At 44.3% G+C, this 144179-nt stretch overlaps 1 protein-coding gene and 1 pseudogene across 1 annotated transcript; both read left to right on the top strand.

The window, feature by feature from the left end:
* The first annotated feature begins 12860 nt into the window (after nt 1-12860).
* On the top strand, nt 12861-19136 carry MSX2 (msh homeobox 2). Its single transcript, XM_012461032.2, has 2 exons — nt 12861-13314; nt 17414-19136. Exons 1-2 carry the CDS (start codon nt 12936-12938, stop codon nt 17836-17838), a joined length of 804 nt encoding a protein of 267 aa, XP_012316455.1. The 5' UTR covers nt 12861-12935; the 3' UTR covers nt 17839-19136.
* A 28832-nt stretch (nt 19137-47968) lies between these two features.
* Nucleotides 47969-107083, top strand: LOC105721427 (cAMP-dependent protein kinase catalytic subunit gamma-like; annotated as a pseudogene).
* Nucleotides 107084-144179: the final 37096 nt, after the last annotated feature.

A 144179-nucleotide genomic window follows, 5' to 3' on the forward strand; every position in this document is an offset into this window, starting at 1 on the left:
CAAGTAGACAGGTAGATAAATAGTCACATATCACACATGCAGGTACACAAACACACAAAGACACCAATTCCCACCTTTCGGAATTTATATCTGCTATTTTGTGTTTGTATGTAGAGATGAACATATAAGGATACACATGAGACTGCTTTCTTTTTTTTTTCAAGACAGGGTCTCACTCTTTTGCCCAGGCTGGAGTGCAATGGCACAACCATAGCTCACTATAACCTTGAACTCCTGGGCTCAAGCTATCCTCCCACCTCAGCCTCCCTAGTAGCAGAGACTACAGACACCTGGCTAATTTTTTAAATTATTTTATTTATTTATTTATTTACTTTTGAGATGGAGTCTCACTCTGTTGCAGACAAGAGTGCAGCGGCGTGATCTCGGCTCACTGCAACCTCCGACTTCTGGGTTAAAGCCGTTCTCTGCCTCAGACTCCCGAGAAGCTGAAATTACAGGTGCCTGCCACCACACTGGGTTAATTTTTGTATTTTTAGTAGACCAGGTTTTGCCATCTTGGCCAGACTGGTCTTGAAATCCTGACCTCATGATCCACCTGCCTTGTCTTCCCAAAGTGCTGGGATTATAGGTGTGAGCCATGGCACCCAGCTAATTATTCTTTTTGTAGAGACAGGGGTCTCCCTCTGTTGCCTGGGCTGGTCTCAAACTCCTGAATTCAAGAGATCTTCCTGCCTCAGCCTCCCAAAGTGCTGAGATTACCAGCGTGAGTGACAGCACCCAGCCAAGACTGTTAATACTCGTTATGTTGGGTGGCAGAATGAAGAGAAGATGAGGGAGATTATTCATTGCTTTCATGTCTTTGATTTGTTTCACTGGTCATAGTGAACACATACTGCTTTTGAAATTCTAAGAGGCATTTAAGATAAGATGACAGAAAAAAGAAAAGAAAAAAGAAAAGTAAACAGCAGAGAAGGGAAGGGAGGTGGAGGGAAAGAAGAAAGAAAAAACCCTTCACTGTCTCACCACAGCTTTCCAAGGCCTGGCTCCCCGCTCCACCTGTCCTTCTCCCAGCCTGCTTGTGCCCCGACTCCCCACATCTGCCTAGCACCCAAATACACAGACTAGGTCATTTCAATTCTCATGCTTTCTTATCTCCTGATCCCTCTGCCAGTAACCACCTCCTCCTTCTCAATCTGCCAAATTCCTTCAAAGTTTGGCCCAAATGCCACTTCCTCCAAACAGCATTCCCCTGCTCCCAGGGGCCATCAGTCCCACTCCAGGCTCCCAAATACCCTTCACCCTCTGGTGCCACATTCCACTGTACCCTGCTGCAGGGGCTGCACTTTCAAATGCCTGGCTGGTGGTGACTAGAGTCTGCAGGTTCCACCTAGAGAACCTGCCCTGGAGAGCCCAGGGCCACTCTCCTTTGGATTGATGCAGAGAAGCCAGGATTCCAGATTTCTGTGGGAAGGCCCTCGATTTTTAACTGTTGGCAACTTATTGAAATGTTTAATAAACTCTCTTCAGGTGAGCGAGAAAGAAATGAATTCTGTGAGATAAGTCTGGCTTTGGAACAGTCCTTTTTTTTTTTTTGACGGAGTCTCGCTCTGTTGCCAGGCTGGAGTGCAGCGGCGTGATCTTGGCTCACTGCAACCTCCGCCTCCTGGGTTCAAGCAATTCTCCTGTCTCAGCCTCCCGAGTAGCTGGGACTACAGGCATGAGCCACCACATCCAGCTAATTTTTGTATTTTTTAGTAGAGACGGGGTTTCACCATGTTGGCCAGGATGGTCTCAATCTTTTGACCTCGTGATCCACCTGCCTCGGCCTCCCAAAGTGCTGGGATTACAGGTGTGAGCCACTGCGCCCGGCCTGGAGCAGTCCTTTAACATCGGTATTGGGTAACTGAGTACTTGATAGATCTGTCTTCCCACCGGAGTGGGAGGCTGTTGAGGGCAAGAACCTGTCTGGGTAGTCTTTGCATTCTAGGTTTAGCGCCAACCCAGCACACAGATACTGAAGGAAGGAGGGAAGAAACATGGGAAACAGCAGGGAGGATGAAAGAAAGGGGAAAAAAGGCACACCAGGCCATGCGTTTAATCATTTATGAAAAGAAAAAGTGAAAACGTTTTTCCATCTTGTTTGCAACTTACATGTATTGCTTTTTGTGTTTTTGTTTGTTTTAGCAACAGAGTGTCACTCTGTCACCCAGGCTGGAGTGCAGTGGCACTATCTAGGCTCATTGCAGCCTTCACCTCCCGGGTTCAAGCGATCCTCATGCCTCAGCCTCCCAAGCTGTGGACTACAGGCATGTGTCACCACACCTGGCTAGTTTTTGTATTTTTTGTAAAGATGGGGTTTTGCCATGTTATCCAGGCTGGTCTTGAACTCTTGGCCTCAAGTGATCCACCCACTTCGGCTTCGTGAAGTGTTGGGATTACAGACAGGAGCCGCTGCAACTGGCCTTTTGTTCATTGGGGTTTTTGTTGAGACAAGTTCTTTGTTGTCCAGGCTGGAGGAGAGTGGTGCAATCATAGCTCACTATGGCCTCAAACTCCTGGGCTCAAGCGAGCCTTTCACTCAGCCTCCAAAGTCCTGGGATCATAGACGCTTGCCACCGCACCTGGCTAATTGTTTTATTTATTGTAAGGAGGAGGTCTCGTTGCATTGATCAGGCTGGTCTCAATGAAATCCTGGCCTCAAGTGGTACTGCCGCCTTGGCCTCCCAAAGTGCTGGGATTACATGCGTGAGCCACCATGCCTGGCCTGCAGCTTAGGTGCATCTTAATTTGACCACACAGTATAGATGTTCTGTGGATAATGTAAAAATGCCTGCTGGGGGAATGGCAGTCTCCATATCCAGGCCCTAAAGATGAGCCAGTGAAACAAAGGATATAGTGATGTTTTCTTCCCCTCTTTTGCAATGACTACTCAGCTAGTAGATAACCAGGTTCAGCGTAAACAAGTTTGTGTTTTGACCAAATTCACCTATTCACTGTTTACTAATGATACTAACAACTCCAAACATCCAGGAAAACGTGGAGGCTTCTATTATCTCCATCATCGTCATCATAATGTGGTCCTTTATTATCTCCACAGTAAATTCTTCCTTCAAACCTTGGAGGTCAGAATAGTCACAACCCTCATAGTTTTACAGATAAGGGATCCAAGGTTCAGAAAGTGGAAGAAACTTGCCCAAGGCCACTCATCTGGAAGGAGGTGGGGCAGGATTCCACCGAGATTCTGTGCTGTCGGCAATGCAGTGTTCGCTACTGTAAATCAGTGTTAACCCAAATTTCAGGCATCCACCTCTGCAATTGTTCTTAAGAACAATCATTCTGATTGTTGGCTTTATCCCAGGACCAACAGTGCTATTATTTAATTAATGTTTAACTTAAAATAAATTCTCATTTTAACACTCAATAATTTGTAAAGTGAAATTTGCCATGGTATTACTTAACAACCTTAGCTGGGTTAACTCTGAAAACGAGTAAAGTGAAAGCGACACTGTGTGGTTATTTTCCGGCTTGATGCTGTGGTCTCCTGAAGGTTGAAACCTGGTGCTTTGTCCCCAGGGACACTGGCGATTATTATCATGCTGTTAAAGTTGTACGAAGGCAGTCTCCTGAGTGAAGTGGAAGGATTAACAGACGTTGAAAATGAAATCACTTCATTGTCACGTGCTTAGATGCTACTTCATACCCTGTCCCGAGACTCTCCAAAATCATTTCCCTGGGAAAAACTGGTGCCACCACTTGGGCAAAGCTTTCTTGTGCTGCCCAAAAGGCCTTGAGGACTTTTAGCAGTGTAATTTTCATAAGCCTCTTTGCAACTGTCCACACCAACAGCATTGGCTCTAATTGTGTCATTAACAATGATCCTTCTGGTTTCCTCCCAGTCTTCCCATCTGCTCAGTCAAAAACTTCCCTCCTTTCTCGAATGGGAGAGCTGCAACAGGAAACAGGAGAAATTATGTTCCTTGCATTTTATATCCATGATCCCATTTAATTCTCCTCAACCCCTGAAATAGAGATTAGTGGCCCCCATTTTCTTTCCTTTTTTTTTTTTAAAAAAAAAAGATGGGGTTTCACCATGTCGGTCAGGCTGGTCTGAACTCTCAACCTCAAGTGATCCACCCGCCTCAGCCTCCCAGAGTGCTGGGATTACAGGCGTGAGTCACCGTGCCCGGCCAGTGGCCCCCATTTTCTAATGCAGAGAATGTGGTCCTACTCAAAGAAGTGAGGGGATTTGCAAGTCACACTGGACACAGGATAAAATTTGGGCACACACAAAAAATTTTTTTTTAAATTGGGGTTCCAACCTACCCAGCCTGACTCCTATGATCTTTCTATCCAACTGGAAACGTCAGTCAACCTGGTGGTAGACAGGAACAGGGGCTGTATTTTTCACCTGCTCCTTTTTTTTTTTTTTTTTGGAGACAGAGCTTCACTATTGCCTAGGTTGGAGTGCAGTGGCACGATCTTGGCTCATTGCAACCTCGCCTCCCGGCTTCGAGCAATTCTCCTCAGACTCCCCAGTAGCTGAGATTACAAGCGCGAGTCACTATGCCCAGCTAATTTTTTTTTTTTTTTTTTAATAGATACAGGGTTTCACCATATTAGCCAGGCTGATCTCAAACTCCTGACCTCAGGTGATCTGCCCGCCTCAGCCTCCCAAAGTGCAGGGATTACAGGCGTGAACCACCACGCCTGGCCTCACCCACTCCATTTTTATCATAGAACCACTATGGAACCAGAGCAGACATGAAATGCAACTAAACCCCCTCCTTTTGCTAGTGAGGGAGATGAGGAACTCAGACAGCAGAAAGATCTACTCAAAGTCACCCGAAAAGTGAGTGACGTGGAGATCAGAACCCTTCCTTCTTGGCAGTGGGGGTGGGTGTGAGTAGGTGGCGGGGGGGTGTCTAGGTCCTTTCCCTTCACTTTCCCTACCTTCCCCACAAAGACTTGCAAATTCATTGGCAAAAGCCATGAGCTGTGGAAAAGTGACAAAGAGAAAAAGTCCCAGTTTGGGCCGGATGCAGTGGCTTACACCTGTAATCTCAGGACTTTGGGAAGCCAAGGAGGGCAGATCATGAGGTCAGGGGTTCAAGACCAGTCTGGCTAACATGGTGAAACCCTGTATCTACTAATGATACAAAAATTAGCCAGGTGTGGTGGCGGGTGCTGTAATCCCAGCTACTGCGGAGGCTGAGGCAGGAGAATCGTTTGAACCCAGGAGGCAGAGGTTGCAGTGAGCCGAGATCGTGCCACTGCACTCCAGCCTGGGCTACAGAGCGAGACTTCGTTTCAAAAAAAAAGAATTCTAAATACATTTGAGTATCTTTTTTTTTTTCATTGTAGAAACACATCTTCGCCAGGCACGGTGGCTCACACCTGTAATCCCAGTACTTTGGGAGGCCAAGGCAGGCGGATCACGAGGTTAGGAGTTCGAAATCAGCCTGACCAACATGGTGAAACCCCATCTCTACTACAAATAGAAAAATTAGCGGATCATGGCACCTGTAATCCCAGTTACTCGGGAGCCTGAGGCAGGAGAATCACTTGAACCTGGGAGGCGGAGGTTATGGTGAGCCAGAAAGTGTGCCATTGCACTTCAACCTGGAAGACAGAGCGAGATTCCATCTCAAAAAAAAAAAAAAGAAACACACCTTCATATAGAAAGATATGCAGCAAGATCAAGATATTACTAAAGCGAATGGGCGAAGATAACAGCGTGATGTCGAGTTTCTCTGGCTGATTTTATAGTATTTTTATTATTTTTATTTTTTTTGAGATGGAGTTTCACTCTTATTGCCTGGAATGCAATGGTGGGATCTCTGCTCACTGCAACCTCCGTCTCTTGGATTCACGTGAGTCTCCTGCCTCAGCCTCCCAAGTAGCTGGGATTACAGGCACCTGTCACCATGCCTAGCTAATTTTTTGTATTTTTAGTAGAGAGGGAGTTTCACCATATTGGCCAGGCTGGTCTCGAACTCCTGACCTCAGGTGATCCACCTGCCTTGGTTTCCCAAAGTGCTAGAATTACAGGCATGAGCCACTGCGCCTGACCTGTCTCTGGCTGATTTTAGCCAAGGATAAGAGGAATTCAATCTTAGGGATGATGGAGAGAAATCAGTTAGGGGTCTGGAGTCAGATTCACCTGTGGTCATATGCTGACTGAAACACTTAGTTGCTACAAAACCTTGGGCAAGCACAACCTCCCCACCTCTTTGACCATCTGTGAAATGAGTAAGTCATTATGGGGAAATGTGACAATTAATTGCAAGTCTAGTGACTTTCTGGGTCTGGGGTGGAATTAACACTCAGTTTTCCCGTGGACAGTTTGAAATTCTGCCCCTGCCCCGCAAGAATCCAATCCAGCACTGGTTACAATTGTGAGAGCAGCCCTCATAATTCACGGTTCATTCTAAGTCACTGGGGAAGGCAACCTTTCAGTGAGTCACCCTGCAGGCTCCAACACCACCTGGATTTATTCATTTATTCAACAAATAGTTATTGAGCCCCTTACCATGCCAGAGGCTCTTCCGGGCACTGGACACAGCGCTGTGAACCCATGACAAATCCTGGGGCCCCCAAATCAGGTCTTTATGGAGCCAGGCCCCAAAAGGCATGATCTCCACACCAGCGTGAGGCCCTGTAAGACCCAGGGCATTTCAGCCAAACCTAAGCAATGTGATGCACTCTCCTACCCAATTCCCTCTGTGACCTCTGGCAAGTGGCCTCCCCTTCCAGACCTACATTTCACCTAGGCGGTGAAATGGGGTGATAGACAGGAAGGGGTAGAGGCAGAAAGGGAGGAGGGAGCGGAGATTTACGCTCCCCCTAACCAGTGAGGTTCTGGATGTGAAAGCATTGCAATAAGTAAAGCTAAGATGCAGTTTTCTGATTACCAAGGCAAGAGGTGTTCCTGCAGATGGTGACCAGCAGCTCCCTCCGAAGGCTGGCACAAACCTGGGGCTCAGCTCCAACACTCCAACTCCTCACCCAAAAATGACTAACAACACTTAGAATAATTGCTTCTAATTGTCTTTATCCTCCAAATAAAGCAAACCCTGCTCATTCCCCACCAGGCAACTAGAAGAAGGGGGTGGAGCAACTGGAAAAGATTATCTGTCTTAATTTAAAAACATAATTATGCCTATTAAGTAACCCCTCAAACATCCTTTTCCCATCTTCTCCACGTGTAGTCTGTTGCATTCTGAAGCTGAAACAACTTGGAGACCACTAAATAAGACAGACTTGAGATTTCTGTTAAACTATTTGGGAATCCATAATCCAGGATACCCTTTGCCATAATCTAGAGTGCCAGGGCTGACAGCAATCTGCATATGTGTCCATGCTAGTGATTGAGCCCATCTCAGACTCAACAGCCCATCTGTCGAGTTGGATGAAAATGGAAATAGTAGATACTTTATTGCTGTGAGCAATTCCAGATGCCTCCCCTCTCACATTTACAGCAACTTCGGCTGCAGGCAAAATACATAAATTGTAGAATCAGCCAAATCCTGATTTGCATCTTTGCCAGGTATTTTCTAGTTGTGAGGAAAACCTTATCAGGCCTTAAGCTTCAATTCTTTCTTCCTTCAGGAGGAATAAGGGCCCATACATCAAAGGATTGCTTGAGGGGTAAGTGGGAGACAGCTGACGGTTATTGAACCTTGATTAAAACCTCACCTCTGCTCAGCCCTGTATAGGTAGTTATTCTAGTTTTACAGATGGGTAAACTGAAGGGGGTGGGGGAGGGCAGAGATTTGTGAAAGGCAGGGCAAGATCACCTAGGTGTCCTCCTGGGTGACCCGGCTGGTTCCCTAGCGCTGCAGCCACCCAGCTTCCTGAAACCACCTCTTCCAGGGAGCCCTTTGGGTCTTTCTCTGCAGATAAATCAGCCTGGGCCCTGCTCCTGGGACCTTTCCTCCAATTAGACGGGGGTTGGGAAGAGGCCACTGATCTGTGCCCAGAGGCTGGGAGACAGGAGATAATACCTGCTGTTTGTCTAAACCTAAGCAGTTTCTTCTTCCCTTAATCCCCACCTCTCGCTAGATAGATCTGCCAATCTGCTTCCTTCTCAAGAGGCGGGTAGTCATTCCCATTTTACAGAAGAAAAAAAAAAAAGAGGCTCCAGAAAGTTCCATGCCTCAAATCATTTAATGAGTCCCATGCCTCAAATCATCCAATATTGGATCATTCGATTTCAAATGTGCACGATGCCCAGAAGATCTATTGGAAAGGGAGGTAGAAAGTAACATCGATAATGACTTAAATGACAATAATATCCAACATTAACTGAATACTAGGCACTCTCATGTTACAGATGCGGAATCTGCAGCGCAGAAAAGTGAAGTGATTTATCCAGAGTCTCACAGGAAATGCATGGTTCAACCTTACTTAAAGCCAGTTCAGCTCTAGGAGAACAGAGGCTCCCGGGTCAGTCCCTGCTTCCAGCACACTCAGTTTTCCTCGGTATTTTGTAAGGCTTTTCACCTAGTTCTCACCAGCAACCCCGTGGACTGGGCATTAGCATCCCGCATTTTCGGAAAAGGGAAACCAAGACCTAGCAAGGTGATGGTGGAAAACGGTGAGAAGTAGGGTGTGGATTTGAATACAGAACTACATAAGGCAGACCCACAGCTCCTCCCCTCACACCTGCTGCCTCCAGGAACTAGATGTCCCCAAGAACCCGCCACCCTCTCTCCAGGCTGTGGGACCCGCAAGGAGATGCAGCTTCTTTTACCACTACCTCCACCACCCCCATCCTTGTGATGGTCTTCCAAGGGCACGGTGTGGAATTAGGCTTTACCACTGCTGAAGTCAGGCCAGCCTCACCGCTCTCTGCGCCTGGACGACTTCATCTGTGGAATGGGGAGAAAGCTCAGGCTTTGGCTGTGGAGGACGGGGGGCTTCAGTAATCAGTCCCGATTCCGGACCTTAGTGGGCGGGGCGGAACAGAACAGGAAAGAACCAGCTTGGGCTTGCAGAACTTGGCGAGCAAGGCATTTGTACCCCCAAAAACCTCCAGCTGTTTACCCCGAATACCTGCCTACCCGACTTCCAGGGCTGTGTAACTCGGGAAGTGATCTCTCTAAACACCAGGAGACCGTCCCCATTCCCACTCCGCAACACACCGGTAAGAACAAATGAGCTCAGAGAGCAGCAGCCTTTTGGCCTAAGTCACACAGCAAATGTCTGGGGGTGTGTGTGGGGGGGCGGTGAGCGGTGTTTTGGAATTCCTGGCTGTTGTTGGCGCCCGCGTGTCTCCCCGCTTCTGATACCCGGGCTCGGTAGAATAGGCCGCTAACGAGCGCCCATTAGGAGGAATTGTCACTCCTCTGGGAGCGAGGTTGTCCCATTAGGGCGAATTGTCATTCCTCCTGGAGCGAAGTTGTCCCGGCTCCGCGCAGGCTGAGTGCCGGGGCCGAGAGCAATTAACGCGGCTCCGGCGCGGGCAGCCGCCTCTGCCCCGGGCAGCGGGGGCGGGGCAGGGAGGGGGCGGGGCGCCCGGCGCGGCTGGAGCCGGTCACCCGGCGCAGCCCCTTCCCCCGGAGCCCGCCTTTCATCTCCCCGCGCCTGGCGCCTGCCCGAAGCCAAGGCCCGTCTACAGCCCCCTTCGCTGCCCCTCCCCCGCCCCTTTCTAGCCGCCGGGATCCAGCGTTCGGCCCTCGGGGTTACAAACGCTGAGGTCTGCGCGCAGCGCTCCACAGTTTGCAAGGAGTGTTTTCTCCTCGGGACTCGCGGCGCGCTTACGCGGTTGCTTCAAGAAGGGGCCTGGCCAGTGTCACACGCCCCGGGAGGCGCGGGAAGGGGCAGGGCTGAGGATCTGCGCTCTGAGGCCTCAGCCGCGCGGGGGGATTCCCAGGTCTCCCACTTCTACCTGCGCGACCTTGGGCAAAGTATTAATGCTTCCCAGCCTTAGGCTTTCATCTGTGAAGTGGGGAAAATAATCTGCTAGCAGCGGTGTGTTGAAGAAACAAGTAAGATCCTGAATAGGTCCAGGCACTAAAGCATCCTTAAGAGTTGACGCTTCCTGGTGGCTGAGTTCCGACTGGAACCTCACTTTTTTGCTAGCAGATATTACAGCTACGCATACATTTACTGAGTGCCTCCTACGTGACAAAGCCAATCCTCTGCTAGATGAGTGTCCCCAAACCCAGGACACTTCTCAGACCGAGCCAAATTCTCAGCCCCGGGAATTTTAGAAAGAACCTACCGTAAGCTCTGTGAAAGCGGGCGATGCACCTTATTTTTCGATACTTGGCAGGGAGAAAGCATTCGATACATTGTGATTGCTTTTGATATACAATAATGTTTTAAAAATGGATTTCCAATGCCTTCTAGTGACTTTAGTTAGCGTATTGAATTAGGGATGATTATCTCTCATTTTGAAGATTAATAAAATGCTGGTCGGAGGAAGCAATTTGGAATGCCCAAGGTCACTCCGCCAGGAAAAGGTGAATAAAACGTTCTGAAAACGCAGCCAAGGATGGAGCAAATGCAGACTTGGGGCTTTCCATAAAGGGGTAGAGTTGTGTTGCGGTTCCAGCCTTTTCCCAGAAGTGAGCCCCTTTCCCGATTTGTCTCCACTTAGTAGAGAGCTGGGAAGGGAACTGGCAGAGAACCCAGGAGCAGGTTGGTTCCGATCTCAGCATCTTTCCTATTCATGGCCAGAGCTTGGCACTCTGATTTTGAACACCAGTTATTTTCTATTCCTGTTTTCTTCTTCCTGGCTTTATAATTTATTTGTCTCTGCCTGAACTGTAGTATTGCAGAGTAGTAAAGGGGATCTGGCTTTCCTTTCCCAGTTCATTAAAATAAAGAGTTCCCGTGGTATTGATTTTTGTTTTGAATTTCTAAGGAATGAGCCTCTGTGTCCTATAGCTGACAGATATTAACAAGGAGTTTTCAGGAATAATTATAAAACATTGGCTGCGTTCAGCCTAACTGAAAGTTGAACCCTTTTGTAAACTTTGGCAGCTGAGAGCTAAACGAATTTCAGATTTGCTTCCAAAATATATAACCTGCACCTTGCCTTGTACATCTAGAAGGCACAGAACTTAATCTGGATTTACCTGTACTGCATTTGAGATGCATATCAAACCAACTATCACCAGGTATGACTCAAGGGGAAAATGCATACATCTCCAGATAGTTTTTATAGTTTATTTATCTATTTATTTTTGCCTCCAGTTGATTAAGAAAAAGTGTGCATATTCTTTACAGCGGGAGAGAAACTCAGAAGTTTTAGAAGACTGTGTTTAGGACTTACTTACTTTTTTATTTTTTCAGGATCGTCTTTAATCAAACCGAATTAACTGGCCTGTGCGGACTGTTTTTAATCCTCTAATACTTTTCCAGTTCTCTCTGGGCCAGCACAGTTTCACTTCAGGGAAAGGTTTGGGGTGAAAGAAACAGTGCCTCAGAGACTATACTAGGAAGAGTTTAAGGGTCTGTAGGTCTAGGGGTCAAGTTTCTAATACTCCTGAACTGGGAGGTAGCCTCCAAGCCTTGGTCATTTAAAGAATTAAAAACAATGTCTCTTCCCTCCAATGCTCTAGGGAATGTTTACCAAGCATCTGCTATAGGCGAGGTCCTGAGCCGGGTGACTTCCTATTTACCTCGTCCTTCGCAGGATAATCTTTCAGACATAGGAAAAGACAGCAGCAGCCTGGAAAGAGTCGTCTGAAGCTATCGTTTTAGGCCAGGCGTTTTTGCGGACCCGCGGAGAGATCGGGGCCTCTGTGCCTCGACGCTCGCTCTCCCCTTCCCCAGGCTGAGAGAGTCATCACCAAGGCTTTGGGAAGGAATCACCGAGGGTATAATTTGGGGTGGGGTGGAGACATCTATGCTTTTATTAAAAAAACCAGGTGCCATGAATAAAAATATGCTTCCCAAAATGGTTTGTAGGCCTAGGGTGTGCAAACTTGGAAGCCGGTATTTCTGAGACTTGCAAACTGGAGGGAGGCACTAGATATTGGCGGCTTTTCCTCCCCCCCGCCCCCCACCATTACCCTCCAAGGCAAACACTGGCATTCAAACACAAACGACAAACACAGGCTCAAACAAACTCACGAACGCACATGTGTACTGTCTTGAGAAAAAGGTCGGATCGGATCTCGCTCAGAAAGGAGATTCAGGAGACAAGCACAGAGATTTCAACTTTTTAAAAGTGCGCTGGATTTGTTTTCTAGTGAGAGATGGGGACAACTGATTTAAATTCTCCACTCTGAACTATTTGGGAGAGAGGTACTCCTGACCACTTCTCGGGCTCCTTCCGGCCCCTCTTTTCCAGGGGAAGAGTTATGAAAATAACAGCGGACGCAGTCGAGCGCTGGCTAGTGGCGAGATACTCTTCTAAGTGCATACACTTCTTTTCACAGGGATACTGGCCTATGAGTTTCAGCACCGACTCTCTCGAGTTGTAAAGTAAGCTAGTTCTGACGCATAGTAGGGACTTCATAAACGTTTTTGCAAAGCCGTTTGCGGATCTTTGACGTATTCTGGCGGTAGAGGGAGAGTGGGTTGGGCGCGGGGTCCCTTTTAAAGAAGGGTCAAAAGAGAAGAAATGGAACTCGGCGAACTTCCTCTTTAAATAATCGCTCTTAATTAGATCTCGGGCTTTTCAGTTTCGGCGTGATTATAACCCTTCAGGGATCGCCTAATAACAACTCTGCTGACTGTTCCTGTAATTAACTCCTAATTTATTTCAAACAGGAAAAAAAAAAAAAAAAAAGAAGAAGAAGGGGGCCCAGCCCCTTCGGGAAGAGCCAATCGGAGACGAGCGTCTCTGGCGTCAGCGCCAGGGCCGGCGCGGATTGGCTGCGGGCGTCTCCCACTTCCCCTCCGAGGAAAGGCTCGGCTCCCAGCGGGCCCCTCCCGTCTCCCCCGCAAAAAAGTTTGAGTCGCCGCTGCCGGGTTGCCAGCGGAGTCGCGCGTTGGGAGCTACGTAGGGCAGAGAAGTCATGGCTTCTCCGTCCAAAGGCAATGACCTGTTTTCGTCCGACGAGGAGGGCCCAGCGGTGGTGGCCGGGCCGGGCCCCGGGCCTGGGGGCGCCGAGGGGGCCGCGGAGGAGCGCCGCGTCAAGGTCTCCAGCCTGCCCTTCAGCGTGGAGGCGCTCATGTCCGACAAGAAGCCGCCCAAGGAGGCGTCTCCGCGGCCGGCCGAAAGCGCCTCGGCCGGGGCCCCCCTGCGGCCACTGCTGCTGCCGGGGCACGGCGCTCGGGAAGCGCACAGCCCCGGGCCGCTGGTCAAGCCCTTCGAGACCGCCTCGGTCAAGTCGGAAAACTCAGAAGATGGAGCCGCGTGGATGCAGGAATCCGGCCGATACTCGCCGCCGCCCAGTGAGTGCGCGCCTGGGCCGGGGCAGGGGTAGAAGGTGGCGCGGGGTACTGGAGGGAGCGGGGCGCGGGTGTTCCCGGCTGGGGATACCGAGACCCTTCTACGTGCGCTCCACTTCCCGGAAAGCAAGCCCAGAGCCTCTGGACCCTTTGGTGCCCGGGGCGTTTGGCGCACCGTCCGCATCCAAGACACCCTCTGGGTAGTAACCGCGCTGTGTGTCTGAGACTCCCTCGCCTTACAGATTGTTCAACTCTAGAGCCAGCCCTATCTGGGTTTACGAGGTTGCTTGGTGGTCGGTTTCTACAGCCCTCGGCCCTGCTCTCCTGCCACTTGGTTTTTGTTTCACTGTTCCCCGGGGTCTCTTCCTAGGGAGTAAAGGAGGTGGATCCATGTTCAATGAGCACTTGGATGAGCCAGGAACGAGACAGGTTCAAAACTCAACCCTGAGAGGTGTGCCCCCATTTTAAAGATGAGCTAACTGGGCTTAACCAGACGTTTAGAAACCATTTACTTTCATGAGTCCCGCCGGTGTCGAAGCCGGATCCCACGGAGGGACGGTGGCACCAGAGACGGGTGCGGGGAGGAAACGTCTCTCTGTGGTCTCCGCAGCCGGCACCTCGCCAGCGAGGTTCTGAGCTTCGCCGGGAGCGGGCTGGGGCCAGAAGCGCGCGGGCTCTTTTTGGCTCACAGTAATAATTAACCGCATTCCAGTAGGGCTTGAGAGTTTACAAAGTGATGCTCGTTAGCTCACTAGATCCAGATCTCTCTAGAACCCCCAAGTGTAGATACTGGACTTGTGACTACCCTGTTTTTCAGACGTGGACGCTGAGGCTTTTAAAGAAGACGGCCTTTGCTTGTCCTTCCCAGGTTACCAACAACCACTGATTGGCCAGGGGGACCTGGTGTCCACGCCCTGCTCCTCTATTTGGTGCCTTGACCACTTTTGCTTCCTCTTCCCAGACAGACTAGGTGGAGGTCCGCACCTGTACCCCACTTCTACAAGCGAGGCTGCAGAGATTTCTCCTCCCTTTCAGCATCCATTTTTGGTCCCTGGGTCCTTTTACAATTTGGAGACGTCATTCTTTACAGTCTCTTTTACTTTTATCTCTTGGCCTTTATGGTTTCTCTACCTCCTAATTTCCCCCGTTCCCCACCCCATTCCCTACTTTTAAGAAAGGTAAGGGTGGGGATTGTGGAGGGACTTTCTCCAAAGCTAAGAGAGATCCTTCACTATTTACATCATTCAGCCCTCAAGACTAGACGCACTGTATTTTGTGAACAAAACAAGGCCATACACCCAGGCGTCAATGGCAGTCCCCTCTGGCAGTCTTTCTCCACCCTGTTAGAAACTCTGAAAGATTCAAAGGGTGAGGAGATTAAGGGACTCAAAGAATTTAAACTCAAGTTTGCATAGTGCTTTACAGCACTATTCACTGTATTATCTTATCTCCTCTGTAAGGCAGCAGTCGGCCTCTTAACAGCTGAGGACATTTCAGCAAAGTTCAGAGAGGAATCGGCAGTTTGGGCCTGACAAAAAAAAAAAAAGAAAAAGAAAAAAAAGCTTGGGACCCTTTAATGATCACCTACCAGGTGGCAGACAAGGCTCTGGGCACTCTTAAAATTTTAGTACTCTGAATCACATTGAGGGATTAGTGTTACCCACTTTATTGACAGTGAAGTAGAGGCTGAGAAAATTAAAAGACTTAATTTGTTTAACAGATATTGAGTACATAGCCTACGGCTATGCTCAGCCAAAGGTATAGGCCTTAAATGGAGCAGTGTCCAGAGGTTGGGAATCTGCCATCCTTAGGCCTGTGGGTCTGGGAAGGTAACGACCCACTAGCCCTCTAAACATCCCTGGCTGTACTCAAGTTTCCCTACTCTTGGTAAGGCAACCTTGGGCCCTGGCTGTGACGTTTCTGTGAAAAGAACTGGAAATTCTGAGAAAAAAGTTTATAACCTGCACATTCTGCACATATACCCCAGAACTTAAAGTAAAAAAAAACCAAACACACACACACACACACCATAAAGTTGTTGGTGCTTTGGGCCTGGGGGTGGCAGCGGGAACCCTGTGGTCGGAGCAGTGGGTTCTGAGAATGCCAGGTAATGGAGCCTGGGGCGAGAGGGAGCTACCCGCCCGGGCCTGATTTTGTTATTTGGAGGAAGTAGGATAAATGCTGTTTTGCCTTATATAATCGCATCCTTCCTCTGGCTGGTTTAAAATGGGGGGGGGGAGGATGGAGAGGTGGGGAGTGTTGCACTGGGAGGAAGCCTCATAGCTTCATGGTTTTGATACACATGTGCGATCCCAGTCACCTGGATTTCATAATTCAAATGTAACCCGTAGGAGCAGCTGGAATTACCCTTTCCAGGTGTGTAGATGCTTCAAAACCCCACAGAGAGCCAGGAGCAAGGTATCTACACACTAGGAACTTAGTATCTGAGCTGACACACCTGGGTCCTCCTGAAAGCCAGGCCTAGTTTGAAAGGGTGAGAATTTTGCTGGTCTCTTGAGAGTCTCTTGACAGTGTTGTTAATTTGTAAATTAAGAAGTTGGCTCCCCAGCTCTCTGATAACGTAGGGATTAGCATATGCAAAAGTATAGACTTCTGTGGTAGTTTCTTACCCCTCCCTTTCCCAGATTTCTGTTCTTTGATTGATTACAGAGTCTTTTACCTCTTTTTAAGTCAGTAAAGTGGTGGGTAATAATGGGACACTAAGACAGATCCATCTCTTGTTGGAAATGGAGGCTGGGTTGGACTTGTGCTGTGTCACCCTCAAGTACGAAGTGTAAACTCTATCTTGGGCCACCAAAGTAACTAAACAAGAAATGCGACATTCTCCCATGAGTACATTGGAGTTAATACTGTGGCTACATTTGGAAAATTAGCATAGCTCGTAAAAGCCAAATGCAGAAAATTGTTTAGCATTCAATCACCACAGCTCTATCTCCTCCACCCACGCACCCTTGAGGAAGACAAGCCGAAAGTTAGTTGATGCTGGGGAATCACAAGGATATCCTAGTCTGTGATTTGCCGTAATTGAGTCCATTTTAAATGCGGAGTCTGGATGCTGTTGGCATACCTTTATTTTGCTTGTTTTTCCCCATGACAAACTAATCATTTACACATTTGCCCTAAGCCATAGAATGGGTAGAGGGGATGACTAAGATGTCATCACGTGCTCTCAATTCGGAGGCAGCATGATTTCCCCTGACATTTACATTTATGGGCTAGCTAATTTTTCCCTTCGTCTTAGTAAAGTTTATATTACAGAAGCACCCAGCCAAGAACCTTATCCCACATCCAGATCTTTAAAATGATGTTCAGATTTTATAATCTGTGGACTGGATGCAATGACAGCTGTGTGGTTGTTTATTGCGTGGGACTGCCCCCAAATTCAAAGATGCTATTAATTTACCACAGACCTTATCTGCTCGATTATCCTTCATAAATATGCTGACGCAATCCACTTTTTCTGGTTCAGAGAGGAGACCAAGGGAAACAGCTAACCCAGTTGCTAAGCCCTTTTTTATTTTCCTTCTCGTGTGTGATCGTCTCCACATCTAAGGGAGACTGGGATAACCATGAACCTGGCCTCTCATTTTTAAAGACAAAAGAAATTATGCGTAGAAAAGAGAGAGTTTTATTTCTCACAGAACACTTGATTCCCGTGTCTTACAGTATATGTTCTATTTCTGTTATCTCTAATGCTGTTTGTTTTCCATATAGAAGGTTCAGTTACACCATTAGGTTTCCAAACTTTTTGTTAAAAGACTCATTTTTTTAAAATGAAGCAACTTACCCATTTATATATAGTCCATCTCCCCCCAAGAAACACACATAATTTTGACAAAGGTACCTTTTTCAAAGATGAAACAAAGTAATGTCTTTACATACATAGATATGTTTATGTGTGTGTGTCTGTATGTATACGTGTATATATATATATTGTTTTTTAAAGCTAAGTGCTTTCAGTTGAAAGGGGAGGCTGGAAAGGAAAAAACCTAGAGAGATGATGGGGGACAGGCATTTTATATTATCATTTTAATGTGACGTAGCTTTGTTTTGCTAATCTGCTCCCCTCCCTGATCTCTAGGACATATGAGCCCTACCACCTGCACCCTGAGGAAACACAAGACCAATCGGAAGCCTCGCACACCCTTTACCACATCCCAGCTCCTCGCTCTGGAGCGCAAGTTCCGCCAGAAACAGTACCTCTCCATTGCAGAGCGTGCAGAGTTCTCCAGCTCTCTGAACCTCACAGAGACCCAGGTTAAAATCTGGTTCCAGAACCGAAGGGCCAAGGCGAAAAGACTGCAGGAGGCAGAACTGGAAAAGCTGAAAATGGCTGCAAAACCTATGCTGCCCTCCAGCTTCAGTCTCCCTTTCCCCATCAGCTCACCCCTGCAGGCAGCATCCATATACGGAGCATCCTACCCGTTCCATAGACCTGTGCTTCCCATCCCGCCCGTGGGACTCTATGCCACACCAGTGGGATATAACATGTACCACCTGTCCTAAGGAAGACCAGATCAATAGACTCCATGATGGATGTTTGTTTCGAAGGGCTTCCTCTCCCTCTCCAAGAAGGCAGTACCAGCCAATACTCCTGCTCTGCAAACCCTGCGTGCACCACCCTAAGCGGCTAGGCTGACAGAGCCACACGACAAAGTTGAAATTTGTTCTTTAGGCGGAGGCACCAAGCCCTGTTTTCTTGGTGTGATCTTCCAGATGCCCCCTTCTCCTTTCACAAAGATTGGCTCTGATGGTTTTTATGTATAAATATATATATAATAAAATATAATACATTTTTATACAGCAGACGTAAAAATTCAAATTATTTTAAAAGGCAAAGTTTATATACATATGTGCTTTTTTTTTTCTATATATCACCTTCTTGAAACAGACTGCATTAGTCCATTTGTTGTATTTTCTTAAAGAGGGATACAGATTATTTGCAAAATTTGCTAAAGTCAATGATTTTGATGGGATTATTGACTTCTGCTTATGGAAAACAAATATTAGAATTAGACACAATGCACATAGAAAGTATTAGATATGGGGAGATTATTCAAAGTGAAGGGGACACATCACATTTCTGCATTTTACTTGCATTAAAAGAAACCTTTATATACTACCGTATTTATTCCTATCTCCCCCCTCCCCACCGCCACCCCACCACACACATTTTTAAAGTTTTTCTTTTTTTAAGAATTTTTTTGTAAGACTAATAACTGGGATGAGAAGAATCCTGAGAATGCCTGGAGGTGAAAAATAGAAATACTTCCTAATTCTTCTCAAGGCTGTTGCTTAACTTTATTTCAGATAATTGGAGAGTAAAAGGTTAAAGCCTGTTGGAAGGAATTTATGGTTTCTGAGAAATACTAGGTACATTCATTCTCACAGACTGCAAAGGTGATTTGGATGTGTGTGTATGGGGGGGGTAATAGTAATTTTCTGCTTAAAAAATGAATATCTTGTAACTATTACCTATATGCTAAATATTGAACAATTAGTAGATCCAGAAAGAAAAAAAAATGCTTTCTCTGTGTGTGTACCTATTGTATGTCCTAAACTTATCAGAACATTTTCTATACTTTTGAACATGTTGTGGGCAGAAGGTAAAGCCATGTTTTGACTTGGTGAAAATGGGGTTGTCAAACAGCCCGTTAAGCTTCCTGGTATTTCACCTTCCTGTCCATCTCTCCTTCCCTCCAGTATACCTTTGTCCCTTTGAAAGGGTGCCTTGTACAATTTTATATATTTTATTGAAGAGTTATCTCTTATTCTGAATTAAATTAAACATTCGTTTTATTGCAGTAAAGTTGTCCAAACTCACAATTATTTTAGGAGGTGCTCTCTGTTCTTAGCTAGGCTTAGCTTGAAAGTGCTACCCAGATGAGGGGGGCGCTGGTATTTTTTAATATTTTAATGTAAATCAACCAAGAGTTGTGGCCAGATTCAGCATGTTGGGGTAATACGTGGTGGTGGGGAGTGAACTGAAGCTACTGAAATACTTTGAAATGTTTCCTCTAGCAGCTTGTTACTCATGGAAAAGAGGTGAAATTGCTGCTAGGAGTTCTTCAGAAAAAGTACAGTGAAAGATGAGCTTTACATAAGTGGTGAGGCAGAGAGATCGGCCAGTATCTAAGTCGTTTGTACATGATCAAGGGAAAATCTTGAACTTGAAATCTCCCGGCTACCAAAACATCAAACTTAAAACTGAGGAAAAGGGTCCTTATAGCTATTTGCAAATGGACGTGGTAACCAGACACATTCGCTGGGCTGAGGGATGGATGCCCGCTGCCCTTTCAGGAGTGTGTCAGATCGCATTCCGTTTACGATTCCTAGCTCCTTCCAAGGAGATGGACTCCGAACAAACACTCTTCGGTTTGAAGTGGAAAGGTGGTTCATTCAAGTCCTTTTGCAGCCCAGCCTCTCTCCCAGTGGAAACTGGATACAGAACTGCGGTCAGGCTTGGGTTTTGAGGCATCACGATAAAATGGTGATGGGTGGGGTACGCTGAGAAGAATCTTAAACTCAGCTTTCTGTTGCACGAATAAATCCGAAGCGGTTCCTGATGATTGATACCTTTCCGAGGTCAGTGTTCGGATGTGAGGCTCCGGTGACTCAGAATAGAAGCAGAAAGGCTGCGAGGACTTCTTGAGTAAACAGCGCAGTGGGCAGATTGGCACCTGGCACCTACCAGGACTGGCGCTTCGTCCCGCGTTTCCATTGTGCCTGCACGCACTTTGAAAGTGGGCGCCGGAAACTCCGTTTTCCTGTGGGGCCGGGGTCGGGCAACGTGGCTCAGAGGTTTCACAAGCTCCAGCGCAGAGATGATCCAAACCCAGGGGTCGGCTCGAAGTCGGAGTCTGATTTTGTCTTTCCCAGTTGCTCCGCCGGAACTGAGCCGCTGGAGAGAACCAAAACTCCCCGAAAGCGCGTCTCTGCCGTCCCGCCGGACGTCTCCGGCTTGAACTCCTAATCTCAGCCCGGAATTTAGCCATATTCATTTAAGGATTGCGTTTTCCAAAGGCCAAAGCCTTTCCCGGTTTCGTCATCACACGCCAAGTTGGGTCCCTAATTAGCCTGTCCACCGAGCTTCCTTCCCGGCGCCGCTTGGACCCCGCAGCCCCGGGCTATCTCAGCCCGGGTCGGGGATCCGGAGACGCCGGCTCCGGGTTAAGACTCTTGCTCGTCCCCAGGAGGACGGGGTCGCGATCCAGAGTGCGATTCGGAGAATAGGGGCTGCATCTTACGTGGCTGCCGGGGTAGACTGGAATCCGTCTGGGGGACTGCGCACCATCCCCATCGCCCCAGATGCCGAAACAAAACCTGAGGCTCAGAAAGGGGAAAAAGAATTGCTCAGGCTCGAACAGACGCACCCCAGCGCTAATAGGTGGATGGGGTTACCGAGCTGAGAACCAAGCTGGAGGTCTGCGGGGCCGAGCCGCCGCCTTGCTCTGAGGCTCCCTTCAAGCCTGCAGTCCCGGGTTGGGTCAGGAGTCACCGCGGTCAGGGCCTCGGTCAGGCTTGGTCGGGCACATAGGGCGTTTCAGAGGCCAGATTGACAACCTGTGGCGGCAGAAGGACCCTCCCTTACTAGGGACCCGCGAAGGCGCGCATTGCAAATTAAAGCTGAAGATGCCAGTGTGCGGGCTTTGGACGTCCTTACATCCGTTGCCAAAAGCCCGGCACACAAATGTACCCTCCCTTCCAACCTTCCATACTTTCAGTGCTTTGTTCGAAACTTTTCAAGAGACACAGCTCCACTTTTTGGAAAGAGGGGAAGAAAGCAGGGGAAATCACATTTGTGGAGCCCCTGCAGAGTGCAGAACTAGGCTTTTTTTTTTTTCACCCGTGTTCTCATTTAGTTGCTACACACCCCTTGGAGAGGTATTATGGATGTCACGTATAGTAGAGGAAACTGAGGCACAAAGAGGTGACTCACTAAGGTTACAGAGCTGGTAAGTAGCCGCAGGGAAATCCACGCCTAAGTGTGAGTGGATGAGGTGGGCAGGAAGGATGGTGAGGGCAAATCAGGCAGGAGCTGTATCAGAAACGATGCAAGGGTCTGGGGACACTCTGGATCCCCAGACCCTGAGATTCCAGGCCTGCAGTCTCTCTCCAGCTCCCCTTCCCATCCCTCATTGCTCGCTAACACAGTGGACCTGGGGCTCATATTCAGCCCTCTCCTCTCCCCTTCCCAGCCTTGCCTTGGCCTCCTAGGGGGAATGGAGGGAGCAGGGCAGCAGGAGGTAGGCAGTGAAGGCCTGGCTGAGAGCGGTGGCTGGTGAAACGTCTGCCTGACCCGACTGAAAAGAGGATCCCTGCCTTTGAGCAGAACCTTGTCTGACCGATTGAAAACTCCCACGGCCATTCTTTGCTATAAAAGCCGCTCATTTGCCACGGGTTGGAGAGGCCATTCCCCCACCCCCACTCTGTCTCCACTGCTGGGTTTGAAATAAGCATAAACCTCATTTATAAAAGAACCCACGTCACACACACACACACACACACACACACACATACACACACACACCCTCCCCGAAATCACAGGGCCTGGTCGGTGAAGTTGACTGTGTCTGTTCCACTCCTTCCATGTAAGCAAAAAGGTTCTTCCCGCAGATTGGTGATGCTGCAGGCCTCTTTAACAAAATAAAGTGGTCACAGCAACAAGGAAAATCCCTCAGTCAACTACTGGACCCCTATACCCCCTCTCCCACCTTCAGCCACCCTCTCGCCTCCTCCCTCCTACAAACTAAATAAAAAGCAGTAAAAGTACTTTCCAGAATAGCCAGCTTCAAAGCAGAACAGAGGACCAGGCTGCAGGAATCCTGAGTCTTGCCCTGATAAGGTTTGTAATAATCAAATCCAAACTCCATCCACCTCCTTTGACTCTTTCCAACCTCCTCCGGACCTCTCTGCATTTGTTGATGAAAACACTTTGATGTCCTGAGTCCTCCAAACAATTATTATTATAATTTTAAACAACCTGGTATTTTCCATTACTAACGGCTCAGGCTTTGAAGTTACACCTCATAATTTCCTAAATTAAATAAATCATTTTAAGTTTGCACTGGGAGGCTTTTAATAGCAGAGAAAGGAATATCATTATCTTATTGAGACCCAATTGTGGTGGCTCCAGTTTGGCTGTAGCTAGGGGCAAAGTAGGCTCACTCTAACAGACATACTTTATTAACCTCCCATAACTCTTGAAAGAACATTTTTATATTTTCTTTGATTTTCACCCTCCCTATCTTGTTTTAAAGCTGTCCCAACCTTTAATTAGTGCCTAATATGAAAAGCATTATTTTTTTAATGCTATGTAATTTACCAGCGGCAACAGGCCAACTTAACAATTGTTTATTAGACTTGGATTTTCACACAGGGCAAAGAATGCCGCTCCAAACCCAACTTTTCATGGGTGGTTGCACTAATTAATACAGTGTCTGAGACTCCTAGGGGGTTTTTTAATATTGAAGCCTATGGGGGCGGAAGGGGGTTTTAGAAGTCCAGCTCCTGCCGATGAAGTTCTCTCTCTGATTTCTTTCATGCTGTTTTGATCCTGTCTGTGGAGTCAGCACAGACAGAAACTGTTCTCTGGCTCCGAAGACTCCAGGATCCCAAGGCAACAGCCCCGGGAACCCCCAGCACCTTCATTTGTGAATTATGACTTGGGGTGCAGAGATCCCAAGGCTCACTCCAGGCTTGGATATGGCAGTTCCCCTCCTCCTGCCTAGAGGGGGAAGGAGCTGGCCTGATGGCTTGGGCTGGGAAGGAGTCAGGCTCTTGGGGGCAAATGCCAGGTCTCCCAGGCACCAGGCAGAGCTTGTCTCTGGGCATAGAATTTGCTGAAACGGAGTCAGGAACAGGGATGGGGTAGGAGAAGGCTGGGGGCGGGGGGAGGACCCAGGCTAACTTCCTTCCTGCCTTTGCTTCCTCTGACTTTTCTGCTCCATTTTCCTCATTCTTTGTCTCTCATTTTCCTTTCTCATCTTTCGCACTCCCTCCATTTCACCTCTTTCTCTTCCTTTTTTTTTTTTTTTGATGTCCTGCTTTTATTAACTTTTCTCCTTTCATTCTTTCTCATGTCTGTCCCACTATATAGCTTTCTAACTTTTATCTCTGTCTTCTTATTGTCGGTAACTTCTTTCCAAGTTCTCATTTTTAACACTTTTCCCTGTCTTTCCCTGCCCCTTTCTTTGCCTGTCACTTTGCTCCTCCATTGCATCTCTCTCTCTCTCTTTTTTTTTTTTTTTTTTTTCTGTTTTCTAATTGATTCTAATTCCCACAGTCTCCTAGTTCCCCTCTTCTCTTCTCTTTTCCATTCTGTCTTCCCCGGTTCCAGCGATTTCGTGTCGGATTCCGGGAGCCCAGCCCAGCGCGTCAGGAGCGGTGCGCCCAAAGCTGCGCCCCAGCTCCGGGGACTCCTGGTCACCTCGTCCCTTCCGGCGCCCTTCCCTCTTAGGCTGCACCTGGCAAGCCAGCAAGGGAGTGACCCTTGCGCAGGAAGGGGGCGCGTCACCCGCTTTCCCCATGGAACCGTGGGCGTCGCGGGCGACAAGGGCAGCGGCCAGGCACTCGGCCCCTTCCGCCCCTCCCGCTGCCGGCCGCCCGTTTGATGTCGCGGGCCCGGCAGGAATGCGGCCGGGTTATCAATCACCCAGCTGGATCCCGAAGGTCTCGGCCTAATCACATTTAATTGCTCGTGGAGGCCCACTCTCGCCCCGGGCCGGCCGCCGCGCTCAATTACTCCCCAAATACCTGCCATCAATAAATACGCGCTGACACCGGCCCGGCCCGCTCCACCGGCACGGGAGATCGCAGCCGACCAGGCGCCCTCCTCCCTGCCCCCTGTCCCCCATCATTAAACTTACACCTAGACGCCCAAAGGAGCAAGCCAAGCAGATAATAACAGCCCCCTATTACTGAGCGCTTCTAAGTGCCAGACACTGTTGCTCGACGATTTACACCCATCAGCTCACGGGTGCCAGTGAGTGCTCGTGGGTGTCACCACCGTCCGGGAGATGGTATTACCATCTCCTTTGGAGCCAAGGAAACCAGGCTCGGATCATTCATTAATGCGTCCGAGGTGAGGTAGATAGGCAGTGACCCAACTGGGATGGGACCTTGCAACCCCGTGATTCCACGGCCATGCACAAAAGCACTAGGCAATAGTGCCTCCCAGAGGCCAGAGATTTACCTGGGGGCCCGGGCCCTAGGTTGTGCTGACCAGCACCTAAAGCCAGGTACTTATTTACTCAGTATTCAGGCAGGATTTTATTTGTCCTCTCACCAACTTTGTGAAGTAGGCACCCTTCGCCCCATTTTCCAGATGTGAGCTTGGGGGAGTTCACCCTCCAACTGAGGCCACCGCCTATCTCCAGCCTGAAGACTTCCACCACTCTAGGTTGCCCTCCATTCACCCTCTCCCAGCATTCTGCACTCCATTTTCACTCTGTATCTTCAAAGCAACCCTGAAATTCAAAAACTATGGTTTCCCATCTTCCCAGGGCAGCAAATTGCCTAAGGAGGTGACACAGCAAGGCAGGAATCACACAGTGGGTGAGCTCAGAGCCCAGAAATGTCAGCCCCAGCCCCAGCTATTTGCATTACACCATCCTGCTTCTGCTGGGAGTCTTTGCTTTAAAACAGAGCACATCATGTCTACATTTTATGCGGTTTACCATTCATGGGGAGGCAATAATTACACATCTAAACAAAGATGAAGGAGGTGAGTGTCATCTGCAGCCTGTGACTTCTTTTATTTCATACCATTTTTAATCCCTCATATTTATGTATAAAATATATACTCTCATATTCAGGATTTCATATAGCCCTCCAGGTAATAGGTGGTGAATTATATTTCCATCTTAAATAAAATAAAAAGGATGCTCAGTGAGGTGAGATGACTTGCTTAAAGTCACACAGCAAGGAAACAGAGCCAAGCTTTACAGATAGCTGTGCAGTGTCCTTCCACCTGGATTAGGTTAAGTTCTTGCTAGACTGGAAGTTTGTGTTTGTGTGTGTGTGCACGCGCGTGTGTGTGTGTGTATCCACCTAAGTGTACATTTCCCTGAAAAGGGTTTCTGGGTTGCAGGATCTGATATAAAAAGCACTATTTTAGTGGCAAAGCTCTGCCTATTTTTATTTCAGTGCTGAGAATGCTTGATGATGGAAAAACTGACTTTGTAAAGACATTGTGTATAAGACGCTAAAGTGCCTCTCGAAACCCCATCACAGAAAATTACCTGAAAGGTAGTGGTGATGGATAAGGCAGTTATTGATGTGAAATTGGCCAATTTGGGGAAAGTCTGAAGGCTGCAAGTGTTCATCTCGTCTTCCCTCCCACCGCATCAGCGGCTCGCCCCGTCTAGTCTTTCCGATTGGATTTCTCTTTGTTTAGCAATGTGAACAGAAAGGAGCCAAAAAGACAACGTAGATAATCCCAGAGGTGGATGTAGGGAATATGATCTCGATTGAGAATTCCAGGAAAGCAACTGGCCAGTGAAGTCATCGAGAATGGATGTGGGGTGGGGCGGGGCAACAGGCCTCAGCCTCTGTGCCCTCAAGGGGTACTGGCACAGGGTAGTGTGATGTGGCCACCGCCTTTGGGACTGAATGTGCAAATTTAAATTATTACTAGGTTAGGGGCGTCCATGTCTTGCATAGACACCACTAAGCCACAGCCCACTTTCATGAGAAGATAAAACTGTTTTTTCATCTTACAAATAGCTGGCAAATGCCAAGGAAATTAGGCCTCAGAAGGAAAGATTTCCAGAGTCTGGGGCTGCTGAAATCTTTTTTCAGGACACTCATGCCCACATTTTTCTCTACATGCAATTCCTATCTAAGTCTGGAACTAGAAAGAGGACCCACAGACTTTTTTTAGAATAAGATTAATAAAATGAATGTGAAGTGACTCTTTAGGATCCAAAATGACAATATTAACAACATACAAACTCAACCTTTTTCCTCCTTTAATCAGCAGTAAGTTAATAATTATTTTTGCTGAATTTCAGCACATACCAGTTATACTGAGTATTGAAACTGTGATGCCCCAGGACTATCCCGAAATTATCAAAACAGAATTACTAAAATTCACTACAATGAAGAAGAAAAAGAAGAGACGTATTGTACATCTCATTAGATAATAATTGAATTAAATGAGCACTTTCTGTGTGCCAAGAAGTCCTTTACATAAGGACTCTATAAGAATGGAGTCCTTTACATAATTTCATTTAAATATACATAGTAGCACAGTCACACATCATCCCCATTTTATAATTAAGGTAACTGAGACCCTGAAAGATTATGTAACTTGCCTGTGGTCTCACTGCTGGTGAACAACAGAGCTGGGATTTGAGCTACTGACTCGAAAGGAACATTCTCTCAAAACTGCTTCTTCAGGGCCTTCACTGTTTGTGATTTGTGTCTCCTATAGAAGCAGAAGCCACGATGGAAGAGACGGTCTTTGAGTCCACTGGGTTTCTGAATTGACTTAAATAAGAAGTTGGCGGGTGGGCGTGGTGGCTCATGCCTGTAATCCCAGCACTTTGGGAGGTTGAGGTGGGTGGATCACCTCAGGTCAGGAGTTCGATACCAGCCTGGTCAACATGGTGAAACCTTGTCTCTACTAATAATACAAAAATTAGCCTGATGTGGTAGTGCGCATCTGTAATCCCGGCTACTCAACTCAGGAGGTTGAGACAGGAGAATCGCTTGAACCCGGGAGGTGGAGGTTGCAGTGAGCCGAGACCACGCCATTACACTACAGCCTGGGCAAGATGCCATCTCAAAAAAACAAAAAAAAGAAAGAAAGAAATTGTTATTGGAGGCAAAATGACATTTTGGGCTAATATCTTGAATCGGGGCAGAATGATATAGAAGGGCAACACTATAGAATCTTAGGGCAGAAGGAAATTTTATTATCATATTATGTAAGAGATTCAGAGTGAAAGTGACTTGCCCAAAGTCACAAAGCAGTTGTGTGAAAGAACAATATCGCAAAAGAAAAAAATAAAGAGAGCGCCACATTTCTAATTCAGTTCAGTTGAGCTAGATAGAACTAGTTCAAATGGCTCCAGAGATCTGATTTCTGAGCAACCTGAAATCCAGGTCTTCTGTACCTTAAATGTTTATTTTATTTTTATTTTTATTTATTTATTTATTTTTGAGACAGAGTTTCACTCTTGTTACCCAGGCTGGAGTGCAATGGCGCGATCTCGGCTCACCGCAACCTCCGCCTTCTGGGTTCAAGCAATTCTCCTGCCTCAGCCTCCCAAGTAGCTGGGACTACAGGCGCACGCCACCATGCCCAGCTAATTTTTGTATTTTTAGTAGAGACAGGATTTCACCATGTTGACCAGGATGGTCTCGATCTCTTGACCTCGTGATCCCCCTGCCTCGGCCTCTCAAAGTGCTGGGATTATAGGCATGAGCCACCGTGCCCGGCCTCTGTACCTTAAATGTTAAGTAGCTCAGAAAGAGAAGCAGTAGGATCAAGGGCACCAGGATGGGGAGTGGGTTTTGGTTTTCAAAAATATCTGTCCATTCCTACATCCACATCCACATTATGCTCATAATATACACTATATTTTTGTATATTATTTGATCTGATGAAATACATAATATTTTCCCAAGCTCAGAGAGTAGAAGTATTTTTAGAAAACATTGCTATTTTTATTAATCTTTTAACATGCCATCATGATTAAAATAGTATGCTCCCTAGGCAACAAGACAAATCTCCAAACCCGTCATTCTTTCTTCCTAATAGATTGCTCTGGCTGTACCCCTCCTTTTATTTTGGTGCTGACACCAAAGAGCACCAAATGAAATGTCTGAGTTACTGAGCTCAAGTTCAAGCTAGCTACCGATGGCTCTCTGAGCCTCACTTTAGCACCTGTAAACCAGGGCAGGGATTAGCAGCCAGGAAAGAGATAGGAAGCGCATTAGGTCAAAGTTCTGTTCTGTCTCGTTCTGAACCGCCCTAGTGCTCAGAGCACTGCATGGCCCACAGTAGGTGCTCAGTCAGCACAGGGCCTATTGAATGAATGAAGGTAAATGTTTCACCGAGTCATATAACAGTACTGGGAAAAATCGAGGGCTCTGGGTTTGGCTGATTTTTTTAAAGCTTTGGAAAATGTACAGGTTTGCCATGAGTTCCAACCTTTAAAAAATTGGTTTGGTTCACAAAACAATAAAAATGATTTGCCTCTGGCAAGATGGGCCACGTAGTGCTATCAAAGCAGTTATAAAAATATTCTTGATTTGGTTCAAGTCTCTGATGACTGGTCACGATGAATATTAAAGAAACTTTCACCACGTCAACTGGTGGGTTAGCCAGACTATATCGAGCCAGTTCGACTTGTCCTTATATTTCACTGGCAAAAAACATTTAAAGCATGGCATTAAATGAAACCCTTCTGAGATATAAAATTGTGTAGAGTTAAAACTCTTCTTTAGAGTTCATTTTACACTATGGTCCAGTAGTTAATTAATGCACTCTCTGAGAGAGACTCAAGGGTGAGAGAATTCTGACTCTGACTTGTAGCTAGTTTGGAAAGAAAGGAGAATCCCCAGAACAGCTTTGTTTTTTTAATTGTCTTTAAGACCTCAGTGTTCTTTTCTGTAATATGGGACCTGTGGTCCTTCCTATAGCCCTCAGATATATGTTAAGAGGCATAATTAAGGCATAGTTAACATTTCCCTCTCCCTTGAGACCAGTAATAGGGTTTTATTATTTTATTTTTTTGAGATGGAGTCTCAATCTATCACTCAGGCTGGAGTGCAATGGCATGGTCTCATCTCAGCTCACTGCAACCTCTGCCTCCCAGGTTCAAGCGATTCTCCGCCTCAGCCTCCCGAGTAGCTGGGACTACAGGTACATGCCACCACATCCACCTAATTTTTGTATTTTTAGTAGAGACAGGGTTTCACCATGTTGGCGAGGCTGGTCTTGAACTCCTGACCTCATGATCTACCCACCCCCCGGCCTCCCAAAGTGCTGGGATTACAGGCATGTGCCACTGAGCCTGGCCCAGTAATAGGGTTTTAAAGCAAAACAGCACTTGTAGGAATTAGATGGGAAACTGAAAAGTAGTAATTTCAGAATAAAAAGTGTCATCCCTAGTAGCCTGAACTGTGTTCAATTTTAGTATCTCTAGGGGTTGAGGGAAACAAAGCTTTTTCAAGGACTTAATATGTGGGTCACAGGACCCAGAGCTGGGGGCACAGTAAACCTTTGTAAAATTTATCTCGATTTTCAAGGTCATTGAAAAGAAACTTGATCATTTCACACATTACTAACTCATAGATTGTAAAAATCTCCCCCAAAGTCTGACAGTCTTTCTGCACTTATCAGAACCCAGATTTCTAAACCCAGGGCCAGAATGAGGTCTCACGTTACTAGGACTTCATCACTTTTCAAAAATATACAGCAGGCCATTTGCTGGTAGGTTATGAAATATGATCGTAAATTAAAACTAAATGACTCACATAAAATAAAAGGACAAAGAGTACTTTGTGATGCCGAGAGCTCTGGTTTGATTGTGTTAGGTTCATTTATTTGGGTATTTAGAACATTTCAGAAAGCCAAGTAACTCCATTTACTCTCAGTTGATGGTAGGCACGTGGTACTATTACTGCAAAGCTTTGCCTATAGCCCACTGTAGACCAATAAGTAAGACCAGACATTTGGACACCTCTTTATAGTTTATAATGTTCTGTCGCCTACATTTTCTCTGTGAGGCAGGGAACATGAAGTAGAGGAGGAAACAGGCTCGCACATTTAGGGATGGGTCACAGGTACTCAGTAGAGTTGGGACTTCACAGGAAACAGAAAATTTAAGCTAAAGGACACATGACATTTTTTTTTTTTTTTTAATGAGTTAGGGTCTAAGAATGTCAGTATACCTGAGAAATTGGTGGGGGAGAGATAACATGGTAATATTTATGCAGCCTTTTGAAATTAGTCCTGGCAGGTATGCGGTGGGAGGTGTTTGTTGCAATTGCAACTTTTCCAGTATCATTGGCTTTATATGTGCTCAGTTAATTCATAACCCTCCCACCCCCAGGAGAGCAGGCAGATCAGATAAGGCAGGAATACACTCCAATACCCTTGGGGCTCCCAGTTGCTCTTTTGTTGATTTTTCTCAGTTCCACTATATTAAAATTGAGGAGCATGGTATAGGAAAGAAAGGTAGTCAGAAAACCAAATACTGCATGTTCTACTTATAAGTGAGAGCTAAGCACTGGGTACACCTGGACACAAAGATGGGCACCGTAGAGACTGGGGACTCCAAAAGTGAGAAGGAGGGAGAGGGAAAAGGTTGAAAATCTGTCTATTGAGTGCTACGTTCACTGCTTGGGCTATGGGATCATGCAATACACACACATAACAAACCTGCACATGTGCCCCCAAATTTAAGATTAAAGATAAAGAAAAGAGAGTTCTTTATTATTAGTCTTTTCACACATCTCAATTCTTTTCCTCAAGAGCCTTTCCTTCCTTCCTTCCTTCCTGCCTTCCTTCCTCCTTGCCTCTCTCCCTCCCATTGCAGTGTTGTGCAGCTATCACCATGATCCATCTCTAGAACTTTTTCATCATCCCAGAGGGAACCTGTTAGCCACTAACTTTCCATCCCCCTCACTGCTGACTGGGACAACCATCCTTCTACCTTCTTTTTTTTTTTTTAATTTTATTATTATTTTTTTATTTTTGAGATGAAGTTTCATCCTGTTGCCAGGCTGCAGTGAGTGCAGTGGCGTGATCTCGGCTCCCTGCAACCTCCATTTCCCAGGTTCAAGCGATCCTCCTGCCTCAGCCTCCCTAGTAGCTGGGACTACAGGTGCCCACCAACATGCCTGGCTAATTTTCGTATTTTTAGTAGAGGTGGGGTTTCACCATGTTGGCCAGGATGGTCTTGATCTCTTAACCTCCTGATCTGCCTGCCTTGACCTTCCAAAGTGCTGGGATTACAGGCGTGAGCCACCACGCCCAGCCCCTTCTGTCTTTATAAATTTAATTACTCTGGGTACCTCATACGGTGTTTGTGCTTTTATGTCTGACTTTTTCACTAAGCATAATATTTTCAGGTTCATCCATACCGTAGCATGTATCAAAACTTTATTTCTTTTGGTGGCTGCATTATATTTCATTGTATGTATATAGCACATTTCATTTATCCACTCTTCATCCATTGATGGACATGGGTTGTTTCCACCTTTCAGTTTTTGTGAAGAGTGCTGCTGTGAATATTGGTATAGAAATGTCTTAGTTCCTGATTTCCAATTTTAAAAAAACAAAAGAGGTTGGGTATAGCAACTAATGCTTGTAATCCCAACATCTTGGGAGGCTGAGGCAAGAGGATCACTTGAGCCGCTTGACCTCTGGATCTTGATTTCTCCATATGCATCAGGTAGATTCTAACAGCATTTAGCTCAGACAGTTACTGAGACAATACAATGAGATAGATTGTATCAGGTGCTACCCATGATGCCTGACCTGAAGAAAGGCCTTTACATGGGGAATTCACTGCCTTGTGTGAAAGATTCTGGTCCCGATACTTGGGCGTTGAGTAGCCTTTAAGAGTTTTCAAGCAGGAGTGATGTCCTGATGGGGGTCTTACTGCAGGGAAGGACTGGGGCATAGACCGAAGGTTAAACGAGCTGTTTTCCCTGGTATCTTTTGGGATAACACAGGAGAAAAAGTTAAACTACTGAATTTCGAGGCAAGTAGGTATGACTGAGAAAGACTTCCAAAGCTGACTCATTTTTCCCAGGAACAGCTGGGCGGAGTGTTGGGTTTAACAATTCATCCAGCACTGGTCATCCTTCCTTATCCTCCTTTCCTGTCCCGCAGTGCCCACCACAGTGTCAGGCACATATAAGTCCTGTCTTAGTCTGTTTGTGCTGCTATAACAAAATAGCAAATACTGGGTCATTTATAAACAATGGAAATGTATTTTTCCTAATTCTGTAGGCTGGGAAGTCCAAGATCAAGGGGCTGGCCAGGTTCAGTGTCTGGTGAGGGCTGTTGTCTGCTTCCAAGATGGTGCCTTGAGGCTGCAGTCTCCGGAGGGAAGGAACACGGTGTCCTTGCATGGCAGAAGGACAGAAGAGCAAAAAGGGGCTGAACTCACTCCCTTGGCCCTTGTATAAGGGCACTAATCCCACCTGTGAGGATGGAGTCCTCATTGTCTAATCACCTCCAGAAAGTGTTACATGGGGGATTACACTTCAACCCGAGTTTTGGAGAGAAGACAGAAACATTCAAACCACAGCAGGCCCCAAATGAACACTGCACGGACTAGAATAATTCTACAGTCATACCTTTTTTCATCACATCCTCCCTCCCTCCCCTGCTCTCTTCTCTTTGCTTCTGACAAGGTGTCTGATGACAGTCTGAAGGATTGTAGGGTGGAAGTGAACATGTGCCAGTTGAAAACATAGAAACAGAATGCGTGCACCAGGAATCTCAAAGCCCTGCGCTTTTACAACCTCTGAAAGACCAGCAGCACTCCGCTACCAAAGACTTCCACTCTGTGCCTCGGCTTTAAGAATCAGTCTCATGAAAGCCGTTTCCAACAAGCATTTAAAATCATCCATCCAAAAGATAACTAAATCATGGCCATTCACTGCTCTCAGCCCATCACACTGCAATGAAAACATGTATTTAACTGAGAAAACACTGAGCCTCCCCTCTCCCCGGCCTCTGTCCCCTTTCTTCTCCCTTTCTTTGAGGGCTCAAAATGTTATGATTCATCTCAGCGCTGCCCAGTGCTGCAGTGAATTACAGGCCCCAGAGATTTCCAAACCCGGAGGGGTGCAGGGAGGGAACGGCCCCCAGTGCATCCCCAGCATTCTCTCTCCAGCCAACTGTGTTTGTGCCTTGACTCGTTTTGATCATTGCTTATAACAGTAGCCAAGCAGAGGAAATTAAGCTTTTGTATTTAAACTAATCCATGACCCTGGATAATTTGTAAGAGACATCTATGAGGGGTTAAAAATGAGCCTCCAACTGCTTGATGTGGAGACATCCCAGACACACCAATGGCTCCCTTGGTGGGATCATAGAATTTCAGTGTTGAATGAAAGGATGTCAGAGCATGCAGTGTCCTTTGGGGACATCTGTCTAGTTCAACTCTCTTGGTTTTAATGGAGAAACTGAGGCCCAGATAGGGGAAGGGACCTGTTTGGAACAATGTAGGGAGTGTGTGGCTGGGTAGGGATTTACTGCAGGATTTCTGACTCCCTGTTCTAGGAGAATGCGATGAGAGCAGTGTTGTTCTGAAGTACCCACTAACTGATGACTCCTGTCAAATGGACATTGCATTTGCCTGTCCTCTGAGGCCACATTTCAGAACAGCATGCTGTGTTGCCTTCAAGAGAAGCACCAGCCCCTAGTTGAATGCTACAGTGCAGTTTTATTTTTCAAAGGCTTTTTATATAGGGTGTAAGGATCTAATGAAGAGACTAAGGGTTTGGGCTGTAGGGTCAGAGCATGTGTATTCTTTTTTTTCTAAAGACAGGTTCTTGCTCTATAGCCCATGCTGGAGTGCAGTGGTAGCTCACTGCAGCCTCGACCAACCAGGCTCAAGCGTTCCACCTACCTCAGCCTCCCAAGTGGCTGGGACCATAGGTGTACACCATTATCCCCAGATATTAATACTTTTTGTATTTTTTGTAGAGACAGGGTCTCCCTGTGTTGCCCAGGCTGGTCTTGAACTCCTAGGTTCAAGCAATCCTCCTGTCTCAGCCTCTCAAAGTGTTGAGATTACAGATGTGAGCCACCGGGTCCAGCCAGAGCACGTGTATTCTCTGTGCCTCAAGGTCTTCTGGGGTAATAGTACAACCCATCTCATGGGGTTGTTGGAAGCATTAAAGAAGTTAATTGTGGCAAAAGGCCAAGTTCAAGAAATGTGAACTGTTACTATCATTTCCATTGTTCACAGAGAACAGCTAGCAAAGGACGAATATGTGCTGGTAAATGCCAGGACCTGTAGGCTGGTTTCAGCTTCCTGCACCAGCTTACAATGCCCTGAGTAAAAGACACTAAATGGGGAGCATCAGAGACGCTGGCTTTGAGTTCCAGTCCTACCATGAACCAGCCATCTGACCCTGGGCAAGAGTATCAGTTCCTTCTGCCTCAGTGTTCGCATCTGTAAAATGGAAACATTAGCCCTGGCCGTGTGAGAAGCATTCATTCATTTGGTATCTACAGATCACTTAGTGCCAGGCACATGGGACAACAAAACAAAGATGCTGCCCCCGTGGAGCTCACACGCTAGCAGAGGAAACAGACAGTGCAAGGAAACTCACAAACACAAATGAACACATTCTTATTTATGTGAAATCAGCCATAACTTACACGGAATGTATGAGCCTCCCCTTTTAAAAGCGTTCGCTGACTCCCAAATGTCTCTTCTAATGAACAGAAACTGATACTTACTTAAAAAGTTTGTTTTCCTTCCTTTTTCATTATGGAAAATGTCAAACATATACAAAGGAGAGAGAATTGTATTAAAAACCCCTACTTACCATCACCCTGTTTTGCCAGTGATCAGTTTATGTCTAACTTTGTTACATCTAAACCACTCCCATAAAATTCTCTCTCTTCCAGGATTATTTTGAAGCACATCTCAGAAATTATATGATTTAATTCATAAACATTTTAGCATTTATCTCTAAAAAAATAAAAAAAATTATTGTAAAAAAAGTAAGCATACTATCATTATCTCATCAAAAAATTAGCAATAATTCCTTAATATTATTAAACATGCAGGTGGTGTTTAAATTTTATATAATTTTATATAATTTATATAATTTTTATATAATTTTAAATAATTTTTATATAATTTTAAAAATAAATATAAATTTTTTAAAATAAATTTTATATATTTTTTAAATAAAAAAATGCATATTATTAAAATTAGTATGAAAATAAAGTCCATTAGGATCTCTTGATGTCTCTCAAAGTTTCTTTTAATATGTTGGTTTTCTTTTCCCATCTCTTTTTTTCTTCCAATATATGTGTTGATAAGACTAGGACTTTTGCTTCTATATGTTTTCCTGGAATCTGCATTCTTGAGAAATAATTTAGCATGTTCCTCTGTCACCTGTAATTCTTCTAAACTGTCAGATCTAGATGCTCGATCAGACGAAGGTTTCGGAAATGTGATTTTATCGATGGCATTATGTTCTTCCATCACAGGGTACTTAATAGCTGTTTGTCTCTCTTTTGGTTGTTTAAAGCTGTTGATGATCGATTTCTAGATCCATTTCTTCAGTAAGGGCTTTGAAATAGTGGCATCCTAATTCTATCATTCTCTACTCCTATATTAGCCCTGATAGGTCTATAAAGAAAAACTTCTCTCCATCAACTATTTGGTTGCCCTGAGGCACAGTCAGTGTGTGAAAGAGAGGAGGAATGTTGATCCTTTCTCTTCAGTTATCATTTTTCAAAAGAATGAGTTCGTTATATAGACTTCTCCAAAGGACAATGGGCTCATGGCTTTAAACATATTTTATGTGTTTCGATCCATGCCAGTCATTTTCTTGTTGATGAGTAAATGCTCCCCTCTTTGTCCAACACAGGCTTTTCCAAGTTGGCTCCTGTCTTTTTTAATATAATGTCAATAATCTTTGAAAGTTCCTTTGCTTTCTGGAAAAAGATGATCTAGGCCCCCCTTATGTATTTCCTGCTCCAGACAAGGGATCAGCCATTTCTCCAAATAAGTGCTGGTCCCTTTAAGTGAGAAACGGAATTCAAGGCTGCCATCTGGGAACTAGAGGGGCTCCTTGATGGGTACTGGGCTTCCTGTAGACAGGAACAGGATACATATAGTCCCTGTCTTCCTGGCTCCTTAATCAGACATGGAAGACAGGAATGGAGCACATAGTTGGAGAGGTGTCAGGTGCTAGGGAGGGCAAGTTTAGGATGTCACGTCAGTGCTATTAGATGATCTAGTCAGGACAAGAGCTCAGAGAAGACTTCTGGAGAATAAGATGGAGAGAATTGGGACAAGAGGGGAGCTACTTCCTGCTCAGCCAGTAACTAGATTTCCAGCCTCAGAGGAAGGAATTAATGAGGTGGGGATGTGAAACTGATCTGTAAATTGTAACATTCTAGACAATAATCCTCTAGTGGTGGAATTTAAAACACCCAATCTGTGGGAAATAATTTATTACCAGTGGGCCAACATCGGCACCTTTCAAATCAAAGCGGGGAGGCTATGTGTTCTCAGAACAATAGCTCATTAAGCATATATTGTCCACTTTAATCTCCACAATAACCCCATGGAGCAAAGACTAATATTATGCCCATTTAACAGATGAGGAGTCAGAGGCTCCTGTGAAGTTAAGAAATTTGCTCAAGGTCACCCAGCTAGTAGGTAGTGGAGATGAGATTTGAACCCAGGACTTTCTGATGTTGGCGATCAATCTCTTAACCATTCTGCTGTGCTCTACCACCTTGGAGGCCCCTTTAAAGAGGTTAAAAGTTCCTTGCTTCTCAACCTGCTGAGTCTTAATCTTAACTTTCATCTCTCATCTTACTGTTGGCCACATTGCTCCCTTGTTCTCAGCTCCCAGGAAGACTTGAAATTGCATCCTGGCCCTTAGAATCTGCAACAGAGCAAGTTTCCTCACCTGTTTGTTTTTCTCTGAGCCTCAGTTTCCTTATCTGTGACGTAGGGATAATAATATTCATTGTTACAGTTATTGAGATGACGGAAAGATGTGATCTATGTAAAGCATTTAACACACTGAGTGTTCAATAAACTGTAGTTATTAGAAATAATGAACCAATCAATAGGTCACCTGTAGTCCATCATTTGATGCCCATTACAACTTGAGAGGCAGGAATATCATTATCCCTACTTTACAGAGGAGAAAACCAAAACACAGTAAGGGGGATTCCTGTGTCTAAGGCCACATAGAAGTTAGTAGTAGCAGCAGCATTTGGACACAGGCAGAGCCTTTGGGCTTGAGTACCACACTTTGCTGCCTTAATAGGAGTCTTGTCCAGAAGCCTCCTGCCATGTCAGCCTTGGGGCCTTGTCACTTACTCCCATCTTGCTCAAAGGAAGTGGAGATCAGCCTAGAGATGGAAGTACCTGCTTCCAGAGGCCTGCTGCAGGATGATACAAGAGACTGACCTCTCAAGGAGCTACTGATCCCACTCTGAAACCCCCAACAGCCCAGAGTGGATGGATGCCATGCTCAACCTGACACTGAACCAGGGGCACTGAGTTCAGTAATTACCAGTTTAATAAATTGCCTATTTTTCTTATAGAGCACTAAATAAGAACACTGGCATCCCTTTAGTGCAGACCCTGGGAGAAGGATGATCTTTAAAAATTAACTTTGTATGCAAAACTTTGTGTTAAGTCACACACTGTAACACCACCAGGACAGAAGGGAGAGGACAAGGGCAGTGTTGGCGTTTCATCAGCAAGCTGTCAAGATCCCCCCCCCAAAACACACCCCCACCATCTCTCTCTCTCTCTCTCTCTTTTTTTCCAGAGCTCCATTTCTTCACTCAGCCTTTATTAAGAACATAGGTTTGAGTCTACAGGAACAAATTCTTCTGGCTCTTTATGGAACATATTGAAGGGGAGGGGGGTATTAGGCTGCATTACTGCATAAATGATACAACATGCTTACCAGTATGAATCATCCGACCTAGAATGACAAAAAAAAAAAAAAAAAAAGTGCTTGAAAACGAAGCACAGCCAAAATATTGGCAGGCCCCAGTTACTTGGTCCAGATTTCATCTCTTTTAAACCAAAAACATAAAAATAAAAAGAAATTAAATTTCAGGCTCATGGTGACAATTCCCACGGAGGAAGGCTGAAGTATTTTGTCTACACCCCTCCGGCCCCCTTCCGAATCACAGACTCCCCGCAATCAGAGATGGCGAAGACCCCACCGGGTCACCTCGGCCGGCCCCTGGGCTTCCTCCCCCCGCCCAGGCAGCGCCCCCCGCCGCGAGCTCGCGGGGCGGAGGAGCCGGCTCGGCTTTGATTAGCAACACTTGCGGAGGCCGCGGCGCACCCTGACAGCCCGGCAGCTCCGCGCCAAAATGGATGGGTCTCGGGCGGCGAGGGCACGGATACAAATGCGCCGCCGCGTTCTCAGGTGCACAAATGCGGCCTCGGGCGGGCGCCGGTTCCCAGGCGCACGGAGGCGGCGGCCCCTTCAACTCGGGGCGCGGGCGGGAGCGGAACCCGCGTTAATTACTGTACGTTTCCACTGTAAAGAGTGTCAGCCGGGTAGCGGGGCCGCCGCGCCTGCCCGGCCCCGGCGCACAAAGGCTTCATATATTCTGAATGAAGGCGAATCGCAGCCTCGGCCTCCTTGAAAAGAGCCGTGAGGGAGACTTAATTCTCTCCCTTTCAGCTGTGCTCAGACTGTGAAATCCACACAATCGCGCCCTTCTCTTTAAAGGAAGGGAGAAGAGGGGCCGCGGCCGCGCGCCCCGCCATTAGCTGCGCGCACAGAGGGAGAGTTCACTCCGGGGACAAGGGCGGCGCGGCCGGCCCGGGCTCCTGGGCAGCCGCGTTTCCCATCGCACCGGCTGCAGCCCGCTTCTCCCGCGGCACTTCCCGGCGCCTTTTGTGGGGCAAGTCCTGGCGAGGGTGTCCGCCGTCAGGCGCGGGGGCTCCGTGCTCCCCACTGTTCGGCAGGAGATCCGGGACTTCCACGGGCGGGCTGGGTCCGTTCCCAGGACCAGAGGTCCTGGCTAGAGCTGTCCGGGGGCTCCCGGCCTCCAGAGAGGCCTGGCCACACCCAGTTCGTGAAGCTGCTTCAATAATGAGAAATAATAATAACGATAATGAAAATAAAAATGCCAGGAACAAGTACAGATACATTACACTAAATGCAAAATATTGGTGTTGAGAATCTGATGCTTTTTAACGCACACGCAAGCTCGATGCATGCCACACAAGATTATTACAAGATTTAGGAAAAATAGGTATACAGTCACGGGTCGCTTAATGACTGGGATACATCCTGAGAAATGTGTCCTTAAGCAATTTCGTTGTTGGTGAATAGTGTGTACTTAACACAAACCTACACACCTAGGCTCCATGCTGTAGCCTATTGCTTCTAGGACACAAACCTGTAAAGCAGGTTACATTCCTGAATACTGCAGGCAACTGTGACACAATGGTATTTGTATATCTAAACATAGAAAAGGTATAGTAAAAACGCCTTTTAAAAGGTGTTTTTACTATAACTTTTAAAAGGTTTTTTTAAAAAAGGTGCCCCTGTATAAGACAGGTCCATCATTATCATATGGGACCACTGCCAATGTGAGACCTGAACATCCTTATGCAACCATGATTGGATATTAATTTCCTTGTGGGTCCTAGATGTCTGCTCAGCAAAGGGGACCCAGGTTTGATCCCGGTGATGCACCACATCCTTTTCCAGAATCTCTGCAACTGATTATGTAACCCTATTTGGAGAGAATGTCTCAAGGATAAAGTGGACTGTGAACCTGAACCTCGGGACAAACGTCCTCCCAGCCCACCCTTTGCAGCCCTGAGGTTTGGACTATGCTGAGGTGTGTGTTAATCTTCTACAACTGTGTCAGCTCTTGAATTCCAGTATTATAAAGCTTGACAGGATCTTAGCAGTTTACCTGGTTACCGACCTAGTGCTGTCATTTTCCTGTCATTCTCTCCTTGCCTCCCTTTCAGTTGGCAAAGCTGGAGACAAAATAGGATGACCCCGGAGCCACCTTGGAGTCTGTTTCCTTAATACCTGAAGTGTATAGAACGCATCATTTGTAGCTTGGCTTTAAGAAATGAGGGGGAAAGTTGCATCCATCGCCAATGAGTCCCACTGGCTTCCCATGCTTTCCATGGAAGAAGAAGGGAGCAAATATTTTCAATGACACCTACTATTTTAGTACCTATCATGAGCTGAGCACTCAGAATGGATTATGTCCGCAAAACCCACAGGAGGTAGGTATGATTGGAGCAGAAGAGGGTGAAGGATCTTCTAAACATCACAGTCAATAAGTGGTAGGGGTGGGTTTGAACCCCAGTGGGAATGATCCCCAAGTTCTTTTTGATTATGTCCAGGGCCTCTTTATCCTCTACCAGCAGGGCGAGGCCTATCACACACTTTCTACCACCAGATCTCTAGAAAATCCTTTGAGATAGCTGCTTTTCTCGGTCCTCTTCTTTCCATCTAACATATAAATAAATTGAGGGTCCTACATGATTATACAGCTTAAGGGCATCCAGTAAATAGCAGAGACAAAGCCTGTGCTCTTTGCTCTGTGTGTGTGTGTGTGTGTGTGTGTGTGTGTGTGTGTGTGTAGGGAGGGAGGAAGGGCAGTAGTATAGAAGATTGACTCTATCCCTAAAAATTCTGATTCTGTAAGTCTGGTGTGGAGCCAGGGAATCTTTATTCAAGCTCAAAAACAACAAACTTCACAGACTAATCTTAATACTTGCATATGAAGCTGCCAAAATTGCAAATACCAGTAATCTGCAGAATGAATCCTGGGGTTCTAAGACACCTCTTCAGGAAAGAGTCAGAAAACTGAACTCATGGGTCCCTGGAGGCTCTTTTAAGGAACCTCTTTTTTTTTGGAATCCCCACTGGGTACTCAGAGCAAAGTCCCTCCTTGGAGAAGGTGACTATATATTCATTCTCTCGGTGCCCAGATTTGTGTGGATTTCTGTGCGGCTTGCGGATTCCAGCAGATCTCTGGGGACTTCTGTAGCTGGATGGGTGTGGTATGTAGAACAGGCAACAGAGGCTAAGGAGCCGTTAGTGGTGAGCCGGGGAACTCAGGAGCAAATCTGTGGCTCCTCTACCTTCTTAATCCCCTCGACTAGCCTTTGGCTATATGGTGACATAGAGGACAGCTGCAGATTCCTATCATTCAATTACATATATTTATTATTATTTATTAAGGAAAATTGGAAGACAACATTTTAAAGAAGAATGTGTAAGTTATCTTCAGGCCCATCATCCAGGAAACTTCAGTTAATAGACTGGTATGTTTCTTCCTGGTCTGCTGAAGAGTGGGTGCTAGAGTTCAGACCACGTGAGTCCTAATCCTGCTCTTTGTTAGCTGTATGACCTTGGGCAGGTTTCTTTTTCTAAGAAAATGAAGTGAAATTCACAAAAATACAACAATACAATAAACAATTTTTAAATGCACATTTAAGTGTCATTTAATACATTCACATTGTCGTGCAACCAACATCTCTATTTCGTTCCAAAACATTTTCATCACCCTGTTACATGAAGCAGTCACTTCCCATTCACTACCACTTCCAAACCTTGGCAACCGTTAATCTAGTTTTAGTCTCTATGGATTTACTTATTCTGGATATTTCATATGAATGGAACCACATAATATGTGATCTTTTATGTCTGGCATAGTATTTAGAGATTCATCAATGTTGTTGCATGTATCTAGCAATTTTTTTTTTTTTTTTGAGATGGAGTCTCACTCTGTCACCCAGGCTGGAGTACAGTGGCATGATCTCAGCTCACTGCAACCTCCACCTCCCAAGATCAAGTGATTTTCCTCCCTCAGCCTCCAGAGTAGCTGGAATTATAGGTGTGCACCACCATGCCTGGCTAATTTTTTGTATTTTTAGTAGAGATGGGGTTTCACCATGTTGACCAGGCTGGTCTCGAACTCCTGATCTCAGGTCATGCCCCACCTTGACTTTCCAAAGTGCTGGGATTACAGGTGTGAGCCACAGGCCTGGCCGTAATTCATTTTTTTTAACATCATAGTAACATTTCATTGTATGGATGTGCCCCATTTTTGTTTATCCATTCAACAATTGATGCACATTTGGGTTGTTTCCACCTTTTGGCTATTGCGAAGAGTGCTGCTCTGAACATTCTTATACAAGTTTTTGTTAGAACACTTTCCATTTTTTTGGGTATATACCTAAGGTGAAATTATTCTGTGCTAATAATTTTATGCTTAACTTTTTGAGGAACTGCCAAAATGTCTTCCGCAGCCAATGCACCATGTTCTATGACCACCAGCAATGTACGGGGTTCTGTTTTCTCCCCATTCCTACCACCACTTGTGGTTTTCCTTAAAATATTATTGTAGCCATCTAGTGGGTGTAAAGTGGTGTCTCATTGTGGTTTTGATTTGCAGTTCCCTAATGACTAGTGATGTTAACATCTTTTCATGTGCTTATTAGCCATTTGTATACCTTCTTTGAAGAAGGTCTCTTCAAGTATTGGGTCATTTGTTTTTTGTCGTTGAGTTGTAAGAGTTCTTTATATATTCTGGACACTAGGCCCTTATGAAATATGTTATTGGAGTCCAGGTGCAGTGGCTCACGCCTGTAATCCCAGCACTTTGGGAGGCCAAGGTGGGTGGATCACCTGAGGTCAGGAGTTTCAGACCAGCCTGGCTAAATGGTGAAACTCCATCTCTACTAAAAATACAAAAAATTAGCCGGGCATGGTGGCCTGCGCCTGTAATCCCAGCTATTCCGGAGGCTGAGGCAGGAGAATCACTTGAACCCTGGAGACGGAGGTTGCAGTGAGCCGAATTGTGCCACTGCACTGCATCCTGGGAGACAGAGCAAGACTCTATCTCAAAAAAAAAAAAAGAAAAGAAATATGTTATTTGAAAATATCTCCCCCCATTGTTGAGTAGCTTCTTAACCTTGTGTGCTTCCTTTCCTCATCTAAAAAATAGTAATAGCCACATCATAGGGAAGTTGGGAGATGAAAGGATTAATCCGTAGCAGTTAGCATAGTGCCTGGTATGTAGTAAGTGTTCAGAAATGTTAGTTGCAAATCTATAGGCATCATTTTAAAATAAATTGGGCTCGTAGTCTTCAACTTGAGATTATATTATGAGTATCTTTTTAGGGTACTGTATATTTTTGACAACATGTTGATTTTTAATGATGGTCTAGTAGTCTTCATTAGAATGAGACATAATCAAACAATCCCCTATTTTTGGGTGTTTAGATCTCCACCCAATTCCCAATTAAATCCTTTGAGTTTTGTCAAGTTGTCAGTGTTTCATTTTTTCCCCCTAGTTTGATGTGAGCTGGGTAAGTATAATTATACAACCCAACTGGCCAACTAATAATTTTAAACATAAAACAGTGAACATCTTTAATGAGAAGATGAACCTTTCTCAGATACATGAACATTTTACATAGATTCACGTATATTGCGCGCGCGCGCGCACACACACACACACACACACACACACACACACGTAGCCAGCTTCCACGATGGCCCCAATGATTCCTGTCACTCTGAGTGTACACTGGATTCCATAACTTGTTGCTTCTTGTTCTTCTTTCTCTTTTCTTTTCTTTCTTTCTTTTTTTTTTTTAATTTGAGACAGAGTTTCACTCTTGTTGCCCAGGCTGGAGCAGAATGGCATGATTTCAGCTCACCGCAACCTCCATCTCCTGGATTCAAGCAATTCTCCTGCCTCAGCCTCCTGAGTAGCTGGGACTACAGGCATACGCCACCACGTCCAGCTAATTTTGTTGTATTTTTAGTAGAGACAGGGTTTCACTATATTGGCGAGGCTGGTCTCGAACTCCTGACCTCAGGTGATCCACCCACCTTGGCTTCCCAAAGTGCTGGGATTACAGGCATGAGCCACTTGCCTGGCATCCATAACTTGCTTCTAATGAACAGAGTAAGGTAAAAGGACCAGGTCATACAAGGGGTGTGACATTATCACACCTTAGGAACATGTGTATGCAGACACACAGCATCTGTATTTTGGCACAAGGCCACAAGTCTCAGATGCTTGTTCGTTGATCTAATGCTTAGAAAATAATGAAGTACAATGTTTTATTTTTGTTACTGTGGTTTTTTGTTTGTTTGTTTGTTTTTGTTTTTTGAGACAGAGTCTTGTTCTGTCACCCAAGCTGGAGTGCAATGGCGCAATCTCGGCTCACTGCAACTACCACCTCCCAGGTTCAAGCAATTCTCCTGCCTCTGCCTCCCAAGTAGCTGAGATTACAGGCACCCGCCATCATGGCAGGCTAATTTTTGTATTTTTGTAGAGATGGGGTTTCACCATGTTGCCCAGGCTGGTCTTGAACTCTTGATCTCAGGTGATCTCAGCCTCCCAAAATGCTGGGATTACAGGCATGAGCCACCACGCCCAGCGTTGTTACTGCTTTTGTAACACCTGGAATATAAAATGGTAAGTGTGTTGCTGATATTAACACAATTTGAAGACCTTGGCACTCTCGGTGTGTACGAGTTGTCCAGCAGACATCACTTTATTCCATAGATGCATTCCCAGAACACTGCATGAGTGAACACTGGCATTTTTGTAAATTGAATGATGCTTAACATCGACGAGGACTGCTAGCCAAAGAAGCCTATAGTGAGCGCTTTTGTACCTGGAATAAATGTGGTAGACAAAGAGGCATTTCCTGACTTGTCAATATTAGAATTTTAATGTATTCTGTTTTCTTTAGTAGGGTACAACTGCATCCTTCCTATCGTCATTATCATTTTCTTGAGTTTAACAAACAAAATTCACAGGTCTCCATCAGATTTCTATAAATGGGGAGTTCTAATGATAGTAAAAAAGGCATGGACAGAAGAATCTGACATCACACACCCTTCCTGCGGAGGAAAACTGAAGGATCTCAACAGGTAAATGACCTTACACTTCTAGAGAAAACACTGTGGGGCGTGGCCATGTGATATTTGCGGTAGAACCATCTTGAGCTCATTTCTCCGACTGCAAGCCGGGCATAAGTCCCCAGGAGATCAAGGTAAATGTGAGATATTGTACTTCCATTGTTAGGGGTGAGATGAGGGTGGTCCCATTCCATTAAAAAAAAAAAGAATGATCAAAATAAGGCAACATATATTGTGTCATTGTGATTCTAACTCAGGCACAATACAATGCACTGTAATTGTGCTATTTACAGGATAATTTCGGGATTTACGTAAGTTAATAATGAAGGTGGTGGGAGCACATATAGGAAATATAGGTTTAAAGCTGTTTGATGCTTTGCTTGTATAGACCAGTGGTTTTTTTTTTTTTTTTTTTTTTTTTTTTTTTTTTTTGAGACGGAGTTTCGCTCTTGTTACCCAGGCTGGAGTGCAATGGCGCGATCTCGGCTCACCGCAACCTCCGCCTCCTGGGTTCAGGCAATTCTCCTGCCTCAGCCTCCTGAGTAGCTGGGATTACAGGCACGCGCCACCGTGCCCAGCTAATTTTTGTATTTTTAGTAGAGACGGGGTTTCACCATGTTGACCAGGATGGTCTTGATCTCTTGACCTCGTGATCCACCCGCCTCGGCCTCCCAAAGTGCTGGGATTACAGGCTTGAGCCACCGCGCCCGGCCTGGTTTTTTTTTTTTTGAGACAAGGTTTCATTTTGTCATCCAGGTGAAAGTATAGTGGAGTGATCATGGCTCACTGCAGCCTCTTCCTCCTGGGCTCAAGCAATTCTCCCACGTTAGCCTCCTGCGTTGCCGGGACCACAGGCTTGTGCCACCGTGCCCAGTTAATTTTTAAATTTTTTGTAGAAACAGGGTCTCATTCTGGTCTTGAACTCCTAAGCTCAAGCAATCCTCCTGCCTCAGCCTCCCGAAGTATTGGGATTGGAGGCATGAGCTACCACGCCTGGTCTAGACCAGTGGTTCTTAAACTTGGTTCCTCAAACTCACCTGGAGGGCTTGTTATAAGACAGATTGCAGGGCCTTACCTCCAAGGTTTCTGATTCAGTAGGTCTGGGATGGGGTCTGAGAATTTGTATTTCTAGCACATTCCCAGGTGATGCTGATGATGCTGGTCAGAGAGCACACTGAGAATTGCTGGCCTGGACTGTCGCTGGAAGGATTCATGAGAAACTCTCAGCAGAGGCTGCCTGTGGGAAGAAGAACTAGGGGGCCAGGGTAGGAAGGGGCACTTCCATTACACGATGCACCATTTTTTGTATCATTTCAGTATTTTATCATGCACATGTATTATCTGTTCAAATAGTGTACCTGAAGTTCACGTTTCCCAACACAATAAAGGAGGGTTTTGTTGTTCCCTCAGAGGCAAAATAGTTTTGTGGTTAGGAGCAGGGTCCTATCATCTGGCTCAGCCACACTGTAATTTTCTGTAAGGTACTGTGGTAGTTTAAAAATACATCCAAACTCTTTGATACGTTTCTCTTCAAAAGATACAGCCTATGTCCTCTACCCTTGAGTGTGAACTATTCTTAGTGACTTCCTTCTAATGAATAGCATGTGGCAGAAGTGTTGTATGACAGTCAAGATGTCATTAAAGGACGTACAAGACACTGTGGCTTCCTCCTTGGTCCCTCTCTTGGATCATACACTCCGGGGGCAGCCAGCTACCACGTTGTGAGGATGCTCAAGCAGCCCTAGGGAGAGTCCTACGTGGTGAGAAACTGAGGCCTCCTGCCAACAGCCATTGAGTGAGCCATATTGGAAGTGGATCCTCCTGCTGAATCCTCTGGTTTTTAGTTAACCGTAACCCTAGCCAATATCGTGACTGCAACCTTTTGAGACTCCAAGCCAGAACTACCCAGCTAAGAGTTTCTAAATTGCTGACCAACAGAAAATGTGAGATAATAAATAAAAGTAGTTTAAGCCACAAAGTTTAGGAATTTTTTTTTTCTGAGATGGAATTCTACTCTTGTCACTCAGGCTGGAGTGCAGTGGTGCGATCTCGGCTCACCACAACCTCTGCCTCCCAGATTCAAGCGATTCTCCTGTCTCAGCCTCTTGAGTAGCTGGGATTACAGTCATGCGCCACCACGCCCTGCTAGTTTTGTATTTTTAGTAGAGATAGGGCTCCTCCATGTTGGTCAGGCTGGTCTCAAACTCCTGTACAGACAAAGCCCGTGAATGGCGCCTGGCACATAGTAACCACTCGTCAGCTGCCAGCTGTTGTCATTCATGCCCATCTGAACTTCTGGCCGGTGGTTTCCTCCTGTCAGATGGGACTCATCCAAGGCAGTGCGCGGAACTGAATTCCTGGCCCGGGGAGTCACATACCTGTCACTATCCTGTGACTGTGGGCCTGAGTTCTGTCCCTTTATGCACTAGAAGAAAGACATTGCCTTTATTTTCAAGCTACTCTGAGCTGTGTGGTCACACCTGGAAAAATCCCTGCAAGTTGTACAAATAGGCCTCCCTGAAGCTGGGAAGAGGAGAAAACTCACTCTCTTTCCTCTCTCTGCTCCTGTAATTGTCCCACCATCAAATAAGCCCACTTTGTCCTCATGAGTTTTCCCAACAGGACTTTAAAATCACAGCTTAGAGAATCAGGCTGGATTTTAATGACTATTTTAACTGTCAGGGCATTAGAAAGTCTTAGCCCTCATTCTTCTTATAGCTGGGATTTGTAATGGCTTAGGTTTAAATGATCTCCATAAGGAATTTATTTTCGGTTTAATGGTCTACTCAAGGTCAGACTTTCCAAGTTATTTCCTTGCCAGATATAGAAACAGTGTCAAAAAGTTGATATGAGTCAGGTTTTGACCGAGCTGAAAGATGCTGATATGTTGGTGGTATGCCTTGAAATAAACAGCGGGAAGGAAAGTGATTGTTTTGGGGGTAGCCTGGGCATGGCATGCTTGCACACTAACAGAATGGAAGTCTTGGCACCAGGAACTACAAACATGGGTGCAGAACTGGGCTCAAGGCCTGACATTCTGCCAGACGAGCACGGCAAGGAACCAGAGCTGAACTCCACACCCAAACCCCAGAGCCAGCAACACAGTCTCAAGGGCTTCTCTGGAACCCTGATCCTCCAAATGGTTTTATTGGGTGATGGTGGTGAGTGTTGAGGGGTTTAAGACATTCTCCTTTCATCAGAAAGATAGGCTCAGAAACTGCAGCAGACTCTGGCCTACAAGTGTCGGTGGCACCCTAGACCCCACTGAGCTGAGCTAGGGAAGTTAGAGGCAAGAAAATGAAGGAGGGAGTTTATTAGTTGAGAGAATTTTGTTTGTAAGTGGCAGAAACCCAACTTACGATAGTTTAAACAAAAAAGCAAATGGATTAGACAGAAATGAAAAGTTTAGGGTAAAGCACTGCCTTCAGGCCTGGCTTGATTGGACATTATTTATTCAGTTATTGGCTCTGATTCCTTTCGCTCGGTACTCTTGGTCAGGCAGGCTGTCCCCATGTGGTGATAAAACCTGGAACTAACGCTGGTTCCAGGTTTCCATCCTACCAACTCGGCAGCCCCAGGGAAAGAAAAGACCCTTTTCCTAATGCTCCAACTGAAGTCATAAATTTAACCCTCTTTCTTCCGGGGTGGATCTCGTGCTGATTCTTGAACTGTCACTGGTCTGGGTCATGGTAGGAGGGCTGCCCTACCAGAACCTCCTGTCCTGGGAGGGACAGAGGGGTGGCTTCCTGAAGGGGGATGGCTGTGGTGCCAAAGCACACACCTCCTCCAGTTTGCAGACTGCAACCTCAGAGAATATAGTAGCCCTCCTGTATCTGCGGCTTCGCTCTCTGTGGTTTCAGTTACCCATGGTTAGCTGTGGTCTGAAAATATTAAGTGGAAAATTCCAGAAGTCAACAGTTCATAAGCTTTAAATTGCATGCCATTCTGAGGAGCGTGATGAAATCTGGAGCTGTCTGCTCCATCCCGCTGGGGATGAGAATCCTCCCTTTGTCTGGCACATCCACGCTGTATTCATTGGATTCGCCGCCTGCCCGTTAGTCACCTAGTAGCTGTCTTGGTGACCAGATGGACAGTATCAAGTGCTTGGGTTCAAATAACCCTTGTTTTACTTCATAATGGCTCCAAAGTGCAAGAGTAGTGATGCATATTGTTACATTTGTGCTGTTTTATTATTCGTGATTGTTATCGATTGCTTACTGTGCCTAAGTTGTAAATTTGACTTTATCATAGGAGTACATGAATAGGAAAAAACGTAGCATATATAGGATTTGGTACTCTCTGTGGACTCCACTGGGGGTCTTGGAACATATCCCCTGTGAATGGGGGGCCGCTATTGTACAGAAACCTAGCTTTGCTTATGGTGACTGGCATAGATATGCACATGCAGCAATAGTGTGGTTTTTGACTGCTGAGGGGAAAAGAAAGGGCGTTTTTGAATTTGGAAACAAATCACCTAGTTGGCAAATGATGGAGTATTTTTACATTCCCCCCGCCAATATCTCCTCACTGTCCAGACTTGTGTTTCTTTTCCTATAAAGATTTTTTTTTTTTTTTAAAACAGGGATGAGGCATCACTATGTTGCCCATGCTGGTCTCAAGCTCCTGGCTTCAAGTGATCCTCCCAACTCAGCCTTCCAAAGTGTTGGCATTACAGGAAAGAGCCTCCACACCCAGACAAGACTTGTATTTCTTTCAGGTTACCTTTCTGGAGCCTTCCTCTGATTAACAGAGTTCTCCTCTGAACCCTGTGTGATGCTTGGCTTACGACTTTCCCTTTTTGAGCCTCAGTTTCTTCCGGTGGAAACAGTGGATATAATAATTACCTTGCAGGGCTTTCTTAAAAGGCCAAAAGAAAAGGAAACAATGTAAACTAAAGTTACTTAGAATATTTATTGTGTGTGGGTACTAGGGGAAGCAGCAGTCTCATGAGGTGAGAAGTATTATCACTTGTTTACTTAACAGAGAGGTTAAGTAACTTGCCTGGATCACACAGCTACTGAGGCACAGAGTGGGGATTCGGACTCATGTTGTCTTTCTGTAGGGCTAGAGCTTCTAGACACTACTCCCTCGCATCTGCTTATCAGCAGGGGATTAAACGATGCAGGGCTGTTAGGATCTATAGACCCTTCCCCACCAGAGATGTGCCAACTTAGATGGGGAAAGAACAAATTCTGTATTTTCACTAACCTTTTACTGAAATTTTGACTTTTTAAAAATATTGGGCTGGGCGCAGTGGCTCACGCCTATAATCCCAGCACTTTGGGAAGCCGAGGCAGGTGGATCACGAGGTCAAGAGATCGAGACCATCCTGGTCAACAAGGTGAAACTCCGTCTCTACTAAAAAATACAAAAATTAGCTGGGCATGGTGGCGCGTGCCTGTAATCCCAGCTACTCAGGAGGCTGAGGCAGGAGAATTGCTTGAACTCAGGAAGCGGAGGTTGCGGTGAGCCGAGATCGCGCCATTGCACTCCAGCCTGGGTAACAGGAGCGAAACTCTGTCTCAAAAAAAAAAAAAAATTTATGAATGTAGGCTACAAATCAGTAACTTTGATAAACTGTGATAACTATGTACTTTACATTTGCAGATATTTTATGTCACCTATGCTCATTACTACTTTATGTTAGATATTAAATCTTGCTATTTTGATCTTTTTTTGAGTATCTGCTGTTCTGATAGATCTTTTCTTATATTAATTTATTTTAATTGACAAATAAAAATTGTATATATGTATAGCATATGACATAAAGTTTTGAAATACGTCTGCATTGTGGAATGGCTAAATCAAGCAAATAGATCTTGCAATTTAATGTAGAAGAAAGAAAGCAGCCTGGGTGTGGCGGCTCATGCCTGCAATTCCAGCACTTTGGGAGACTGAGGAGGGCAGAACGCTTGAGGGCAGGAGTTCAAGACCAGCCTGGCCAACATGACGAAACAACATCACTGCTAAAAATACAAAAATTAGCTGAGCATGGTGGTGTGCCGCTGGACTCCCAGCTACTCAGGAGGTTGAGGCAGGAGAATCACTTGAGCCTGGGAGGCAGAGGTTGCAGTGAGCCGAGATCGCACCAATTCCCTTCAGCCTGGCAACAGAGTGAAACTCTGTCTCAATGACAACAACAAAAAGCACATATACAAGTTTCCTGTAAAGTTTTAAAAAATTAAAACATTCTTTATTTCTAATTTTAAATGATTTCTGTAAATACATCTCAAAGGACAAATGTCCTTCTCTGAGTAGCTTCACAAGTTGCCTATTTTCATTTTATTCTAGAACTAAAAATGTTTTTCTTTTCTTTTCTTTCTTTTTCTTTTTCTTTTCTTTTTTTTTTTTTTTTTTGAGACAGAGTCTTGCTCTGTCACCCAGGCTAGAGTGCAGTGGTACGATCTCAGCTCACTGCAACCTCCACCTCCCGCGTTCAAGTGATTCTCCTGCCTCAGCCTTCCAAGTAGCTGAGATTACAGGTGTGCGCCACCACGTCTGGTTAATTTTTGTGTTTTTAGTAGAGACAGGGTTTCACCATGTTGACCAGGCTGGTCTCGAACTCCTGACCTCAGGTGATCCGCCTGCCTCAGCCTCCCAAAGCGCTGGGATTACAGGTGTAAGCCACTGCTCCCGGCCTAAAAATGTTGCTCTAAAACTAAAATGAACCACTGGTGATCGTTTCCAATACTGTAAGTTCGACAACAGGATAGGTGTCAGTTGAGTTTATCACTATTGTAAAACATATTCTTACAACTGTATTTAGTTTCCTAACTTTCCTTTGTAATTTGTTGTATTTTATTTTATGCATTGAAAAGCATAGGTTTTTGCTCTGGGGTCTCAGGCACAAAAGGGAAGAACCCAGAAGGGGGCAGAAGGAAAGCAAGGTGGGACAGGACAGGTTTAACCCCTAGTTGTTCCTACTGAGGGTGGTGCTGGGGAGAGCAGGAGCCCCACACAGAGTGGGGGCTAGGTGAGAACCCATGGCTGTGCCCTCCACCATGCAGACCGACCCACTCAGAGCCAGGCTGTGAATTTCCAGTTGCCAGGAAGCTGCTGGCCATGACAGGTGGTGAAGGAACTGAGTGGCCTCTGACCTAACAGTTTCAGTGACACAGATCTTCCCAGTGGCCTCAAGCCTGTGGCTGGGTCAAAGTCCTGATGTGGGGTCACCGGTGGTGTTCACCCCTGGATACCCACCCAAGGACTCAGGAATCAGATAGGCATGGGGCCCCTTGCGGGCTCCTCCAAGTGCAGATCGTGGCCACCCGCTCTGTCTCAGAGTCTTGAATTTCCCATCTGAATAGTGGGCACTCAATTCCTGTCTCCCAGGGCTGCTAGACAATTGGATCAAAGAAGGAATCTGAAAGTTCTTCATGAACTGTAAACTTTCATCCCAATGGTAGTTATTATCTTCATCCCTGTCTTCAGAGGGAGGGGAAGGAGATGTTTTCATTAAGGCCATCATTCCTTCACTTGGAGAGGTTCAAGAACGGGGGAGGGGCCAATGGGGCCAACAGTTACCCGTGTCCTTCAGTGTGCTCCTGGCTACACTGGCCAAAAGGAGGGGTAGTTTAGATTCTTGTGCCTTCTTTACTAAGAAGACCACAGATGCCTGTTAATGCCTAAAAGGAATATTTTCAAAAAAGCTGTGTGCAAACGTATTTACATAAATACGTATGTGTGTATACATGTATCCCCTTAAAGCCCCCTATTTCTGGAAGGAAATTGGATTCCTGGGACATAGCTGTAGTTATTCAGTTGTCTAATACAAAGTACAGAAGATAGGGAACACAGATGAGATGAACAGGCAGAATGGGTGACACTTCTTTTGAATTTATATTTGGATCCTAGAGGGGCTTCCTTGGACTAATGAAGGGTAGAGAGTGAACTTGCTATGTATGACTTGAGAAAGTAAAAGCTGCATGTGTGCAGGCGCGTGCACACACACACACACACACACACACATTTCAATTTCTTTCTGAATGGGGTGTGAGTCTCTGCTCATTTACAGTCTTTTCCTGGTTCTGTAAACTTGTCCAAAGGGGTGTTCCTGCCCCATCCTCCCTCCCTCTCTGAGCTCCTTTCCTCTCTGTCTTCTTTCTCTTTTTCTGGAGTGATGATCCCTTGACTTATGCTCAAATCTCATCAGTGCCACATACAGAGGGGGCAGGCCACTTAGCATCTCTGGGTCTTAGATTCCTCCCCTCAAGTGGGGATAATGATAACCCTCCTAAAGTAGCTGTGATGATTAGTTGCGATGGTTCAGAAAATGGGCTTAGTGCAGTCCTTGGCAAGGACTCAGTCCCGTGATTGCTGTCTGTTCCCTGTGTGGGGGAAGGGGCAGGTGGCTGGGCACAGGGGCAGAGAAACTGAGGAGAGGCTAAGTGTTGTCATGAACATTTGTACAAAGTGCTTCAGGGACACCAAAGTGGAGTCAGATAAAACAGTAAAACATGAAATTGTTCAGAGACTGAGGGACAGAGGGGATGACTTGCTCCAGACACTGGGGATGTGCGCCATTTCACTCTCTTCACATCGGTTCTATTTCCTTGCATCTCTCTTGAACACTCAGAGAATAGTAATAAGTAACACGTAATTGCAGTAATTATTGCAAATACGTAGTTGAGAGCTTTTTGATGTATTTATTTTTGAGATAAGGTCATGCTCTGTCACCCTGGCTAGAGTGCATCACAGATCACTACAGCCTCAACCTCCTGGGCACAAATAATTCTCCTGCCTCAGCCTCCCAAGTAGTTGGAACCATAGGTGTGTTCCCCCAGCTAATTTTTGTTTTTTTGTAGAGACAGCATTTCACCATGTTGCCCAGGCTGGTTTGAACTTCTGGGCTCAATCAGTCCTCCCATCTGGGCCTCCCAAAGTGTTGGGGTTACAGGCGTGAGTGACCACGCCCAGCTGAGAGCTTATTCTGTGCCAGGCATCATGTTATTCAATCTTCAAAACCACAAGCAAGTTAGTGCTCTGTTAGTGCTCTTGCAGTACAGATGAGGAAACTCAAGTCACAGAAAAGTTAAACCCCCAGGTTAGCATGAATCAGGGGCAAATGGGCATTCTCTGTGGTCCCAGTCTCCAGAGTCCCCTGATGTCCCCTACCCCATACTATCTCCTGACACAGAAGAGAGATGACGGTTTCTTTTCCCAGGCCATTTCTACAGCCACAAAATAATTCCCTTCTACTTTCATTTTGGGTTTAAAAGAGATCATTTTAAACCTGGGATACATCAAACCTGGATTGGAGTCTTGACGCCACAACTTACTGGCATGTGGCCCTTGGAGAGACCCTTCAACTTTTTGAGTCTGTTTCTCAGCGTATGTTAGATTGGTATTTTTAATAAATCTGGAGTGGAACCCAATGTTTTTCTTTTATTATACTTTAAGTTCTGGGTGCCTGTGCAGATCATGAAGGATTGTTACATATGTATACACATGCCATGGTGGTTTGCTGCATCCATCTCCCCATCATCTACATTAGTTATTTCTCCTAGTGTTATCCCTCCCCAATCCCCCAGCTCCCTGCTATCCCTCCCCAGGCCCCCACCCCCCAACAGGCCCCGGTGTGTGACGTTGGAACCCAACATTGAGGATGTCGTGCTCCAAACTGACCTATCACAGTCACCTCATACACCCTCCTGCAGCCTCTCCGTCTTATTCCTGCCCGTGTCCTGAGGCCTTCAGGGTAGAGTGCTTATTTTGGACCTTCCACAGTGCTTTGTTGTCCTGTTTTCCTGCTTTTACAACACAGGGACACTCATGACAAAGCTATGGGCCTGGGCCTTGGAGCAGCACCTTCTCCAGATATCAGAGTTTGGAGCTGGGCCTTTTGAAGGATAATCAGAAGTTGGGAGTGGGAAAGACTCTGCCCGAACTTCATATCAGTTCAGCTGGTGTTTGTGAAAAATCTTTATCAGGATTCCTAAAACACCAGTTAAAAAAGGGACAAAGAGGCTATAGATCCTGCTTTCAGGGCATCTCCAGTCTGAAGTAGAGGTATAGAATTAAGTAGAATATTTCAACAAAATTCCCTAAGTTCCTTTGGGATTCATTCACCCACCCACCCTCCCATCCATCCACCCATCCACCCTCCCATCTAGCCACACACCCATCCCATCCATCTACCCACTCATCCACCCATTCACCCACCCACACTCCCATCTATCCAACTACTCACCCATCCATCCACCCATCCACCCATCTACTCTCCCATCTTATCCACACACCCATCTCATCCATCTACCCACTCATCTACCCATTCACCCACCCACACTCCCATCCATCTACCCACTCACCCATCCATCCACACATCCACCCATCCACCCTCCCATCTATCCACCCACCCATCCCATCCATCTACTGACTCATCCACCCATTTACCCACCCACCTTCCCATTCATCCAACCAAACACCCACCCATCCATCCACCCATCGAACATCTTATCCATCAACCCACTCATCCCATCCATTTACCCACTTATCCACCCATTCACCCACCCACTCTCCCATCCATTCAACCACTCACCCATTCATTCCCCATCCACCCTCCCATCTATCCACACACTCATCTCATCCATCTACCCACTCATCCACCCATTCATCCAATTACCATCCCATCCATACATCCACCCACCCATCCATCCACCCGTTCACCCTCTTATCCATCCACCCATCCATCCCATCACCTACTCCCTCATCCATTCATTCACCCACCCACCTTCCCATCCATCTACTCATTCACTCATCCATCCACCCATCCACCCTCCCATCTATCCACCCACCCATCCATCCACCCATCAACTCTCTTATCCATCCACCCACCCATTCACCTATGCATCCATCTACCCACCCACCCATCTACCCATCCACCCATCCACTCTTGCATCCTCGCACCCACCCACCCATACATACACCCTCTTAGCTATACACACACACACACCCCCATTCATTCATCCCACAAATATATGAGGGCTTCCTATCTGCCTATTAGTGGAGACAAAATAGTGAGCAAAATGAATAAAGTTCCTGATCTTTTGGCAGCTAATAGACAAAAAAATCAAAAAACATATTTAATATGCCAGATGGTGATAAACGTTATGGAGAAAAATAAAGCATGATATGGGGGTAGAGAGGAGTAGGTAGGAGGATTGTGTGTGAGTGTGTGCAGGTATGTGTGTGCTTGTGTGCAGGTGTGTGTGGTGTGTTTTTGTATAGTTGTAGATGTGTGTGTGAATGTGTGTAGGGGTGTGAATGTGTGCAGGGGAGTAATGGTGTGCAGAAGTATGATGTGTATGTGTATGTGTACATGTGTTTGTGTGTAGGAGGCTTTAGATAGGGAGATCTAGAAGAACACCCTGAAAAGGAGACACTTGGCCAGGTGTGGTGGCTCATGCCTGTACTCCCAGCACTTCGGCATTTTGGGAGGCTGAGGTGGGTGGACCACTTGGGGTCTGGAGTTTGAGACCAGCCTGGCTAACGTGGTAAAACCCATCTCTACTAAAAATACAAAAACTAGCCAAGTGTTGTGGCTCATGCCTGTAATCTCAGCACTTTGGGAAGCCAAGACAGGCAGATCATGAGGTCAGGAGTTTGTGATCCACAACATGCCACGTGACACCACGCCAACATGGTGAAACCCCATCTCTACTAAAGATACAAAAAAAAAAAAAAAAAAGTTGGGTGTGATGGCGTGTGCCTGTAATCTCAGCTACTCAGAAGGCTGAGGCAAGAGTATCGCTTGATCCAGGGAGGTGGAGGTTGCAGTGAGTCAAGGTCGTGCCACTGCACTCCAGCCTGGGCGACAGGGCGAGATTCTGTCTCAAAGAAAAAAGAAAAAAAAAAAAAGCTGGGCTGGTTGCAGCTGCCTGTAATCCCAGCTACTTGGGAGGCTGAGGCAGGAGAATCAATTGAACCTGGAGGCAGAGGTTTCAGCGAGACGATATTGTGCCACTGCACGCCAGCATGGGTGACAAAAGTGAAACTGTTGCAAAGAAAGAGAGAAAGAGAGAGGGAGGGAGGGAGGAAGGAAGGAAGGAAGGAAGGAAGGAAGGAAGGAAGGAAGGAAGGAAGGAAGGAAAAGATATTTGACAAAAACCTAAAGAAATGAGGCAGTAACGACATGGATGTTTGGGAGGGAAGCATCCCAGGTAGAGGGAAGAGCAAGTCAGAAGCCAGGATAAGGAGAAAGAGATTCTCATTCTTCCAGGACAAGTTGTAGCAGTAAAAGGTCACTTAAGTAGATGCTTTAAAATATGAAACTAGAATTTCCTAGCAAATACAGTGAAATAAAAAGTGTGACTGGGATTTTATCTTGAAAAATAAAATGAAAAAGCCACAGTGAATGTTTGTTTTTATCTTATGTTCAACAAAATATGCATTATCAATGTAGTTGTGTGCAAAATCTTAACTAAGGATGGTTTGGGCTTTAGCATGCCATGTACGCACCCTTCAGCTCACATCTGACTTCCATAGCACATCGTGAAGAGGATCGGTTTTATGAAAATATTTGAGCGTTTTGTCTGTTTTCCTAAGCCTCATTTCAAATGTTGCTATTTAAACCGACTCTCTTTGAGGTGCCATTATTTATAAAGATCTTTTCATCAACTGTAAACTGTTCTAACTCCACCATATCCCCACTTGTCAAAGCTTTGCTGAGTGATTGGAGCTGTTAGCTAACATGACTCTCTTGACTTCATACGATCCTGTATTTTTCCTAGGTTGTACTGCTGGGTGATAGCATAGGACAGTCAGCAGACATGACAAGAGCACTGACCCACCTCTGGGCACCGAGAAAGCATGGGTTACATGGGAAGCCATATCTAAGCAGGACTCAGTTTGTTAAATGGCCAGTTCATTAGTGAGTATTTCCACATTCAGTGTTTCATGTACAATGGCCTATGCCTCTCTCTGCAAGCTCATACCAGGGGACTTAGTGAGCTCATAGCAGTAGGGTGCTATGGGAATCCAGAGGGAGGGGATCTATCTTTTCATATGTTTCTAAAAGTGCAGCCTAATCCCATAAGTATAAGGAGTTACCCCAATACTCCATTACTTAGCAAGTTCCTTACATATATTTTCCAACTGAATTCCTTCACCACTCTGCAAAATTATTTTTACCCTTCTACAGATTAAAAAACTGTGGGGCTAAAAGTTGATGTGCCAGCTCACCGTGGTGGTGTCAGACTTGAATCCTTACTCTCCAGCTTCCCAAATCACCAGGTACTCTTGGAACACGGTGCTTTTGTGAGTTCCAGCAGTTTCCCACTTACCATCTTCTACGCCCTGGTTAACAAAAAGCTTGCCCGTCAGGAGTTCTGTGTTCAAGCTCTGTTCTGTTGTTGAGTGATATAGGCAAACGTCTTCCCTTCTCTGCGCCGTATTTGTAAATGAGGCAGCTCCTCTGCTTCTATCTCAGGAACTGAAGCCACTTGCTGAGAAAGTGACTAGCTCTGCTACCCCATGAATAATATTACCAGGGATCAAATAGCTACTATGTAGTGAGCACTTTCTCGGTGCCAGGCACTGTGCTTCCTACTTGGTGAGCAACATCTTGTGTATCTTCAGATAACTCTGTGAGGCTAAGGAAAATGAGAACGGGAAAGAGCAGCTTTGGAAGAGCCACACAGCTGGTGGGGATGGAGCTGGGGTCTGGCTGCCTGCCTCTCCCTGGGGATGCACAGGTCAACGGTTGCAGGAAGATCCCAGAAGCAGCAGAGAAGTGGAATTTTGGACACACAGCTCAGGTGTTTCTCGGGAACTCAGACTTACTCAAAATTGTTTTTGGTAAAGGATCAGCTTGTTTTTGTTTTTGTTATTTCACTTAATCTGTTGTGGACTAATGTGTCTAGAAGACACAATAACAATGGATTTCTAGGATAAAGTGATTGTGAAGTGATTTCTAGGCAGTGCTTGGATGTTGCACTACGTTAAGTGTAAACACTCCTTTTGATTTCTCTTTTGAATCTTCTTCAAGAAGAAAGGAGGTCAGAAAGACTGGAAGATTAGGCAGAAGCAGATACTGGAGACAGGCTGCAGCTTTGGAGGAGAGCAGCAGGGCACGGGCTCAGGAAAGCAACTGCTGGTGTGGAGGCCGGGAGAGGAGGGGTGTCTAGAGAGGAACTTAGATGCGGCTCTAGGCTTTTAGGTGAAACCCTCATCCTTTCTTGTTTCCTTTTCAAAAGCCTTCAGTGGAAACTGGGTTATTTTCCAAGGTGCCAGGGGACTGATAACGGTTTCTTTTGAATGCTACTGTGTGTTGAAGGGTACGAAGACGGGGAAAGGGGAAATGCAGCTTTTCATGGTCTCTACCATTCATTCCCTTACCCATTACAGGAGTATGTTTCCAGACTAGACTTTTCACAAGGCAGTTCATAAGGGCATAATTGTATTGATAGCGATCAAGTTATTGATAATTGATAATAATAATAGAGCCATTAGCATTTATTGTATACCTAATTCGAGCCAGGTGCTGCAGGAAGTAAGTTATGCACATTTATTACACAACAGTTGTATGCTGTGGGTGTGGAATCCCTATTTTATGATTACCAAGTGTATAACTTATTTTTAACTGTCAGAGGAAGGAGGAGATGAACCCTAAATCAGGGAAGTGAAAGAGCCATAAGAGCTAAGGGACCAAACCGGGAGAGATGGAAGTGATGACAGGAGTTGATGGGGGAAAATGACAGGCATTAGAAGAAGACACAGATAAATTAAGAGCTGGTTGTGGTAATCTTTGTATTTTCCATGATGCCACCTGCCCACAGGTGTCCTTGCCCTCTGCCATTCACGCCCCTTTGCAGCCTCTGCCTAACATGAAATCAGAGCTAGTCTGCACATGCACCCAACAGAATATGGTCAAAGTGATGGTGTGTGATTCATGAAACTAGATTGTGAAAGGCCTTATAAATTCCACACTGGTGGCTTGGATCACTTGCTCTGGAGGAAGTCAGCAGCCATGCTCTGAGTACACTCAAAGAGCTCTGGGGAGATGAGTGGGGTATGGAGAACTGCAGCCTCTCACCAACAGATGTTTTGTGACTGCTCTCTGCACTGTTCCTATAGATCCTCCGGCCCCAGCCATGCCTTCAGATGACAGTAGTCGTGGCTGACGTCTATCAGCAACCTCATAAGAGATCCCCAAGCCACAGTTGCCATGCGGAGCTACTCACAAATTCCCGACCTATAGAAAACATGTGAGATAATAAAGGGTTAATATTGTTTTAAGTCACTACATTTTGGAGCAAGTGTTATACAATCAATAATTAATATATGACAATTCTAGATGCATCTCAGGGAAACCAAATTTGGCAATCTTGTTTCTCTTGAATGGGATTTGGCCCTTCTGTCTGAACTAAGTGTGAATCCCTTAAAAAGAAAACATTTCTTACTATTTATAATTCCAAACACCTTTGAAGATGGCTTATCCCCCTAAATGCTGGGCCTGATGGTATGACTGGGATACTTAAATGGATATTTAATTGGGTACAAGAGCTTCTACCCAATTAGCTGTCAGGGACTAGCTGTCAGGGAGAACCAAAATGCTCCACAACCAACGAAGAACATTTGGAACTTCGCTGATGATTCAGGAGAAAGGAGGAGGACCAAGAATGAATGGGGAGGAGAGAAGGCAGGTGCAGAGTTGGAGGAAGGTTTGGGGAGGCTGCCTAACTCAGTAGAACTTGTGCTCAATGAAGAGTTCGTGGGTCCCCAAGAAGCAACCCTTTCTGTGCTGTTGGTTGATTGCTCAAGGGCAGCGATGGGGACCTAGAAGCTGGAGGCAGAGAACAGCTGGGAACTAGGGGACGAATTTGTACTTTCACAGGTCGTGGAACTCGGGAAGGGGTGTGAAGGGATACAGGGTGCCTGAGGAGCAGGAAAGACCAACTCAGCTTCCTGCTCTGTGCCAGGAACTGATCTGAAGACACCACCCAGATAGGAACTCCTGTTCTCATGGAACCTCCCTGCCGGGGCAACAAGTTGGATATATAACCCCATCAACTACTCTTCCACCCACTTTGCTCTTTTGCATTCTAGAAGACAAACTTTTCTTTTCAGGAAGGCTCAGGCCCTTATTGTGTCAGCCGAGCAGAACTGTAGTGAGCTGGATTTTGGCCTCTAGGCCAGAAATTTGCAGCCTCTGATGCTGACGGGGCATAACCAGGCATCTGAAGACCAGGGTGTGCTCTGCTTTTGCCTATCCTGTTTTGTCTTTCTCCAACCCAGTTCTGGGCTGCACGGAAAGCCGCCAGTCACTGAGGCTCCCCCATGCGCCTGTGTAATATCAGCCCACTGAGGTGAATAAAACTCACAAAAGTTTACGGTGTGTAAATCACGGTTATGTTTCACCCTAGGCCCCAGCGCAGAAAGGCCTGATTCCCTCTTAAGAGTTGTAAGTGGAAACAGCTTTTCTTCAGTGTCAGAAGAGTTTTAAGATTGTAGCAAACACATGAGAGGCGAGGCAGGCACAGCACCGTCTCTCTTGGGAATGGGCTTGAAAGCTCGGATGGGGGCTTCACAGTGACCTTATGCGCTTCTCCAGGGATCCAGGACCACAGGACAGCCACAGTGTCACCATGGCTGAATGACTGGACAGTTCTACAGTCATGGATAGCAGAGGCCAAATCCAGGCCTTCCCATGGAAGCAGGGTTTTCTCACCCTTCACAACCCCCTGCCATAGCCTTCCTCACCTATCTCAGTAACAGCGTTCCTAACCTGACCTATTTTATTTCACACCATGTTTTCACATGATCAGATCCCACTGCCAGGTTGTCAGGCCTTCCTGCTTCCACTTTCTCTGTCCTGCAATTCTTACCTATAGTTCTCGAAGTAGCTGCAATGGCAGCCCTCCACACACCGCTGCAGTGTTCCCACGGGCCCTGGGAACCCCTGTAGCTTTGCTCTCATCTCTGTTACTTATTGGTGACACGTCTCTCTCTCCTATAGAGGGTAAGCTCTAGAGGTCAGAGATTATGTTTTATTCATCATAATGACAGCTATGATTTAGGGGCTAGGTCAGGAGCCCCAGATATGTCATTGCAAATTCTCAACACGGCAACTGCTCCCTTTCCTCCCATTTTACCCTAAGGAAACTAAGGTTCAAAAGAGCTAAGTGTTTTATTCAAGGTCTCATTTAGGAGGAACAGGGTCGGGAGTTGAGCCTGGACCTTCTGTCTTTGGAATTGAGGCGTTTTGCTCTTATTCTGTATTGTTTGCTGCAAATGGGCATCAACCAGGAGTTTGGAAAGATAATTTTAGTGCCCCGAGGTTGCCCTCTCCTCATCCTGGAAACCCTGGACCAAAGAGCGCTTTGAAAGCTCTCAGACAGAGACCAGGTATTAAGTCCCCTTGGGAGGATTTTTAAAAGTTTCCAACCAAAAAGCAAATCTTGCAAAGCATTGGGAAGAAAGGAACATTTGCTCAGCATTTTTTTAAATAGAACAATTTTTTTTGCAATGATTAAGTCCACACTACCATCTAAGTTTCAAATACTCCCACAGAAATTCTCTTTATTTACATCCATTGGAAAGTATTGTCATAATTCACTGTTCAATTCAAAAGGTACATCTCTTTTTTTTTTAAAGAAAGAAAGAAAGAAAGAAAGAAAGAAAGAAAGAAAGAAAGAAATGAAGAAGAGGAAGAAAAAGGAAGAGAAAGAGAGAGAGAGAATGGGAGTATTGCTTTCTTGCCCAGGCTAGAATACAGTTTAGTAATGGGTATTGAAAACCTCTTTTATACCGATAATTATACTTGATGTAGACAGGAAGGAATAAGGGAAGAAAATAACAAACAAGCAGCCAACCAATATTTCATTTAAACCTATGAAATGTTATGCGATTACTGAGGAGTGATTTACTTCCAATTATGTAGTCACTTTTGGAATAGGTGTGAGGTGGTAATGTATGTTTTGTGTATTTGAAATGGAGAGTTCTGTAAATGTTTATTAAGTTTACTTGTTCTGGGTCTGAGTTCAAGTCCTGAATGTCCTTGTTAATTTTCTGTCTCATTGATCTATAAAATCGTTAGCTCTTCTTGTTACATTGATCCTTTTGCCATTATGTAATGTCCTTCTTTGCCTCTTTTGCTCTTTGTTGCTTTAAAGTCTACTTTATCAGAGGCGAGAATTGCATCTCCTGCTTTTTGTTTATTTGTTTATTTTTACTCTCTGGTTGATAAATCTTCCTCCTTCTCTTTGTTTTGAGTCTTTGTGTATCGTTGCATGTGAGATGGGTCTGGATGCAGCATACAGATGGGTTTTGGCTTTTTATCCAATTTGAATATATATATAGGTTTAATACTGGCATTTGATGCTAGCTGGCTGTTTTGCCCATTAGTTAGTGTAAATTTTTCATTGTGTTAATGCTCTTTGCTTTTTGATATATTTTTGGAAAGGCTGATATTGGTTGTTCCTTTATATGTATAGTGCTTCTTTCAGAAGCTCTTGTAAAGCAGGCCTGGTGGTGGTGAACTCTCTAAGTACTTGTTTGTTCGCAAAAGATTTAATTTTTCCTTTGATTATAAAGCTTAGTTTGGCTGGATAGGAAATTCTGGGTTGAAAGTTCTTTTCTTTAAGGATGTTAAATATTGGTCCCCACTCTTTTCTGGCTTGTAGGGTTTCTGCTGAGAGATCTGCTGTAAGTCTGATAGGTTTCCCTTTATGGGTAACCTGACCTTTCTCTCTGGCTGCCCTTAGTATTTTCTCCTTCATTTCAACCCTAATAAATCTGGCAATTATGTGCCTCGGGGTTGGTCTTCTTGAAGAATATCTTTGTGGTGTTCTCTGTATTACCTGGAGTTGACTATTACCCTGCCTTGCCAGGTTGGGAAAGTTTTCCTGAATGATATCCTGAAGAGTATTTTCCAACTTGGATTCATTCTCTTTGTCACATTCAGGTACACCTATCAAACATAAATTAGGTCTTTTCACATAGTCCCATATTTCCTGGAGACTTTGCTCATTCCTTTTCATCCTTTTTTCTCCATTCTTGTCTTCTCATTTCATTTCACTGAGCTGGCCCTCGACTTCTGATATCCTTTCTTCTGCTTGATCAATTTGACTGTTTAAACTTGTGCATGCTTCACGAAGTTCTCGTGTTGTGTTTTTCAGCTCCATCAATTCACTTATGTTCTTCTCTAAATTGTCCATTCTCGTTAACATTTCGTCAAACCTTTTTTCAAGGTTCTTAGATTCTTTGTATTGGGTTAGAACAAGTTCTTTTACTTCACAGAAGTTTCTTATCACCCACGTTTTGAAACCTGCTTCTGTTATTGGAACACACTCGTAATCTATTAAGCCTTGTTCCGTTACTGATGAGGAATTGTGATCCCCTGTAGAGGGAGAGGCATTCTGATTTTGAGTATTCTCTGCCTTTTTACGCTGATTTCTTCCCTTCATTATATATTTATCCATCTGTCGTCTTTGTACTTACCGACTTTCTAACTAGGTCTCTGAGCTGACGTCCAACTTGTTGATTCCCAGCATCAAAATCTGAGCAATCCACTGCGCCGGCCAAAATGGTGGTGTTAAGATTGATGGTGCTTTTCTGCCCGGGAATCTCCGGACTCTGCACCAAGAACTGGCGCGCTAAGGCACCAGCAAAACCGCCACGCCGGCCACAAGAGTCGCCCTGGTGACCCGTGGGGCTCCTCTGCTGGGAATCTCCTAGTCCGTGAGCAACAGATATTCGTCTGAAAGTGTGGCATCCTCTCGTTCTCTACGCTTTCACTGGGAATTACAAGCCCGAGCTGCTAGTGATCAGCCATCTTGGATCTCTCTGTCACATCTCTTAAAAATATTTAGAACACAGAGAGATTCCCCAAAGAAGTGTCAGACACATAGAAATATCACCACCATTAATGTTAATAGAATCACAACACTTTAATGCTGTGCTAGTTTAAAGCTAGAATCTAAAAGAAAAATAGAATTTAAATGATAAAGAACTCTGATCAAATGTTAGCCTTTGGGCTTACTTTTTATGTCTGAGAGCTTGTTGCTAGTACCGTCTATTTGAGTGTGATCACCAAACAAAGAATGTTTATCTTGTTATGTCTCAAAACAGACAAAAATGCTATGATTGATTGAGTCAGGTTCGGCTGAGCTGGAACATTAATCCTGCATCTATAACATCAAGGAATGGTCATTGGTAGAGACTGATTAGACCTGGGAGGCAGCTTTTACTCTTTCAACTATTACACGGCTATTGAAAAGACTGCGTAAGATCTTTACCTATTACCTGGAGGGAACGTTCATGATGCATCGCTAGGTACAAAAACTGATTTGCAGTTCCATGCATAAAGTGTGTCTATTTTTAAAAAATAGACTAAAACAAGAGCTCTCTATATATCTTAAGATATTTGTATAAACCTGGGAAAATATGTGTAAGGGTCTCTACCAGCCAGATGCTTGGTGACATTGGTGGTAGATTTATTAACTCTTTCTTTGTATACTTAAGAAAATTGCTTCATTTGTTACAAAAAGCACATGTTGCCTTTGTACTAAAAACAATAATGAAGTGGAATTTAAGAAACCCGTCTTTGCCATGAGTTTCACTGGAGGGTGACTTTTCTCTACGTTCCTTCTCAAAAATGCTTCTGGCTTACTACCCGAACTGCGCATAAATGTGGGCTCTCCCCAGTCTGTTACGACTTTATTTCTTCATTTGTTAGCTTCTGTATTACCTGCCTTTCTGCGCCGGAGTCTCAGCCCCATGAAAACGAGAACCTAGCTTGGTTTATAACGGAATTCATGGCATTGAAGAGGGTATCTGGCCAATGGCAGAAACTCAATATATTTATCTTTATCTATCTTTATTTTGCAGAGGTTAAGTGTTTTGCCCAGGGTCCCAACCACTTTTAATGACAAAGTAATAATTTGTTCATATAATAAACAAACACTTATTTAACATATACTCAGACCCTGGGCTAGGCCTTTGGCATATGACAAGAAGCAGGAATAAGAAAATTAATAGGGTTTCTGCTTTCAGGGAGCATGTCCTCTACTTATGGGAAGAGAACTGAACTGGCATAGTTCCTTGTTCCTGTGTTAGACAATGCAGGGACCCAGCAAAAACTAACTTAGCTGCATGCTACACAAAGTACTTGATTCTGAGGTAAGACTGAACTAAACAGTGTGCTTTTCAGAACGAACAGTTTTCTTATCACGAGTTGCTTTAAGACCCCTGCATTTCTTTGCACACCAATCCAGATCAACTCTGCCCAATTTCAATCAGTTCTCTACCTTGCAAAATCTGCCTTAAAATCATCTGTCTCAGGACCTAAAACTCTGCAAATATATTTTCGAGATGGAGTTTCACTCTTGTCACCCAGGCTGGAATGCAATGGTGCAATCAACTCATTGCAACCTTTGTCTCCTGGGTTCAGGTGATCCTCCTCCCCCAGCCTCCTGAGTAGCTAGGATTACAAGTGTGTGCTACCTCACCTGGCCAGAAATAATTTATAATTTCACTGCCCAATGATAATTACTGGTGATATTTTGTGGTCTAGCTTTTTATATATTAATATGTAATCAATATGACATACTTTGAAAGAGTAAGTGCTATTTAAATCCATATATATATATATATTTTTTTTTTTTTTTTTTTGAGATCGAGTCTTATTCTGTCACCCAGGCTGGGGTGCGGTGGTGCAACCTCTGCCTCCTGGAGCCCATCAGCACACCCAGCTAATTTTTGTATTTTTAATAGAGACAGGGTTTCACCATGCTGCCCAGACTGGTCTTGAACTCCTAACCTCAGATGATCCACCCGCCTCGGTCTCCCAAAGTGCTGGGATTACAGGCGTGAGCCACTATGCCCAGCCACAAATATCTTTTTTTTTTAAATTTCCACTTTCAGTACACTTCTGAGACTCTGTTAAGTTTGTCCTGTCCTTTTTGTAGAACTTCTGGTACACCTAGTTTTGCTTGATAAACAGGTTTTTCTGGTAGTCGTTTGGGGCTCCCATAGTTGACAGGAAGATAAACGATATTTAAGTAGGCAAATAAATGAACAAGATTTTATCAGAAATGACTGAGTTCTATGCTGAAGAAGGGGGCAATTATGAGTGACGGGGAATGGGGTGGTGGACACGGTATACGAAGTATAGCTCTAGTGACCAGAGAAGATGACTTGTAAGCTGAGACTTGAGTGACAAGAAGGTGGGATTCTGGGGTAAACTGAGAATTCCCAGTAGAGATACCAATGTCTTTGGAAGCCTTGAGATGGGCTAGAAGGGCATAATCAAAAATATAAAGCCTGTGTTCCTAGAATGCAGCAGACCAGGGAGAGATGTCATGGAGTCAAGCAAAGACTAGAACGCAGAACGTACGAGCTCTCACAGGGCTCATTAAGAATTTTGGATTTCATTCTAGGAGCACTGGAAAGCCATGGGCATTTGAAGCAGGGAGCAACTATCAATGAATAATTTAAAAATAGCTGAAAACAGGACTCATTCAAATACATAGTAAGAACACACCAAAGATTTATTTAACTCATTAACAAGGAAAGCAGCAGGATGATAGAGTTGGTTCAAAGGGTACCTGAGGAACTGAGATGTATATGGCCCATGGGGAAACGCATGCTGAAATAAAATTGCTAAGCTAGAGACATAACCGTTTCATGTCCTACAGGGCAATAACATCCTAACTTTTGCAGTTATCTTTTCTATTTCAAATAAAAGTTGTTTGCATTTGCATTGTGGTAGACACTTATATGTTGCCCAGCATCTGAGCTCAACTTCTTCTGTCCAATCTTTCTTCTTTCTCTTCCTTTATACGCATGGTGACCCCATGAGCAGCCTCGTGTAGGTGCATCTCCATTTCAGAGTCAGAATCCTGGAGAACCCAAGCAGCATCATGCATATCTACAATTGAGAAGTCTGCAGGTTAATTTGCAACTTCACAGAGCTTGAGCCTTAATAAATAGTAAACAGCAAGTCAAACAAAGATGCATCCGCTAGAGAATTAATTTTTTGTTATTATATTAAATAATTGAATGAGCTCATTAGACAGCCAACTTTTTGCATGGTTTTCGTGTTTTGGATACTTTTTTGTTTGTTTGTTTGTTTTTTGAGACAGAGTCTCGCTCTGTTGCCCAGACTGGAATACAGTGGCAGGATCTCAGCTCACTGTAACCTCCATCTCCCGGGTTCAAGCAATTCTACTGCCTCAGCCTCCCCCAATAACTGGGATTACAGGTGCATACCACCACACCAAACTATTTTTTATTTTATTTTTTGCATTTTTAGTACAGACAGGATTTTACCATGTTGACCAGATTGGTCTAGAACTCCTGACCTCAAGTGATCTGCATATCTCTGCCTCCTAAAGTCCTGGGATTAAGGCATGAGCCACCATGCCCAGCCTCATTTTTCTAAATTGGAAAATGGAAGCTCTGAGAAATGCTGGAGTCACAGTTCTGGAAAGTAGCAGCTCCAGAGTTGTCTCCTACATAGCCCTATTCCTCTGATGGCAACAGCCCTCAAGGTTCTTTCATTGCCCGAACTGCCCATTGTGCCATTGGGGTGGCAAGGAAAGACACCAGCTAATTCTTTCAGACCCCCAGGTGACTTCTCAACAGAACATGCAATACATATGAATGCAATTCAAATCTAATCAGTCCATTCTGTAGGATTACCTCTTCGAGTATGCAAAGATATATGCACAAAGATGTTAGTTGCAGCATTGTTAATAATAGTGAAAACTTCTATCCGTTCTAAACATCTATCTCTAGGACAGTGGTTATAAAAATGGTAATTCCTTTATTCTACAGAAACTTAAATAATTGTTAAAAACAGAATGTAAAGCGTTTGTTACCTGTGCTGATGAGGAAGGGTGCTCACATTAATGAATAAAGATTACAGGTGGATTATCATTGTTATCCCATTTTACAAAACCTCAAATCTAATCATTGTGTGTTTGAATAACAGAAATGTCTAGAAGGACACTCAGCAAAAAATTATGATGATTATTTCTGAATAATGGAAGAAGACAGGAATGTTCACTTTTAATTTATATAACTGTATTTTTTTTTTTTTTTAAATAGAGACAGAGTTTCACCATATTGGTCAGGCTGATCTCAAACTCCGAACCTCAGGTGATCCTCCCACCTCGGCTTCCCAGAGTGCTGGGATTACAGGTGTGAGCCACTGCGCCCAGCCCTATAACTGTATTTTTTAAAAAATTCACAATGAACACATATAACTTTTTTTAAAAATTGAGGTAAAATTCATGTAACATAAAATTCATGACTTTCACAATTTTAAAACATACTATTCAGTGGTTTTTAGTACATTCACAAAGTTGTGCAACTATCATCCCTATCTAATTATAGTACTTTTTTTTTTTAACCTAAAATGAAACCCTATACCCAATGAGAAGTCACTTCTTATTTCCTTCTTTCCCTAGCAACCACTAAGCTCCTCTCTGTTATGGACTTGTCTATTCTGGACATTTCATATAATGAAAACATATAAAACGTGGCCTTGGTTGGGTACGGTGGCTTGTGCCTGTAATCCCAACATTTTGGAAGGCCAAGGTGGGAGAATCTCTTGAGCTCAGAAGTTAGAGACCAGCCTGGTCAACACAGGGAGACCTTATCTTTAGCAAAAATGAAAAAAATTCGCTGGGCATAGTGGCATGTGCCTGCAGTCCATTTACTCAGGAGGCTGAGGTAGGAGTATCACTTGAGCCTGGGAGAATGGGACTGAGGTGAGCTATGATTATGTCACTGCACTGCAGCCTGGGTGACAGAGGGAGACCCCATCTAAAAAAGCAAATGTGGCCTTTAGTGGCTGGCTTCTCTCATTTAGCATAATATTTTAGAGGATCAGCTATGCTGTAGCATGTGTCGGTACTTCATTCCTTTTTTATGGCTGAATAATATTCCATTGTGTGGATGGGCCACATTTTGCCTATCTGTTCATCAGTTGATGGACATTTGAGTTGTTTCCACATTTTGGCTATTATGGATGAGACTGCTATGAACATTTTCATACAATGTTATGCAGCTACGGCAAATAAAAGTCCCACCAGTAATGAACAAGGGTCCTAATTTCTCCACGTTCTTACCATCTTTTGTTTTTTTATTCGACAGAATTGGAGGGTGGAGGGTGTGAATCTCTGAAGAGTGTGATGTGATATCTTAATGTTGCTTTGATTTTTGTTTCTTTAATGACCATTGATGTTGTACATTTTCTCACGTGCTTGTTGGCATTTGTATATCTTCTTTGGAGAAATGTCTATTCAATTCTTTGCCCGTTTTAAAATCAACTTGTCTTTTTGTTGTTGAGTTGCAAGAGTTCTTCATATATTCTGCATACCAGACCCCTATCAGATATATGATTTGACAGTATTTTCTCCCATTCTGTGGGCTATGCTGTCACTTTCTTGATAGTATCCTTGATGCATGAAAGTTCTTAATTTCAGTGAAGTCCAATTTGTCTATTTTTTAAATTGTTTGTGCTTTTGGCATCATATATAATAATTCATTGTCAAATTCAAGGCCAAGAAGATTTACCCTATATTTCCATTCAGGAGTTTCATAGTTTTAGCTCTTCCATTTAGATCTTTGATTTATTGTGAGTTGATTTTTTTTATTTTTTATTTTTTTTTTGAGACAGAGTCTTGCTCTGTCACCCAGGCTGCAGTGCAGTGGCACGATCTCGGCTCACTGCATGCAACCTCCATCTCTCAAATTCAAGCGATTCTCCCGCCTCAGCCTCCCGAGTAGCTGGGATTACAGGCATGCACTACTATGTCCAGCTAATTTTGTATTTTTTTTTTTTTTTAGATGGGGTTTCACTGTGATGGCCAGGCTGGTCTTGAACTCCTGACCTCAGGTGATCCACCCACCTTGGCCTCCCAAAGTGCTAGGATTACAGGCGTGAGCCACCGGGCCCGGCCTAATTTTGTATTTTTTAAGTAGAGACAGGGTTTCTCCATGTTGGTCAGGCTGGTCTCAAACTCCCAACCTCAGGTGATCCACCCTCCTCAGCCTCCTAAAGTGCTGGGATTACAGGCATGAGCCACTGCACCTGGCCATACTGTGAGTTGATTTTTGTACATGGTATGAGGTAGGGGTCCAATTTCATTCTTTTTTATGTAAGTATGGAGTTGTCCCAGTACCCTCTTTTGAAAAGATAATTCTTTCTCCTTGAATGGTCTTGGGCCGCTTGTCGAAAGTCAATTGACCATAAAACTGAGGTTTCATTTTAGGACTTTCAATTCTATTCTATTGATCTGTATGCATGTCCTTATGCCAGTACCATATTAATGTTGCCTTGTAGTAAGTTCTGATATAGGGAGGTGTGAGTTTTCGTACATTAATCTTTTTCAAGATTGTTTTGGATAATCAAAGTCCCTTGCAATTCCATATGAATTTGAGAATTGACTTTTCCTTTTTTTTCTTTGCATTAAAGTCACTGGAATTTTAATAAAGATTGCATTGAATCTGCTGGTCACTTTGGGGAGTATTGCTATCTGAAAAATATTGTCTTCTAATACAAGAACATGAGCTGTCTTTGCATTTATTTAGGTCTTCTTTATTAAGCAGTGTTCTGTTGTTTCAGGTACAGAATTTTGACACCTCCTTTTTAAAATTTATTTCTAACTATTTTATTCTTTTAGATGCTATTGTAAATAAAATTGTTTTCTTAATTTCATTTTTAAATCATCGTCGTTAGTGTATAGAAATACAACTGGTTATTGTGAGTTTATCTTTTATCCTGCAACTTTGCTAAAATTCCTTGCTTATGAGATATGAAAGTTTCTTTTTATGTGTATTCTTTGGTATATTCTGCATACAAGATTGTAGCTTTAGTAACTAGAAATAGTTTTACCTCTTTTTTTTCCAACTTGGATGCCTTTTATTTCTTTTTATTGCTAATTGCCATGGCTCAAACTTCCAGTACTGTCAAAGAGAAGTGGCAAGTGTGGACATCTATGTCTTGTTTCTGATCTTATGGGGGGACATTTTCAGTCTTTCACCATAAAGTATAACGTTATCTGTGGGGTTTTCATAGATGCTCTTAACCAGGTTGAAAGACTGTCTTCTATTCCTACTTTATTGGCTGTTTTCATTATGAAAGGGTGTTGGATGTTGTGAAATGGTTTTTAATCAACTGAGATGATCCTGTGAAGTTTTTTCCTTCATTCTAGTAATAGGTGTATTATAGTGATTGATTGTCTATGTTGAACCACTCCTGAGATAAGTCCCTACCTGGTCATAGTGTATAATCTTTAGTATGCTACTGGGATTCAGTTTGCTAGAATTTTGTTAAGAATTTTTGCATCTCTCTATAGTAGCTTACCTGCTTTCATGACTGATTTTCATGATTTGAATGCTCTTTTTTTTCTGTCTCGCTAAAGGTTTGTGAATTTTGTTTCATGGTCTTTTCAAAGTACCAAATTTTAGTTTCACTATCTCTATTGTTTTTCTATTCTCTTTTATTTATCTCTGCTATAATCCTTATTATTTCTCTTTTCTGTTTATTATTTTTTCTTTTTCTAGCTCTTTAACATGGAAAGTTAGGCTACTAATTTGAAATCTTTCCTTTATTCAAGTGCAGGCATTTGTAGCTATAAATTTCTTTCTGTGTATTGTTTTCACTACATCTCATAATATTTGAAATGTTTTCTTTTCATTTTTATTTTTCTTAAAGGAGTTCCTATTTTCTCTTGTGATTTCCTTTTGGCTCATTTGTTGTGTAAAAGTGTGCTGTTTAATTTCTACGTGTTTGTGAATTTACCAACCAGATTTATTGATGTTATTTATTTCTAATCTCATTTCATAATGATCAGATAATATACTTCATATGACTGCAAAATTTTAAATTTATTGAGACTTATTTTGTGGCCTAACATAATTTATTCTGGAGACTATTCCCTGTGTATTTGAGAAGAATGTGCACTTTGCAGTTATTGGAGGAAGTGTTTATATATGTCTGTTAGGTCTAGTTGGTTTATAGTGTTTTTCAAGTCTCTTATTTCCTTGTTTTTTTTTTTTTCTGTTCCATTCATTATTAAAAGTGGGGGTGTTGAAGTGTCCACATTTTATTGTTGAACTGCATATTTCTTCCATTTAATTCTGCCAGTGTTTATATATTTTGGAGGTTCTGTTTCTTTATTTTTATTTTTATTGTACTTCAGGTTCTGGGATACATGTGCAGATTATGCAGGATTGTTGCATAGGTACATACATGGCAAGGTGGTTTGCTGCCTTCCTCCCCACATCACCTATATCTGGTATTTCTCCCCAAGTTATCCCTCCCCACCCTCCCCATACTCCCATCCCTTCCCTTGTCCCCCCCAAATGACTGCAATGTGTGATGCCTCCCTCCCTGTGTCCACATGTTCTAATTGTTCAACACCCGCCTATGGGTGATACCATGTGGTGTTTGATTTTCTGTTCTTGTGTCAGTTTGCTGAGAATGATGGTTTCCAGATTCATCCATGTCCCTATGAAGGAAACAAACTCATCGTTTTTTATGGCTGCATAGTATTCCATGGTGTATATGTGTCACATTTTCTTTATCCAGTCTATTGTTGATGGACATTTGGGTTGGTTCCAGGTCTTTGCTATTGTAAACAGTGCCTCAGTGAACGTATGTGTGCATGTGTCTTTATAATAGAACAGTTTATAATTCTTTGGATATATACCCAGTAATGGGATTGCTGGGTCAAATGGTATTTCTATTTTTAGGTCCTTGAGAAATCACCACACTGTCTTCCACAATGGTTGAATTAATTTGCACTCCCACCAACAGTGTGGAAGTGTTTCTATTTCTCCACATCCTCTCCAGCATCTGTTGTCTCCAGATTTTTTAATAATTGCCATTCTAACTGTGTGAGATGGTATCTCAATGTGGTTTTGATTTGCATTTCTCTAATGACCAGTGATGATGAGCATTTTTTCACATTTGTTGGCCTCATAGATGTCTTCTTTTGGAAGGTGTCTGTTCATATCCTTCACACACTTTTGAATAGGCTTGTTTTGTTTTAGTTCTTTGTAGATTCTGGATATTAGCCCTTTGTCAGATGGGTAGATTGCAGAAATTTTTTCGCGTTCTGTTGGTTGCTGGTTCACTCTAATGATTGTTTCCTTTGCTGTACAAAATTTCTGGAGTTTAATTAGATCCCATTTGTCTATTTTGGTTTTGTTGCCATTGCTTTTGGTGTTTTAGTCATGAAGTCCTTGCCTATGCCTACGTCCTGAATGGTTTTGCCTAGGTTTTCTTCTAGGGTTTTTATGGTGTTAGGTCTTATGTTTAGATCTTTGATTCATCTGTAGTTAATTTTAGTGTGAGGTGTCAGGAAGGGGTCCAGTTTCTGCTTTCTGCACATGGTTAGCCAGTTTTCCCAACACCATTTATTAAACAGGGAATCCTTTCCCCATTGCTTGTTTTTGTGAGGTTTGTCAAAGATCAGATGATTGTAGATGTCTGGTGTTGCTTCTGAGGCCTCTGTTCTGTTCCATTGGTCTATGTCTCTGTTTTGGTACCACTTCTATGCTGCTTTGATTATTGTGGCATTGTAGTATAGTCTGAAGTCAGGCAGCATGATGCCTCCAGCTTTGGTCTTTTTGCTTAGGATTGTTTTGGCTATGTGGGCTCTCTTTTGGCTCCATATGAAGTTTGAAGTGGTTTTTTCCAGTTCTGTGGAGAAGGTCACTGGTAGCTTGATGGGGATAGTGTTGAATCTATAAATTACTTTGGGCAATATGGCCAATTTCATGATGTTGATTCTTCCCAACCATGAGCATGGAATGTTTTTCCATCTGTTTGTGTCCTCTCTTATTTCATTGAGTAGTGGTTTGTAGTTCTTCTTGAAGAGGTCCTTTACATCCTTTGTTAGTTGTATTCCTAGGTATTTTATTCCCTTTGTAGCAATTGTGAATGGAAGTTCACTTTTGATTTGGCTCTCTGTTTGTCTGTTATTGGTGTATAGAAATGCTTGTGATTTCTGCACATTGATTTTGTATCCTGAGACTTTGCTGAAGTTGCTTATAAGTTTCAGGAGATTTGGGGCTGAGATGATGGGGTCTTCTAAATATACAGTCATGTCATCTGCAAATAGAGACAATCTGGCTTCCTCTTTTTCTAATTGAATACCTTTTATTTCTTTTTCTTGCCTGATTGCTCTGGCTAGAACTTCCAACACAATATTGAATAGGAGTGGTGAGAGAGGGCATCCTTTTCTAGTGCCAGGTTTCAAAGGGAATGCTTCCAGTTTTTGCCTGTTCAATATGATATTGGCTATGGGTTTGTCATAAATAGCTTTTATTATTTTGTGATATGTTCCATCAATACCTAGTTTATTGAGAGTCTTTAGCATAAAGCGCTGTTAAATTTTGTCGAAGGCCTTCTCTGCATCTATTGAGATAATCATGTGGTTTTTGTCTTTGGTTCTGTTTATGTGATGAATTATGTTTACAGACTTGTGTATGTTGAACCAGCCTCGCATCCCTGGGATGAAGCCTACTTGATCATGATGAATAAGCTTTTCGATGTGTTGTTGCAATCTGTTTGCCAGTATTTTATTGAAGATTTTTGCATCACTGTTCATCATGGATAGTGGCCTGAAGTTTTCTTTTTTAGTTGTGTCTCTGCCCAGTTTTGGTATTAGGATGATGTTGGTCTCATAAAATGAGTTGGGGAGGATTCCCTCTTTTTGTATTGTTCGGAATAGTTTCAGAAGGAATGGTACCATCTCCTCTTTGTAAGTCTGGTGGAATTAGGCTCTAAACCTGTCTGGACCTGGGCTTTTTTTCATTTGTAGGCTATAATTGCTGCCTCCACTTCAGCCCTTGTTATTGGCCTATTCAGGGTTTCAACTTCTTCCTGGTTTAGTCTTGGGAGGGTGCAAGTGTCCTGGAATTTATCCATTTCTTCCAGATTTACTGGTTTGTGTGCATAGAGTCCTTTGTAGTAATCTCTGATGGTAGTTTGTATTTCTGTGGAATTGGTGGTGATGTCCCCTTTATCGTTTTTTATTGTATCTATTTGATTCTTCTCTCTTTTCTTTTTTATTAATCTGGCTAGTGGTCTCTCTATTTTGTTGATCTTTTCAAAAAACCAGGTCCTGGATTTGTTGATTTTTTGAAGGGTTTTTTGTGTCTCTATTTCCTTCAGTTCTGCTCTAATCTTAGTCATTTCTTGTCTTCTGCTAGCTTTTGAGTTTTGTTGATCTTGCTCCTCTAGCTCTATCAATTTTGATGATAGAGTGTCTATTTTAGACCTTTCCTTGCTCCTCATGTGGGCATTTATTGCTATGAATTTCCCTCTAGACACTGCCTTAAATGTGTCCCAGAGATTCTGATATGTTGTGTCTTCATTCTCGTTGGTTTTGACAAACAACTTTATTTCTGCCTTTATTTCATTGTTTATCCAGTCGACATTCAGGAGCCAATTGTTCATTTTCCATGAAGTTGTGTGGTTTTGAGTTTGTTTCTTAATCCTAAGTTCTAATTTGATTGCACTGTGGTCTAAGAGACTGTTTGTTATGATTTCCATTCTCTTGCATTTGCTGAGGCATGATTTACTTCCAATTATGTGGTCGATTTTAGAGTAAGTGCAATGTGGTGCTGAGAAGAATGTATATTCTGTGGATTTGGGGTTGAGAGTTCTGTAAATGTCTATTAAGTTTGCCTGGTCCAGATCTGCATTCAAGTCTTGTATTTCCTTGTTGATTTTCTGTCTCATTGATCTGTCCGATATTGACAGTGGAGTGTTAAAGTCTCCCACTATTATTGTCCAGGAGTCTAAGTCTCTTTGTACATCATCGAAGACTTGCTTTATGTATCTGGATGCTCCTGCATTGGGTGCATATATATTTAAGATAGTTAGTTCTTCTTGTTGTATTGATCCTTTTACCATTATGTAATGCCCTCTTTGTCTCTTTTGATCTTTGTTGATTTAAAGTCCATTTTATCAGAGGCTAGGATTGCCACCCCTGCTTTTTTTTTTGTTCTCCATTTGCTTGGTAAATCTTCTTCCATCCATTTATTTTGAGTCTATGTGTGTCTTTGCATGTGAGATGGGTCTCCTGAATACAGCACACTGATGGTTCTTGGCTTTTTATCCAATTCGCCAGTGTGTGTCTTTTGATTGGGGCATTTAGTCCATTTACATTTAATGTTAATATTGTTATGTGTGAATTCGATCCTGCTATTTTATTACTGGTTGGTTGTTTTGTCCTTTGGTTGGTGTAATATCTTCATTGTGTCATTGGACTTTATCATCTGCTTCTTTTTTGCAGTGGCTGGTACTGGTTTTTCCTTTCTGTGTTTAGTGCTTCCTTCAGGAGCTCTTGTAGGGCAGGTCTGGTAGTGACAAAATCTCTCAGCAATTGCTTGTCTGTAAAGGATTTTATTTCTCCATCACTTATGAAGCTTGGTTTGGCTGGATGTGAAATTCTGGGTTGAAAGTTCTTTTCTTTAAGGATGTTGAATATTGGCCCCCACTCTCTTCTGGCTTCTAGGGTTTCTGCCGAGAGATCTGCTGTGAGTCTGAGGTGCTTCCCTTTGTGAGTGACCCGACCTTTCTCTCTGGCTGCCCTTAGTATTTTTTCCTTCGTTTCAACCTTGGTGAATCTGACGATTATGTGCCTTGGGGTTGCTCTTCTAGAGGAGTATGGTTGTGGTGTTCTCTGTATTTCCTGTATTTGAATGTTGGCCTGCCTTGCAAGGTTGGGGAAGTTCTCCTGGATAATATCCTGTAGAGTGTTTTCCAGCTTGGATTCATTCTCCCCATCATCTTCTGGTACACCGATCAGGTGTAGATTAGGTCTTTTCACGTAATCCCATATTTCTTGAAGGCTTTGTTCATTTCTTTTCACTCTTTGTTCTCTTTTCTTGCCTTCTCATTTTATTTCATTGAGTTGATCTTCAGTCTCTGATATCCTTTCTTCTGCTTGATCTTTTGGCTATTGAAACTTCTGTATGCTTCACAAAGTTCTCGTGCTGTTTTTCAGCTCCATCAAGTTGTTTATGTTCTTCTCTAAGCTGGTTATTCTAGTTAGCATTTCGTCTAACCTTTTTTCAAGGTTTTTAGTTTCTTTGCATTGGGTTAGAACATGTTCCTTTAACTCAGAGAAGTTTGTTATTATCCACCTTCTGAAGGCTACTTCTGTCAGTTCGTCAAATTTGTTCTCCGTCCAGCTTTGGTCCCTTGCTGGTGAGGAGTTATGATCTCGTGGTGCGGGAAAGGCACTCTGGTTTTTGATGATTTCATTCTTCTCGTGCTGGTTTTTTCCTATCTCATTGGATTTATATAGTTTTAATCTCAGGTAGCTGCTTGGGGAGGCGGCCTTTCCTTTGCCTGCCTGCAGAGGCGCTGCTGGGCTGCCATGGGATCGCTGGAGCTGCTGTGTCTTTTACTTACTCAGAGAAGTTAGGCCAGCTTCTGCAATGGTGGCTGCCTTGCCTCCCGCTGAGCTGGATCATTCCTGTTTGCTCTCTAGGTGTGAAACTCTGGCGTGAGAGATTTTTTTCAGTCTGCTGGGCTTTGTCGAGGGGAGAGGGGGGACCCTTCCTGCCGTATGGGCTGTTTCCCTGTTTTCAGTTCCCCTTCCCTCTTGTGGGAGGGTAGATCTGTCCAGCTGGCTTTCTGGCTTTCATGTCAGCCAGTGCTTCCGCCCACGCTCTCCCCGAAGTTGCTGCTCTGCCCTGTTCAGGCAGCTCGCTGAGGCTTTTCAGCGCAGTGGAGATCTCCTGTTCTGTGGGTTGTAGAGGGCTTGGGTGGAACACTGTATCCAAACCGAAGTTCCAGAGTGGGAGATCCCCCAGTCTCCGGTTGGTTGCACGCACCTCCTGTGTGGGGCAGTGCCCCGCCTTGCCTCAATTTGCCCTATTTGGTTTATACACACTGTCCAACCAGACCCAGAAAATGAAGCTGGTACCTCATTTGGAATTGTGGAGACGACTCAGTTTCTGCATCTGTCTCACTGGGAGCTGCTTTCTGGAGCTGCCTCTCATTCAGCCGTCTTGGGATCCTCCTGGAGGTTCTGTTTTTAAGTGTGTATATGTTTATAATTTTATATATACTTGACAGATTGCCCTTTTAATTATCATAACATCCTTTTTGTCTCACCACAATTTTTTTTGTCTCTGTCTGATATTAATTTGGCATTCTAGGTCTCTTGGGCTTGTTTTCATGGAACATATTTTTCCATCCTTTAGCTTTCAACCTATTAATATCATTAGTGTTAAAGTGAGTGTATTATAGGAAGCAATAGTTGGATCATATTTTTTTTAAGTCAATTCTTGCTAATCTATGCAATCTATGCACTCTCTAAGCTGGATTGCAAAATTTAATCTGTTTACATTTAGAGTAATTACTAATAGGAAGGGAGTTACTTTTTTCATTTTGCTATTTGCTTTCTACATGTCATATACTTTCTGTTTCTCAATTACTCCATTGCTACCTTCTTTTGTGTTAGATGGATATTTTTTAGTTTGTGATTTTGATTTCCTTCTTGTTTAGTTCACAGTGTATACTTTTAGTTATTATCTTAGTGGGTACTCTGGAGATTACAGTTAACAGCTTAATTTACTAGTATATAATAACTTACTTAATTTACTACAATATAGTTTGAATTAATATCAAATTATTATCAGTAATATGCAAAACTTTGCTCCTATATGGCTCTGACCCTGCCTTATGTTTTCACTGGCACTAATTGCATGTATATACATTATGGTCTCCTCAACATAGATTTATAATGAATGTTTTATGCAGTTTTCTTTTAAATATTATAGAAAAAAGTTATGTCAAAAATGCATTAATATTCAATTATATATTTCTCTTCATAGTTACCTTTTTACCAACTTCGTTTATATGTTTGTGCTCTTTCATGTCAACCTGACGGACTCTTTTTATCAGTTTTTGTTTATATGGGTTTATGTGGAATTATCTTCACTTCTTCTTTACTTTTATTTTTTTTCTTTTGCTTTCCTTTTTTTATTTTTATTTTTTGAGGCAGAAACTCACTCTGTCACCCAGCTGGAGTACAGTGGTGCAATCTCAGCTCGCTGTAACCTCTACTTCCTCGGTTCAAGCAGTTCTTATGCCTCAGTCTCCCAAGTATTTGGGATTACAGGCATGTGCCACCATACCTAAGCTAATTTTGTTGTATTTTTAGTAGAGACAGGGTTTCACCATATTGGCCAGGCTGGTCTTGAACTTCTGACCTCAAGTGATCCACCTGCCTTGGCCTCCCAAAGTGCTGGGATTACAGGCATGAGCTATTGTGCCTGGTCTGCTTTCATTTTCGAAGAATAATTTTGCCACTTATAAATTTTTGTTTGCTAAGACTTTTATTGGTGTGTGTGTCGGGGGGAAGTTTGTTTGTTTTTTCTCGAAGCACTTTAAATATGTGATTCCTCTGTCTTCTGACTTTCATGGTTTCTGATTAAAAAATTAGCTGCTAATCTTATCAAGGCTCCCTGTACATTATGATGAATCACTTCTCCCTTGCTGCATTCAGAATTTTCTGTTTGCTTTTGGCTTCAATAGTTTGGAGAACGTGTCTCAGTGATATCTTTGAGTTTATACTTCTTGGGATTCTTTGAGCTTCCTGGATGTGTAGATTCATGTCGTTCATCAATTTTGGTGACCTTTTGGCCATTATTTCTTTAAATATTCTTTCTTTCCCTTTATCTTTTTTCTTTTGTTCTGGGATTCCTGTTGTACATACATCGCTATGCTTTTCCCACAGGTATCCAAAACACTGTTCATTTTTCTTCGGTACTGTTTTCTCTTTGCTCCTCCAACTGGATAATCTCAATTAACCTATCATCAAGTTTGCTGATTCTTTCTTCTGCCTACTCAAATCTGCTGTTGAATTCCTCAAAGTGAATTTATCATTTGAGTATGTGTCCTTTTCAACTCAAGAATTTCTATTTAGTTCCTTTTTATAATTTGTATATCATTATTAATATGATCTGTCTGATGGGACATCATTATCATGGTTTCCTGTAGTTCTTTATACTTAATTTGAGCATATTTAAAAGAATTGCCTTAAAGTCCTCGTCTAGTTAAGTCCACTCTCTGCACTTCCTAGGGGGCAGTTTCTATTCGTTTCCTTTTTTTTTTTTTTGCCTAGGCTGTACTTTGTTGTTTCTTTGCATCCTTTGTAATTTTTGGGTGAAAACTTGACATTTTGAATACTTTAATGTGGCAACTCTACAAATCAGCAACAAGAATCCCTTTTCCTTAGGGCTTCTTCTTGCTGCTTGTTGGAGTTGTTTGTTTAGTGATTTTTCTGATTTAATTTTGGAAAGTCTGTAGACTTTGTTGTGTGTGGCCCCTGAGGTCTCTGTTTTATTAACTTAGTGGTAAGCTGATGATTCAATAGAGATTTCTTTAAATGTCCCAAACTAAAAAATCTAGTATTTGTTTATAGGGCGTGTGTGTGAGTGTGTGTGTGTGTGTGTGTATGTGGTGATGCGTCCTTTTCCAACACTCAGCAAGGCAGTTTGAACCACCTAAGTTCACCTTTACAATGTTGTAGTCACTTGGCCACTAGCTAAGGGTTATGGTAACTATAGATAAGGGATAGTGCCTGTCCTCAGGTTGCTTATGGACTAGAGATGGAGACAGACACGTTAAAAAATAGCTACAATGCTACAAGGTGATAAGTTCCTTAGTTCTCAGGTAAACAATGTTCTTTGGAAGCCCAGAGAAAGAAGATATAGTTTTACTGGGGTAAGGGAGGTAGACAAAGGCCGAGGAGTAATGGTATTTTCCAAGTGGACAATGATTTCCAAAATAAAAAAGGCAGTTTGAAGTGATGACTGAAGGGCCAGTGCTGGGGTACTCTTAGGACATTTAAAAATCCTCATTCCACATTATATTAATGTGTAATCTTGGGCAACTTACTGAACAATGTTAAGCCTCAATTTTTTCTGTATGTATAAAATGAAGATGATGGTTCTACATGCATCCCAGGATTAAATGAGGATTAAATATACATGAGAGGCCTAGCACATAGTATGCACTTCATGAATGTTATTTGTGATTATTATTTTAGTTTATTGTTGCCCGACCATCTACTACTATTATGGCTTCTTGATTTCTTTTTTTTTGAGATGGAGTCTCCCTCTGTCACCCAGGTTGGAGTGAAATGGCGAGATCTTGGCTCACTGCAACTTTTACCTCCCAGGTTCAAGTAATTCTCCCGCCGCAGTCTCCCAAGTAGCTGAGACTACAGGTATGTGCCACCACGCCCAGCTAATTTTTGTATTTTTAGTAGAGACAGGGTTTCACTATTTGGTCAGGCTGGTCTTGAACTCCTGACCTTGTGATCTGCCTGTCTCGGCCTCCCAAAGTGCTGGGATTACAGGCGTGAGCCACTGCCCCCGGCCCTCTTGACTTCTTTCTTAGTAATTTTGGGCTACTATGAAAAAATATCATAGACTGGGTGGCTTAAACAATGGAAACTTATTTCTCACAGTCCTACAGACTGGAAGTCCAAGATTAAGGCACCAGCAGATCTGGTGTCTCATGGCAGCTGTCTTCCTGATTTGCAGATGGTCAACTTCTCTTTGTAGTCTCACTTGGTGGAGAGCAGAGAGGGAGAACAAGTTCTCAATCTCTTCTTCTCCTTCTTCTTTATTTATTTCTTTATTTTTGAGATGGAGTTTTGCTCTTGTTGCCTAGGCTGGAGTGCAGTGGGCAATCGTGGCTCACTGCAACCTCTGCCTCCCAGGTTCAAGTGATTCTCCTGCCGAAGCCTCCTAAATAGCTCGGAGTACAGGTGTGTGCCACCACACCTGGCTAATTCTTGTTTTTTTTGTAAAGACAGGGTTTCACCATGTTGGCCAGGCTGGTCTTGAACTCCTGATCTCAGGTGATCTGCCTGCCTTGGCATCCCAAAGAGCTGGGATTACAGGCGTGAACCACTGAGCTCGGCCCCTCACAGCTCATCTTATAAGAGCACTGTCTTAGTTCATTTTGTGCTGCTATAACAGAAACCACAGACTGGGTAATTTATAATGAACCGAGATTTATTTCTAACAATTCTGGGGCTAGAAAGTCCAAGAGTGAGGAGCTGCCTCTGGTGAGTGCTTTCTTGCAGCGTCACCCCATAGCAGAAAGCAGAAGGGCCAGAGAATACTCACACGGGAGAGAACAGAAGGGCTCACATTCATCCTTTCATTAGGAACTCACTCCTGAGATAACAGCATTAATAGATTCATGAGGACAGAGCCCTCATTGTATAATCACCTCTAAAATGTTCCACCTTTCAAAGTTACATTGAAGATTAAGTTTTCAACACATAACTTTGGGGGAAGTTTTAAACCATAGAAGGCATTTGCAAGGGTTTCGCCCTTGTTAGGGCCCCATTTCCTAATACTATCACATTAGGGGTTGGGATCTCAACACGTGAATTTGCAGCAGGGATGCAAACATGCCGTCCAAAGCAGCTTCCCTTCATCAGGAGCCTTAAGGAACTATCAAGACTTCCCTGCCTGAAATTTCTCCAGAGTTCAGTGCTTAAGGTCATATTGTTCTGTCATAACCATCCCACACTGGAGTTTTTGCTTGGTCATACAATTCTTATTTCTCTTTGTGAGTTGCACAAGTGCATCTGGGCATCAGAGGATGGCCCTGAAGAAACCCCTGTGATGGAGTGCCTCCCAATGAGGATATCACGTGTAGTTGAGTTGAGAGCTTTGTGTTGAGTGTTGTCAGGAAGCCTTTCTAGCATCTACGCACAGTGGGTCTTTACTGGACCTCTCTGGATTTGCACTACTTAACTGCTACACGACTTCATCCATATCTCTCCACGACTTGTAATTATGGCTGCCCTCAAGAAAGGTCAAGGGCAAAACCAAGGCAGCACCGACTTTCTGGTGCCATGAAAAAAGAGACTGGATTTCCAGTGTTCCTGGTCTTCCTGGCTCACGGTCATTTCTGTCTGAGTGCATTGGCTAAGAGCAGGGCTTGGGAAACTACTCTCGTGGGCCTAATTGGACCTGCCACCACCTTTTGTGTGGTCCATGAGCCAAGAACGGGGCTTACATTTTTAAACTGTGGGAAATAAAATAAAATAAAATAAAAAATAAAATTTTTCATAATACCAAAAATTGATATAAAATTGTAATTTTAGTTTCCATGTAAAGTTTTACTGATATTCAGCTGGGCTCCCTCATTTTCATAATGCCGACAGCTACTTTTGTGCTACGACAGCAGAGTTGGAGCAGTTGAGGTAGAGACCGGCAGGCAAAGCCTAAAATATTTACTACTAGGCTCTTTGCAGAAAAAGTTTGCTAAGCTCTGATTTAGAGCATGGGCCCTGGAGCCAGACTGACCTAGGTTTGAGTGCGGTCTAGCTGTACCTTGGGTGAGTGACTTACCTCACTGGGCCTCACCATCCTTGTCTGTACAGGAAGAATGAGAACGGCATGAGTCTCTGAGGACTGTCAGGAGGATTAAGGAAGATAGTACAGTGCCTGGAACAGAATCAGGACCTGGTAAAGCATCAGTACGAGTGTAATGGCAATGGCACTTATTTTTATTTATTTATTTTTGAGACGGAGTCTCACTGTGTCGCCCAGGCTGGAGTGCAGTGGCGTGATCTTGGCTCACTGCAACCTCTGCCTCCCATGTTCAAGTGCCTCTCAGGTAGCTGGAACTACAGGCACACACCACCACGCCCAGCCAGTTTTTATATTTTTAGTGGAGACAAGGTTTTACCATATTGGCCAGGTTGGTTGTGAACTCCTGACCTCGTGATCTGCCCGTTTTTGCCTCCCAAGTGCTGGGATTACAGGTGTGAGCTACTGCGCCTGGCTGTGTCATTGGTACCATGGACACACACAAGAATGAAACCCCACCTGTACCCTTGAGTTGCCCACAGTCTTGGTAGGTAGGCAACAACAAAAAATAAGACAGTTATAACACAGTGGGATACCTGTGAAGAGAGGAGAAAACCTAGTGGGCGCGGTGGCTCACACCTATAATCCCAGAACTTTGGGAGGCCCGGCAGGTGAATCACTTGAGGTCAGGAGTTCAAGACCAGCCTGGCCAAGTTGGTGAAACCCCATCTCTACTAAAAATACAAAAAGTAGCCAAGCGTGGTGGTGGGGGCCTGTGATCCCCCCACTCGGGAGGCTGAGGCAGGAGAATCACTTGAATCCAGGAGACAGAGGTTGCAGTGAGCCGAGATCTCGCCATTGCACTCCAGCCTGGGCACAAGAGCAAAACTCCATCTCAAAAAAAAAAAAAAAAAAAAGGAGGAAACCTAACTGCAGGAAGAGACAGATGGATGAAATAAAGATGGCAAACGGGCAGGAAGGGAAGCCTGGAGTGATGGGTTGGGGTAAGCATTGAAGAGCAGTTTCTACATTCTAGGCACTGGGCTAAATGCTTTCCATGAATCTTTTTTATTTAGTTTTTATAATAATCCAGTGATTCTCAACCAGGGGGAGGAGGAAGGAGGTTTGACCCCCAGGGAATATTTGGCAATGTCTGGAAACATTTTTGGTTGTCATGCTGGGGGTGGGGCTGCTATTGGCATCTATTGGGTGGAGGCCAGGCATGCTGCTAACACCCTGCAATGCCCAAAACAGCCCCCACAACAAACAGCTGTCCTGTCCAAAATGTCAGTAGTCCCCGGGTTGAGAAGCCTGGTGATAACCCTGGGGAACTGTTCCTATCTACAGTGTACTGAGATTTACAGTCTAACTTGCTTCCCCCAAGGCCCCAGGGCTTAGCAGCCATGCCACAGACATTATTCTCACAGCTTCCTTTGGCCAGCCAAGGAGAAGCTGCTGAATGGCTTCAGTGGGGAAGTATCAGGGACAGATTTCTGCTTTACAGAAGATTATTTTGGCATCTCAAGTGGAGGAGGATTAGAGGCCTGAGCTGGAGGGTGGGATCTGGAAGCAGGTTACAGAGTAAGGTGGGGTGGGGTGGCCTGGGGACAGGGCTCTATTGCCAAAGGACATGGTTTTCCATGCTCTCAGATCCAGAGGAGCAGGGATGCTTGTTAAAGTAGACACCTCACCCTCTCCAGCCCTACAGAATCAGCACTGCCCAGGTTGACCAGAGCACTTGTGTTTTAGTGATTGGCCCACATTGATTTTTTTAAAAAAACTTTTATTTACGGTTCGGGGTACGCACGCAGGTTTGTAACATAGGTAAGTTGCACGTCGTGAGGGTTTGGTGTACAGACTATTTTGTCATGCAGGTGATTAGAATAGTACCCGATAGGTGCCATCGGTAAAAACTGGCAGATATTGTAGTGTCTACTGGGTAGATTGAGAGATCTATACATTTAAAACAAATTCATTTATTTATTTAACTTTTATTTCAAGTTCAGGGGTACACGTGCAGGTTTGTTATATATGTCAGCTTGTGTCATGGGATTTGTCGTACAGATTGTTTAGACACCAGGTGTTCAGCCTAGTGCCCATCAGTTATTTTTCTTGACCCTCTCCCCTCTCCTTCCCTCCACACTCTGTCAGGCCCTAGTGTCGGTTGGTCCCCTGCATGCGTCCATGTGTTCTCATCCTTTAGCTTTCACTTATAAGTGAGGACATGTGGCATTTGGTTTTCTGTTCCTGCCTTAGTTTGCTAAGGATAATGACCTCCAGCTTCATACATGCTCCTGCAAAGGGCATGACTTTGTTCGTTTTTATGGCTGCATAGTATTCCATGCTGTATATGTACCACATTTTCTTCATCCAGTCTACTATTGTTGGGCATTTAGATTGATTCCATATCTTTGCTCTTGTGATCAGTGCTGCAATGCACATACGTGCGCATGTGTCTTTATAGTAGAATGATTTATATTCCTCTGGGTATATACCCAGTAACAGGATTGCTGGGTCGAATGGTATTTCTGATTTTAGGTTTTTGAGGAATCACCACATCGTCTTCCACAATGGTTGAACTAATTTACACTCCCACCAACAGTGTGTAAGCGTTCCTTTTTCTCCACAACCTCACCAGCAGAGAGATCTGTATACTTAAGCTGAGCTCAGGGGGCTGAGACTGAGAGCAATTTACAGAGTTGTTCCAGGGGCTGGAGACAAAGACACGAACTAACAGACAAAACTAAGTAAAACATATAGCGCATAAGGTAATGACAAATGCCTTGGAGCAAAATAAAGCAAGGAAGACGGATAGAAGTGAGGGGGTTTTCATTTTAAATAGGGAAGTAGAGGAAGTCTGTGATACATTCATGTTCAGAAAAAAGTATCTTCATGAGACCTGCTTTAGAACTGCATTAGAAAGCTGTGTAGTCAAGGATAAACTCTTCATGTACTAACCATCAGCCATCCTTAAATGACAAACCATTTAAGGAACCACCACTCTGTGAACTGGCTTGCAGTGGAGAGTAAGGGAGGAGAAGCGGGTCAACAGCAGAGAGAGGTTAGTTCAGCCTTGCACCTGCTGAGTGGATGGCTCCCCAGCAATGAGATGAGACCAGGGGAGCTTTTAGGGGCCTTTGTTGGATGAAGGGAGATAGAAGTTCATGCCTGTTGTTCTGACCTAGTTATCAAAGGGTCCATCTCTCACTCTCTAGAGTGTCTGAGTTGGGACGTCAGAGTGGTGGTCACTCTTGAGATGCCACCTGGAGTATTAGGGCCTGTGAGCAGGGCCTTACAAAGGAGAAAGAACTCTCTGGAAGGAAATGGACAGGGCTGCAGAACAAATTCTCTTTTCCAAATGAAGATCAGCCCTTGGCGACTGTCCCGGTGCCCAGGGAAAGCAAAGGAACACATGCCTGAGAACAGCCCAGTGTCTGGCCTGGAGAACACGTATTTCCACGCCATTTAAACGGGCAGTTGCTGAATTCATCACTGTGTTTCAACAATAGGGACTTAGCTAATTAAGTGGTTATAGCCATTCCCTGATGGAATCATATTTGTCTTTGCAATGCAGAAAACATGCGCTAATGTGTTGAAGTAGGGCGGCGGCTCCTCCTCACAGAAACCTTCCCCAAACCCCTACCCCAGGAAGGTTTCCATTCTCTCCCCTTCCCTCTGGCCCGGGCTGGTTTGGGGCTCCAGCCTGAGCTCCTCCACCGCGACGCGCACGTGGCTGGCACCAGCGCGCCCCCGTGCGGCCGCCTGCGAGAGGCTCACTCTCCGCGGAGGTGAAATCTGGTTTTGATTCAATTCGATTAAGTTCAGGGGCTGAGAGGGAAGCCTGGTCCTGGGCCCTGCAGGGACTATAAACAAGAACTTTTAGACTGGTGGGGTGGGGACGGGGGCACGTGGAGACAGATAAATACAAACATGGGGTTAAGAGTTAACGATTGGAGCCAGACTGTCTAAGTTACTCCCGTGGCCACTTGTAGGGACCTGGATGTCTTTGGGCGAGTCGTTAAACTTCTAAACGACGGCAGTGTGGACCTCCCCGGGATGCTGCCAGCCTCGGCGAGACAATGGTCAGAGTTGTCGGGGCCGCACACAGGGTCGGGAGCATAGAACATGCTCAAAAAGTGTTCCTTATTAATTTGCATTATTATTATAATCACCAGTGGTCCTTGTAGGACATTTAAAAGATTCCAGAACACACTCTCCCTTCCGTTTCTCCATCCCTTATTACTGATATTAAACTTAACGTCTTTGTAAAAGGACGAGGGAGAGACGAAAAAGGATATTAACACATATGTCCACAAATAAATGATCTTCAGCTGCTTCTGCACGTTTCCGCTTTAACCTAACCCAGACCCAGGAGGAACTGAGGGTACATGACGCCATATAATTCACATTTAAGCTCATCATATATAAAACAAATCAATAATTACTACGCTCTTTCTGTAGTTTCCCAGCAGTGTGGATGTAAAATAGGCTGGCCTCACGTCAATACCAGCCACTTCACTAAAGCATCTGGGGAAAATATAACTTGTTATTACAAAGCGGGGCACAGAAGTGTAAATAAGTAAACAAATGGTAATTTAATCTGAGCATAAAGTCTATCCGTATAGAGCAGGGTTTCTCCACGCTGACATTATCGACATTTTGGACTAGATATTTCTCTGTTGTGGTGGGGGTTGGTCTGTGCACAGTAAGATACTAGCATTTCTGGCCTCTGCCCACCGTATGTCAGTAACGATGCCACCCCTACCTGCCCCCTCCCCCCCCCGCCCCCCGCCCCGCTGACCCCGCAGTTGTGATAACACCAAATGTCTCCAGACCTCGACAGATGTCTCCTGGGGGCAGCATTGCCCCAGTGAGAACCTCTAATATAGCGTGTGGTTTCTTTGTGTGAGCCCGTCTAGTTACAGCCAACAAAACGAAGCGTCCAGCTAGCATAATTCGAAGACAGCGGTTCCGGAATGGTATGCGGGCCTCTCCTCCCACAGAAACAGGCCGGGCTATGATGTGGGAAAGGTCCCAAGGACCCCTACTGAGCTGGAATTTGGAGCAAAGGAAGGGGGAATTGAAAGTTGTTCCCAGGATCCACAGTTCGGCTGCCTGTAGGAATCCCAGGACAGTCCTTGGAATCTTTTTAGAACATGGTTAGTTTAGTAAAAGACACCAATTTTACTCACCGTAAAGGGGTCATTATAATATTAAATGAAAATTAATTTTGTTTAAGTACCACAAAATCTCACCATCCTTGCAAACTGTAGCTTTTATATTCTGCAGATTTCTTGTGGGTCTTATAGATCAGGGGTCTATAGCTGCTAAACTACAGCTCATGGGCCCAATCTGACCACCTATTTTTATAAATAAAGCTTTATTAGCACACAACCTCATCCATCCATCTACATTCTCACTGTGGCTGCTTTCATTCCGCTGTTGCAGATTTGTGGCGGAGCCTAGAACATTTACCGTCTAGCCCTTTACTGAAAACGTTTGCCCCCTGTTATATGCAAACATTGTCCACAAAACTTCAATTGTCTTATGCTCTTTTGATACGACACACAATGAATTTTGTATCATCTGTAAGCAGTAGATTACAGGCTTTCCTGCTGACGAAATTCCTTCACAGCGATATCCTCACCTGATCAGAGAAATGACTGCAGAAGGGAGGTAGTACTATTTTTCTCAAGGATCAGAAGAGCTCACTAAGGCAAAGAAGGGTGGCATGGCTGGCCCAAAGTCACGGTCAGCAAAAATCTGAGCTGAGACTCATAACCTTGTCCCTTGTTCCATCGTCACACCTCGTGGATTTCTGCCTGTCCTGAGCTGTGAGTTTGTCACATGGATGCTGTGATATGCAGATTCTCTTACAGTTACTTTTTTCCTAAACATTCAGCCCCTTAGTAACCAGTACAGATAAAAGACACACTTTTGGTCTGATTGTTTGTTTATATTCCCAGGATGGTGGCCTCATTTAGAAATTTCCCCAAAGCAACGTAACTTGCTTATTCTCTCCTAGTAAATCTAGACAGATACAGAACTTGCCCATTGTTTTGTACATACGAACACCAAGTAAGTCACACCAACCCAGAAGGAATAAACCATGCTGGTAGCATCTAACAGTTGGATGGGATATATAGGATTTTCACGGCAGATTTGCTGGTGAAGTTATTTGTTTTTGCCCTGGGGAAAAATTAACAAAAGTTGGGATATTAGATATTTAGGCCAGCATTAAAGTGTTGTGTGGGGGAAAAAAGAAAACAACCTTGATTCTGTGGCTAAATTTGAGAAACACTGTTTTAATAAAAAATAAAAAGGTTTCTGCTGTGGAACTTTTCAGAGCCTTTAACACATTAATATGCTTGTAAATTTCCAAGGGGGCCAAGGTGTCCAGCACTTTGCATCTTCTCTTGATTCAGGTGGACATCCTCGTTTCCAGAAATATCCATTAGGGTCATTCCATGGATATCTCTGAGGGTCTGTACAATGCTCCCCGCGCAGTGCAGCCCTATCTACATGGGGCATCCTGGGTACTCCTTAAGGTAAGTGTCAAACAGGGGCCATCATTATCCCGACTTCATAGATGGAGAGTCAGGCTCAGGCTCCCCAGCAACCTGGGATGGTTCCAGGATTCAGCTGCAGGCTGTCTGCCCCAAGCCTGTATTCCCAGCTACTGTGGCACCCCACTGCTTGGCTGGATCTCCCTTGATAATCAAATTGAATAGTCCCTCCAGCTTCATAAAGGAGCCTGGAGGTAAAAATGGGTTAATTTTCTCATTGCATTTCTCAACGTCTTGACAGAGAGACTGACCTTTTTTGTGGGCTTTGGTTTTGGAACACAGCTTGAATTGACTAGCATATAGCAATTGTCTTTCTGACCACAGCAGCGCCTGATAATGAAGTCAGCTCAGGCTGGTGGCCCTGGCTCTTTGTTGTAAACCTTGAGTTGACCCTGCATGGACTCACAGGAATGGAGGTGCCACTGAAGCCTGTCTTATCTTATGCTGCACCCAATCTTTCAGTGGACTGGATCTGGCCCCCAGGGGAATGCCCTCATATATTTATTAGTTAGGACTCTTGATTGCAAGTATTAGAAACTCAACTCAAACTCAGATGAAGCTGGAAACCATCGTTCTCAGCAAACTAACACAGGAACAGAAAACCAAACACCGCGTGCTCTCACTCAAAAGTGGAAGTTGAACGGTGAGAACGCATGGACACAGGGAGGGGAACATCACAGGCTGGGGCTTGTCAGTGGGTGGGGGGCAAGGGAAGAGAAAGCATTACAACAAATACATAATGCATGCGGGGCTTAAAATCTAGATGGCGAGGCTGGGTGAGGTGATTCACACCTGTAATCCCAGCACTTTGGGAGGCTGAGGCAGGAGGATCACCTAAGGCCAAGAGTTCGAGACCAGCCTGACCAACATGGAGAAACTCCCATCTCTACTAACAATACAAAATTAGCAGGGCATGGTGGCACATGCCTGTAATCCCTGCTACTCTGGAGGCTAAGGCAGGAGAATCACTTGAACCCAGGAGGCAGAAGTTGCTGTGAGCTGAGATCACACCATTGCACTCCAGCCTGGGCAACAAGAGTGATATTCTGTCTCAAAACAAAACAAAAAAAACACCTAGATGACGGATTGATAGGTGCAACAAACCACCACGGGGCACGTATAACAAACCTGCACATTCTGCACACGTATCCCAGAACTTAAAGAAAGAAAGAAAAAAGAAACTCAAACTCTTAAGTAAAAAGAGAACTTTGCTGGTACATAAATCCAAGGAAGGGATGAGGAACTAGGCCTCGGGAAGGATAACTGCTCAGCTGGGCTCAGGCACAACCAGAACCGGGACATAGGATGTTCTGGAACTGTTTCTGCCTTAGTTCTCGGCTTTCCTCTATAAGCAGTTTTATTTTCTTTTACTGTAGACTGCCTCTTCTGAGGTAGGATACATGGTGACACGGTCTGAGATTTTTAATGCCATCTTTTCAGCCACCAGAGTGTAACTGGCTTGCATGTTGTTTGATCTCAAAACCAAACCACAGGGAAGGGGCCCACTGGCACAGCTGGGTCAGATGACCACATGGGATCCACCAGCTATGACAGAGTGGGGGAAAGTAGCCATGGGAGAGAGGAAGGTTCTAGAACAGCAGACAGTCCCACCTATTCGTTGAAGCAAGTAACAGCCAGATGGGTCAGTCAGTTAAATCCTTTTTTTTTTTTTTTGAGATGGAGTCACGCTCTATCTCCCTGGCTGTAGTGGGGCGATCTTGGGTCATTGAAATCTCTGCCTCTCGGGTTCAAGCGATTCTCCTGCCTCAGCTTCCCGAGTAGCTGGGACTACAGGTGCACACCTCCACGCCCGGCTAATTTTTGTATTTTTAGTAGAGACGGGGTTTCACCATTTTGGCCAGGCTGGTCTCGAACTCCTGACCTCAGGTGATCCGCCCGCCTCGGCCACCCAAAGTGCTGGGATTACAGGTGTGAACCACAGCGCTCAGCCTAGTCAATTAAATTCTAACCCTGGTTTTTACTTTATCTATGAAAGTTTACCATTTAGGATAAAAAATTCCTGTTTCACTGAAGTTAAAAATTGTCTTTCTCATTAAAGGGTACAGTAAAAGGAAGTGTTTAAGTGGGGTATTTAAGTATATAATAGTATCACCTCCGAGAACTCTTGTGAGGATTAAATGCCATAATACAGGAAAAGTGCCCAGCACACAGTAAGCGCTCGATCCATGCTGGCTGTTGTTACCATAAACAAAGAGAATCCTTCAGAAGGCATTCATGAAAAGCCATTCACAAGCATATCCTTTCTCCTGAGTTTCCTGGGGGTGGAAGTTTGCAGTGAGGCCAGCCTCAGTGATAGCCGGTGAGAGTCGGGTGTCTAGTTGGGGTACAGGTCTTCTTACCGTGTGCGCTTCTCTGGGGAACGGACCACAAAAGTGAAGCCTCAGCGGTGTCCTCCGCCAGATCAGATTCTCTGCCCATCCTCTAAAGCCTCCACCCCACACTGACATTAAAGTGAATTTGTTTCCTGAGACAACCTAATTTCCTCCGAAGAGGTCTAATTTTCCCAGGAAGTGGTTCATTTCATCCAAACCCAAACTGATTTCAGCTGTCTGACGGAATAGGTGTTCCTTGTTCTTCGCCCCAACGTTCACATCTCTGTCACTTCCTGGAAATGCAGACAGACAACTGCACAGGGCATTGCGATCCTGTCCCAGGATTTTCCAGACCATAAAGGAAATGTGAATATTAGACTGGCTGTGCCCTTGAGCAACATCCAGCGCTTAAAATCACTGGGTTTCCATGAGGGACTATGTCGAAGAGGCATATGGTTTTTATAACTGACAAGACATTCTGATTCATTAGAACCACTGAAATTGTGTGCGAGGGAAAGCTACAGAAAACAAGACCCCTTAGCTTAGGGCTGTGACCAGGCTAGTGGGCTGGGGGCCTTCAGCAAATCACCTCCCCTGTCGGGCTTAGTTCCCTCATCTCTAAAATGGAAATGAAATGGGTTTTGAGGTGTAAATGAGACGGAGACTGGGAAATGGCGTCACACATTGCCTGACACACCAGGAGCACTCCCCCTGCTCTGGGAGCACAGGAGAACCAGAGAGGGAATCACCCACCCTCTGCCAACCCGTATCAGTCGGCATCAAATTGTTCTTTAAGCAGTACTTTTCTTTAATCAGGCTATTCTTCACTGGGGCTGTTTTAATTAAGGGTCTGCTGTCAACACAAAACATATGTTCTGAAGTCTCGCTTTGGTTACTAATGATGCCCGGGATGATTAAGTCTGGAAGGAATTTCCAGCTCCGGCTTGCTTGGCCTTTTCTCCCTACCCCCAGTCCCTCAAGCCCCCGTTTCACTCACATCTCAGCTTTCACCCACTTACACTCAGCCCTTGGCGCTGTTACCCTTTTGGAAACTGACCTAGAAAAGCAATCTGTTCCAATCAATGTGCATAGTACGATATCCTAAAACATGCTTCTGACCATCTCTTGTTCCTGCTGATAATCAATCTATTGAGATCCAGGCTAATAATTTGTTATTTTTTCAAACTACATGATTCAATAAAAGTTACATACACACACACCACATATACCATATATATGTATATGCACACACTGACATATACTCATACGTGTATACACACACCACATATACTTTATATGTGTATACACACACACTACATATGCTACATATATGTATATACAACACATACACGGTATATGTATACACATACCACATACACTATATATACTATGTGTGCATATACACACACACTGTATATACTATATATGCATACATGCATACCCCATATGCATACCCCGTATATGTGTATACACACACCATATATACTATATATGTATACACACACATCACATCTATACATGTATACACACACACCACATATGTATGTATACACACTTACCACATATACTATATATGCACACACGCATACCACATTTACTATATGTGTATACACACACAATATATATACTATATATGTATACACACATCACATATATATTTGTATACACACACTACATATACTATACGTATGTACACACAAATGGTGAACTGAAGAAGGGGCAGAGTGATTGCCTATTGGCTGAGCTCAGTTTCTTCTCAGTTGTCCCAGGTGTGGCCGGCAGTCTCCTATACTGGTCCCCATTTATGTGTATTTATATTCTGTAATCCCCTTCCCTTGAGTGTGGGCTGAACCAGGTGACTTGTTTCTAACCAGTAGAATGCAGCAAAAAGGATGATGTCATTTCCAAGATTAGGTTATAAGAGACCCTGCCTTCTGTCTCCCTGGGACTGTCTCCTGCCCTCTTGACTGTGTGCTCTGATAAAGCCAGCTGTCTTGTGGAGGGGCCTGCCTGGCCATACACTAATAGGTCCTGCAGCCTAATAGCTGCTTAAAAGCTGAAAGTGAGTCCACGCCAGTTAAGCCTTGAGACAACCCCAGCTGTAGCTGACACGTTGATTGCAGCCGGGTAAGACACCGTGAGTTGGAGGACTGAGGAGCTGCGCCGGTTCCTGCCCACAGAAACTGGGAGATAGTAAACGTGTGCTGTGTTAGGCTGCTAAGTGTGTGGTCATTTGTTGTGCAGCTCACATAACTAATACCCCTAAGCATTTCAGTCTGGTCCCAAATTTACGAACTCCTGAGATTATGTGCCTGGTAAGTGGAATAAGACAGACTCTTGTGAAGATGCAGCTGGTGCCTAGCTCAGAGCACTGCTGCACGAGATGAAATAGCATTTGCTCAGTGACGGCCCAGGCTTGGCTTGTAGCAGGTTTCACATCAGCATTAGCTGTTATCACCTATTCCTCAAGGCCTAGCTTTTCAATCCCCCTCTCTGGAGACGTTACTCAGTCCCTGTGCCTCTCTCACGAGAGAGAACTCATCACTCACTGTACCAGGAACTCACACTGCACCTACGGGAACCTTGCCACTGTATGCTATAGTCTTTTTATTTTATGCGAAGCCCCTTCTCTGCACTATGCTGTGAAATTCATCCTTGTGTCTATAGCACCTAGCAAAAGTTCTCACAGGAAGTCAACTTTTAAAAATCACCTCTTCTATCTTTCCATTCCAGGCAAATATGGTACCATGTTGTGACGTCTGGGTGTGCAAATGAAAGAGCCTTTCTGAAGACTTTGTTGCCTTCAAAGGTAGGCAGAACCATCTCAACCATCACTTGGATGATTTAAGCGCGAATAAAACTCACTATTGAGGGAAATAGCAGGAGTTCAGAAACTCATGTAGAAGAAGTGGGACTTTGATTGCAAAATTCTTTGGTCCTCAAAGGCCAGGAATGTTAAATTTCCTCTTCATTTCACTCATGAAGGGATGGGAGTAGGAGTCGGGAGCTCTTGGAGATAGTCTAGCGCTGGTAGGTACTGGTAGCTTCATGGTACAGATGAGGAAATGGAGGCAATTAAAGAAAAATCAGGTCAGCCACATAGCCAAGTGTAGGGCTAAGAGTGACTTTATCTGAAATGCTCATTTGCCTGACGAACGCTGACTCTGGAAATGCCTCTAAAATGTCTAGTTGATGTATTACTTTTTACGTGGGACACCTATTCATTGTAGGTTTCCTCCAAAACAACCTTGGTGCTCTTGCAGAAATCACAGGCTGTGATGCCTGCAGCATTCTCTCAGCCACCTACACATTCCTCCCAGAGCACATACACTTTTGCCCCAAAATATAGGCCGTGGGTCTGCGGGGTGGGTCTGCGGGGTGGCAGTGCAGAGATCCACCTGTCCTTCAGCTGCCCAAGACCATACCTCTGCCTGTAAGCTCCCCTTAATAAATCTCCCCAAGCCAGAAAACTGGATTTGTCTGCCTTTCTTTGGTTTCTCGGCCCCTTTGGAGTTTGGGGGTCATTTTGGATACAACACTCTTTCATGAAACAGTGTGGGAAAGAGGGGGTAGAGCTGGGACTCCACCTTGAGCCTGCTTGTTGCAGGAGGTCACGCTCCTAGAGTCGCTGTATCCTTAAAGGTACCCGGCAGTTCTGGCTGGATGAATCTGCAAACTAGAAAGCCACTCATTTAAGAGAAATACCAGGCTTCCCTTCTCCTCCCCTGAGCCAAAGAGGAGGAAGAGCAACAGGTATGTCTCCTTAAGGCTCCTTCCTTGTTCCTCCCATCCAAAATTTTATTTGTTTATTTTCTGCCTTTTTTAAAATTATAAGTCATGAATGTTCATAGAAACAACCCAGACATTTTTAAAATTTGTATTTTATTTATTTTTTTATTGAGACAGGGTCTCCCTCTGTCACTCAGGCGGGAGCGCAGTGGCACAATCACAGCTTATTGTAGCTTTGACCTCCCAGGTTCAAGTGATCCTCCTACCTCATTTAAAATTTTTTTGTAGAAATAAGATCTCACTCTGTTGCCCAGGCTTGTCTCGAATTCCTGGGCTTAAGTGATACTCCCACCTTGGCCTCCCAAATTGCTGAGTTTACAGGCGTGAGCCACCACACCCAGCCAACTCATGCATTTTTAAGAACACAAAACCACAAGAGTTTTACATGTGCACAGAAGAAAAAGTCTGTTTTGTTGACCAATGTGTACACAATGCTTAGTTTGAAAGAAATTAGGTAATTAATACATATTAATTTAAGACACAAGTTATTGCCACTGGGCTAGATTATGGGAGGCATTAATTTTTATTTGATACACTTCTGTACTGTGACGGTTAATCGTATGTGTCCATTTGAGTGGGCTAAGGGACTTCCAACGAGCTGGTAAAACATGACTTTTGGGTGTGTTTGTGAAGATGTTTCTGGAAGAAATTAGCACCTGAATCAGTAGACCAGGTAAAGAAGATCTGCCCTTGCCAGTATAGAAGGGCATTGCCCAATTCACTGATGGCCCAAATGGAACAAAAAGGCAGAGGAAGGGCAAATTCACTCTCTGCCCTTGAGCTGGGATATCCATCTTCTCCTGCCCTTGGACAGGCCTTTGGCATTGGACTGGGAGTTACACTACTGGGCTTCCTGGTGCCCAGGCCTTTGGAAATAGACTAAATTACAGCACCAGTTTTCACGGTTCTCCAGCTTACAAATGGCATTTTGTGGGATGATACGCTTTGGCTCTATGTCACCGCCCAAATGTCACCTTGAATTGTAGTTCCCATAATCCCCACATGTCATGGGAGGGGCCCCGGGGAGATAATTTAATCATGGGAGTGGTTCCCTCATGCTGTTCTTGTGATAGCGAGTGAATTCTCATGAGAGCTGATTTTTTTGTTTGTTTGTTTGTTTTTGGTTTTTGTTTTTGTTTTTGTTTTTTTTTTTTGAGATACGAGTCTCGCTCTGTCGCCAGGCTGGAATGCAGTGGCGTGATCTTGGTTTACTGCAACCTCCGCCTCACAGGCTCAAGTGATCCTCATGCTTCAGCCTCCCAAGTGCCTAGGTCTGCAGGTGCACACCACCACACCCAGCTAATTCTTGTACTTTTAGTAAAGACGGGGTTTCACCATGTTGGCCAGGATGGTCTCGGTCTCTTGACTTTGTGATTTGCCCACCTTAGCCTCCCAAAGTGCTGGGATTACAGGTGTGAGCCAACATGCCCAGCCGATCTGATGGTTTTATAAAGAGCTTCCTCCCCCTTTGGCTCAGCACTTCCTTCTCCTGCCGCCATGAGAAAAAGGACATGTTTGCTTCCCCTTCCTCCATGATTGTAAGTTTCCTGAAGCCTCCTAATCACGTAGAACTATGAGTCAATTAAACCTCTTTCCTTTATAAATTACCCAGTCTTGGGCAGTTCTTTATAGCAGCGTGAGAACGGACTAATACATGTGATTTCTTGGCCTCTGTAATCACATGAGCCAATTCCCATAATAAATCACCTCATATCTATCATCTGTTTATCGATCCACCCATCCTATTGATTTTGCTGCTCTAGAAAGCCCTGATTAACATATGTATTATTCAAAATTTTAAATAATCATCTGTGTATGGTTTTAAACACAATAACTCATTGTTATACTTTAGCTGTAAAAATACAGAAGGTATGGAGTGATTAAAAAAATTAGAAAACAAAGTTGGCCTGTGTCTTAGTTTCCCAGGGCACTGCAACAAAGTGCCATAAACTGGGGCGGCTCGAACCACAGAAACTAATTGTCTCAGAGTTCTGGAGGCCAGAAGTCTGAAACCAAGATGCTGGTATGGCCACACACCCTCTGGAATCTGTGGGGTAACCTTTACTTGCCTCTCCTAGCTTCTGATGGTTTGTCGGCAGTTTTTGGTGTTTTTGGCCTGCAGTTACATAACTCCAGTTTCTGCCCTCATGACAGCCTCCCTCCTGTGTCTGTGTCTTCCCGTGACTGCTCTGTCCTCCTATAAAGAACACCAATCATATTGGATTAGGGCCCATCCCAATGACCTCATCTTAACTTGATTACCTGTGTAAAAACCCAGGCTCTGAAGCCCAGAGACAAAAGGACCATACCCAAGTCCATGGTGAGCTTGGATTTAAGCCAGGAATTCCTTTAAACTTTCAGCATGTGTCTAGTTGGGAAGAAATAACTGGAGATACAGTAGTTCACCCTCATCCACAGCAGACACATTCCAAAACCCCTAATGGATGCTTGGATGGTGCCTGTCTTGGTTCATTCGCTGTTACTCGAATACCATAGACTGGGGAATTCATGAAGAACAGAAGTTTATTTGGCTCATGCTTCTGGTTGCTGGAAAGTCCAAAAGCATGGTGCAGGCATCTGGCAAGGATCACCTCATAGCAGGAAGCATCATATGGCAAGTGAGTGCATGAGACTGAGACAAAGGGCTGAACTCCTTTGGTAACTAACCTACTCCTGAGATAATGGCAATCTATTTATGAGGGATCCCTTGTCCTGATATAATCACTTCTCATTCTTTCCCTTTTTGTGGAGAACAGAATCTTGCTACGTTGCCCAGGCAAACCTCCAACTTCCGGGCTCAAGCTGGCCTCTCACCTCTGCCTCCCTAAGTGTTGGGATTATAAGCATAAGCCACCACACCTGGCTTCTTTCCAACTGTTTTTTTTTTTTTTCTAATCACTTCTTTAAGACCCATCCTCTTAATACTGCATTGATGGCAAATACATTTTTTAAAATTATTTTATTTTATTTATTATTTTCTAATTTAATTTTAATTTTAATCTTTTTTAGAGACAAGGCTTTGCTCTTCCCCCCAGGCTGGAATGCAGGGGTGTGATCATAGCTCACTGCAGCCTCAAACTCCTGGGGCTCGAGTGAGCCTCCTGACTCAGTCTCCTGAGTGACTAGGGCTACAGGCATGAGTCACCATGCCTGCCTAATTTTTACATTTTTTTTTTTTTTTTGTAGAGAGGGGTCTTACTATACTGCCCAGGCTGGCCATGAACTCCTGGCCTCAAGCAATCCTCCTGCCTCAGCCTCCTAAAGCAATGGGATTGGAGGTGTGAGCCACCATGCCCAGCCATGGCAATTATATTTTGACATAAATTTAGTGGAAATATTCAAATCACAGCAGTAACAAACCTTACATATACAGTACTATATATAGATTTCTCTATATACTTCTGTATATAATACATATTTCTTATACATATGTACCTATGATAAAGTTTATTTATAAATCAGGTAAGAGATTATCAATAATAATAATTATAACAATGTACTGTCATAAAAGTATGTGAATGTGGTCTCTTTCCTCTTACACTATCTCATCAAACTGTACTCATCTATTTTCAGATTGTGGTTGACCAGTGATAAGTACCTGAAACCGTAGGGCACAAAACTACTGGAAGCGAAACCACGGTTAAGCAGGGATACGGCCCATTGCCATAGCGGGGTGAACGGGTTTTCAGGGTGTGGGTCTAAATCCCATGCTCACTGCTTCCTAGCTATATGACACTGGGCCAGCCCGGCCTCCCCTACGAGTCTCTGTTTTCTTGTGTTTAACATGTGGGTAATAGCACCCCTATTGCCAGGTTATTTTGCAGCTCAAGGCAGTCTGTGTAGCTGGCACATTATAAGCACTGAATAAATGGTAACGATGATTATTGTCATTATTGTGATTATTATATTTATGGTCTTAACAAAAGACAAATTTAAATCAATGAAAAAAGTTTACTCTAACATTCTTTTTTGGGAGTGGCTGAACTCATAATCAGGGACTATATGAAACTAACTTTTCTTGACATTGTTCGAAAAATCAAGCATTCCTATGAAAGCCAGGAGAGCTGGTTTGGTTAACCCCTATCAGGCAGAGATGTCTGGCTGGTGACAGCCATTCTTGAGTAATAGGCAATAAATATCACTTCCTTCTAGAAGAGTATTCAGATAGCTCCTAGGCCTCATGCATTTTGAAAAGCAGCGTCCTTTACGTAATCAGCTGCGAAAAAAACATATTCCAAAAAGAAATATCCACCCCAGTAGTTACAGGGAAATTTTGCAATGCTGTCTTCTGAGAACAAATAAAGAGACAGATCTGAACCTGTGGGCCATACCACTTTGTTTGATGTGTTCAGATTTCATGTGACAAGAGGGAATAACTTCTAACGAAGTTACTTCTAACAAAGCGTAAGTAACATGACCAGGAAACCTCAAATCCCTCTCCTGAGGTGTCCCAGAGGACTCAGAAAAAGTTAAAAGCAAGCTGTGTTCTTCGTATGAAAGCATTCATTTAATTGCCTCTGCAATTAATTAGTTCTGTTCTTGCCAAATTGCAGTCAGACAAATGCCCACATCAGAATCTCCCCTCCCTGGCCTTGTTAGGTGCTTGGAGGAGGGAGGCTGCCCTGACAGCAAATGCGCCCTTCATTGTTAGTTTCAGTGGCCATGTTGAGTGTTTTTTATTGGTTTGTTTTTCTGTTTTTAGGAATATGGATGAGGCTGTCAATTTAGAAAGAAAAAGTCAGGCTCTAGCACTCTGTGGCTGTTGCTGCCCAAGCTGGCTATTCGGTTTCAGAGCTGACTGTCTCTGCTTTCTTAGATGATTCATTCATAGGAAGCTTAGTTACATAATAGTAAGTTTCTTAAACAGACGTCATCCCATTTAGCAAGTGATGGAGAGGCTCAGGCTGGCCTTAGGTGCAGTCTCAATAGGCAATTGCTACTTGGGAGGACTTACGAGGGTCCGGGCCTTTATCCACTCTTCCCTCACCCCACTCACACCACCCCAGCAAGAAAGCTTTTTTTTCTTTTTTTCTTTTTTTTAAATTAACTTGATTAACATGGGAGCAAGGACCCATTTTTGGGTTTTCAGTTCTTTGGTTTAAGAAATCTCTCTAGGTACAAAAGAACTAAGGAGAGAGACCTCTGTTCCTGTCACCCTCTTTGACTGTTCAGTTCTTTGCTTTTCCTCCTCAAGGCCTCCCCACTTGGGGAATTTGGTTTCCTACCCTGCTGGCTTTCAGTCTAGTGCACAGTAAGGAATAGCCAGAGGAGGCCCAAGTGGCTTTGTTTGCAGAAGTATGGGCTACAGGATGGCTACCAAAGGGTTTTCCTCAAACGTCACCATCCCTGTCTTCATCATTTCCATCACAATGAACATTCATCACTTATTTTGTACTAGGTACTATAACACTCTCATTACGTAGACAATTATATTCAATACTCATATTGTGCAAGAGATGCTTTCTCTTTCCTCATTTCGAAGATGAGAAAACAGAGGCTCAGAGAGGTTGTGTTACACATCCAAAATCACACAGCGAGTAGGTAGTGAAGCTGACGTGTAAAGCCATGCTCTCTGACTCTAGAACCTTCACCACTCCGATATAATTTTTGTATATTTTTCCACCTTGCTCTCCTATTCAAAGATCCCTGGATGGGCCTGTCACCTCCAGGATAAAGGGGCAGCTCCCCAGTGTGGCTGTCAATGCCAGTCTGAGCTGATGCAAGCTGCATGCTCCACCCAGGACAGGGCTAGTCCTCATGACCTCCCTGGCTTTTCATGTTCTGCCTACCCAGCGTGCTGGTCATTTCCTCTGAAACATTATTTTCTGAATCTCCCACAAGTCATTTGAAACATCCTCTCTCACACGTGGACTCAGGGAGAGGAGTATCACACACTGGAGGCAGTTGAGGGGGGCTGCGGAGGGACAGCGGCGGGTGGGAAGGATGGGGACAGATAACATGGGGAGAAATGCTGGCTATAGCATGCACCTATGCAACAATCCTGCATGACCTGCACATGTACCCCAGAACCTAAAGTAAAATAAAAAAAAAAAAAGAAAGAAACATCCTCTCTCTTCCTGGAACTCTTCCAACCTCAGATCCCACCCTAGATTTGATAAAAGCCAAGTTTATTAAACAGGACACATAATCAAGATTCTAATGGGAGGCACCTCTAGATTTTTTTAAGTTAAATTTTAATGTTTTTTCAAATAAATATATCCAACTATTTTTGTCTCTTAAAAGAGAAATATTGCTAAAAGACAATATTAATCAGCAGCCTTGCTCCACATGAATCTTTTCCTCAGAAGCAATTACTTTCATCTTTACAAGCCGTTTCTTCTGATTTTGAAAACATTTTATAAAACAGGCTTATCCAGCTACCTCTTGATTCTCCAATTTTAACCAATTTTTCTTGATTTTCTATTGTTATGTGTTAAGATTTTAGCTCTTACATACTCCCACTTCCTTCAGCATCCTGAAATAGATCTATCACAATGTTTGGTTAAATTCACCTTCAATGTTTATATGATTGTGACTGTAGTATATATTTTGTTATCTGCATTTTCAGAGTGTTAATTTAAAAATCATTGCTCAGCCCAATGGCATGAATTCTTTCCCCCATGTTTTCTTCTAGTAGTTTTATAGTTTGTGGTCTTACATTTAAGTCTCACATTCATTCCAAGTTGATTTTTGTATATGGAGAAAGATAGGAGTCCAGCTCTATTCTTCTGCATGTGAATATTCAATTTTTCCAGTACCATTTATTGACGATACTGTTATTTTCCCAATGCATGTTCTTGTCACCTTTGTAGAAAATCAGTTGGCTTTAAATTCATAGATTTATTTCTGGGATATCTATCTCTTCCATTCATCTATGAGTCTGCTTTTATGCCAATCCCGTGTTATTTTGGTTATTCTAGTTTTGTTGTATATTTTGAGGTCAGGTATTATGATGCCTCTAGCTTTGGTTTTTGTTTATTTTTTTGATCAAGATTCCTTTGGCTATTCTGGATCTTTTGTGGTTCCTCACAAATTTCAAGATTTTTTTCTTTCTGCGAATAATGTCATTAATATTCTGGTGGACATTGTATAGAATCTCCAGAATGCTTTGGGTATTAATAACATTTTAACAGTATCAATTTTTCCAATTCGTGAACACAGATATCTTTCCATTTGTTTGTGTTCTCTTCAACTTTTTTCTTCAGTATTTTATGGGTTTTAATGTAGAGATCTCTCACCTCCTAGGTTAAATTTCTCTTTAGATGTCTTATTATTTCCTAGCAATTATAGATGGAATTGTTTTCTCGATTACTTTTTCAGATAGTTCACTATTTGCATATAAAAATGCAATGGATTTTTGCGCATTGATTTTTATCCTGAAAACTTTACTTAGTTTATTAGTTCTAAAAGGTTGTTTTTTTTTTGAGTCTTTAGGGTTTTCTATAAACATGATCGTGCCACCTGCAAACAAGGACGGTTGAACTTTCTCCTTTTCCAATTTGGATGCCTTTGATTTCTTTCTCTTAATTAGCCTGATTGCTCAGACTAGGATTTCCAGTAGTATGTTCAATAGAAGTGGTGAAAGGAGCCTTCTTTGTCTTATTCCAGACCTTAGGAAAAAAAACTTCAACTTTTTCTGTTCAGTATGATGTTGAACTGTAGTTTCTATACTTAATTTGTTGAGAATATGTATCATGAAGAGATGTTACATTTTATCAGATGTTTTCCCTGCCTTTTCTGAAACATTCGTATGATTTTTTCATTCTGTTAATATGATGTGTCATGTTTACTGATTTACATGTTTAACCATCTTGCATTTCTGAGATGAATCTTACTTGATCACAGTGGATGATCTTTTCAGTTTGCAGTTGAATTTAGTTTGCTATTATTTTGTTGAGTATTTTTGCATCTATGTGCATCAGGAATATTGGATGACTGGTGCTGTGGCTCACAAATGTAATACCAGCACTCTGGGAGGCTGAGACAGGAGGATTGCTTGAGTGCGGAAGCTCAAAACCAGTATGATTGTATAGGGAGACTCCTACTTCTGCAAAATAATAATAATAATAATAATAATAAAGTAAAGAAAGTAAAATAATAAAGTAAATAAAGAAATAGATTCACACGCTAAGTCCCCTTTAGAGTTGCTTCTCTCACTTGCATAATGCCTTTTCGATTTATCCATATTGTCGAGGGCAGCTGGGTGATCTTGGCTCATGGAAGCCTCGCCCTCCCAGGTTCAAGAAATCCTCCCACCTCGAGTGTAAATTAGTTCAACCGTTGTGGAAGACAGTGTGGCGATTCCTCAAGGACCTAGAAATAGAGATTCCATTTGACCCAGCAATCCCATTACTGGGCATATATCCAAAGGATTATAAATCGTTCTACGATAAGGACACATGCACACGAATGTTCATTGCAGCACAGTTTACAATAGCAAAGACCTGGAACCAACCCAAATGCCCATCAATGATAGACTGGACAGGGAAAATGTGGCACATATACACCATGGAATATTATGCAGCCATTAAAAACGATGTGTTCGCATCCTTTGTAGGGACATGGATGAACCTGGAAACCATCATTCTCAGCAAACTGACACAAGAACACAAAATCAAACACCGCATGTTCTCACTCATAGGCAGCTGTTGAACAATGAGAACACATGGACACAGGGAGGGGAGCATCACACACTGGGGTCTGTTGGAGGGAAATAGGGGAGGGACAGCCGGGGGTGGGGAGTTGGGGAGAGAGCATGGGGAGAAATGCCAGATATAGGTGAAGGGGAGGAAGGCAGCAAATCACATTGCCACGTATGCACCTATGCAACAATCTTGCATGTTCTTCACATGTACCCCAAAACCTAAAATGCAATAAAAAAAAATAATAATAATAAAAATAAAAACAGTGAGAAATCCTCCCACCTCAGCCTCCCATTAGCTGGAACTGTAAGCCGGGGCCCGGGGTGCGGGGGGTGGGTGGGAGGTCGCGGCGCCGCAGCCGACGCAGCCAGCTCCAGGGGGCGCCACCGCCGCCGTGGCCGCGAGACCCCCGCCCCGGCCGCCACAACCGCCCTGGGCAAAGCCCCCGCCAAGAAGGACACCGAGCAGGAGGACGTGAAAGAGTTCCTAGCCAGAGCCAAAGAAGATTTCCTCTACAGATGGGAACACCGCCAGCTTGGATCAGTTTGAACTGCTCAAGCCGCTGGGCGCCGGCTCCTTCGGGCGGGCGGTGCTGGTGAGGCCCCGGGAGAACGGCGGCCACTGCGCCATGAAGATCCTCAACAAGGAGAGGGCGGTGAAGCTGAAGCAGGTCGAGCACGTCCTGAACGAGAAGCGCATCCTGCAGGCGATCGACTTTCCGTTCCTCGTCAAGCTCCAGTTCTCCTTCAGGGACAACTCCAACCTGTACCTGGTGATGGAGTACGTGCCGGGTGGGGAGATGTTCTCCCACCTACGGCGCGTCGGAAGGTTCGGAGAGCCCCGTGCCTGTTTCTACGCCGCCCAGATCGTCCTGGCCTTCCAGTACCTGCACTCGCTCGACCTCATCCACCGCGACCTGAAGCCCGAGAACCTCCTCATCGACCAGCAGGGCTACCTGCAGGTGACGGACTTCGGTTTCGCCAAGCGCGTGAGGGGCCGCACTTGGACCCTGTGCTGGACCCCCGAGTACCTGGCCCCCGAGATCATCCTGAGCAAAGGCTACAAGGCCGTGGACTGGTGGGCCCTGGGGGTGCTCACCTACGAGATGGCCGTGGGTTTCCCGCCCTTCTACGCCGACCAGCCGATCCAGATCTACGAGAAGATCGTCTCTGGGAAGGTGTGGTTCCCCTCCCACGTGAGCTCTGACCTCAAGGACCTGCTGTAGAGCCTGCTGCAGGTGGACCTCACCAAGTGCTTCGGGAACCTCCGGAATGGGGTCGGCGACATCAAGAACCACAAGTGGTTCGCCACAACCAACTGGATCGCCATCTATGAGAAGAAGGTGGAAGCCCCCTTCATCCCGAAGTTCGCAGGCCCTGGGGATGCCAGTAACTTCGACAACTACGAGGAGGAAGAGATCCGGATCTCCATCAATGAGAAGTGTGCCAACGAGTTTTCTGAGTTTTAGGGGTGTGCTTGTGCCCCTGTGGGTTTTCTTTTCTTTCTTTTTTTTTTTTTCTCTTTGGTGGGTGGGTGGGGGGTGGGTGGGTGGAAGGGTTGGACTGAACAGTCAGAGGGCCTCAGAGTTCCTTGCATCTAGTTTCACCCCCCACCCCACCCTCCAGGGCTGGGGTAGCAGGAAGCACAGATATTTAGAGGGACAGAAACACCAGCTGCTCCCTCACCCCCTATGCCTTCCTGGGCCCTCTGTGCTTCTCCCTTCCTCCTCCCGCAGAGTCCCCCTTGCCCCAGCCCACTTCTACCTGAGTTTCTCAGCTCTATTCAGGCCAGGTCTTGGTGTATCCAGGAACAGGGTGTGGAAAGAGGGGCTCAAACTTAACTCCAGCACGGAACAGGCACCACTTGCTAAGAGGATGAATGAAAAGCACACCTGCCTTTCAGAGTAATCCTGCCTGGGAAGGAGAGAGGTTTAGTGCCATGTTCAGTGGGCTGCTTGCTAAAGTTAAAAATTAAAAAAATAAAAACAGTTAAAAATAATAAAGTGAAACAAAAAATAATATTGGCATGTAGTTTTCTTACTTTTTATTGGTTGTTCTATCCTTTTCTGGTTTGTGTATCAGGATAATGAGGGCCTCTTAGAATGAGTCTAGAAGTATTCCCTTCTCACTAATTTTCTTAAGTAGTTTGAGGAGAATTGGCATGGGTCCTTCCTTAAATGCACAGTAGAATTCAGTACTAAAGCCGTCAGGCACTAAACTTTCCACCAACAGAATACATTTTATTACTGATTCAATGTCCTTACTTTTATTGGTCTATTCAGGTTTTCTATTTCTTCATTATTCAATTTAGAAGAGTTATACAAGTTCAGGAAGGTTTCCATTTCTTCTAGGTCACCCATTTTCTTGGCATATAATGAATCGTATCATCCATGAAGACAGTTTGACTTCTTCTTTTTTTTTTCCTATTTATTTCTTTCTCTTTCCTGAATATTCTGGCTAAAACTTTCAGTACCATGCTGAATAGGAGTGATTGTATTTAATTCTTTATCTCCCGTACTATGATGCCTGACATGTTACAGGTGCCCAATAAATATTTTTGAATAAAAAACCATATTTTTTTGGATTCCAGTTTTGACCATAATTGTGTGTGGTGCATAGTGTCTCATGATGCAGAAACTTCCCTGCCTTTCTAAAATATCCTGTATTCAGAGGGTATTTTAGTCAATCCAGGCTACTATAATATAAATACCAGAGACTGGGTGAATTATACAACATGCATTTATTTCTTGCAGTTCTAGAGGCTGAGAAGTCAAAAATCAAGATAACATGTGATTTGGTTTTTGGTGAGAGCATTCTTTCTGGTTTGCAGATGGAGGAATTTTTGCTTTATCCTCATGTGGTGAAGAGAGAGATTATCTCTCTCTTGTCTTTTTAAAATAAGGGCACTAATTCCATGCATGAGGGCTTCATCCTCCTGATGTAATCACCTCGCAAAGGCCTAACCTCCGAATACTATCCACTGGGGATTAGCACTTCAATATAGAAATTTTAGAAGGACGCGACATTCAGTTTGCAGCCAAAGGATCACAAATGGAGTCGGAGATAAAAAAGATGACTGTCCCCAGGCTGAGCCTGGGAACATGGCAGGCAGAGTGGCTTTGGGGCAAAGTCAGAAAAATCAGTTTAGACCTGTGAGAGGGCCCAAAAGGGTAAAGGTAATTAGCTAAATGCAGCTTTGGACTGGAGGATTCAGAGAGAATTAGCTCCAAATAGCCAGAAGCAGAGCTCAAAAGAGGAACCAGAACTAAGAGCTCTCTTGGTTCCTGACAAATTTTCTGATTCATGGCCTTTCAGTAAAACTCCCTTATTTTGAAAGTAGCCTATGTCTTTGTTCTTTATGACTAGTCATTTCTTGGGAATGTTTTGTAAATTAAAGACAAACTTTTTTTACTATTTATATTTTTAAATATTCTGCAATTATCATAGCATTACCTTTATTTTTACTTATGTATGTATTTACAGTGACAGGGTCTTGCTCTGTTGCCCAGGCTGGAAGCTCGCTATAGCCTCAAACTCCTGAGCTCAAGTGATCCTTCCGCTTCAGCCTCCAAGTAGCTAGGACTACTGGTAGGCACCACCATGCCTGGCTAAATTTTTATTTCTTTGTAGAGACAGGATCTCATCATGTTGCCCAGGCTAGTCTTTCATTTGTATACATTTACCAGGTACAAGTATAATTTTATTGCATGCATAGTAATTTTTAATCAGAAAAAAAATAGTATACTTGGGCCTAAAACACCAGTTAGGGAGCTGATGAGGGGCTGGTGGTCCTTTAAGGGCTGGGGTCTGGAGCCCACAGGGGACAGCAGTTGGAGGTGGCAGAGCCACGGGGGCCTACCGAAGGCCATGGAGTAGAGAGCAGAAGCAGAGATGGCCTGCTGGGCCTGAGTCAGGCCAGAGCCCCTCAGAGCCTGTGGGTGGAGGGGAGCGCTATTTTGCCTCTCCCTCTCCTGGAGCCTTGGCAGCCCAGGTGAGGAAGTGAGAGGTGCCATCAGGCTTGCCAAGTAACATTAGGGGGCCGCTGTGGCCTCCAGTGCTGATGGATAGGCTGGATCCATCAGCTCTGCTGGGCCAAAACCCCACCTTTTTCTGTGTGTGTGCACCTTAGCGCAGACAGCCCTTCTTGGTTTCTAAGTGGAGAGCACTCTCCCTCTCCCCACTGCTCCCAGAAGCTGCAGGAGCTAAGCGATCACTGCTGGGCAGCCCCACCTGGAGTGTCTTATCTTTCATCGCCTTGGGGTGGTTGTGTTGGCTATCCTGTTTTCTTCATCTGATTGAAATGAATGGGCCAAGTAGCAAAATATCCATGATCGCCCTCCCAGCTGGAGTCTCAGAACCTGCACTTTGGAAGGCCTCTTCTCATCCTAAGAGCAATGACTGTGACACTGACTCTACCCACGCTCACTGCAGCATCGTGGTCCTGGGAGTTTTGCTGACTCTCTTGCCCTGAGATGCATGGTATTCTCCAGGGTTTGACTCATCTGTTCTCTACTTTCTTCCCTACTCTCACATCATAGCCCCAGCTAACATCTAACACCTCCAGTTCTCTCTGTTTCCTGCCCACACTGACCTTTCTCACTGCCTGGAAACACCCCACCTGCATGCTGCATGGGTGTCTTGAACTCTGTATGCTCAAAACTAACTTTTCAGTCTTCACTCCAAAGCCAGTGTGCCCACGCTAAGACACTTAGCCATGTTCCCGAGCTAAGACACTTAGTGTCCCAAACTGAAAACTGTCCGTATTTGATACTCTTTCCTGTCCTTCACCCCTCCCTCTCATATCTAATCAATCACAAAGTCTTGCCATTTTGACTCCAGCAATAACCTTAAATCTGCTTTATCTTACCCAGGCTACCATTCCTGCCTCGGTTAAGGCATTATCACATTTGTCTCTAACCACCTCCTTGCTGATCTCCCTGACTCCCTTAGACTCCCCCATAGACCCTCCCATAGACCCTTAAAGAGTGATTTTTCTAAGCACCAGGGTTGTCATGCCCCTGCCTAACACCCTTGTCCCTTTTTCCCCACCAGCCTGACTGCCCCTCAGTGCGCCCTGGGTTGCAGCCACACGGGACTGCCACAGTTCCCTGGGCAGCCACAACCTTCATGCTTTTTCCTCCATTTCATTTTCCATTCTCTGGACTCAGCCCAGACACCGCCTTTCTTGAGAAGGCTTTTGAGCTCCCGAACACTTTCTCTTCTTCCTCTTACTTCCTACACTCCCTTTTTTTCTTTTACCTTGGTACTCACGATGCTGTGCTGAGGTTGTTAACAAGCCTGACTGCCACTGGACTGCAGGACACCTCAGTCACATTTAGTTTTGCACCCTACCAGGTACCTGGTCCTTAGTAAATTCTCCTACCTTATGAAAAGAAAGACAAAAAGAAGGACTCGGTGGAGATTCTCTACGCAACCTGGTTGTGTTGGCTATTTAAGGTCTGCATCCTCGGAAGGCATTCTCACATCATATAACTATGGCTCCTGGTGTCCAGAGGGATGCCCTCTCCTTCTGTCTGGGAACGCAATGCTCTGGGGGCAGCTCGTGCTCAGGCCTAAGCAGAGACAATCAGCACACCACATTCCTGTGGCTTTTGTGAATCACTCCCTCCGCCGTGCTTCGCTTTTCATCTTTTAAGAAGGTTCTCTTTCTTGCTGGACTTGAACCAGGGGAGATGTAAGTCTGGGGCTGCTGTCACCTTCTTGCCATTGTGTGGAGCCTGTGAGTGACAGTGATTCCTGGAGGGAAGCAGAGCTGAGCACACGGGTATGAAGAAGGCGAGGCCTGGTTCCTGCGTGGTTTGCCCCTGGACCATTCAGAAAACAGAAGTGTAGTGGGTTGAAGAGTGACCTTCTCCAAAAAATTCATGTTTACCTGGAGCCTCAGAATGTGATCTTATTTGGAAATAGATTTTTTTTTGTTGTTTTTTGTTTTTGTTTTTTATTGTAGACATAATTAAAGTAAGGGTCAAGATGGGATCACACTGGAAGAGGTGGGCTCCAAATCCAGTGAGAGGATAGGCAGGCCAGCACTCTTGCTCTGTCCTAATAGGAGACAGAGAAGGGCACACAGAGACAGAGAAGACCATGTGTGGATGGAGGCAGAGGCTGGAGTGACGCCCTCCCAAACCAAGGAGCGCCTGGGCCCACCAGGTGCTGGAAGAGGCAGTGAATGGACGCTTTTTCAGAGCCTTTGGAGGAAGCATGACTCTGCTGATACCTGGATTTTGGACTTCTGGCCTTTGGAAAAGTGAGAGAATAAATTTTTATGGCAGCCCTAGAAGACTAATCTCAGAGCCAATAAAGATCCTTCCTCCCCCAATCTATGTAAAAAATTTAATGCCTGTTATCTCAGCACTTTGGGAGGCTGAGGCGGGCGGATCACAAGGTCAAGAGATTGAGACCATCCTGGCCAACACGGTGAAACCTTGTCTCTACTAAAAAAATACAAAAATTAGTTGGATGTGGTGGTGCATGCCTGTAGTCCCAGCTACTCGGGAGACTGAGGCAAGAGAATTGCTTGAACCTGGAAGGCGGAGGTTGCAGTGAGCCAAGATCACACCACTGCACTACAGCCTGGTGCCTGGCAACAAAGCAAGACTGTCTCAAAAACAAACAAACAAACAAACAAACAAAATTTAAGCCATTTTGAGGTTCCTTTTTCCCCCTTTGCAGGAATCCTCATTGGTAAACTGGTGAAGTCTAAAGCAATTGTGTTTGACAAATAAAACCCAATGATCTGGGTGATTAAAGTGTAACAGAAAGACCAATCATGAGGAATCCTCAGGGCCCCAGGTGAGGTGGGAGGTGAAGCTCCAGCTCCTCTGTACTTGAAGTCAGACAAATAAATGTCCTGGGAATGGAGGAGGTCTGGATCTAAACATCTTGTCTGCAGGTCTAATATTAACCACTTTTTGATGAACTTGGGAAGAGCTGACATCTCAACTCTCCATGAGGTGTGAGAGGCAGAGTGAGGTCCTGGGTTGTCATCCTTATTAATACTTGAGTTTCCACATTAAAAAAATGTATGGGCTCGACTTCTCTGAATGCCACCCTGAGCACACATGGTATTTCTTACTGAAGTGCTGGGATGGGGAGCTTAGTTGTCCCTGTCTCCTAGACCACTACCCTGCAACAGAAGCATAACATAAACCACATAAGTAATTTCAAATTTTTTGGCAGCCACATTAAAAAGGTAAAAGGAGGCTGGGTGCGGTGGATCATCCCTATAATCTCTGCACTTTGGGAGGCCAAGGTGGGTGGATTATTTGAGGTCAGGAGTTCAAGACCAGCCTGGCCAACATGGCAAAACCCCGTCTCTAGTAAAAATACAAAAAATTAGCCGGGCGTGGTGGTGGGCGCTTGTAATCACAGTCTCTCAGGAGACTGAGGCAGGAGAATCACTTGAACCCGGGAGGCGGAAGTTGCAGTGAGCTGAGATCGTGCCACTGCACTCCAGCCTGGGCAATAAGAGTGAAACTTCGTCTCAAAAAAAAAAAGGTAAAATGAACCAGGTAAAATTAATTAATTTTAGTCATATATTTTATTTAACCTAATAGATCCAGCAGGTTACCATTTCAACATGTAATCAATATAAAAGTTATTAATGGAATATTCCCCATTGTTTTGTGGACAGGGGTCTCTACCAGCCATGCATGCCCTTGTTCTGTGCACCTTAGCACCGGCTTGTGGTTATCAGAGGAGGGATTTACAAGTTTTACTTAAGGCTCCCACACCCTCCAGTTCCTGCATCCAGTTTCCATGAAGCCTCTTTCATTTTGGATCTGCCTGTCATCCACATTTCTCCATCAAGCCTCAGCACCCCACCCTTTAAAAATAACATTTCAAATCATTCTTTCATGCAGCATGAGGTTTTTGAGCTATGATTCACTTCAAATTTCAGCAGGGCTTAAGTGCTTTAATTTCTTTTAAAATAGTGTGGGGAGAAAAGTCGAATAACCCAGTGGAAAAATGTGCAAAGGATATTAACAAGCAATTTACATAGAAGGGGACACATTTGAGCATCATAAAAAATGCTCAGACTCCCTAGCAGCTGGGAAAATATAAATCAAGGCAACACTTTTTCCCACAAATGGGAGTTTTATACTGTTCAATGTGGATGAGGGTGTAGGGAAATGGGTTAAACCATGGGTGGGAGTGTCATATCCAACAATATTCTAGACAACAATTTGACAGCATCTAGAAAGCTAAAAATGTGCACATCCTATGACCAGCAGTTTTCCTTCGTGTCTTCCTCAGAGAAGCTGTCTCACATGCTCACCAGGAAGCAAATGGGAAAATTTTAAAAACAGTATTGGTGGTAATGGAAGAAATTTGGAGTTACCTAAATGTTCTTCAACAGAGGAACATATAAATACGTCAGTCATGATAGACTCACATGATATACCAGTTAAAAAGAATGAGATAGATCTACATGTACTTATACAGAAAGAACTCTGAAGTCATAGAGCTGAGGGTGAAAATACAACTTACAAAATAATACAAAGAGTATGGTACTATTTATATAATTATGGTACGCTAAACAATACTAGCATATTGTTACGAGTACTCACCCATATGTTTGTAATGATACAGGGAAACTTTGGGAAGGAGACACACTAAATTGATGACAGTGAATACTCATGGGGAGATACAAAGAAGAGTGGGTTTAAGTGTGATGGTCAGAGAAGACATCAGCATTATCTGTAGTGTAAAAATATTTAGGGGAATGTTCACGTATCGCTTGTTGACTTTAAAATTTATGGAAAACACGGGTGTGGGAGCACCTCCTTCCTGTTCCTGTCAATGAGAAGCAGAGGCAAATCTTTTATTAATCCTTTCTGGGCCATCTGATCTCATTTTATTTTTCCTTGAGTTTCTGAGCCTGTGAAGGCTTCTGGTGCTTCCTCAACTTGTGGTATGATGTTGGAAGTTTGCTTCCCCTTTCTAGGCATCAGTTTCATCTGTAAAACAAGACATCTCTGCCAGATGATACCTTATATTTGCAACTACAAAGTATTGAGTCCATTGAGTCCAAATGACTAAATCTGACTGCTGTTTCTAGAGGAAAGCTAATCTAACGAAGACTCCAAATCAGATGTAAATCACTGATTCCAGTGGCCTTTTTTTTTTTTTTTCCCCAAAATGAGCTTGGCTGAATTTTCTACAGCTGTTGTTTCACCATTATAGTGTGTCATGGATAATGACACTCAAAATAAGATAAGATGTAAGAGGCTCGACGCTTCATGGAAATGCTATCCGGTATCAAATGTCACATTGTTGATTCATGACTGAGTGCAATAGTCCTGACTCTCCCAAGAGGATTGAGGTGGCTGCCAGAACAGTAGGCCATGAATCAAAACAGGAACAGTTGGAGAAAATTGAAAGTCTGTTTGTGTGCACTGCAAATTTATTGTGTTATAAAGAATTTGGCTTGCTTCTGTCACCAGTTCCTGGGAGGTGGCCTCTGAAACTTTGGAATTTCACAAGTGATAGAAGTGTCTTTGTCATTTGTGGTGGGTTCCTCAGACCACACCTGAGCTTATGCTAATGAGATGACTTAGAATGGAGACTGAGCATGTCAGAAAGACCAGTCATGTGATTAGAGAATGAGGGCCTTGAGCCACATGATGTCAGCCCAACCTCTAGACCAGCCTATAAGAAGGCATCTAGAGTTTGAGTTTCATGGCCAATGATTCAATCAATCATGCTTATATAATGAAGCTCCAATAAAAACTGTGACCATTGCAGCTTGGGTGAGTTTGCTTGGCTGGCAATACTCTGTGTATTGTCACACCCTGATGTGCTAAAGAGTCCTGACTTCACAGGGAGAAGACGTGGAAGCTTCATGTTTGGGACCCTCTCAGAGCTCATCCTATGTCTCTCTTCCTATGGCTGGTTCAGATTTGTATGCTTTATAATAAAACTGTAATCACAAAGATAGTGCTTCCCTGAGTTCTGTCAATTATTCCAATGAATTGTCAAACCTGAGGGAATAATAAAAACCTCCTTCAATGTTTTGGAACTGGTTTCAATCGGCCCAATTTTGTGCAACAACTTATTCATCCAGCAACTATTGAGTGCTTACAAGTCAGATAAGATCTCTGCTCCCTTGGCGTTTAAAGTCCACTAGTGGAGACTTTGCAAAGAGCAACAAAATGGCTGACACTTACTGAGTGATTGCATGTGATTCCAGGGGCTGTCCTGAGTGCTTCAGTGATTTATTTCACTGAGTCTTCGTAACAATAACATGAGGTATAATTATTAGCACAATCTGCAGATGAGGAAATTAAAGGCCAGAGGGGTACACTGACTTCCCTAAGATGACATATCTGGTTGGGATTGAATATGGAATTTTCTCCACATGGTTTGGCATCAAAGTCTACACTCTCAAGTAAATAAACAAATAAATATAGAATGGAAAATTGTGTAAGTGACGTCTCCTCTTGGATGTCTGAGAGTCATCTCAAACTCAACTATCTAAGCCAAACATTATACCTTTTCTCCTCCACTTCTAGCCCCCAAATGCTTCTCACAGAAGCCAGCCTATCTTAGCTGAGAGCAACTTCATCCTCCTAGTTTCTTAATCCCAAATCTTGGAGTCATTCTTCATTCCTCTCTTTCTGTCGCATCCTAGTTAAAGTCATCAGTTAATCTTGCTAGTTCTGTCATGAACATTATTACTAATTATTGTTATTATTATTATAGTCTGACCACTTCTAGTGTTCCCAGTCTTGCCCAAGCCACCATTATTTCTGGCTTAATGGCTTTAGGGTCTTTCTGACAGGGTTCCTTGACTCCACTCTTGCCCACATAAGACTATACTCAATGTAGCAGCCAGAGTGATTCTTTCACAATATAAATTAGGTCATGCCAGCGACTCTACTCCGCTTAAAACCATGAAATAGCCTTCCAGCTCTGCATCTCATTAAGAGTAAAAGCCGAAGTCTGTGCTCTTCGTTCCACTAGCTAGAATATAAGCTCTATGAAATCAGAGATCATTGTTTTATTCATGGATGATACGTAGATGGTGTTCAGTAATATGGCTGAATAAATTAATAAATAATCTCATTTTAACTCCTCTGCTAGACATCCTAGATCAAGTACGAAGATGAGTATCTTGTTGAGAAGAAGTTTAGTAGAGTGGTTAAGAGCACGCATTTTCGTTGCTTGGGCTCAGTTCTGGCTCCCTTACTTCCTAGACGCATACTCTTGGCCAGGATCCTTAAGTTTGAGAACTGTTTTTTTTGGTCTGTAACATGTAGATGATGATACTTAGCACTTTCCTCACAGCTTTACATCCAGGATGACATGAGAAACTGCATGTGAGGTGCTTACCCCAAAGGAAGGAGTCATCACTATTAGTGCCTATCCTTGGAACACAATAGCTTTTGAGAACTTCTGGCACCAGATACCCAGAGTTGAGCCAAACCTCACAAGTTAAGGCTTAGTTTTCCACAAAACTGTTCTCACTTTGGACATCAATCACAACTTCAGGGATCCCAAGGCCACCAGAGCTTCTAACCAACCAGTTACAAATTTGGGGGTTCTTACTACTCCCTCAATTCACTAGAATGATTGACAGAATGCAGGAGTGTGATTACAGTTTTATTATAAAGGATACAAATCAGAATCGGCCATAGGGAGAGAGACATAGGGTGAGCTCTGGGAGGGTTCCAAACATGAAGCTTCTGCTTTTTCTCCCTGTGGAGTCAGGGCTCTTTAGCATATCAGTGTGTGACAATACAGAGTACTGTCAGCCAAGGAAACTCACCCAACCTGCAATGTCCAGAGATTTTATTAGAGCTTCCTTATGTAAGCATGACTGATGGAATCATTGCCCATGAGATTCAAACTCTAAGCACCCTCTATTAGGATGGGCTAGAGGTTGGGCTGATTTCATGTGGCTCAAGGCTCCCATTCTCTAATCACATGGCTGATTCTTCTGACATGCTCAGTCTCCATTCTAAGTCACCTCATTAGCATATCAGGTGTGGTGTGAAAGATGCACCACAAATAACAAAGACACTCCTATCACTTGGGAAATTCCAAAGATTTAGAGGCCACCTCCCAGGAACTGGTGACAGAAGCCAGCCAAATTCTTTGTTACACAATAAAGAGGAAGGAGCATGTTGAGGGTCAGTGCCATTTTCATCTCAAATCTCATCTCTGCTTTTATGAAGCTGACTGCTCCCTTCTCAGCATTGCTATTTGCTTGTTCCCACTGGAGAAAGCATAGGTTGAATTTTCAGTGCCCAGGCCCCATACATGAGTTCATGAGTTTGTTTTTCCTCTGCAGTCTTGTCTTTTTTCTATGACCCCTTAACTGCTGGTGTTTCCCAGGGCTCTTCATCAGGGACCCATCTTCTCACATTGTCTTGTTCATACCCAGAGCTCCAGTGTCCATCTTTCAGCCAATCACTCCCTTGTCTCTCTCTCCACCCTGAACCTTTCACCTGTGCTGCAAATTTCCATAAGCACCTCCCACAGGGCACGTGCTCCTGGCTCTTCACAAGCTCCTGTTGGTCAGCAAGTCCCTGAAGAAGCTCATTCCCCTACCTGTCAAACCAATTTCTTCTCCATGATTCCTATGTTAATATTGTCTTACTCTGGTTTTCTGTTGCTGTAACAGAATATCACAGACTGGACATTTCATAAAAGAAGAGGTTGTTTGGCTCATGTTTCAGGAGACTGAGAAGTCCAAGGTCCAGAGGTTGCATCTTGTGAGGACCTTCTTGATATGTCATGAAATGGCAGAAGGCATCACGTGGAGAGAGGGCAAAAGCCTGCATGTGTGATCAGGTTTCTCTTCCTGCTTTTTAAAAGGCACCAGTATCACCATGGAGCTCCAATCCTGATGACCTTTTCTGATCCTAATTATCTCCCAAAGGCCCCATCTCTAATCAACATATACATTTGGAGACTGAGTTTCCAACACATAAAATATGGCGTACACATTTAAACCAGAGCAGTAATGGAACCACCTGACTGCCTAAGCTTGAAACCTGAGCATGACACTCATCCTCATAGCCCACCAGAACTTTAAGTCCTATAGCTTCTGTTGTCTCAATACGTCTCTGTATTAGTCCTGTTCCTTCACTACTTAGTCCAGGTGTTCAAGCTCTCTAAGCTTTTTATATCCCAAAGCCCTTCATCTTCACTCAACAAAGCCTCTTATACTGTATTATAACCTCCCACCTTCTTGACTGTCTTTCTTCCTTGGCAGACCTCTCTAGCACCTATTATAATGTCCAGAACATACAACTTGCTCATCCTGTGTGTGTTAAGTGAATGAATGAATGAATTAATGCACAAATAAATGATTGAGTGGAGAAAAGATAAGATTGGACAAGAAGTTGGGGGTTCAATTCTAGAGGCAGTAGCCTTTGGACCAGACTTGATGGACATGGGTAGTTAGTGAAGGTGTTAGATTGTTGGGGGGGTGGTGACATGATTTAAGGTATTCTTCCCAAAGATCAGACAATAAGGGGACACAAAGTAAGTCTACAGACACTTCCTGTAAACTTTAAAGGCTCAGCATGGACATTGCTGGTTGTTTGATAACAGTTTTCTTCAGTTGGTTCAAGGGCCCCATGGTCTGATTCCAGGGCAGGACTAGAACATGTGAGAAGAACACTGTAAAGACTTGTCAGATATGGAGAGAGGGGATCAAGCAGGATTATCATGGCAAATAAACCTCTCCCTGGAGCCTGGGGAGATGATGAGCTCAACAATGGCATGAGTGCCTTTTGAAAACCCCTCCAAAATAGCTGGGATCTTTGGGGTTTAGCTTTCTCAACAACAATGAAAAAAATATGTCATAATTGCCCATTTTAAAAAGCTTCATTCTTCTTTCAAAAGGATAAAATGATCCTGGTAATTTGGAGCTCAGAGAAGAAGGCTCATTATGTCTTGTTATCCCCAGCTCCCCAGCTCCCTGCATGAAAGACTGACAACATACTTCTCCACCTCCTGTTTTCAGGCCCTTCTCTCCCTGTTAAATCTTGTAGCAATTAGCAGGCATTTCACGGCCCATTTCTGTCAAATAATGTGACTTGGCAAAAACCGATGCCCTTGTAACCATCTGAGGGCTGCAAATTATTTTCTGCGTTCCAGATGGAGACAGATTTTGAAATTTGTGGTGGGTGAGTTGCTGGAAACCAATTACAGCTTCCCCGAATCCTGATCTCCTCTCAGTCTTAGACTTGGGGTTAGAGAATAGCATGGACACATCTGTCCCCAAGTGTCTTGACCCTCCGAGTCATTTGCTCCTCCTTTCCTCTTTGTGCAAACTCTATTTTCTTGGTTCTACAGTATCTTACATCTTGGCTGGCTGTTCCTTGGTGTCTTGTGCAAGTGCCTGCTCCCTTTTCGACCTGCTCTGTCCTGCCCAGCTCTCATCTTGGTTTCCTTGGAGTCATCTTACCCACAATCTTAGCTTGTGTTTTTGTTCTGACAACTCTCACGTCTGTGACCAACCTCATCTCTTTTCTGCATGGACCACACATCTAGTGGCTTGCCTGATCTACCCACTTAAGCATCTCATTAGTTTTTCCAACTCAGCATGTGCTGGTGTGGCCTCTTTTGCTGTTCTTTTGACTGTTAGTTGGACTAGAAACAACATGGATCCTTCATTCAGGTAACCTCTCCGACGAATCTTCATAAAATCAAGTCTGATAGCATTCCCTTACTCCAAATCCTTCAATAACTCTGCAAAGATATTCACATCAAGGCTAAATTTCTTACAAAACTCAAGGCTCCCCTGACCACCTCCCTTTACCACCCTTCTTGGCTCTGTCCATAGCTCAGAGGTTAAAACCCTGGCTCTGCAGCCTGTGAGAATTTAATTCAAATTTTGGCTTCACCACAAAAAACAACAAAAAAAGCCATATGCTCCTGGGAATTGTTATTTAACCTAAGCAATCATGAAGTTTCTAGCTTATGAAATGGGAGATCATAATTGTATCCTCTTATAGTAGGGGAGGTTATAGCCACAATAGTACCCACAATAAGAAGGTTGTGAGGATTAAATAGCCCAATGCACATGGTATCCTGCTTGGCAAATATACTCAAGAAGTACTACTTCTAAGTATTGCCAGCTTACCAGCTGCCTTAGGGTATTAATTACCTTGCTCCCTTCTCCCTGCCTCACCAGTTCTGATTTAGAAGCCCTACTTCTACTGTGCAGGGATCAGGGCCTCATCCCAAGGCAGCACCTCACATCTATGTGAGTGTACAGCTTGTCTCTCTCTTGCCTGGTACTGTAAGAGCCTTAAGACCAGAAACTAGGATTTTACCAAAGTGTATTCATCATAACATAAGATATGATTTGGGTCTGTATCCCCACCCAAATCTCACCTTGAACTATAATAGTCTCCATGTGTCAAGGGCAGGACCAGATGGATGTAATTTAATCATGGGGTGGTTTCCACCATGTTGTTCTTATGATAGTGAGTTAGTTCTCACGAGATATGATGGTTTTATAAGGGGCCTCCCCCTTCACTCAGCACTCATTCTGCCTCCTTCTGCCCTGCAAAGAGATGTCTTCCCTTATTTGTAAGTTTCCTGAGGCCTCCCTAGCCATGCAGAATGGTGAGTCAATTAAACCTCTTTTCTTTTATTTGAGATGGAGTTTTGCTCTTGTTGTCCAGGCAAGAGTGCAATGGCATATTCTTGGCTCAATGCAACCTCCACCTCCTGGGTTCAAACAATTCTGCCTTGGCCTCCTAAGTAGCTGGGATTGTGGGTGCCTGCTATCACACCCAGCTAATTTTTTTTTTTTTTTTTTTTTTTTGCTATTTTTAGTAGAGACAGAGTTTTGCCATGTTGGCCAGGCTGCTCTCAAACTCCTGACCTCAAGTGATCCTCCCATCTTGGCCTCCCAATGTGCTGGGATTACAGGTGTGAGCCACCATGCCCAGCCTAAACCTCTTTTCTTTATAAATTACCCAGTCTTGGGTATTTCTTCAAAGCAATGTGAGAACAAACCAATACAGTAAATTGGTACTGAAGAGAGTAAGGTGCTGCCATTAAGATACCCAAAAATGTGGAAGCAACTTTGGAACTGAATAACAGGCAGAGATTGGAACAGTTTGGAAGGTTCAGAAGAAGATAGGAAGATGTGAGAAAGTTTGGAACTTCCTAGAGACTTGTTGATTGTCTTTGACCAAAATGCTGATAGAGATGTAGAGAATGAAGTCAAGGCTAAGGTGGTCTCAGATGGAGATGAGAAACTTGTTGGGAACTGGAATGAAGGTAATTCTTGCTATGCTTTAGCAAAGACATTGGAGGCATTTTGCCCCTGTTCTAGAGATCTGTGGAATTTTGGACTTGAGAGAGATGATTTGGGGTATCTGGCAGAAGAAATTTCTAAGCAACAAAGTGTTCAAGAGGTGACTTAGGTGCACTTAAAAGCATTCAGTTTTATAGATTCATAACGATATGGCTTGGAATTGGAACTTATGTTTAAAAAGAAAGCAGAGCACAAAGGTTCAGAGAATTTGTAGCCTGATGATACAATAGAAAAGAAAAATCCATTTTCTGAGGAGAAATTCAAGCCAGCTACAGAAATTTGCATAAGTAAAGAGGAGCCAAATGTTAATTGCCGAGACAATGGGGGAAAATGTCTCCAGAGCATGTCAGAGGTCTTCATGGCAGTCCCTCCCATCACAAGCCTGGAGGCCTAGGAGAAAAATAACAGTTTTGTGGGCAGCGCCCAGGGCCTTGCTACTTTGTGATCTCAGAACTTGCTGCCATGCATCCTAGCCATGGCTAAAAGAGGCCAACATAGAGCTCAGGCTGTTACTTAGAGGGGACAAGCCCCAAGCCTTGGCAGCTTATACAAGTTGTTGGGCCTTTGGGTGCACAGAAGTCAAAAATTAAGGTTTGAGAACCTCTACCTAGATTTCAGAGGATGTATAGAAACACCTGGATGTCCAGGCAGAAGTTTGCTGCAGGGTTGGAGCCCTCATGGAGAATCTGGGCTAGTGCAATGCAAAAAGGAAATGTGAGTTTGGAGCCCCCACACAGAGTCCCCAGTGTTATACTGTCTAATGGAGCTGTGAGAAGAGGGTCACAGTCCTCCAGATTCCAGAATGGCAGATCCACTGAAAGCTTGCACCATGTGCCTGGAAAAATCACAGACACTTAATGCCAGCCCATGAAAGCAGCCAAGAAGGGGGCTGTGCCCAGCAAAACCACAGAAGTGGAGCTGCCGAAGGCCATGGGAACCTACTTCTTGCTTCAATGTGACCTAGATGTGAAACATGGAGTCAAAGGAGATCATTTTGAAACTTTAAGATTTAATGATGGTCCTGCTGGATTTCATACTTGCATGGGGTTTGTAGCTCCTTTGTTTTGGCCAATTTCTCCCATTTGGAATGGGTGTATTTACCCAATGCCTGTACCCCCATTGTATCTAGGAAGTAACTAACTTATTTTGATTTTACAGGCTCATAGGCAGAAGGGACTTGCCTTGTCTCAGGTGAAACTTTAAACTTGGACTTTTGGGTTAACACTGGAATGAGTTAAGACTTTGGGGGACTGTTTGAAGGGCATGATTGTGTTTTGAAATGTGAGGACATGAGATTTGGGAGGGGCCAGGGGTGGAATCATATGGTTTGGCTCTGTCTCCACCCAAATCTCACCTTGAATTATAATAATCCCCATGTGTCAAGGGTGGGACCAGGTGGAGGTAACTGAATTAGGGAAGTGGTTTCCACCATGCTGTTCTCATGATAGTGAATTAGCCTTTGGTTGGCACTCATTGTCTCTCTTCTGCCTTGTGAAGAGGTACCTTCCACTATGATTATGTTTCTTGAGACCTCCCCAGCCATGTGGAACTGTGAGTTAATTAGACTTCCCTTCTTTGTAAATTACCCAGTCTCAAGTTTTTCTTCAAAGCAATGTGAGAAGGAACTGATACAGCATACCTAGTGCTTAACACAATCCTTGTAATTTTGAAAATGTAAAACAGATATGTGTTGAAAAAGTGAATGGATGGATGGATAAATGGGAGGATTGATGATACCTATGTAGGTGGTGGGTTATGAGGAATTAATGGAACAAGTAATGTATGTGGAAGTGTCTATACCAGGGCTGTGCCCAGCCAAGCTCAATATTTGTTGTTTACCTTCCCTTTTCCTTAACAAATCATCGTGGAATGCTTGGGAAGAACAATCTAGGAAGGCAGCTGGGGTTGAACAATTTTGTCATCATTTTTCTCATTGTGCAAGCTTGAGAGGGTTGTTTAACCTCCTTGACTCTCTGTTACCTTGGGCATGATAATATCCTGATACTGTGATGAGTCAACCATGTATATAAAGAGCGGACAAATCGCTGGCATATGGTGGCCCTTAGATAAGGTTAAAAGAGGGGCCTCATGCCACTGGAGATTGTTATTGGGGGGAGGTTCTTTAGCACTGTGACCATCTGACAGAAGTGTGGAGCAACATTTGGGGAATGACAGCTTGGTGAAAATCACTGGCACCATCCAAAAAGGACCATGGGGTCTGGTGGAGAAATCATCAACTGTAAAGACAGTAAGACAGTGTCATCATTTTATGAGACATGCCAGGAGCCAGCTGCAAAATAGGAAGGAAGGGAAGACTTCTGAACTCCAGCCAATTGTGAGTAATCGGGGACTGTTGTGGCCGATTGGCCACTAGAGGCCACCACTAGCACCAAAATGTTGCAGAAAGAGTGGCATAGGAGGGGTGAAGATCCCTTAGAGGAAAGATGGATGTTTGCTGGTAAATTTTCCTGCAGGAATTTAGCATTCTACGAGGCCATCTGTAAGATTTCACAGAGCTGAAATAGCATCCAAATCTGCCTGTGGAAATGAATTGAAGAACATTAGAACAAAATTCACATGCATCTTTCTGATAGCTTCCTTGCTCCGTGTTCCTATGTGGTCCAAAGTGTTCCTATGCATTCTAAATGTGGAACATTGCACAAAAGTTCTAGTATTTTCATAGTTTACATTTAACAAATTGAAGTTTTTAATACACATAAATACTAAGGCTCTATGTGTGAACTCCTCAGGTGGTAATTGCAAAAGTCTAAATTTGAGATCTCAACTTAGGACAAATGACACGTCTGCTTTTCCCACTGGTGGGCTGTGAATATTGGGGATGCATGTATGCTTTCACCCAACTAAATTATTCCATTGCCAAAAAAAAAAAAAAAAGGAGAGGAGATAAAAGACATAAAGGAAGAAAGAAAGAGGAGAAAGAAAGAAGAGAAGAGGAAGAAACCAAGGAATAAAGGAAGACAAGCTTAAAAAATCCGTGGTTCCTGGATTGCTCTTTGATGAGTTAAAATTCTCAAACTCATAGTTTCTTTGGAAAGGAAACTGGCAGGGATTTGATTTGGTTTTGCCAGTATCACTTTCAACAAAGGGCAGGTGTTTGAAAAATCAAACATTAATTTCTTGAATCCTGCTCTAAAACTCTATTTCTCAAGCATCAGTCATTCAATCATTTTAGTTCCTTTGCAGAGGAACCCTAAAATCTCAGTGTCTTGGCACAATTGAAGTTTATTCTTCGATCATATAAAGCTTAATTGCTATTGGGGTAGAAGTGGGGAGTCTCTGGTGCCATGGTCACTCACACTCAGGCAAACAAATGTGCTACTATTTTCCAAAGGGTCCCCAGGGGTACTCTGGGTGTATCCATTTGATGAGATCCTGGGGGTCAAATGGGAATTCATGAGTCCCATGAACTAAATGTTCTTGTCCCCCAATATTTGTATGCTGGAACCCAATACCCAATGAAACAATATTCAGAGTTGGTGTCTTTGGGAAGCAATTAAGCCATGGGGGCTCCACTCTCATAAATGGGATTAGTGCCCATATAAGCCAAGCCCCCTTGCCACTTCTGCCATGTGAGGATTCAGCAATACGGTGCCAGCTATGAAGCCCTCACCAGACACTAAATCTGCCAGTGCCTTGATCTTGGACTGCCCAGCCTCCAGAACTGCGAGAATACATTTCTGTGTTTATAAACTACCTAGTCTGTGGTATTTTGTTATAGCAGCAAGACAATGGGCCAGGTTTGGAAGTGAGGTATGTCACCTGTGTCCTTATTCTATGTTTATAGCTCCTTCTATCTGCAAAGAGTGGGCAAATGTAGTCCCTGGCTGGGAAGTTGCCTCCCAGCAACAATTCTGTATTAGAAGAAGTGAGAACAAATTGTTGGTCAGCTAGCCGTCTCCATCATATCACTTCTCAGTTCTTATCATATCTGGGAACCATCTGAACTATTATGCGCTTAAAATATTTCTTTAAATTAGCTCATTTTTTTTTCTTCAAAAATATTTTAAGAGCTGGACACAGTAGCTCATGCCTGTAATCCCAGTACTATGGGAGGCTGAGGCAGGTGGATCACCTGAGGTCAGAAATTCAAGACCAGCCTGGCCAACATGGTGAAAGCCCATCTCTACTAAAAATACAAAAATTAGCCAGGCATAGTGGTGGGTGCCTGTAATCCCAGCTACTCAGGAGGCTGAGGCAGGAGAGTTGCTTGAACCTGGGGAGTGGAGATTGCAGTAAGGCAAGATCACGCCATTACATTCCAGCCTGAGTGACAAGAGTGAAACTCCATCTCAAAAAAAATGTATTTTAAAACATTTATTTACTTATCTAAACAGAAGGCTGTATCACCCTCTACAAATTAAAGGTAGCAGAGAGAGAGAAAAAAACAGTATAAAAACAAAGCAAGATGATTAAATTCAAGCCAGACATCGTTATCCCAAAACAGTGCTGAACTTGAGGCCTGCTCTGTGTTAAAAAAAGGAGGCAAGGCATGGGGCCAAACAGGCTTCTAACTCTGATGGCATCACTACAATCAGAAGCAGGGTGAAGGTAGAAATTTCCCTCCTGAACCAAGTCAGTGTCCCTAAAAAACTACCTCTGTCCACTGTCATCACGTGCCACTTGCTCTCCCCACACTTTGGGAAACTTTGCTGCAGGAAAAAGAGGGGATATCCCTTGTAAGAGCAAAACAGCAGTGGCCTTGGGTTCTAATGTATACCTTTCTTATACCACTGCTTGTAAATTACTTTCTTTCTTTCAGGCTCAGCAAGGAGGGAATAACTAAGTTATTGAGGGAAGCAAACTTTGGCATAGTGCTTCGCAAATCACTCGGTTGGGAGGGTATCGTTAGCTAAACTGTTTACGTTAAATGCCCCAAGACTGTACTTCAAACCCAAAAATTCTCTAAAGAATTGTTCATTACAGGCCAGGCACGGTGGCTCAAGCCTGTAATTCCAGCACTTTGGGAGGCCGAGGGCGGTGGATCACGAGGTCAAGAGATCGAGACCATCCTGGCCAACATAGTGAAACCCCGTCTCCACTAAAAATACAAAAAAATTAGCTGGGCGGCATGGTGGTGTGTGCCTGTAGTCCCAGCTACTCGGAAGGCTGAGGCAGGAAAATTGCTTGAACCCTGGAGGTGGAGGTTGCAGTGAGCCGAGATTGTGCCACTGCACTCCAGCCTGGCACCTGGCAACAGAGTGAGACTCTGTCTCAAAAAAAAAAAAAAAAAAAGAATTGTTCATTACAAATGCAAGGAGCTAAATGTCTGTGTCCCTCAAAATCTGTATGTTGAAACCTAATCCCCAATGTGGTGGTATAGGAGGTGGGGCTTTTAAGAGGTGATTAGGTCATGAGGGAGAAGCCCCCATGACTGGGATGACAGCCTTTAAAAGAGGCCACAGAGAGCTCCCAGTTTCTTCCACCACATGAGGAAACAGTGACAAGACACTCTCTATGAAGCTGAAAGCAGGCCCTCACCAGACATAGAGTCTGCCTGCACTTTGATTTTGGAATTCCCAGACACTGGAACTGGAAGAAATAAATTTCTGTTGTTTACAAGTACCCAGTTTATGGTATTTTATTATCGCAGCCCAAATGGACTAAAACAATGAGGCAGGCCAGAGCAAGAAAACTGATGTTAACCAGGAAGTCTTCACAGCGAGGTCCTCAAGCATAGCTAGTTATTCCCCAGGGGAGGGAATCCCAGGCAAGGTGGCAGTCATGCAGAGACCCAGAGCTGGAAGAAATACGGAGAGGCTGAAGCTTGGAGTTAGGGCAAGATGGGAAGAGAGATGAAGTCAAACAAGTGAACAGGACTCAGATTCTGCAGAGCCTTCAGTGCTGATCCAAGGATCTTGGACTCTGTGCACATCCAGTGGGAGATGCAGAGGCATGACAGGGTGAGATCTACATTTTGGACAGATTTAGTCACTTAGACAAAAGCCTGGAAGACAGGATGCAAAGGTAACATGGCACTGGGGGAGGACCAGCTGAGGATGGATGGAGAGCCAGGCAGGGTGGCATGTGGCAGACTGAGGAGCAGTCAGGCCTGGGAGGATCGGGGGCAGGAAGTGTAGCAGCCGCCCAGGGGAAGAGATGATGGCCTGAGACTGTCAATGGCAGTGGGGCTGAAGATTAGAGGATCCTCTGGGTGTATCGGACAGGACTTGGGGAACTTGGGTGAATTTTGCACCCTTGACCTTGACAACATCAGAGTTTATTCGTGTCCAAAATATTTACTGGCCCTGGGAATAGGGCTGGGAGGCAAGTGGGGTACCTAGGGCACAAAATTTGGGGAGGTACTCCCTCTCTGGGCTGTGTGATAGAGACTCTGCCGTCAGTGGGTGCCTCCTTAAATGTGCTCAAGGCACCTTGCTTGGCTTATTCTAACTAGAGCAACAGGCTACTCTCACGGTTTATGATCTAATGGAATTTTCAGAGAACGTTCAAATAACTAATGAAAGTGATTTTACATCATGGTAAGAAACACAAGGAAGACAGCAAGGTGCGGCACGTGTCTGTGGGGCAGTGGCCAGGTGGGGCAGGCCCTACACCTTGCTGGGGGCCTGGGATGCATCCTCATCGCGATGGGAGCTGCCGGAGGGCAGGGACCTTGAAACTGTCCTCACAGGGCTCACAAGAATTATATGCCAGGCTCTGGGCAGAAATATAGTTATGATGAAGTGTTAATCAGGTTGCCCTTTGGCCCACTTCCTTGTAACTGAAAGTCACACAGCACCAGGTACTGATCATTTGCACTCCCATTGTTCCTGTCGACAGTATTTCTGATGTTAGATCACAAGGCTTTTGCTTTAAGAATTGCTTAAGATGCTCTTCAGATTCTGAATTCCAGCGGAAGAGGTAATGGCAACCAGTTTAAAGGCCCCCACAGAGGAACTGAATCATCGTGAGAATGCAGTTTCTTCAGCTCCCTGTCCCACGACTTCACCTGGTACTCTCCAGCTAATCAAAGATCCCCACACCTCAGCCCACTCCGAACCCCTTAAAATTCCTACCCACAAGCCCCTTGGAAGTCAGATTTGAGGTCCTCCTACCTCCTTGTTTGGCTGCCCTATAATTATTAAACATTTTCTCTGATGCAACCTCTGTGTCTCATTATATGGACTTGCTGTGCATTGGGCAACAATCCCATTACGGTTACAATGCCACACAGTTTGGTCCCCGTATTTGTACAGCACTGGGCTAGATGAGGAGAATGGACTGACGGGAACATATTGGGAATCTCGGAGACCATGAGGAGGCCATGGCCATTGTCCATGCAAGAGAGAGTGGTGGCTTGGACTGGGTGGCGGGCATGGGAATGGGAGGAAGAGGATACATTTGGAGACCGTTTCTGACACAGAGCAGCTGGGTCCTGCTATTTGGAGTGGAGCCATGGAGAAAGAAAGGACAAGAGAGGGTGCTGAAAGAGTAATCTTCAGTGTCTCCAGCTCAGAGCTCGCCTTTCACAACACGCATTTCTAATGTTTCCTGGTTCTGTCTTTGGCTATCTAACTTCTGGCTGATGAAGCTGGTGTGAGGCCTTCAATTGCCGTCCACAGCGGTTTCTCCTGTCAGACCCCGGAACCCTCATGGGTGGGGATGGCCAAGGGAGTCAAGGATGAAGAGATGAAGGGTGTCCTGAAGCTTCATAGGCATGAGAACATTTTTTTAAGCTCTTCATTAATGAGAAATATCCTCCCATGGCAAGAAGAGAGCTTTGTGTTTGTGTGAAAGCCCATTAAACTTCATTAATGAAGTTGAGACTATCCCGCTGGGAGCTGGGGAGGGGCAAAGAATCCCTTTTCCCTGAGGGTTGGGCCCTCTGAAGGGTGAAAGAAAAAAGTCCAAGTAAAAGAAAGAAGACAGTCTCCTTCAAGCTTTATCTTCAAATAGCAGGTAGGCCTGGCCGGAAATATTAGCCCTGAGTGGAAGAGAGAGAGATGCTAGTAAGAAGGTGGCATTGTGTACCTTGAAGAGACCGAGCTTCAAACGGAGCTTCCACCCTTGCTTCCCCACTTGAGGGCAGCTCCTTGCATCCGTGGGTCTGGCTTTTCTGCAGCAGTATGACCAAGGATTCCCGGGACTGTGGCTGGGTGCGGGGGGGGGGGCTTGCCTCCCCCATCTGTGCTAGGATAAGTAAACACTCAGGCAAAGGACAAAGGCCAAGGGCATTAAATCCCAATTATTCACTAGCCCTAAATACTTCCTGTGAGAACAATTTGTCATTGACATACTTAATTAGACTCTTGACCAATATTTTCCAGATGTGGGGATTTTTGCTTAAAAAAAAGAAACCCGAGCACAGATGTTTTCCATATTTAATAAGACAGCTGAGGCAAACCCTTGGGGAAGAAAAGGAACAGAAGAGCTGCAGGTTCTGCGATCACAGCTTAGTGGATCAGGAAAGAGGAGCTTTGGCCTTGAGGTCTTTCAAAACAAATAAACGGCAAAGACAGAGGTCACCAGGGGCTGTCTGCTGTGGCCGCGGCCCGAGTTTCCACATCCTCTGAACTTGGAGCACCCCTGAGGCTCGAGAACTCTGGGTCCATTTTACATACGTGGGCAACTGAGAAAAAAACACTCTGAGAGACGCTGAGTTTGAGAGTCAGGATTTGAACCCAAGTCCTTAAGAACTTGAGCGAAAGAAGCAAGTCTGTCATGTTGAGCGGGACACCCCAGAAGGTCCTTACCTTTGGCAAATGGGGCTTCAGCAGTTACATAGTTCTTCTGCACCACTAATCCAGGGCCAGCCCTGGGACGAGGCAAGCAAGAAACCCCTAAAAGCAACATTTAAGGGGGTGCTCAGTCTCAGGTGCCCACCCCTGCACTTGCGTGTCTCTGAGAGCCAGCACCTCCTTGAATTTTGCATCCCGTGTTCCTCGTTTGTCTCATCCTAGTCCTGTCCCTGAATTTCCATCATTGTCACAGTCTTATCTTCCTTTACTTCTCACCTGCATTTATCCAGTTGCCCCCTAACTCGTCTCCCGCCCCGTCTTTCCTCCTCATCTATCTACCCTCCACTGTGACACAGAGATCTTCCTAAAGCCTGAACCCGGCACTCCCATCTAGGAAACCCTTCAAGAACTCCCTATGGCCCTTGGGACTAGGTCACGCTTCTCACTTGGACATTCAAGGCCTCCCATTCTCAGCCCTGCTGGGCTGCCCATCAGCCTCCTGCATTCTCTGCCTCCACTCCTTAGTCTCACTCACACCCTGCAACTAGCCACAGGACTGTTTGTGCTTTTCCTAGTACATCGGGCTGCTATCCTGGCCTCTGTCTCTGTAACCCAGTGATCCCTTGACTGAGAACTCCCTGCCTTCTCTCTTCCCACTGACCCCACTGTGGCTCCGTAACCAGGAGAGCTTCTCTCTCTTTAAGATACAGCCTCAATGCCTATAAAAATAATAAATGGAAAAAACTAGTAAAAAAAAAAAAAAAAAAAAAAGATACAGCCTCTTCTGGGCATTTCTGCTCTCTGTAGATCTTCTCCTCCTGATCTGTGTCTACACTATACTCCACACATGGGCCTCCTGTGGCAGCCAGAATGCCTGACTTGTTCACCAGACTGACGCCATGGGGCAATCCATCCCACGAGGCGAGGACTGCCAGGCCCCCTCTTATTCCTCCCCACCCCTCTGTGGAGCAGCACTGAGCCAGGCAGTGGACACTCGTTTGCTGACTGAATTAATGAGGTAGTTAGGGTAGATACTCACCACACTCTACAGATGAGGAAACAGGCCAGTCAAGCAGAAATCGCAAACTCAAATGCCCCCTGGGAACAGGCGGGAGCTGTACCTGAGCGAGGCACCAGGGTTCCTCACCACGCATCAGGGCTGCTGGTACTCCTCTGGGGCCCACGGTCGTCCTGTGCAAAGTGTCACTTGTTGTTGCTGGATCCATCACCTGGGAGAGCTATAAAAAGAAAGACAGGAAGATTATATTTGACGTCTAGTTGAAATGATTTAAAACACTCTGCAAGCAGCTCAAAGCAAATCCACCTGTGTGCGAGTCAGTTTCCACCTGGGGGCTACTGGTGTGCAACGTCTGAGAGGTTGGGTGATTGCCTCGTGCACCTCAAAGCCAGGCCTTCTTCTGACTCTGCCCAGCACTCTCTGCACCTTCTTCTCCTCACAGGAACAAAGAGGTGGCATTTGAGCAAGGGGCAACAGTTAGACCTGCATCCCTCCAGCCCTCCCAGTTGCTCATGCCTTCCCTTCGCTCCGTCACGGGGCTGCTGCCTCCTTTACATTGTGACTCCTGTGGCATTTGGAGACTGAGCTTGACAAAGCTCAGATGGGAACTGGGATGTAAAGGGAAGAAGGTAATCATGGGGCCACATTTTCTCCTGCTTGTGAAATGACCTGCTTTGGCCTAGGACCGTTTCTATCTGTTTTATACCTAGTATTCCTTTAAAATTATTGAATTGTTAGAATCCCACCTTGGACGCGTGGCTAAAAGGGATAATCTTGCCTAACACAACAAGCTGGTGAACAACTGCTTATCCTCTTTCTTTGGCAGAACTCCACCAGAGAGAGAGAGAGAGTGTGTGTGTGTCTGTGTGTGTGTTTAAAAAACAACCTTCATTTGATTTGTTGAAAAGAGCAAAGAAGCACCAGGCCTGGAATCAGGAAACCTGGGTTCTAATCACAACAGTGATCCCTTCCATGCTTTGAGATCTTGAACAAGTCCCCTCATTAGTAAAATGGGTGTGGGGTAGAGTTTTATAGGTGACTCTGTGGGGTAGCAGAGTCCTGTGTGAAAAAGCACATAACATACAGGCTGCGATGTGGAGTAGGTGCTCAGTTAAGGACTTGTTGAATATGAATTAAGGAAGAGCAAAACCGGAAGGAATATTAGATATCGCCTATAACAGTGGTGGATGATCTATAACCCATGGGCCGAATCTGGCTCCATGCACGTGTGCTGTTTTGTAAATGACGTGTTATTTTGCAAACTCATTTACATTTTATCTATGGCTACTTTTGTGCCACAACAGCAGAGTGGAGTAGTTGTGACAAAGACTGCATGGCTTGCAAAGGCTGAAATATTTACTATCCAGCCCTCTACAGAGAAAAGTTCACCAATCTCTGATCTAAATTCCATTCAGAGTGTGTCCATGAGCAGCAGCGTCAGTCTCATCAGAGAGCTTGTTAGATATGCAGAATCTCAGGCCCCATCCAGACCCACAAAACTAGAGTCTCTATTTTAATTAGATCACCCTCTGAGTCATGTGCACAACCAAGGTTGAGAGGCACAGTTCTGGGTCTAGAGATGCATTTATCTTCTAGATGTCGTTGCCCAGCAAGATGAAGTGATTTGCCCAGGACAGAACCAAGACTAAGAATTGATCTCCCAATTTTCATCCTTTCCCTGCATCTGCTGTGCCAAGTCTTGTCTCCTCTTTTCCTCTCCTGAGCCTCCTGTTCTCCATCTTCTCGCCATCTGTGTGGGACACAGTGTGTAAAGCACGCTCGGTCAGTGTCCATTGTTGTACTTGCTGAACTCTCGGGTTCTTTGAGAGCAGACCTCGTGTTTTCAGCTGCATCACAGTTTTCCCAGATAAGGAGATTGAGGCGCAAAGAAGTTATGGACCTTACTCGAGGCCGTAGGACCAGGATTTGAACGCAGCTGTCTGACCCAGGCTCCTGGAGGCCCCGCCACTGCACTTCCACAAACTTCTCTCGCTCTCCCTCTAGCGTGGTGAGCCCCAGCTTATCCTTGCTCTTCCACATAATGAAAACACGTTAAGAACCAACTTGCTTAGTTCTTTCATCTCCCCCTAATCCAGGGGTTTTCAAGCCAGATTTTTATAAAAGGAGGGGACTTCTTTCTTGAAGAAATGGCCAAGCGCAGGTGAGACTGGAACGTCTTGTTGAGACAGAGAAAAAGGAGGTCTTACCAGGTGGGTAGTGTCATGTCAGAAGCATATGGCAGCTGGCTTGAAGGAGCTCCCATGACCAAATTTGGGATGATTTGATTAACAAGGTAAGTAACGAAGGTAACATATTTTAACATGTTAACTTAAAAATATCCATGGCTCTGTAGCAGCATCTATATAATCTCCAAAGAGACCATCTGAGCAACCTGTAGCTCGAGTAGAGCGATGTTTATAGGGACCTTTACTGAATCCTGGAGAAAGGAAGAAGAGCCACAAAGAAGAAAGGAAAGGCGGAAGGAAGAAGACAGTTTTAGAGAACATTTGGGGACAATCAAAATACATTGACTATTGCATGTTAGATGCTGTTCCTGAATTAATTCTGCTTTTCTGATGTGAGATTTTTTTTTTCTGCTAGTGCCTCGATCTTGCACTTCCCAGTGCCCAGAATAGTAAGAAATTAATGTCTGTTTTCTAAGTCACCCAGTCTATAATATTTTGTTATAGAAACCTGAATGGGCTAAGATAACCCCCAAATTTACAGCCCATTCTCTAAAAACTGACTGTGGCTCTGGCACATGGCTCACTTGAGTTAGGATTTTTAGTTTATTTGGGCAAAACGACACTTCATCTTAGCCAAAAGGCCGAGAAGCGATGTTTGGGCGAAACGATATCAATATCATGTGGAAAATACAATTGACGTCTGTCATCCTGCTCCAGAATGAAATGCTGTTACAGTGAGTTGCAGAAAAGCCACACTGGTGAGAACAGGGCAGTCAATCAGTTAATCATGCCTGTAACCCTCTTTGTTTTTTGAACGAGAGCACTGAAGTTCAGAGAGGTTGAAGGTTTTGACTCGGGTCACACAGTTAAGTGCAAACAGAACTGGGGCTGGAATGAAAAACTGCTTTCTTGTTCCTAGCTTCTTACCTTTCATGTACTGACCTTTGCTGTTTAACCCTGTCTGTTTCTCTGCTAGACTCAACAGAAAAGCAAAGTAGTATAAGATGTTTATAAATAAGAGAGACAAGGCAGGTGTCCCCGAAGTTAAATAATCACAACAGGGAAGCAGACTGTAGGTAGCAGCTGCTGTGGTGTTCCCCAGTTCCCCTCCATCAAATCCTCAGTGTCCATGCTGCAGCTGCCAGGATTATCTGCAGAGGCTCACAGCTCATCTGTCACCTGGAGTGGCCCTTGAGTGAGGAGTATTGCCCTTTTTAGGGACGTGCATGGCCTATGACTGGCTGATGTGTGAATACAGAAGCGGGCTCCACTTGCCTCAGTTTGGCACGACTCTTCAGGGTTAGAGCAGGCCCTGATCTCCCCAAGAAGCGATCAGCATTGGGCTCAGTTGCAATCACATCATAGCTCAGCTTCTCCCTGGCACATAGCCACTTGCGAATCTTCCGACTTTTCCTGACCCCAAGGGGCTTCCCTGGGTTTTGGGGTGTCCTGCTAGAGATATTCTCTCTCCCTTTCTCTCTTTCTCTACACACACACACACACACACACACACGCACACATATATACACATATATATACACACACACACAAAACAGCCTTTCTCTTTACACACAAACACACACACACAAACTGCAAATATTCACATTTTAAAAGTATAAATGATGGAACACAATACAGTGTTATTGTTTTTTAACAAACAATGGAGTCCATTCCATTTCATACATATAGATCTAACTCAATTAAAAAATATATATAGTTATATAGTGTTCCAAAGTGCGGATGAATTTATTTTATACAACCAGCTCCTACTGTTGAACAATTAGCTTCAGACTTTAATATTTCAATCAGGGCTACAATAAATATTTGCATACCTGTGTGATTGTTTACACGTGTGAGTATAACATCTAAAATAAATTCCTAAAAGTGGAATAGCTGGATTCAAAATGTATGTGCATTTTAATTTTGTTACGGTTTGGCAAATTTGCTGTCAAATAAATGATACTAATTTGTCTTCTCATGAAACAAAGTGTCTGTTTCCCCAGATGAACATGTCGGCTGTCTCCTCAGGGTGGACAAACAGTTGCTTGGTTGGCTGTCAAAATGCTACACAAAGGTTGAAGCCACACCTCCACATTCAACAGCACGCAGGGCGATGGAGAAGGCCGTAACTGGGACCCTACGATCTTCTCTTCTTTGAAAAGCCTACATCTCCTTGTGTGTTACTGCTCATCCTGTTAAAGCCAAAAACGTTGTCCTCCTCTGATGGAGCTGAGTTTCCAAACAGACAGAGCAATCAAGTCCCCATGGAAACCCCAGCCTTGCTGACCCTAGAGGAAAACGCTATTACTCACAGTGCTGGAGGGAGATTAATGTAGAATAACCATAATGAAAGGCATTATCCTCATAATTGTAGGGCCTTGGGGTTTAAATTCATTTTTTTCCTGCTTAAACTTCCATGATTTGCACATTTTTATCTTTCGAATGGATGGAGCCTTCAATGGAGATGCCGATCACCACAGCATAAAAGGATCTTGCTGTTCTTTCTGGCATCAGCTCGGTGTGCACTGCAGAGACGGTCACCACCCGTAAACCTAACGTTCTGGATGAATATTTATCTCATGTTCTCACGAGAGCCAAGTGGTGGCTTCTCACTCAACACCTGATCAATTATATGAGAATCAAACAAAACCATCTTTAAAAGCACTGATTCCTTGCCTCAGTCTCATTTGGTCCTATTCAGCACCAAAACGCCTAGTGACAAGCATCATCATTACCACATCAGAAACATTGAGATACCTCCAAATTGTCAACCTTTCATAAGTGTTAGGAAAACCTTTAGATAACAGAATGATTCTAGACATGGATATTTAATCACAGCAATCTTTACCATACAGATATTTTATTTATAAAGACAAAGATATTTGCATTCGCAACTCTTGCTTTTTCTCTAAATATAAAATCTCTCAGTAATTTATGGATGTTAAAGAATATTTAGGTCAGGCGCGATAGCTCACATCTATAATCCCAGCACTTTGGGAGGCTGAGGAGGGTGGATCTCTTGAGGTCAGGAGTTCGAGACCAGTCTGGCCAAGATGGTGAAACCACGTCTCTACTAAAAATACAAAAATTAGCTGGGGGTGGTGGCATGCACCTTTAATCCCAGCTATTCGAGAGGCTGAGACAGAATTGCTTGAACTCGGGAGGCAGAGATTGCAGTGAGCCGAGATCATGCCACTGTACTCCAGCCTGGGCAACAGAGTGAGATTCCGTCTCAGAAAAAAAAAAAATTTAACTTGCTCTGACTAATCCTGTGTTCTAACAGATACCCTCAATAGCTTATCTTGGGATTTCTTATTGATATGTGCTTATTTTCTTTTTTGACTCAATTTTGCAGAGGAAAATATGTGCTTACTTTCAAAATTTATATATCGGCATATCTTTCAGGAGAATGGTGGCTCTGGACAAGGCTGATGGTCAGATGGGCTAGAGAGGGAGTGTAATGTGTAATGTGGCCCAGCAAGCATGCTCAAATCCCATTAACTTTATCATCTTGCATGAGCTACCCAACCTTAGTTTCCTAATCCCTCTGCATTCTCCAAACCAAAACAGTTCTATAGCAGTAGACTCCAAAAAGAATTGTCTATACTTGCATTGCAGATATAGTCGCTTAAAACAATCACCCTATAGAATATCTGTGTTTTGTAGATCAGGAATTTGGGAGCAGTTCAGTTGGGTGGATCTGGCTCGGAGCCTTGCATGAGGTTGCTCTCACATGATGAGTAGAGCCGTGGCATCCCAGACGTGTCTTCTCTCACACGTCTGAAGCCTGGGATGGGAAGACTCAACAGTTGGGTGCTGGAGAGCTGGGTATCCTCAGCCTCTCTGTCTCTCTGGGTTCTCTCCAAGCAGTTTCACCAGCCTGGTGGCTCCCAAGTAGCTGGACTCTTCATACAGTGGCTCCTGGCTCCAAGGCAGCATATCTAGACAGACCAAGAGTGGAGTGGAAGCCATATCCTTTTCCATGACCCAGCCTTGGGGGGCACGCAGCGTCACATCTGCCTCTGCCACTCATTCAGAATTGAGTCCTTAAGAATGGCCTATATAAAAGGGGAAAATAATTAGTCTCTGTCTTTAATGGGAGGAATATTAAAGAATTTGTAGGCTTACTTTAATACCACCATTATATAGAACACAGTATTGAATCCCTTGAAGTAAGGAAGGCTATTTGGGCTGTGACAAAGAGAGGAAGCTGGGACGGTCCTAAATGCGTTCTTGTGTACCCAAGAGTGTGATGAGTGTGAGAAGAAGAGATGGAGGATATGGCAGAGTCTCTAGCATCCCAAAGGACAGTGGAGGTGATCGCAGTGGGGCCCGTGCAGGCTAAGTCCTAATGGGGCCTCAGAGGACTCAGAGGGTTTCACTATGAGTAATGAGCAGGACTGGACATTGCAGTGGACACCAGCATGGACTAAGGGTAGCTGTGGATCAGCCACTCCCTCACCCTCCCTCAGCCTACATGCCACGGAAGGCCCCCAGAGCTACGACCAGGGAAGCAGGAGGAAAAGGGCCAGAGAGAGAAGTTCTGAATTGACAGAGTTTATGTCTGGCTGAAAAAACCTTTTGGTGACTGAACGTGTCTGGATTACATTTTCTAATATCAGGACAAATAGAAGCTTGAGACAGAAGCTGTCTTAGTCTGCTTAGTGTTGCCATGAAGAAATACATGAGGCTGGGTAATTTGTACAGGAAAAGGTTATTTGGCTCATGATTCTGATGATTGGAAAGTCAAAATTCGGCATCTGCCTCTGGTGAGGGCGTCTTCTCATAGTAGAAAGTGAAGGGGAGCTGGGTGCAGAGATCACATAGAGCAGAAGCGAGAGAGTGGATAGGTGCCGGGCTCTGCAGGAACTAATAGAGTGAGAACTCACTCACCCCCAAGGAAGGGTGTTCATCTATTCATGAAGCATTCACCCCCATGACCCAAACACCTCCCGTTAGGCCCCAATGCCAACACTGAGGATCAAGTTTCACGAGATTTTGGGGAACAAACATCCAAACTATAGCAGAAGCTAAACTCACATATAAAAAAAATAGCTGCATTTCTTGCATATTAGAGCTTTTTCTTAAAAGCATTATATATACTTGAAAATAGGGGACCTGGATTTAGTATTTGAATAATCTTAAGTTACTGAATATGCCTACACATCAACTTTTTTAACCTAGGGAAACTCAATCTTAGTGGAGTTTTGTGGGTAATTCGAATAATATAGTTGTTGAGAAAATTCAAAAGTAGAAAATGCTGCAAGCATGTGAGGGGCAGCACACAGTCACTCCCCATCACTCCTCTGAGATGCCACCTGTGATTCACCACCCATAGGCTTCGGGGTCACTATTTTCATAAATTGTTTGACTTTATGCTGAGAATTGCCCATGAAATCACACTTTTGTTAGAAGTAAATGGGGTTTTGAGGAAATAGGAATGCCAACTCTTGGTCCTGCCAATCATCTTTATCACATGACAGGATTGCTAAGTGAACCCTAGGCATGGAATAAGAGAGGAATGGGCATTAGTACCACTGCTTAACGTCTCAGTACAAAGTTTCTAGGACTGTCCTGAAATCAATCTTTTATCTTTTATCTGCAGAGCCAAGATTTCTGTATACCAAACCTGAAGTTTATTTCTGCAGGTGGCAGAACTACAGTGAAAGCTAAATTCTCAACCTACAGGGTTTCTTCCGTTAAACTCTGGGAAAGATGAACAGATTCCAGCGAAGTCAGGGACATTAGATCCCAAAGTTCCACCAAGCTTTGTTCTCCAGTAGAAGCAGCTCTCCCGCCCCTGCCTGGGGAGCTCACCTGTCCTTGGCCTGGGAACCTGTGTCGTTTCCTCACAGGGCTCTGCTGGCCCTCCCCGGAATCTACCCCACCACCTCTCCTTGCTTCTTGATCTGTAACTAGGCTCAAGTTCTGGCCAGCCCTAAAGGGTGAGGTGTAAAGTATGACTTTGTGATGAAGTATGATACATGCTGTAAGACTGGCAAGACTTTCCCAAGTTATATGGACAGAAATCAGAGGAATACATGTGGATTTCAAGGGTGTGGGATCAAAGCGGAAAAACTGGAAAGGTAGATCAGACCGAATTGACTGTTATGCATCTGCCTTAGTTTGGGCTGCTATAACAAAAATACCCATTCAAATGGGAGCTTAAACAACAAAAATTTATTTCTCACCGTTCTGGAGGCTGGGAAATCCAAGATGCCAGCCAGCAGGTTCAGTATCTGGTGAGGGTATGCTTCCTGGTTTGCAGATGACCATCTTTTCATTGTATCCTCACGTGGCAAGAGAGCAGAGAGAAAGAATAAAAGCTCCTTTGTGCCTTTTCATTAGGGCATTAAATTCATTTAAAGGGTTCCACCCTCGTGACGTAATTACCTCTCAATGCCACACCTCCTAATACATTACATCGGGGGTTAGGATTCAACATAGGAACTTGAGGAAGGAGGTGGTGGTGACACATTTAGTCCACAGCAGAGTCCATTAAGCGCACTGCAAATTTAGTGTTTTAGCTCAAAGGGCCAGGAGTGACTCTAAAGTTGGCTTGGTGGGTCAAGTGAAATATGGACCCAGAGATATGTCAGACTAAATAAGTGTGAAAGTGATGGAATTGCTTTGCCATACTGTGGAGGAAGGTACCCAAAACTTCGGGAGATTGGAGTGCTGCAGTGAGTTCATCACGTATGACTTGTTCACGCTCCCTGGGAAGGCCCAGAGGACATGCTCCTCATCATGGTTGTGAGAAATGGGCTAGTGAGGAAAATCTGGCAACCTTGAAGCTTTCCGTAGTGGCTTTCATAAATTAGCTTGGGAACTTCTACCACTGAACTGAGACTCTAACACAGTAGGGATAATGGGATTTAAGGTGGGAAGGCCCAAGAGGTGGCATTTAATCACAAGACAAGGTGGATATGGTTAGGGTAATAGACAGAGGAGCCAAGTCAGCCAGTCATCAGAGCAGCCTGAGTTACAGAGGTTTTTGGCATCAGCTAGTTGATCGTGGCATCCCTAAAACTGAAAGAGATGGTCAACATACTGCAGTCTTATTTGATCTGTATAAGCAGAAAAGCTCTAGATTTAATGATCATAGCCTTGTCTTGAAAAATCAAAGCACAGAATTATGACCCCTCAATTCATTCTCAGACTTGAATTAATTTACAGATCCCTCATCCCTTGAATGAAGGAGAGGCTGTATCCCCTTGAAGAACGGCCCTGCTATATTGCTGAGAATGTACACTGTTAATCTTCCTCCCCAGCCTTCCACAATGGAACCTATGGCTATTTACATTGGGGAAGGGAAAATAACAAGACTCAACCAGGATCACTGGACAATGGCTATGAATTGACACTAATTCCTGATGACTCAAAGCATTACTGTAGTCCAGTGGGTCAGGTAGGGGCTTATGGAGGTCAGGTGATCAATGGAGTTTTGGCTCATGTCTATCCCACAGTGTGCCCAGTGCAACCCAGAGGCCATCCTCTGGTTACTTTCTAGCTCTTTGAGTAGTTGCAATGTACACATTCAGCAACCGGCAGAACCCCTACTTAGGTTCCATGACTCATGGAGTGGGTTCTATTATTCTAGTAAAGATCAAGTGGAAAGCACCAGAACAGTGTCTACCGATGAAAACAGCAAACTGTATTCCTAGAGGAATTGCAGAGATTTGTGTCATCATCATCAAGGACTTGAAAGATGTAAGGGCACTGATTCTTACCACGTTTCCCATTCTACTCACCTAGTTGACCTGTATAGAAGATAGATCTTAGAGAATAATAAAGATTTATTTCAAATTTAATCAGGTGTGATTGTAATTGCAGCTGCTGTGGTTTTGTTGCTGAAGCAAATCATCGCATTATCGGGCATCTGCTATGCAGCTGTTGATTGACATTTTCTTCTCTGTATCTACTGGCAAAGACCATCAAAGGCAACTTACTTTCAGCTAGCAAAGCCAGCAACACATCTTTATTGTCCTCCCTCAGGGGTATATCCACTCTTTATTCCTAACTTTTAATAGTCTTCAGAGATCTTAATTGTCTTTTTCTTCTAGAAGATACTGGTCCATTACATTGATGCCATTATGCTGATTGAAACTGGTGAGCAGGAAGTAGCAATTGCTTTAGACATATTAGCAACATGCCTGCATATAATAGGGTGGGAAACTTCAGGGCCTAGCCACCTTGATGAAATGTCTAGAGTTTTAATGGTCCAGGACTTGTTGGTAAAGAACAAGTTGCTGCACCTGATCCCTCCTATTAACAAGAAAAAGACACAATGCCTAGTGTACCATTTGGGAGTTGAAGGCAACATATGTTTCACTTGGGTGCATTTACTGAGTGACCTGAAAAGCTGCCAGTTTTGAATGGGGCCCCGAACAAAAGAGGGTTCTCCAAAAGATACAGGCTGCTGTCCCTCCTGCTCTGTCACTTGAACCGTACAACCAAGCATATGCCACAGTTCTAAAGTGTTAGATAGGGAAGCTACTTGGAGTCTTTGTAAGGCCCCTTCAGGTAAATCAAAGTGCAAATTCTTAGAAAAAAATTTTTTTTTTTTCCCAGAGACTGGGTCTTGCTATGCTTCCCAAGCTGGCCTCAAACTCCTGAGATCAAGCAATTCTCCCATCTAGCCTCCAGAGTAGCTGGGACTACAGGCATGAGCAGGATACCGTGCTAGATCCTTAGTATTTTTCAGTGAAGTCCTGCTACCTTCTGTGGATAACTACTCTCCTTTTGGGAAGCAGTTTTTGGACTGTTACTAGATCTTAGCAGAGACTAAACACTGACCATGTTACCTTGTTACCATGTGATCTGAGCTGCCCATCACAGGGTATTGTCTGACCAAGCAAGCCATGAAGTTGGAGGTGCAAAGCGTATGTCAACCTCAAATGGAAGTGGCATATGTGACATCAAGCATAAGCAGGCCATGAAGTTACAAAGAAGTTTCCTGAGGAAGTGGCCCAGATTCTCACAACCCCCACTCCTGTTACATTGTCTTCTCCCTCCAACCTGCACCTACAGCTCCATAGTGAGTTCTCCACGCCCGTTTGACTGAGAAAGAAAAAGCTTATGCTTGACTTACACATGGCTTACATGATACATAGGAATCATTCAAAATTGGACAGGTGCAATGCTGCAGCTGCACTCTGAGATGGATCCGAGGGGCGCTGGTGAAGAGAAATCCTCCCAGTGGGTAGAACTTCGAACAATGCATCTGATTGTTCCTTTCACGTGGAAGAAGACATGGCAGGAGACATGGGTCTATATTGGTCACCGGCTGTGGCTAAAACTTTGGTTACATAATCAATGACTTACAAGGAAATGGAGAACTTGCCTGGTGACAGAGAAGTCTGTGAAAGAAATATGTAAATAGACTCCTAATGGGCACAGAGTATAACAATATTGTGTTAGCCAGTTTTTATTGCTATCAAGGAATACCTGAGACTGAGTAATTTATAAAGAAAAGAGGTTTAAGTTCTGGGTTATGGTCTTGCAGGCTTTACGGGAAACATGGTGCCAGAGTCTGCTTGGCTTCTGGTGAAGCCCGGGAAGCTTTTGCTCATGGCAGAAGGCAAAGCAGGAGCAGGCTGTTACATGACGAGAAAGGGAGCAAGGGGCAAGAAGGTGCCAGGCTCTTTAAATAACCAGCTCTTGCATGAACTCACAGAATGAGAATCACAGAGCAAGTACTCACTTATTACCGTGAGAAGGAAACCAAGCCATTCATGAGGGACCCACTTCCATGACTCAAACACCTCCCACCAGGACCCACCTCAAATGCTGGGGATCACATTTCAACATGAAATTTGGAGGGTACAAACAATCAAACCATATCTATATAAATATAAACTATTGAGTGCTGCTAAAGGATGAATCCAGGGGAGAGAATTCTAATAAGGACCTGTTGTGTGGACCAGCTTCCTTTCCAGCCACTTTTATCATTGCCCAATGGGCTCGTGAACAAAGTGGTCATGGTAGAGGGGGTGGAGATTATGTTTGGGGCTCAGCAACGTGGACTTCCATTTACAAAGGCTGACCTGGCTATACTCCCCGCTGAGTGCACAATTTGCTAATAGCAGAGACCAACACTGAGCCTTTAATATGGCACCATGCCTTGGGGGATCAGCCCATTACCTTGTGGAAGACTGGTTACACTGAACAACTTCCATCATGAAAAGAACAATGTTTTGTTATTCCTGAAATAGTCATATATTTTGCATATAGATTTGCCTTCCCTTATTGTAAAGCTTCTTGTACACTTCAGGAATAATTCTTTTTTGCACACAGGTTTTGCAAATTTTTTGTTAAATATATTCCTAAGTGTAAGGCCAGCTGCCTCACTAA

The sequence above is a fragment of the Aotus nancymaae genome, unplaced genomic scaffold, assembly GCF_030222135.1.
Source record: "Aotus nancymaae isolate 86718 unplaced genomic scaffold, 86718_ANA_hifiasm-v0.15.2.pri h1tg000015l_1, whole genome shotgun sequence".
NCBI lineage: Eukaryota > Metazoa > Chordata > Mammalia > Primates > Aotidae > Aotus > Aotus nancymaae.

Excerpts from the sequence above, each read along its gene's own strand:
- MSX2 (XM_012461032.2), top strand. The coding sequence starts at position 12,936 with ATGGCTTCTCCGTCCAAAGGCAATGACCTGTTTTCGTCCGACGAGGAG. Across the intron at positions 13,315-17,413 it reads CCGATACTCGCCGCCGCCCA|GACATATGAGCCCTACCACC; the intron begins GTGAGTGCGCGC and ends CCTGATCTCTAG.